This window comes from Arvicola amphibius, chromosome X (assembly GCF_903992535.2).
Source record: "Arvicola amphibius chromosome X, mArvAmp1.2, whole genome shotgun sequence".
In the NCBI taxonomy this organism is placed as follows: Eukaryota; Metazoa; Chordata; class Mammalia; order Rodentia; family Cricetidae; genus Arvicola; species Arvicola amphibius.
The window spans coordinates 80,993,709-81,137,887 of NC_052065.1; positions in this window are offsets into that span (position 1 = coordinate 80,993,709).

Genomic DNA, 144,179 nt, shown 5'->3' on the forward strand with positions numbered 1-144,179 from the left:
TAATGACCATAAAGAGGAACAGCAAAGACATTTATAAAAAAATTACAGTAGATTTATTTCACAAAATAGATACGAAAACCCTGCCCCTGTCTCTGATGGAAAGAGATTTAACAGAGAAGGGAGTGCCACCCTAAATCTAGGTGGGACAACTGAATGGGCTAAGGTCCAGGACTGAATAAAAAGGAAAAATCGAGCTGAGTTCCAGAACTTCTCTCTTTCTGACTAACAAATAGATACCTTCGCCAGCACTAACTATGCAGCAAAATAAGCCTTATTTCCGTAAGTTGATTTTGTCAGGCTTTTTGTCCCAGCAACAAGAAAAGTAACTAATACAACATCTAATATTAATGTCATGCCACCACCTATGTAGATTTTTGTGTGTATGCTCCATAAAAGTCATTTTCAAACTAGTTACAGATCAGAAAGAAACCCTTTGAAAGTTTGGTATGTAAAAACTATATAGCTCAAAATGTAATACTCATATAATTTTTTAGGCTGAGTATTTAGAATAGGGCTTAAGTATTTTTATTTTTAAAACACTTCACTGGTGATTTTGGCATGTAACCCAGCAGGAAAATTTATCACGGTTTCTAAAATGTTAATAGAAAGATTCTATGAATAGGAAGCTCCAAATAAGTGCTTATTACTCAAATGTAAATAGAATTTAATTTTTGGAAGTTTGAAAATTTCCAAATACAGTTTCATGAAAAAAACCTTACATTTCATCTTACAAATGAGAAACACCAAGGTGTGTATGAAGGGTGAGCTATTTCGTTTAGTACCACATACGAGTGAGCTGGTGTCATGGAAACATTTTTCCTAACTGCAGCCAAATGCTTTTTCTATTATATTAAAATCTTAATGCTTATGACAGAATTCCATTTATAATCATGACAAACTACTTTTTAACTCATGAGTAACATTTACATATTCTACCACTTAACAGGTATGTTAAATGTTTCTCTATTTGGTTATACTAGACTATAACTTATCTTAACTCAGTTATCTATTACACATTTCTTATGCAATTTCATGAGTCTCATTCTTAAATATAATCTTCATAGAATCCTCATAAATGTCCCATTAAGACCAAACACAATATAAATCATTATTATTTCAAGTGCTTCAATATTTAATGAAGGTTTGGTAAAAATTTAAAGATTATTTAATAAACATCCATAATTTGTACTTTAAATTTTTGTTCATGATGAATGCTAAAAGAGAAAAATTTGAACTGAGAATTTTCATTTATCTATTCATTATTTCTAATTGCTCTTAGACTTCTGCAAACATGTTCTATTCCCTTGGCAAAACATTCATTAACAGCATTAACCAGCTACTTTGCTAGTCTAACCATTCTTTAACTGAAGAAGATGACAACACAATAATGTTTATTTACTTATTTCTCACTTTAAAATTCATTCCTCATGTTGTCATCATGTTCAATAAACATATTTGCCTGCTGCTTTATGATAACTGACAGGTCTGTCTTACCTCTATATTGCCAAGAAAATAACAGCAGAATATCAGGTATAGGTCATCATATACAATTTTGCTTGATTACCAATGACTTACTTAATTATCTTTACAATTCACAATTAAGAACAAATCATTTGTTGTTACTTTATAAAAATAAATTCATTCAAATACATCTACTTCATGAAAGGAAATCAATATAGAAGTTAAGATTCTGATTTTAAAGCATTTTCTTTTGTTAAGTTTATCCATATGCTGGGAAATTAACAAAAACACATCATGTATTTCAGAAGACTAGATTAGAATATTTGAATAAGCTATTCTCTCCCGAATGAACTTAGCTTTCAATTCATTAAGCAGTACATGTTTTATGAATTTAAAACTCAAGTGAGTTGATTTCATGTTAAGAACAAGCAATAATAGAAAGTTGATTAATATATGCAAATGTGCAATCAACTAAGGTGCACAAGGTACTATGCTAAGTACTACGAGGATCACATAGCCACTTGCTTCCATTAGGCCACATAATTATGGAAGAATATAAAAATGTATAATGAGATACTGACAAGAAACTTTTATGGACATACAGTTTCCTTTATGTTTAGATCACTACTTCTCAATCAGGGTCAATTTAGACTCTTAAAAAAATTGACAAGATCTTCAAATCTTTTAGTTATCACATGGGGAGATGGGCAACAATGTTACTTAAAGGTTGTGAGCAGATAAATAGAAGTGTTACTGAAAAAAATGAATAATACACAGAAAATATCTTTTCTCCTTCAACAAACAAATATCTAGTCAAAAATGTCAGTAGTAGCAAGGTTGAGAAACTAAAGTCTAGATGGAAAATTACATAAGCTCACGTTCTTATTATAAAATAAAAATTCATTGAGCTACCTCATTTAGTCCTATACTATGACTTATATTAGGTTAGTAGGCATAAAGTTATGTGAAATATACCACGATGATTCATATAGAATTTCCTTTGTACTTATCCAACTCCAAAGACTGATATACTTTGAGTATGGGAAGGAAACATGTAGTGAAAACTGGAATAGTTTTTTTCTTTGTAAATTATTGACCCAGAAACAAGAGGCTTCTAGAGGGAGGTACATTTTTATAAATAAAAAAAATATGTGTGAATGATGCAGTATTGGTACTCCAAACTAGTGAGGCATTTCATACATCATTGCAGATGCTGTTTTTCAATCAGATACTTGGCCTCTGTATAAGTTACCCAACATGCTGTGACTGATCACTGTTCATAGCTCCTCCTAGTCTTAAAACAGCCTTTGGATGACAGGAACTGCCTCACCTAGAAGATTATAGACACTATCCTCATAACTCAGAGACTGACATCCAGGAGTATATGACAGCTCCGTTAGTGCAGTTTGTGCTCTGAAACTTTCATCTTTTGCCCTATCCCATCCCTAATGCCCTCTATGGAGGATCAAGCTAAAGCTAGACTGTAACTAAGACTACACACATGCTTAGTTTTTTCATCTCTTCTATATCCTGCTCTCTACATTTCTTCAGCTTTTTACCTTGAGACCCTTTGTTCTAAAAACTATTATCTTGCCAAATTCTTATTTGAGACTTCTTTTAGGAAACCCGTCTTACAACACAGGTAAAAAAAAAAAAAAGGAAAAGAAAGAAAACAAAACATAGCATTGTGATTTGCAAAGAAAAGTTCATGTTCTAGAATTCATATGGAAGCAAGTGACAAGATTCAGAGGTGGCGCATGACACAGAGTTAAAAGTGAGAGGCTCTTACAAAGCCAAGACCCTCTAAAACAGAATCTCTCTACTTTTGAGTCTGACTCCTTTGGGGGTCAAACAACTCTTTCACAGAGGTCACCTAAGACTAACAGAAAATATAGATATTTACATTATTATTTATAACACTAGCAAAATTATAACTAGGAAGTAGCACCAAAAACATGAGGAACTATATTAAAGTGTTGTAGCATTAGGAAGGTTGAGAACCATCATTCTAAAACTATATCCTTCTAGAACATGCATACTAGATAACCCTCTCCATTAGCAGAGGCAGATAACAGAAAGTCTGGGCTTTGGGTAACAATAGGAGTTTCTGCTGATATATAAAAACTCTAAATATTTTATCCCAGGAGGATTTAGAATCCAGATTTATATTACTTGTATGGCCTAGGGGCTCACCAACTGAGACATCACTATGACCTTGGTCTTCAAAACTACATGGAAGATAATGAAGCATGGCAGACACAAATGCTTAAACCTCTCTCAGGAATCTTCATGCTGTTTATATAGAAGTAAATGAATTTAATAATGATATGTTTGTAAGTAAGTGATAAAGCCTAAGAAGAATAGGAAAAGATATCTAGACTATAAATGTATATAAATATATAGGCTTTACAATTCACAAAATAATAAATTAGCAGAGAGAAATGTCATAATAATAACCCAAGGAATATATTTAAAGTATAGCTCCTAACCCAAAACACAGTGTGTGTGTGTCTGTATGTGTGTGTGTGTGTGTGTGTGTGTTTCAATCTTGATTATAAGCAATCATAGAGTCTTTATCTTCTGATTACAGGCTCAATACATAAATAATTTACTGATCCCTCTAAAATGTTGCAACCAGAATTGAGGAACTCCTATCCACTGAAGGCCATCCTCCTTGAGATACTGTGTTCCTATCCTGTGTGCTTCCATCTAGCAGTCTGTTTACTAATGACCATAGCAAAGGTTTTCCAAAGGAGATAAAATTTGAACAGAAGTGACTTCACTCCACTCTAACTTAAAATTCAAGATTTTTTCACTTGAACCTCTTTCTTCCCAGTCTCCCACAGTCCTTGAATAGAGAAAGCACAGTAATATTTTACTCAGATGTGCCCTATAAGAAGGAGTTGTCCTTGCTTGCTTTCTGTTGCTACGATAAATATTATGACTAAAAGAAACTTGGGGAAGAAAGGGTTTATTTTGTTTACACATCCTGATCACAGACTATTACTGAGGAATGTTAGGTTAGTAACTGAAGCACAAACAGAGACAGGAATCATGGAGGACAGCTGCTTACTAGTTGGCTCCTAGGCTCATATTCAGCTACTGGCTCAATGGTGACCACAAACCACAGTGAACCCTCCCACATCAATCATCCATCAAGATCACCATAACATGCCCACAAGTCAATCTGATAGAGGCAATTCCCTAGGTGAGATTCCCTCTTTTTAGGATTTGCCTAGGTTTGTGTCAAGTTCATAAAATCTAACCACTACAGGAAGCATCAGTTCTCTTCATCTCAGCCAAAGGTACTGACATGATGATCTACATAAGTATACAAAGCAGATTTTGGTAATTAACTGAAGTGGTATTTTAACTTGGTGAGTAAATGATGAATTATTCATTAAATGATATTGTGGTATGGGAAATAAGATACAATTAGATCCTAAATTCAAGTGAAGTGCTAGGAAGTATTTAACAACACATCTCTGGGGTGGATTTAGAAGTCTTAATTGTAGGACTTGATAATTTTTGTGGAGCAAAGATTCAAAGCTGTGTCCTGGAGCCACCACTGTAATATCACATAATTCACAGTTCAAAAAGAAATAATTTAGTAATTTCTACATAGCAGATTTCAGATTAACACTATTATATCATATGGTAGGATTAGAATATGTGCTTTAAATTTGTATACTGTAAGCATGAACTCCAACGTAGTTGATGTTGTGAGACCAGAAAGGAGCCATATTGACAGAGCTCCCATGGATGTAATGTCATTTATTACCTTGGGATTGAGCTGGTTATTGCAAAAGAAGGCTGTTATAAAGACAGTCTTGCCCCCTCTAGTCATCTGTCCCTTGCCCATGCTCACTTGACTGTCTACCATCTTATGATGAGCACCAACATCCTCTGCACATATCCAAAGTCATGCTCTTGGATTTCTTACCTCCAGAATCATGGGTCAATAAGCCATTATGTACACATTGGTCTGTGTTATTCTATTACAGTAAGAGAAAACAAAGCAAGCCCACAAAATAATTACAGATGCAGTATGGATCTCAATGTGAAAAGCACAACTGTGAAGTATACAGAAAATAGCAGGTTAGATAGTAAGGGGGTAATCAAGAAATTCATAGTAACCCTTAAATGTTTAAGCATTTCTTCCACAGTATTAAGAAGCAGTAAGAAGCAGTAACAAGAGCCAAAATTTATATGCCCTTTAAAACTTGGAGTATTGTATAATGTTTTAGATAACCCACATAAAATCCTAGCATATAAAATAACATAACAACATAAATGAAGACAGAGATTTGGTTTGAACACACAGCTTTAACCTCACACAACAGATATGTTCATGCTGGTCTTTCAAAGGTAAATTTAAAAAGTAAAGAAAAACTCAGTGCAAAGCATTCATTTTTGATGAATTTCATTCAGTATACATTTATTCCCTCAAGCTCATTTCTTGCTACACTCTCAGGAGCTAGAATCCATGTGAATCCTGCAATTAGCAAATGCCTCTTAAATGTTAAAGAATAGAGGAAGCATGTAGAATAAACTGTCAAAAAATAATGAAAGAGGAAAATACCCCAAACCCTAGTTTAAGTAACTAATGAAATGAAATGATAATGTTCAGGACAGGGTGCTAATAATATTTCAAAAATTATGTCAATAATTAGCAAATTTTATACAGTTAAAAAGAAATATTACTCAATAAATATATTTTATTATCATATTAGGAGACTTTAATTAATCATCATAACAATATATGAGCTATGCTGATAATTATAAGCACCTATCATAATAAATGATAGGCTACCAAAGTAGCTGATATACATAATCTTTATGAGCAAAATACTTTCAAACATCCTCAAAAGGTTCCTTCCTTTGTTTTAGTTAACATAAGCAATTATACATCATTTAATTATTCAATTATTACCATGCATAAAGTATTTCATGCTGAGTCAGCTACTAGTTTTGAGAGCACATTATTGAAAAAGAATGAAGAATTGAAGTTGTTATGTAAGGAAATGGAAAATTATAAATCCAGTCCCCGTTTTAAATCCACATTCTCATTTGATTCTACTTGATCTTACATCTCAGCTAAAGCATCAATGTGATGAAACTTTTGGTCTGAGTCCTTTCACTTTTGCTGGAAGAAGAAAATCACTGAAATAAAGCATTCTTCTGCAGTCACGGATTAAATGCACATCAGAAAGCAAATACTCATATATTGAACTCATCACATGGTTCCCAAAGCTGTCTGGGCATAAATATCTAGGCTACTTATTTCAAATACACATTACTTGGCCCCATACAATTGATGCTGATTCAGATTCAAGTATCAAGAATTCTTCTGGAGTACACTCCTCAAGTATTGTTTTGCTATAGCACATCTTTGGATAGAACCACATTTGGAAACCATTGCTAGAGTTTCCTATACAGTGTTTGGTTTGAAAAGCTGAGTAAAGACTAGACACGTTTATATATTCATATGGTAATAGGCACAAAACAATACATGATAGAGACCTTTGGTTTTCTTGAATAAACTCTAAAGTAGCTTTGATCTATTTAGGTTGATAGGTCAAAAAGCAGAGTCAAAGAGCAATATAAAAATTTACAATATTCTATTCATCATTTCCCAAGTGAATATCTGGGATATCCAGCCATTCAATTGGCTAATTACTAAATATTACATATTTCAACTTATAAATAGTACATACACCTGCAAATTTATGACCCACCGTGCATAAATACCCCAGTCTAGGCTCTGCTTTGACCTGCATGGCACTGAGATTTACCTCACAAGAGCAATACAGAATTAAAAATCCTATAGATATACATACAGAAAATCTGGGATCAGGTGGACCTTATACTCTGATAGAGATGCAACAACAGTAGCTCTGGAAATCCAGTGTTTTTATTGTATACAATAGGAGAAGAGGAAGAGGAAGGCTAGTTAATCTCAGTCAGAAGTCTTTGTAAAGAACAGTCTCAGGTTGCAGTCATTTGAGAAGAGAAAACTGCAGTTGATACTTCCTGCATACTGTCTATTGGGCCAAAATAATCTCAGGGCCTGTATCTCAAGGCCTGTAGAACAGAGAAAAGCCTGGCTGGAATTCAGGCCCTGTACCTCCTCACCTGTAGGACAGAGAAAAGCCTGGCTCAAGTTTGAGAGAACGGAGAGAGGATGAGAGAGCAAAATCTAGTTAGAAGTCCCTCCAGCCAGAGGGAGGGCTTGGCTGTCTCTCATTGACTGGAGGTACCCCCACATCACACCATGTCACTTAACCTATATAAGCTGATGCTCACAGTACTAAACTGAGTTCCTGCTTTGACTTGACTCCCTATGGCATCTGATTGTCCTGGGTTGTGGGACTGTAGATCTGATTTTCCTGCTTCATGGGGCTGTGGAATGGGGTGGATAGCATACTCACATTTCCCTAGGGAATAAAGAGGGTAAGGAAGCCTGGCAACTGTCAAAATTCATACTCATGCTTTCTCATTCCTCTGAACCTGACATAAGGAATGTCTGGTCATTCCCATAGGTCTGAGATTTGGGGTCCTTGATATGACTATCTGCATATCAATAATACACATTCACTTACGACTGTCTCTGATACCACATGTCTCCTTTCTACTGCTTGCTTCTATCCACTACATTCTACAGTCTCCAGCCATTGTTCAGATTTCTTCATTAATTTTGCAAGACCTAGGTTTCTAAAATACATCATTTTCTACAACATTCCCTTGCTTTAGAGTGTAATTTCCTTTAGTTCCTCTAATGTTAGAGCACTGTTTATTAATACCTTATTATATCCCCATCCTGATTTATTTTTATCTGGTTTTTATCAAGATTAACACTACATGTTACATTTTTTCAAATGTATATTAATATCAAATATTTTTTGCATCAAAACTGCTAAATGAAATAAAAAGTATTTAATCAATTTAAGTGCACGAATTTTTTATAAATAAATAATTAAAAAAATAGAGACTATTCCAAAACTTCATACTCATGGCCAAACCAAGTCACTCATGTTCCAAACTTTACTCAAAGGATGGGTTCCAATGATGCAGAAATCATATAGAGAAGATTGTACACTAAAACCTTTCTTATCTTTTATATCATAATTTACAACAAAAACATGGGCTGGCAAGATGGTTCAGCAAGTGACAAAACTTACCACCCAACCTATCAACCTGAAATTGATCCCTAAATTTTACATGGTCAAAAGAGAAAACCAATACACACTTATTTTCCTCTAACATAAATAACTGAATCTAATAATATTTGAAGAACACATTTCTGTAAAACAAATTATATTTTTATAAAATACTACCCTTTTATTTTCCAAGACAGGGCTTCTCTGTAGCTTTGGAGCCTGTCGTGGAATTTGCTCTGTAGACCAGGCTGGCCTCAAACTCAAAAAGATCCACCTACCTATGATTCACAAGTGGTGGGATTAAAGGTATGTGCCACCACTGCCCGGCACAAAATATTTCTTGTTCACATATCCATAAGGTATCCTTTGTATTAAACAGACTTCTACAGCAAAAAGAAAATGTCCACACCTAGAGTACATTTTTAAAAAAACAAAATAAAGACAGTCTTTCAAGATTTTATTTTTGACAGATAAAAAAGTATGTTATATTAACAAGTGACTTTCCCCCTTCATTGGCTCAGAGAAAATTTATCAAACAGTCTGAAATTTGAAGGATTTAATGCTACTATCCCATCTGTTCAAGTAGAAAATTTTAACAAGGTTATTTTTAAATTAAAAACAGTATATAAAATGATCTATACCTATCTTAAAGAAGAAACATCTCAATATTCACTATAAATGTTATGGCATCCCATGAACCACAAGGAAAGAAAATGGAAGTGTCATGATTAGCATTGTTGAAAATTAATAAATGTATTGCTGGCCAGGTGACTGCGCTAGCCTGATTTTGTTACTGCGATAAAACACTGAGCAAAGCCAATTTTGGAGAAGGAAGAATTGATATGCCTTATATTTCTATGCCATTGACCATCTTTAAGGGAAGTAAGAACAGAAAATTAAAACAATAACTCAAGCAGGAACCTAGAGGCAGGAACTGAAGCAAAGGCCAAGAAGAAACACTGTATAGGCTTACTCATGGCTAACTCAACTTGTTATTAAATAATACGGGACAACTTGCCTAGGGGATGACACCACTCACATTAGGCTAAATGCTCTCACACCAATCATAAATTAAGGAAATATCCCACAGACTTACCTATAGGCCAACTTGATAAAAGAATTTTCTCAGTCAAAGTTTCTTCTTGAGTCAAGTTTACAAAAGCTAATCAGCACAGTTGTTAGCCATGAAAATAGAAAAATGGGATAGAAAGCAGAGGACTTTACCATGTCTCTAAGAGTGCTTGGTATTGGCATAAAAACAGGGAAGTTGACCAATGGAATCGAACAGAAGACCCGGATTTTAACCCACAAACCTATGAACATCTGATTTTTGATAAAGGAGCTAAAAGTACACAATGGAAGAAAGAAAGCATCTTCAACAAATGGTGCTGGCAGAACTGGATGTCCACCTATACAAGAATGAAAATAGATCCATATCTATCACCATGCACAAAACTCAAGTCCAAATGGATTAAAGACCTCAATATCAATCTGTTCACACTGAACCTGATAGAAGAGAAAGTGGGAAGTACTCTACAACATATGAGCACAGAAAACTGCTTCCTACGTATAACCCCAGCAGCACAGACATTAAGGGCAACATTGATTAAATGGGACCTCCTGAAGCTGAGCAGCTTCTGTAAAGCAAAGGACACTGTCACTAAGACAAAAAGGCAACCTACTGACTGGGAGAAGGTCTTCACCAACCCCGCAACAGACAAAGGTCTGATCACCAAAATATATAAAGAACTCAAGAAACTAGACCTTAAAATGCTAATTAACCCAATTTAAAAAGGGGGCACTTAACTGAACAGAGAATTCTCAACAGAAGAATTTCAAATGGCCAAAAGACACTTAAGGTCATGCTCAACCTCCTTAGCGATCAGGGAAATACAATACAAAACAACTTTGAGATACCATCTTACACCTGTCAGAATGGCTAAAATCAAAAACACCAAAGATAGCCTTTGTTGGAGAGGTTGTGGAGTAAGGGGTACTCTCATCCATTGTTGGTGGGAAGCAAACTTGTGCAACCACTTTAGAAAGCAGTGTGGCGGTTTCTCAGGAAATTTGGATTTAACCTACCCCAGGACCCAGCAATTCCACTCTTGGGAATATACCCAAGAGATGCCCTATCATATTACAAAAGCATTTGTTCAACTATATTCATAGCAGCATTATTTGTAATAGCCAGAACCTGGAAGCAACCTAGATGCCCTTCAATGGAAGAATGGATGAAGAAAGTGTGGAATATATATATTAATAATTAGAGTACTACTCAGCAGTAAAAAACAATGATATCTTGAATTTTGCGTGAGAATGGATGGAAATAGAAAACACTATCCTGAATGTAGTAACCCAGACCCAAAAAGAAGAACATGGGATGTACTTACTCATAATTGGTTTCTAGCCATAAATAAAGGACATTGAACCTAAAATTCGTGATCCTAGAGAAGCTAAATAAGAAGGTGAACCCAAAGAAACATATATAGTTATCCTCCTGGATATTGAAAGTAGACAAGATTACCGGGCAAAAATTGGGAAATTGGGGGTGTTGGGGGTGGGGTGGGATGGGGGTAAGGGGTGTTGTGGAAAGAAAAGTGTGAAGGGGAGGATGGGAAGAGCTTGGGGAAATGGGATGGTTAGGATAAAGGAAGGGTAGATATGGGAGCAGGGAAGTATATATCTTAATTAAGGGAGCCATTTTAGGGTTGGCAAGAGACTTGACTCTAGAGGGGTTCCCAGGTGTCCAGGGAGATGTCCCCAGCTATTTCCTTGGGCAGCTGAGGAGTGGGAGCCCGAAATGGCCCGATCCTATAGCCATACTGATGAATGTCGTATATATCACCATAGAACCTTTATCTGGCGATGGATGGAGATAGAGACAGAGACCCACATTGGAGCACCGGACTGAGCTCCCAAGGTCCTGATGAGGAGTAGAAGGAGGGAGAACATGAGCAAGAAAGTCAGGACTGTGAGGGGTGCACCCACCCACTGAGATGGTGGGGCTGATCTAATGGGAGCTCACTAAGGCCAGCTGGAATGAGACTGAAAAAGCATGGGATAAAACCTGACTCCCTGAACATGACGGACAATGAGGGCTGCAGAGAAGCCAAGGACAATGGCACTGGGTTTTGATCCTACCGCATGTACTGACTTTGAGGGGCCTAGCCTGTTTGGATGCTCACCTTCCTAGACCTGGATGGAGGGGGGAGGACCTTGGACTTCCCACAGAGCAGGGAACCCTTACTGCACTTCAGACTTGAGAGGGAAGGGGAGGGGAGTTGGGGGAGGGGAAGGGAAGTTGGAGGCAGGGAGGATGCTGAAATTTTTCATAAAAATAATAATAATAAAAAGAAACCTGAAAAAAGCAGAGTTAAGAAAGGAAGTTCTAAATTTCAACTGAGAATTGGGTACTCATCTTTTTTTGTATTATTTAAATAATGAGCAAATAATATTTCTGGACTCCTTCCTTTACTATTATATGATTATTGCTTCATCTTTATTTTGAAATTTGATCTCTTACCCTCATGACAACTAATTCAACAAGAATACCTGGGTATCATGCTCCATGGAACTTTCTACCATTATTTTCCCAGGTATTTTTATGTGGATTCTGAAGATTCAGTTCAGGTCCTTGAACTTGTGTGTCAGCCATCTCCCCAACCGAGCCTTTGGTTTGATTGTTGCATTTTTTTTTGAGATTTCTTTTCTTGAGACAGTCCACACTATATCTCAAGATGACAGGAAACTTGTTGCAATATCTAAGGTTGGCTTCAAACTTGTGATACTCCTGGCTAAGTCTCCTTATGTGTGGATTCATTACATGTTTGAAATATAATGTCAAAAGTAATTTTAATTTTAAGCCCCAAAGATTTGTGTTTTATTTTTGATTTTATAATAAAAGAAGCTAACGAAGACAAAATATTATATAAATGTATGATGAAAAGAAATTTTAAGTGAAGTAAATTTGACCTCTAAATGGATTATAGTCATGGCTTCTTTAAAAAGAAACACATATTTAAAAAAAAAAAAGCAATGTCTGACTCTGGTAATGTCACTAGATTGATGAAAAGTGAATGATGAAAACTGTCAAGCATAAAATAAGATGTATCTTTTTGAGAAATGAGCTAACTAAATTTATGACATGGTGACCTCCATTATAAAAATGTGGGTTCTTAAAAAGTTTGTTTTATCTGTTATTTATTTCTCATAGTCAGTCATATAATTACTAGACACAAACAATATATCTAATATATGTGTTTCTCCCTTACTTTAGCTAGATTTTTAACTATTATGATCTCTTTACAAAATCCTCTTAGTTTCCAAGTTCTTAACTTGTAAAATGTTATGAAAACTCATCAATAATTTCCTTGGACGCTGGGCAAATAGTTGTGAAATCTTAAAAACTTTAAAGCATTTCAAGAAAATTGCATTGAGTATAATACTTTTTAATTCTCATTCAAGTTGTTTTCAAATTATCCGGTAGGAAATGAAATGATATTGTAGTCTAATATTTCTGTTGTCTAGCACTACACTTCTAATCAATCATTTAATTTTATAATTAAGGTTCTCTGAGGTATAATTTATTCTGGATAATAGTTATGCTACACAACAAGTTAAAATAAATCTGCCTATGGGTTTGGTGATGTAGCACAGTGGTAGAGCATTTGCACAGAATAATCTGACTCTGTAACTTTGCCTGATACCTTTCGATCCTTATTGTGCCGAGGCTTACAGTGTTATTTAATGATCAATGTGTATTCATAGTATTTTTAGTTCATGAAAAGTGAATAATGCTATACCTTGCAAATAACATACACGTAAAGCTCAGTTCTGGCTTTTCCTCTGATTTTATTTCTTATATTTCTATTTCAGAATAAATAAAAATGATACCAGACAACAGAATTTTAAAAATCAATGCTACTTTCAGAAAGTTTAAAGTACTGAGTCTTTAGTAATTCTTTGACTATATAATCTATGTGGAGATTAAAGAATAAAACAGGTTGGTCACTCATTGCTATACTGTTTATCCAAATTGGTATTACCCATATCATCCTAATTTAAACCAATATGACACTTTGACCTTAGTAATGCATGGAAGAATGAAATAATCAGAACACTCAAGTAATACTTTCTGTGGCTTTTCTGAGCATTGAGGGGAACTTGTGTAAATGTCCTTTTAGAACAGAGCACATTTTGAGTAGCCATAAGTCTCTGCATTCTCCACAGTTCAATGCAAGGGGAGCTTCTCTGATTAAGGATGAGAATGGTATTTACATGTGTGTATCAACATAAATATTTAGAATGTAATTTGGTGCCATGTCAATTTGCTGAACAACAGTAGTAATTTATATCTCTAAAGCCTATGACTTCCATAAACATGGGTTTTTAACCAGGTTTATAGTACCACACATGTATTCACTGCTGTGGGATGGGACTCACATAAATTCCAAGAGTTGTGGGATAACTCCATACATCATACTACTGTTTTATATATCAGCACATCTTGCAGGGAGGTTGGCATTTAGTTGGTAGGATTAACATCTGGGTAAAACCATTGATGAATTATCTCCCTCGCCATCTGTATGGTACTTTGAATTAGAATGTCCCCCACAGGCTCATGAATTTGAACACTTGTTAACAGTTAGTGGTGCTATTTCAGGAAGTTTGGGTGGTTCCATCTTCCTGGAGAAAGTACATAACTAGAGACAGGGTTTGAGGTTAAAAGTCTCAATACCACTTCCAGTTTGATCTCTCATTCATGCTTGCTTTTGAAGATGTGAGCCCTTAGCTTCCTGCTGCTGCTACCATGAATGAACCATGACCACCATTCGCTACTAAACATTTTTAGAATGGTGAACTCTTCTCCCTCTGGAGCCATAAGCCCAAATAAATTGTCTGTTCTGTAAGTAGCTTTGGTCATGATATTATATCACAATAACCCAAAAGTGACGAATCCAACTTACATGTTGGATTTATGGCACTTTCCCAAGCCATAAAATCTATCCAGCAGGTAGGAAAACTTTTAGCTCAATTCCAACTTCATTTCTCTATATTTTATAATCAATATATATCCTATATTCATTAATTGGTTCTTATTATCCAATCTGGTGTGCAAACAAGAGAAATAGCAACAGCCTGTATTGTTTTAGAAAGCTTCTGGGAACTCTATGACCCAAAATTCTTACTAAAGCTTCCCACAACCAGCATTGGAATGTTTTATTTGGTAACCAATAGCTTCTATAAGTAGAATTATTTGGCCTTTAATTATAATTTCCTTTTAACACTTTATTTCTTTTATTTCATTTACTCAGGCTTCACATTTCTTCTTCCCTAAACATTTCTACGCAGAATATTCTTTCTCTCTGCTTTAATTTTACCTGTTTCCTACTACTCTCTTCTCTGAATGTATCTGTCAAATTGCCCCTTTTTATATTCCTTGCTTCTATGTATACTCCAACTGAAAACATGAAAAATTTGAAGATATGAGCCACACATAAGAGAGAACATGGAGCACTGGTGTATCTAGTTACATCATTCAGTAATTTTTTTCTTTTTTTTTATTAAAGATTTCCATCTCATTCCCTCCTCCTCCCCCTTCCCTCCCCTCCCTTCCACCCATACCCCCTCTCCACCCCTCTCCAAGACAAAGAGCTATCAGGGTTCCCTTCACTATGTTAAGTCCAAGGTCCTCCCAGCTCCCCCTATGTCCAGGAAGGTGAGCAACCAAACTGACAAGGCTCACAGTGAGCCCGTCCATGCTGTAGAGTTCATGTTCATTGCCATTGTCCTTGGTTTCTCAGTCCTCCTCCACCGTCAGTCACATTCAGAGAGTCCGGTTTGGTCTCCTGTTCCATCAGTCCCATTCCAACTGGACTTGGTGGTCTCCCATTAGATCTGTCCCACTGTCTCAATGGGTAAACGCACTCCTCACGGTCCTGACTTCCGGTCCCGATGAGGAGCAAAAGGAGGGAGATCATGAACAAGTAATTTTGTTTTTACTGCTTCTTCAGTTTACCTGAATATTTCATGGTTTCATATCCCTTTATAACTGAATCAAGTTTCATTGAGTGTGTATTACATTTTTCTTATCTCTTTGTCAGTTGATAGATACGTAGGCTAACTCATTTTCCTGGCAGTTTTGAATAGAGCAACAGAGGACTTGAATGAATAAGGATCTACATGTTTTTGGAATATACACAGAGGTAGCATAGTTCGGTCAAATGGCATTTCAGTTGCTAGCTTTCTGAGGGATCTCCACACTGATTTCCATAGTGGATGCACCAGTTTGCACCCCTGTCAATAGTGAACAAAGTTTCTTTCTTCCTCCCTCACGTTCTTACCAGTATTCTTCATCTGCAAAATCTTGATCATAAGCATTCTAACACAGATGAGATGGAAGCTCAAAGTAGTTTTTGTTGGCATTACATGATGGCTAATGATGTTGAACATCATTTATCATCATAACCTATAATGACTTCTTAAGTTTTTATTACTTTTTTCATAATTCCATTGATATTTGTAACTTTTTCTTCAATTGGGTTGTTTGATTTCTGGATACTTTATTTTTTTTTTACTTTATATACAGTGGCTATTAATGCTCTGTCAGTGATTTATATAACAAAATTTTTTATATTCTTGACCGGCTCTTATTCAAATGGCTTTTTCTTTGCTGTAAAAAAGCTTTCCAACATCATAGAGATCCCTTAGTCAAGTGTTTGTCTATTTTCTGAGCAACCAGAGTCTTATTTCAAAAGCCCTTACTCATTATGCCTACATGTTATAGCATATTCCCCATCTTCTCTTCTAGTAATTTCAGTTTTAGGTCTTATTTTGAGGTGTCTGATCCATTTGGAATAGACTTTTTAAGGATGAGTGATAAACATCTTGTCTGATTCTTCTGCATATAAACATCTAGTTTTCTAACACTGTTTACTGACAATGCTATCTTTCCTCCAGTGTGTGCTTCTGATGTCTTTGTAAAAATTAGGTAGCTGTAGGTTGTATGTGATTACAACTTTGTACTCTATTCTAGTCCACTGATTCATGTGTCCAATTTTGTCAGTAACATGTATTAGTATTATTATGGCTCTACAGTGAATCTTGAAATATGGTAGTACCTCTAGAAGTGTTTTAGCTATCTGGGAACTTTTCTATTTCTGTATAAATTTAAGATTTCTATGAATAATGGTGTGGAGATTTTAATGGGAATAGCATTGAATAGATACATTGCTTTTATTAGGATGGTCATTTTCACAATTTTAATTTTAATGATCTATGTACATACAAGGTCTTTCTTTAGAGTTGTAAAGTTTATATTATATATGTTTTTAAATTTTTTCATTAGGTTAGCTCTACAGTTCTTGTTTTATTTTGTTTTAGGATATTGTTAATGGGGTTATTTCTCTGGTTTCTCTTTCACTGTATTTGTAACTGGTGCTACAAAAAGATTACTTACTGCTTTATGTATGTTGTGTCCTAACACTTGTTCAAAATGTTGATTATTCCTACAAGTTTTCTGTTGGATTGTTTAAGGTCTTTTTATGTAAAGGATCATATTGTATGAAAAGAAATGGGGATATTTTAAACTTCTTTTCCATTTGAATATACCCTATTTGCTTCTCTTATCTTACTGATATTGTTAAGACTTCAAGTATTACATAAAATGTGGTTGTCAATACTGGGCAGTCCTGTCTTTTCCCTGATTTCAATGTGATTGCTTTGAGTTTTGGTACATTTAGTATGATATTACCCATGAGATTTTAAACATGTATTGCTCACTTGAATCCTAATATTGCTAAAAATTTTTCCAATGAAGAGTTGCTAAATTTTCTCAGTTATCTTTTCTGAGAGTAATATGTTCTTTCTGTCTTTCAGTCAGTTTGTATGACAAATTACATTTACTTATTTGCATATGCAGATAAACCATATCTGAATCTCTAGAATGAAGTCAACTTGATTGTGGTGAATGGTTTTCTCTTGTTCATGTTTGCTTGTTTCTTTTGTTTTGTTTTGTTTTTTATTATAGGCCAATATTTAGTTTGAAAGTATTTTCTTCATAATTTTGCATTTGTCTTAATCAGGGATGATGTTCTGTGTTTTAGAATATTAAAGATATATTATAATTACTTTATACTGTAGAATATTTATTTAATGATACAAGGATGTGTTGCATTCTCTTATATTACATTTGTTTAACTCTGTAAAAGTAGTGTTACTTTGCCTATCTAAAACATTTGATTAGCCTAATAAAGAGTTAAATGGCCAATAGCTAGGCAGGAAAAAGAAATAGGAAGTGCTAGTAGGCAGAGAAATTAAATAAAAGGAGAAATCTAGGGAAAAGAGCAAGGAGCCAGGGAGTGAGAATAGGAGGAGAGGAGGATGGCAGGATCCAGGCACCCAGTCATATAGCCAGCCATAATGTATTGAGGAAAGAAAGATATATAGAATTTAAAAAGGTAAAAAGCCCAGAGGTAAAATATAGTAAAAGAGAAATGTGATAAATTAAGTTAGAAAAGGTGGCTAGAAACAAGTTAAGCTAAGGCCAGGCATTCACAAGTAAGAATATGTCTCTGTGTGTTTACTTGGGAGCTGGGTGGCAGGCCACCAAAGATTAAACAATAGCTACAGATCTGTTCCTCTCTTTTACTGCTGTTATTTTGGCTGTGCCTTTACTGATTTTTTATAAGAATTAATTTGGCTTTATATAAGAGATTGAGTGTTTCTTCTATTTATATTTTATGCAATAGTTTGAAAAGTATAGATTGCAGTTCTTTAAACACTTGATAGAACCCATCAGTCCTCATGATTCAAACATTTAAAATTTAATATCCGTGTATATATATTATATGTTTGGATCAAATACAGCCCCCATTCTCTACCTTCAGATTTTTCCTCTATTCCTTCATCCTTTTTCACTTCAATTTCATGTATTCTCTCTTTTGTAAAATACTCACTGAATGCAGTTAGGGCTACCTGTATGTGCATGGGTACAGGATCATTTAATAAGGCATGAGTAGCCTCCCAGGATCCCAAGTCAGAAAAAAATTCACTCTCCTCCCAACAGCCATTAATTGAGATAGCACCTCTGTTATGGTTACAACTTTATGATTCCCTCCCCTATGCATGTTGGGATATATTTTGTCTGGCTTGATTTTACACATGTCTTGTACATGCAGTTTCAGCTGCTATGAGTTCTGTGTGCAACTAAGTTGTAATGGCCAAGTAAATACTGTTTTGCTACTGGCACCTATTTCCTCTTACTCTTGAAATCTTTCTACCACTCTTACATGATAAACCTTAAGACTTGATGCACGGCATGTATATAAGTACCCCATTAAGTTAAGAACTCCATAGGCTCTTATTCTCTACATATTGATCATTTGTGAATCTGTATATTAAGCACCAGCTTCTTTGATAACTAATTTATGTAATAACCTATGGGTATAAGTCTTTAGGAGTTGGTTTAATATTATGTTCAATCAGCAGAATGACAACAGTGAATTCTCTTCTATGACCTATAACCTACCTAGCCAGTTTCTTAGCCTGGTTAACTGTACCAGCAATGAGTCTTATCTTTTGAACTGGGCTTAAATCCAATTAGGTAGTTGTTGAGTTTATCCTGTGTTAGTTGTGTCACTATTCTACCAGTGTACAAATCTTGGTAAAACTGTTGTTCCTGTAGAAACCAGCATTCACATTTGGGTAAGGCTGGTGATGACTTCTCTTCCCTGGTAGCATACATAAAACTTCCCAAAATTATAAAAAAATAACCAGCAACCATGATGCTTCTATGATTTCTCCATGTTCTCAAATGTGTTGTGTATTCAACAAAAGTGTCTTATTATTAAGTTGTGGAGAGAAACCAAGAGCAATGACGATAGCCTATAATGTTAGAAGGGAACTACAAGACATCACTGACAATCAGCTTGCAGAGAAATAACCCATACTTAGCACTGGACTTTTCTTTTAGAGCCTATCAGGTGTAAGGAAGGCATTAAATTCTCTTTTACATTTCTGTATGCATGTATTTTAGGAGACTTTTATATCTGTAAGTTTCCATGGGATAAGTAAAAAGTCTTCAGTGTCAGTTATCCTTCCCTGTATTCCGTCCTCTATGCTGCCCTAATGACGACACTCCAATTAACACTCACTGCTCTATTATATCTCTTCCTGCCTTCTTATCAGCTATGGTCTACCTCCTTTTCCTTGAATACCATATATCCCCAGTATAAACTCTTACTAGTTTTCTGCCTCCTATTCGTGCCCCAATTTAAACATACATATCTAAATATTCAAAGTTAGCACCCATAAAAGAGAATCAATATATGGTCTTTGTGTTTCTGGGACTGGGCTTTCTTACTCTGAATAATTATTTTCAACCCCATTAATTTGTCCGTGTGTTTCATAATTTTGTTTTTCTTTACATTTGGATAATCTTCCATCGTGTTTCAGCTGAGAAGAGGGAGCCTGAAATGGCCCTGTCCTATAGCCATACTAATGAATATCTTGCATATCACCATAGAAGCTTCATCTGGCGATGGATGGAGATAGAGACAGAGACCCACATTGCAGCGCAGGACTGAGCTCCCAAGGCCCAAATGAGGAGCTGAAGGAGAGAGAACATGAGCAAGGAAGTCAGGACTGTGAGGAGTGCGCCTACCCACTGAGAAGGTGGGCTGGTCTAATGGGAGCTCACCAGGACCATCTCGACTGGGACTGAAAAAGCATGGGATCATACCGGACTCTCTGAACATGGCTGACAATGAGGGCTGACTGAGAAGCCAAAAAACAATGGCACTGGTTTTTGATCTTACTGCATGTACTGGCTTTGGGGGAGCCTAGTCTGTTTGGATGCTCACCTTCCTGGACCTGGATGGAGGGGGAGGACCTTTGACTTTCCGCAGGGCAGAGAACAGTGACTGCTCCTTGGACTGGAGAGGGAGGGGGAGGGGAGTGGAGACGGGGGAGTGAAATGGAAGGTGGGGAGGAGGCAGAAATTTTTAATAATAATAATAATAATAATAATAAAATAAATAAATGAAAAAAAGAACAACGTTTTCATTATCTGTTCAATCAGTTGATGAACATCTGGATTGCTTCCATTTCTTGCTGCTTGTGAACAGAGCAACAATAAACATGGATGAGCAAGTACCTCTGTGGTAGGATATAGTCTCCTTTGGATTTCTTAACCATTTGCACTTCTTCTTTGAACATTCTCTGTTTAGTTTCTTGGTCTATTTTTAATAGCTTTGTTTTTCATTTTTTATTTTCTTGGTGTTTGTTTAGTTTTTTGCATTCTTTGGTATTCTGGCCAAACAACCCTGTCATAACTGTTGGTCTTAAGGCCTGTGCTAATGAGGGTCTTGTCATTAAATCCTTTCTTGTACCTGTTAGTTGAAGCATATTCCCTATTTTTTGTCTAAAAAATTCAGGATATCAGTCAGGTCTTATGTTGAGGTATTTGATCCATTTGGAAATGAGTTTTGTGCAGGGTGAGAGCTAAGCATGCAGTTTCATTCTTTTTCATGTAGCTATCAAACTTGCAGAGACCTCTATGCTGATTATGTTTTTTTAAAATTCATGGTGTATATTAAGCCTCTTTGTCAAGATTAGGTAGTTGTAAGAATGTGTGCTTGTATCTGTGACTTCAATCCTTTATCAATGTGTCTGATTTTATGCCAGTGTTGTTCTGTTTTTTTTACTAGAGCTTTTTTGTAAAATTTGAAACCAGAGATGGTAGTATCCATGGAGTTGTATTTTTAAATTATTATTCTCAACTTGGTTTAACTTAAGTAGGTTAGATGTATATAGAAATTCATCTATGTCTTGCTGGTGGGAATGTGCACTTGTGTAACCACTTTGGAAATTGGTGTGGCGGTTTCTCAGGAAATTCGGGATCAACCTACCCCAGGACCCAGCAATTCCACTCTTGGGAATTTACCCAAGAGATGCCCGATCATACTACAAAAGCATCTGCTCAACTATGTTCATAGCAGCATTATTTGTAATAGCCAGATCCTGGAAACAACCTAGATGCCCTTCAATGGAAGAATGGATGAAGAAACTGTGGAATATATACATGTTAGAATACTACTCAGTGGTAAAAAACAATGACAACTTGAATTTTGCATGCAAATGGATGGAAATAGAAAACATTATTCTGAGTGAGGTAACCCAGACCCAAAAAGATGAACATGGGATGTAGTCACTCATAATCGGTTTCTAGCCATAATTAAAGGACATTGAGCCTATAATTCAGGATCCCTGAGAAGATAGTAAGAAGGTGAACCCAAAGAAAAACATACAGTAATCCTCCTGGATATTGAAAGTAGACAAGATTGCCGGGCAAAAATTGGGAAATTGGGGGTGGGGTGGGACGGGGCCAAGGGCAGATGGGGAGAGAAAAGTGTGAAGGGGAGAATGCGGAGAGCTCGGGGGAATGGGATGCTTGGGATATAGGAAAGGTGGATATGGGAGCAAGGAAGCATATATCTTAATTTAGGGAGCCATCTGAGGGTTGTCAAGAGACTTGACTCTAGAGAGGTTCCCAGGTTTCCAGGGAGATGCCCCCAGCTAGTTCCTTGGGCAGCTGAGGAGAGGGAGCCTGAAAAGGCCAGATCCTATAGCCATACTGATGAATTTCTTGCATATCACCATAGAACCTCCACCTAACGATGGATGAAGAAAATGACAGAGCCCCACATTGGAGCACCGGACTGAGCTCCCAAGATCCTGATGAGGAGCAGAAGGAGGGAGAACATAAGAAAGAAATTCATGACCGTGAGGGGTGCGTTCACCCATGGAGACGTTGGGACAGAACTAACGGGAGATCACCAACTCCAGTTGGAATAGGACTGATGGAACATGCGACCAAACCGGACTCTCTGAATGTGGCCAATGGTGAAGGCTGACTGAGCAGCCAAGGACAATGGCGATGGGCTTGGATTCTACAGCATGGACGGGCTCTGTGTGGGCCTTGTCAGCTTGGTTGATCACCTTCCTGGACCTGGCGGGAGTTGGGAGGACCTTGGACTTAACATAGAGTAGGGAACCCTGATGGCTCCTTGGCCTGGAGAGGGAGGGAGTGGGGCTATGGGTGGAGGGGAGGGGAGGAAAGAGGGAGGAGGAGGGGAGGAGATGGAAATTTTTAATAAAAATACATGGAAAAAAATAAATAATACCCAGATATTATTTAATAGATATAAATCATAGATAATTTTTAAAAGTTTATCCTATACATCTACTTTAAATTATAACACTAATTTCATTGTGGCTTTCATCCAAATTTACATAATAAAGGCAGAGTCTTTTTATAAGACAGTGATATAACATTGCAAAACCCTTGATTAAAAGGATCTAAAATATAGGATATATCTATAACTGTGTTATTGTAATGCAGCTTAATTAGAATTTTTGAATTTTCCACACATAGGTTATGTGAAATTCTTGGCTGAGGAAGCTGAATTATATCCTCATTATAGATAATTCCTTCCAAAAAATGTTAAGTGAGAGGAAGTCAAAGAGCAGAGTCCATTAATATTAATTGATGTATTCCAATAGGATTTACTTTGATAAGTGCAATATATAAAAAGAAAAGAATAGAATCACCAATGATAGGGTACAAGTCAACATCTTACAAGCCAACAGCACAGGGAGCTAAAAATAAAATACCACAAAAAAGTTAAGTAAACAGCAAACAACAAACTCCTGAGGATACCTGAAAAGGTTACAAATGATAATAGGCAGTTTTATATTAAGTAGTTAGTAATTTCATTTATTCAGTGTTCCAAATGTACATTAACATGAGAGGCAGCTGAGAATCATTATTTGGAGCAAAGATGTAAAATCTACCATTTCAAATACTAAATATGGAAGTCATTATCTCCAAGTTTGATTTTCATGTGTAGGTATATCATCTTAGGAGTTGGCTATGATGGATGTCATCACATTTGCCTAGTATAGATACAAGAAAAATGTAATGAAGTCAACATAGTCCGTCAGGTACTAATGTCATTAGAAATATAAATCAAAATGTCATTGTTTTTTACCAGTGATTAGTACTCTAATGTGTAGATGTGCCACACTTTATCCATTCTTTCATTGAGGGGCATCTAGGTTGTTTTCAGGTTCTGACTATTACAAATAATGCTGTTATTAACATAGTTGAACAAATGCTTTTGTAGTATGATTGGCCATGTCTTGGATATATTCCCAAGAGTGACATCTTGAATTTTGCATGAAAATGGATGGAAATAGAAAACACTATCCTGAGTGAGAAAACCCAGATGCAAAAATATGAATATGGTATATACTCCCTCATTAGTGGATTCTAGCCATAAGCAAAGGATATTGGCCCTATAGTGCGTGATCCTAGAGAAGCTCAGTAATAAGGTGAACCCAAAGAAAAACATATACAGATCCTCCTGGAAATTGGAAGCAGACAATATCATCAGGAAAAAGTTGGGAGCATAAGGGTGGGGGGAAGGGGAGAGGAGAGTAAGGAGAGACGGGGAAGGTTGGGGAGATCTTGGGGGAGTGGGATGGTTGAGATGAAGGAGGGATGGATATGGGAACAGGGAGGGGGATATCTTAATTAAGGGAGCCATTTTGAGGTTGGCAAGAGGCTTGGCACTAGGGGGCTTCCCAGCAGTCCACGGGGAGGACCCCAGCTAGGACCCTGTGCAGTGGAGGAGAGAGTGCCTGAACTGGCTTTGTCCCGTATTCAGACTGATGACTATCTTGAATATCACCATAGAACCTTCATCTGGCAACAGATGGTGATAGAGGCAGAGTCACACACTGGAGCACTAGACTGAGCGCCCAAGATCCAGTTGAAGAGCAGAAGGAAAGAGAAGATGAGCAAGGAAGTCAGCACCACGAGGGGTTGGTCTACCCACTGAGATGGTGCATCTGAGCTAATGGGAGCTCACCAAATCCAGCTGGACTGGGACTGAACGAGCATAGAATCAAACTGGACCCTCTGAATGTGGCTGACAATTGGGGCAGACTGAGAAGTCAATGATAATGGCACTGGGATTTTCTCTACTGCATATACTGGCTTTTAGGGAATCTATTCTATTTGGATGCATACCTTCCTAAGCCCGGATGGAACAGAGAGGGCCTTGGACTTCCCACAAGGCAGGACTTCTCAGGACTGGAGGGGGCTAGGGGTGGAGCGGGAGAAAAGTGGGAGGAGGGAAGGAAGTGGAAATTTTGATTGGCATTATTTATGAAGTAATAAAAAAGAAATATAAACAAAAAGCAAAGCTACATGAAGTTTTAATTCATTGTTACATTTAAGAATGTAATGGTAAGCCTCCAGATTCAAGGAATAACATTACTGAATATGCCACTTTCCAAAAAACCTCAGATATCTAATCTCGAGGTTCTTTACTATTTTACAAACTTAAGAATTTTACACAAGCTCTTAAAGAAGAAACCCTATGTTGTTATAAATGTACTCTTTAAAATGTTTTTTTATTATTCCTTTGACATCTTTTATCATATCTGTATCTAAAACTCATTTTGTTTTTCTTTTTTTTTTTTTTTTAGCAGTTACCTTTCTTTCATTGCATCCCAACCATACTAAATGATGTCCTTTTAAACTACTTACTAATTTTATGCTCTAGGTTAATAGTTCTATTTCTCCCCTCTATGTTAAGTAGATGAATTTACCATTCATTTATGTATCTCACTCGCCTATCAAGTGCATCCAATTTATGTTGGAAAGTTGTGAAAATCTTGTCTTTAAAAGTGTTATTATTATTATTATTATTATTATTATTTATATAATATTATTTTATTTTAATGGAATTATATCAATAAATATAGGTTATGCTGTAGTCCTCTATTTTTAGCAATTATTCTCTGGCTATTGTACAGTGACTTCTCTTCCTAGAGAAATGTGGATTTATTCATGTTTTTCTAGTTTACTATGCTCTTGAAGAATAGACTTATACTTTTGTTATAATGTGTTTCAGATTATTTAACTGTGATTTCTTTCTTTTCTTGAGATGAGTGCTCACTATGTAGTCTTGTCCAGCCTTGATCTCACAAAGATGCCCTGCCTTTGCCTGCATAGTATTGGGAGTAAGACTGTGTGCCATCAGTACTGGTTTGAAGGTATAAGAACTCCCAAACCCCCAAATGATCTGAGAAAATCCTCCCAACAGGAAAGCTGCCAAGTTGCCAATGGTTACGCCAGGATGTTTGGGTTGCTGAGAAGCTTCTGTCAGGATCAACAGATCAGCTCTGAGATTGTAGGGAATAGATCTGCAGGTGAAATCGCCCAATCCCAAACTTTCTTCTTAGGCCTTAAAAACCCCTGCTCTTGGGTACAGTCTCTACTTGCAATGGGAGACTGTACCCTTCTCTGTCAAATTAAAGGACAATCTTTGATGTAGGTGGGTCTTCTTTCTATGTGTCACTTTCATTGGTTAATTAATAAAGAAACTGCTTGGCCTGATAGGTCAGAAGATAGGTGGGTGGAGTAGACAAAACAGAATGCTGAGAAGAAGGCAAGGAGTCAGATGCCTCAGGCAGATGCCATAGCTCTCCTTTCCGAGGTAGATGCAGGATAAGATCTTTTCCAGTAAGCCACCACCTTGTGGTGCTACACAGATTACTAAATATGGATTAAAGCAAGATGTGAGAATTAGCCAATAAGATGCTGAAACCAATGGGCCAGGCAGTGTTTAAATGAATACAGTTTGTGTGTTGTTATTTTGAGTATAATGCTAGACATGCGGGAGCTGGGCGGGATGAAAAGCAGGGCTGCTCACCTCATCGCTACAGATCTTTTTCTGTATAGGTCAGTCTCCTTTTCTTTTCATTTTCTTGATGCCTTGATCAATCTTGATTTAACATTTGATATCTTATTTCAGGATTGGTTTTATGGTATCACATGCCAGTAACCCTCTCTGGTTGAACTTTCCTCTCCCTCCGTACCTGTCTATCTTCCTTTTCCTGACACCAATCCCATTTATTTAGCACGTGTCTACTCACTGAGCTAGCTAAAGTGTTTAAAGGCCATTAGTCCTTATCTGAACTTTTGTATTTTTATGACTTATGTCTGCATAAGTGTTCAAGCCCATTCCCATGCTTTCTTGATGTGCCAGGTAAACTTGGTGTCCTCTCATTCTCTCTCTTCCCCACTTTCCTCTTACACCCCTCCCCCAGTCTTCTGACCTCTTGAACAGAGAGGCCTTTTGCCATTTTATATCAGCACATCCAATATCCACATACCAAGGAAAGGTCTGAGTTCAGTCTATAAACACACTAGATTGAGGGTCCACTGGCTTTCTGCTTTTGGCTTTCTGCATCCTGCTTTGCCTGCCTTGTAGCAGAAAATGTAAATCCTGGAGTTGCTTCCAGCTTCTTGCTACCTGCCAGGTCACTAGAATTGGAGATGCTTATTCCAGGCCGCTTGTCACTCATTTCTGACTATCTTCCTCTTGTAAGTGACAACTTATTACCAGAAATGAGCCTCAATCTTTTATTGCACCATACAAAGTCCAAGATTTCCATTTGTACACACCTTTGGCTTGACTGAAAACAAACTTCAAGGTATCAGTTTACCTATTAAATTGGACAATATTTTTGACTTTCAAAATTTCTTTGCACTCTCGTGGTTCTCTCAGGCAAATATCCCTACCAAATCACAGGCCACACCTACCAGAAGAACAGGTAGGTCATCCTCCTGCAGACCTTCCCAACTCTAGCTTCCAAATGACAGTCCTCCATTATCTTTCACCCTTTCCCAGCCCCCAACACAGGCAGATATCTCCTGCCCAAACATGAGCTATGACTGGCAGAATAACAGAAAGGTTGTCCACCCATGGATCTCCTCCTCTCTTTTGGTGTCCCCTTGGAAATTATCCCCAATCCCCCTTCCCTCTTCGTCACCGTAACCCTATCCCCAACTTGGACTGAGACTCCCTCCTAGACCACAGGCCACAGTGACCACCAGAACTCCAGATAGGCTGCCTTCCCACAGAACTTTCTCCACTCTCTTGGTGCTCACTCCTTAAACACTGTCTCCAATCCCCTCTCCCCGTTTTCTCACTGTATGCCAGCCTCCACTCAGGCAGAGATTTCCTGTTCAGAACTCCAGCCACCAATGCCAGGCTGCTCTGCTTCTAGGCTTCTTCTTGGTTGAAACATGCCTAAAACCCTGGATGTTCTCCCCGCCCTGCCTTGTTGAAGTGCAAACAGACCCCAGAAGATAGGTTTTTCCAAGCATATGCCTTGGTTTTTGTAGCGACTGATAAGCTCATGTGTCTCCAAGGCTTTAAGGACTGGTTGGTATTTTTCTGACTACTGAAGTATTCCTGGCTGAATTTCCTTTCTTTTCTATATGACCTTGAAAGTTTCCTTCCCCCTGGCCCCTGCTGTTCCTGAGTATGCAAATGAAGCATCCTTGAAGTGCTTGCCCCAACAAATAACATACCACCACATGGATCCAACTAACCCCAACTCTTGGGGAGATCTTCTGCTCCATAAGAGACCATGCCAACCACCAGAAATCCAGAGCCCAACTCAGAGCAGTCCCCCTGCTCAACCACAGATCATATAGACCAAGACCAGAAGACCAAGAGGAAGCAGAAAACAAGGGAAAAAACCTATCCAACAAAGACAAACCTAGAAATTGGCTCATAGACCTATTATTACCCCAAACCTAGATGCCTATATGCCAGCAACACCTAGAGAAATATGTAAACAAAAGAATCCAGAAAGCCCTGAATATTCCAACACAGCTGAAGCATAAGAATAAGACCTTAAAACCAACTTTATGAAGATGATAGAAGTCTTTAAAGAGGACATGAATAAATAACTTAAAGAAGTCAAAAAGAAAACAAAAATTGGAGGAAATGAGTAAATTCCTTACATAAAGCCAAGAAAGTTAAAAAAGCAACAGTTGAAGAAAATAAATAAAAGTGCTTAAGACCTGAAAATAGAAATCTAAGCAATAAAAGTATCACAAACTGAGGTAATTCTGGAACTAAAAAAATCTGGGTAAGCAAACAGGAGCTACAAATACACACATCACCAACATAATATGAGATAGAAGAGAGAATCTCAGACATTAAAGATATGGCAGAAGAATTAGATATATCACTCCAATAAAATATTAAATCTCAGAAATTTCTTACACAAAACAGTCAGGATATGGGACACTATGAAAAGACCAAATCTAAGAATAATAGAAATAGAAAAATGAGAAGAATTTTAGTTCAAGGTCCAGATAATATTTTCAACAAAATCAAAGGAGAAAAAATTTGTAAGCTAAAAAATGACATGGGTGTAAATTCACTAGAAGCAAAAAGAATACCAAAAATATTGGACTAGAAAAGAAAGCACTCTTACCACATAATAAATGAAGCACTAAAAATACAGAACAAAGAAATAATATTTAAAGCTATAAGAGAGAAAGATCAAGTAACATATAAAAGTAGCCCTATTATAATTACACCTGACTACTCAATTGAGACTCTAAAAGTCAGAAGGGCCTGGACAGATGTCCTGCAGACTCTAAGCAATCAGATGCCAGCCCAGACTATTATACACAACAAAATTTTCAATCGCTACAGATGGATTCATTCCCTGATAGTGTCAAATTTAAACAATATATATCCACCAATTTAGCCCCATAATGAGATTAACTATATCCATAAAAATACAGAAAATGAAAAATCTCACACCAGTAAAACTGAATGAAGGAAAGCACACAACACACATACACACACAAACACACACGCCACCACCACCACCACCACCACCAACAACAACAACAAAAGAATAAGAGTTAACAAATATTCATCAGTGATATCTCTCAATAACAATGGATTAAATTTCGCAATAAAAAGACACTTTTGGATATATATCCAAAGGATGCTCAATTGTGCCACAAAGACATGAGTTCACTATGTTCATAGCAGCATTGTTTATCATAGCCAGAACCTGGAAAAAACCTAAATGTCCCTCCACCAAAGAATGGATAAGGAAAATGTGGTACATTTACACAATGGTGTACTATACAACAGAAAAAATGACATCTTGAAATTTGTGGGCAAATGGATGGAGCTAGAAAACATCATTTTGAGTGAGGTAACCCAGACCCAGAAAGAAAATTATCACTTGTACTCAATCATTAATGGTTTTTAAACATAAAGCAAAGAAAACCAGCCTACAAATCACAAACCCAGAGAACATAGACAACAATGAGGACCCTAAGAGAGACATACATAGATCTAATCTACATGGTAGTAGAAAAAGACAAGATCTCCTGAGTAAATTGGGAGCATGGGAACCTTGGGAGAAGGTTGAAGGGGAAGGGTAAGGCAGAGAGGGGAGCAGAAAAAAATGTAAAGCTCAATAGTAATCAATAAAAAGAAGACACAAATTAATATGACTGGATGTGAAAACAAGATCCTTCCTTCTTCTGCATACAAGAAACACACCTCAACATAAAAAAATAGAAATTACTTCAAAGCAAGGGATTGAAAAATGATTTTCCAAGCAAATGGACTTAAGAAGCAAGCTGTTATAACCATTCTATTATCTAATAAAGTACATTTCAAACCAAAATTAACAAAATGATTGTTGTGGGATGTTTGTATACTGTGGGAAAATGTATTGTGATTGGTAATAAAAAGCTGAATGGTCAAGTGCTAGGCAGGAGGTATAGGTGGGAATTCCATGCAGAAAAGGAACACTGGGATGAAGAAGGCAGATTTGTCAGCCAGATACAGAGGAAGCAACATGGGCAGTAGGAAAAGATGAAATAACAAGTGAGGTGACAAAATATAGATTAAAATAAATGGGTTAATTTAACTTACAAGTGCTAGTGGGACAAGCCTAAGCTAATGCAGAGGATTCATAGTTAATAATAAGTCTCATTGTCATTATTGTGAGCCTCTGTCCCAAAGAAAAATAAGAATACAGTAAGTACCCAACATGGAACGCATATCTAGAACCCACTGCTTGCAGTGCACAGGGACATGGCTTGTTTAAGAGCCTCTGTTCTAAGCATCTGATGATCTATTCTGCAGTGTGAAGCTAGATAGAAATGCCTACCACAGTGCAGACACAGCAGCTTCCCAGAGCTGTTACAGTGATGTGTTATGTTCTTCTGTTTATATGTTGCATTTATTTATTTATTTATTTATTTATTTATTGGTTTTTCGAGACAAGGTTTCTTTCTAGCTTTGGAGCCTGTCATGGAACTAGCTCTTGTGAACCAGGCTGAAGTCGAACTCACAGAGATTTGCCTACCTCTGCTTCCTAAGTGTTGAAATTAAATGTGTTTGCCACCTCCACCAAGCAAATGCGTTGATTTTATTGGCCAATGGCTTAGAAGAATATAGCCAAACTGGAAGAAATATATAGAGAGAGTAGGTGGAGTCAGGGAGAAGCCATGTACCTGCCGAAGGAGAAGTACATGCCAGAATCTTACCAGTAGGCCACAGCCTCATAGAAATACACAGATTGATAGAAATGGGTTAATTTAAGATGTAAGAATTAGTTAATAAAAGTCTGATCTAATAGATCAAACAATGTTGTAAATAATACATTTTTGTGTGATTATTTAGATGTGGGCAGCTGAGAACGAAAGAGCAGTCTCTGCTTACAATACTGTTAGGTAGAGCTGGGACCGTTAGGCAGACCCAAAGGGGCTGGAGCCAGCTGCCAATGTCATAAGCCAAAGCCAAACAGCAGAGGACCTAGCCAAACAGATTAAGATTTGTCTGACACAGTCAGAAAAGGTTGCAAATCTTTAGTAAAGTCAGATCCAGACTGAAACAAACTCTAAACAGATACAATATTCTTGAATAGGTTTAGGTGCTAAAGAATAAAAGGAAAAAATGGGTATAGATCCTTATAAAAGTAAATAGTTTCAAAATAATAAAGTCTTTAAATAAAAATAAAGTAATATAAAAAGTATAAGCCACATAAAGATGAATGCTGAAGTGTAGCTCTTTAAAACTGATGGCTTCTGGTGGGGTAGAAATAAGGACTCAGTTCTCTATAAGGGACTAACCACTGGGAGTGTGACCAGGCTCCAGTGATTATATGGACAACATAAATTAGACATTTTTGGTGGGAGAGGTCAGAAGTTTGGAGGACAGACCTGGAAGAATGAGAAAATGAGTGTAATCAGGGTGCAACATGTGAGATTACCAAACAATCAATAAAAATATTATGTTGGAGAAAGAAGAAAATTGAAATAATCCCTACATTTTATCAGACAACCATGGATTAAGGCTGCATTTCAAAAATAGAAAGCCTACAAATTCTTGGAAACAGAACTACTTTCTATTGAATAACTACTAGATCAAGGCAGAAAGAACCAAAGAAGGAAGTTAAATACTTCCTAGAATTCAATGAAAATGAATACACACCATACACAAACTTATGGGACATAATAAAAGCAGTGCTAAGAGGAATGTTCATTGCACTGAATACCTACATAAAAGAACTTAGAGCTTTCTTATACTAACAACTTAACAGCACAACTGAAAGCTCTAGAACAAAAATAAGCAAGAATATCCAAGAAGAGTAGACAGCAGAAAATCATCAAACTAATGGTTGAAATCAATAAAATAGAAACAAAGATGTAGTGATTTGAAAGAAAATGCTGCCTAAGGGCAGTGGCACTATTATGAGGTATGGTATTATTGGAGTAGATGTGACCTTGTTGGAGGAAGTGAGTTACTGTGGAGGTGAGATTTGATATCTCAAATATGCTCAAGCCACAACCAGTATCTTAGCTCAGTTCCAGTTGCTTTTGGTTCAAGATGTAGAATTCTCAGCCCCTTCCCCAGCACCATTCCACAGTCTACCTCTTCACTAGTATAATGGTAGGTTTGGTATGCATATTGTTAGTTTCTTTTTTTCCCTGCCTCTCTCCTCCTCTTCAACCCACTTCCATGATCCCCATAGTCCCCATTTACTCAGGAGATCTTGTCTTTTTCTATTTCCTATGTAGATTAGATCCATGTGTGTCTCTCTTAGGGTCCTCATTGTTGTCTAGGTTTTCTGGGATTGTGATTTGTAGGCTGGTTTTCTTTGCTTTATGTTTTAAAAACACTTATGCGTGAGTACAATGATAATTGTTTTTCTGGGTCTGGGTTACTTCATTCAATATGATGTTTTCTAGACCCTACAACAACAAGACTTTATCCAAACTAACCAAAAGACTGTATATAGTTTTTAAAGAATAAAAAGAAAACTTTTATGCCATGTTTTATATTATTACACCTAGAAGCTCAATAGTGTTAAGCCCCCAGCCCTTATTCTCAAAGGAATGAGAAGGAATTCCCTAGAAGAGTGTTTTTAAATCAAAAACCCCAGACTAGCTTCATGCTCCTAGAAAGGATAGTCATCCCCCCCCCCACACACACACACTCAGGATAATACAAAGCATAGAGTCAGGATGCCTGCCCAACCATCTGGTGTTAAGGATGTCCTGAATCAGTGACAGTGTGGCCTTGCTCTCTAACAAAGCCGGAAGGAAAAAAGCAAAGACCTTCAAGAAGTCGCACCCTGCCAAAGCCCCCTGACCGCCCTGAAGGGCTGCTTGTGTTTCTTTAGCCTTTAAAAAAGCTAACCCCACAAAGAAACTCTGAAATCCTGCCTCACTGTCGGGTGAGTATTGGAGTTCCCAGCTAGCTAGCTCTAATTATGCTAATTAAGCCAGAGAAGTCCAGACCTCTCTGGTTTCTTGTGGTCTCCTTGGGGGATGTAATCTGGGCACAACAAATAGTAGCATTTGATCCTTGTATTATACTATTATATAATATTTCCACTGAATTTTATATTTAAATGTCTTCATATGGGAAGTTAAGTTAAACTTCTAAAAATTGTAAGAAAATAAGGGCCAACAAGATTGCTCAGTGTGTAAAAATGATTGCTGCACAAGCCTGATGACCGCAGCTCTACAAGAGAATAAGAAAACTGACTCTGAAAAGTTTTATGATTTCCACACAAGCATTCTGGCACAGATATTCTTACATTCACATACACATATCACACACAATAATAATTACTATTATATTAAAGTAATTATACAATAAAAATTTACAAATTATTCACAGAAAAATCTCTGAAACAAGTAAAATAAGAAAATAAGTTCCTCTAATCTTATAAAGGGTGTCTGCCAGGCAGTGGTGTCACATACCTTTAATCCCAGCACTCGGGAGACAGAGGCAGGCAGATCTCAGTGAGTTCGAGGCCAGCCTGGCCTACAGAGCTAGTTCCAGGACAGGCTCCAAAGCTACAGAGAAACCCTGTCTTGAAAAAAACAAAACAAAATAAAATAAAGGATGTTTATAGTTTTTATTTTTATTTAGCTTTTGGTATGGTAAGGATTGAACTGAGAACCTCATGAAGAGCTAGGGCAAGTCCTCTATCACTGAGCTATATCTCCATGCCTATCTTTACTTTTTGAGACAGAAGCTCACTAAGCTCCTCAAGCTACTCTTGACCTTACTCTGTTAACCAGGCAGTATTTCAAACCAAACTCTTCTGTAGGCGTAGCGTGAATTTAAGGTTTCAATTCACCATGTCCAGATAGCTCTCTGAGCTCAGCTCCTTATGGAGGACTACCTTTCTCAAAATCACTACCTTTCTCTGCCTAAGCTTCTTTGGAGAGTGCCTCTCGGCCCAGACGCCTGTCCTATTTGGATGATAACTGCACAGAGCTTCATGAAAACACTATGACTCAACAGGTAAGTTTCCTTCTTCCTTTTGGTGCATTCTGGTATTTGAATTGGTGAGTAGTTAATGTTTGTCAGTCTTCAATTAAGTCTGCATAAGCAAATTAGGTGTATTCCCATTCTTGTTCGTTTGCCCTCCCCTACCTCAAGACTATATAAGCTGGCCCTGTTGTGCATCAATAAACTAGCTGTCTGTCTGAAGTTGACTTCCAGAAATTCTTTCTGACATGCTCACAGCTTCTGTTCCCTTTGCCCTCCTGGGCTGGTGGTCAACACCTCATGTGGAAAAGGAAGACCCACAACTTCCTGCTTCAGCATCCCAAGTATGTAGCAGGCATGTAGTATAGGTATAGTTGCAAGGAAACTTATAAGAAGACTGGGACTTTATTTAAAAAGATACAAGTCACAAAAAAAAAAAAAAAAAAAAAAAAAAAAAAAAAAAAAAAAAAAAAAAAACCTGCCAGAACAAATAAGTAGGTTTACAAGGACTATAGCTATTCGAAGAAAATATATATTGGATTAGAGCCTGGCAGTGGTGGTACATGACTTTAATCCTAGCAGGCAGATCTTTTTTGAGTTCACGGACAGTCTGATCTACAGAGCTAGTTTCAGGACAGACTCCAAAGATACACAGAGAAACCCTGCCTTGAAAAACAAACAAACCACAAAAAGGAAAATATATACATGATTAGAAACACGGGAAACACATGACATTAGAGTTGTATTAGAAAAGGAAAGTGTTGAACTAAGAGGCATAATAATGAAAAGATAAAGAACAAAATGGAAAAAGAAGACATTTATTCTTAGGTATTATCACAGTTCTTGCCAAATGCTGACTGTAACTGCTAAATTCATAAACTCATGAGTGATAGCTCAAGAAAAAGGACAAAAGCAATGTTTGTTACCTTGTACACACATGTATAATTTCATATTTTATGAGGAAGTAAAGATATTTCTGTATTTGGACTAAAAATTTTATTAAGTATGTACAAAATATGACTGACATAACATTTTTAGTAGCCACCCTGGTGCTTCTTGCTCATGCAGCTTCTAGGTACAACTCTTTCCCTTAACAAATACTTATTCATTTCTTAAAATGTGTCACTATTGTGTTAGGTGTTAAGAATAATAAAAGAGATCTCTGTTTTTATAAAATTTATAGACTGTGGTAGATCAAAATATTTATATAAACTAATTGGTAACTAAATAAACATAATTTCCTGAATATATATAACCAAAATGTAAATGAACAAATCAAATAAATCCCTGAGATAAAATAGATGGTTGTAAGAATAAAATAGTTCAATTTTCATCAATGATACTAGAAGTAAGGAATTAAAGATCACAATGAAAATGATGGATTCTGCTATTTAGATGTTATTGTTCAACCTTTGTGTACCAAACCTTACATACTTAGTAACCATCCTACCAAAGAAGCTAGTACTGAATCTAGCTTTTTATCCTGAAGCCAATATTCAATTTGTATATTTTCTTCAAAATAAAGTATATAAACTGTGTTGAATAAACCATTATTCAGTTACCAAACATGTGCCGAATCAAATGATGGATAGGAAGAAATTTGCCAGAATATATTAATATGAAGCTATTAGGGATACTTAAAGTTTTACATTGACAACTTCTTCTGTGAACCTAGCTATTTGCCACTAATAATAACAGTACACTGTGTCCCAAATGGCATATTGGAGATAAAATAAAGTTTATTCTAAAATAGACAAATACTTTATTACTACTGTTGATTTTATCTGTTAATTTTCCAAAGACTTACTTCAAATATCTTCTCATCAATCAGACTTAAGATATCTTGCTGTATAATGTATAAAGACAGCAGATTGGTATTAGATTATACTTCTATAACACTAACTTGATTTTAAAGCATTCTTGTCTTAAATGTAAATTCTGTAATAATTCATTTCATTTTCTTCTTGTGCCCTCCTGTTTTTATGTAAACACCTTTATTTTCTACATATCTGAACATTTTAGGAGGCACACATGGAATCTTAAGTTATCTAAAGCTATGAAGATTGTTTTTCATGGTCTTTGCATAAATCATGACTGTAGAAAGGAGGCAACTTGTTCTTCATACAGATATTACTGCAAAAGGAAGATATCTGAGAATGCAAAAGTTTTACATACCTTTGTGATTATTATTATTATTCACCTTGTAAGGAGCATGGAGAAGATGCTATATAATTGAACATTTCATTTCTTAAATGTTATTCAGAGACAAATACTTGCACTTTACTAAAGCTTTAATATATGTTTATTTGATTATATTTTGTGTTATTATAAAATGCATTAAAATATTATTCTGAAGTTTGTTAATAGGTTGTTAATTTAGTGTAAATAAACTGCCTATTTTGGAGTTATTTAATTTTTCTAGCTGGTATACCATAAAAATTTACTTGAGTTGAGATATTTATTTCTTATACACATGTGCTAAATATTATCTTTCAAGCTGTACTAAAATTCCTACTTAAATCTTTTTTTAAGATTTATTTATTATGTATGATGAAGGGGATGCCTAGCCAAAAACTTTGTTTTGTAAGGCGTGTCCCCCTTGGTCTAAAGGCGTGTCCCCCTTGGTCTAAAGGCGTGTCCCTCTTAGGCGTGTCCCTCTTAGGCGTGTCCCCCTTAGGCTAATATTGACTTATAAAATCTTGTGGGCCTGTGGCCCGCCTGCTCTTTGTTTTCCTGCCCTCCTCGCTGGAAGCTTGGATTTGTAAGTTCCCTTTCCTTTCCTTTATTAAAACTGACTTATATATATTAAAGCTTGTCTGGTGAATCATAACTGCCGATCAACCACGCACCTTCATTTGGCACCCAACGTGGGGCATTTGGGAGCCTTCAGCTCCAGTTCCCACACTGCGTGGCAGGGATTCGGCCTTGGGCTCTTGATTGCTTCAGAGCAGTTTCCCAGACTAGCCTGTCCCAGCCCCGCTTGTACGGAGCAAAGGACGTGTGTGTGCACGCGCGCGGGTGACTCAGTCCGAGCTCGCTAACCCCTCAGGCAGCACCAGTGCCGGCTGAGTTCGGCCTGGGCCCTGACCTGCCGGAGACTAGCGGTTACTGCCGGAGTCCCAACATTCGAGCTCCGCCGGTACTGCAGACTCGGTTTGGCCGAGCGGTTACTGCCCTCGCCACCTACTGGCAGGGAACGGTCATTACAGGTAAAAGTTCTTTTGATTAAAAAAAAAAAAGTCTGACCATATCACCGTTGAAAGCTTCTGCAGTCTATTTAATTGTACTATGGTAGAAATATTACAGGATACATATGATATTCCCATAACTTGGATGTTTATAGGGCTTGCAATTTTTCTCGTATTTGGTTTCTCCCTTACATGGTTTGAAAATAGAAAAATGATAAAGTCCTTACAGAATGAAACCAGGATTCTTAGGACAGAGGTTGAATGCTTAAGAAAGGGCACAACTGTTTTGAGTGACAACTTTAAGTCGGTCGAGGTATTTGCAAAAACAATTCAGACTGACACCAAGAAAGAGTTTGAAGGTCTCAAGGAAGGGAATAGGGCTTTGTCTGATATGACTCGGTCAAATGAGCAAAATTTAGAAAAACTACAGTCTGATATTAAGGAGAGACTCATTGCTGCGGAGGAGAGAACAGCTGATTTGGATCGTAAACTTCAGTCCCTGTCTGAAACATTATCAGAGAGAATTAAAACTGCTGAATGTGAAAATCGGACTTTGTCTAAAGGATATGACAGATTGGCTGACAGATTGTCAATACAAGAAGGCACAATTCATGCCATGAAAATTCTATCCAAGGATGAGATACTAACTCTACTGGACAAACTTCATGTTTTGGAATCCTCCATGAAGGCCTTGGAGCATAATTCTGGACAGGAGATCCAGGCCTTACAGAAGGCAATAGTAAGCAGATTAGAAAAGATTGAGGAAATTATAGACTATGATGAACAGGAGCAAACGGTAGAAAGGCGAAATTTAACTCCGTCAATGAGTAAAACTCTCCGGGATAATTTCCATAAAGTTCTACCTGCCTTTCCAATAATAACGTCAGAAAAGGTGACTGGTTCCAAAAACCCTAAGGTCATCAAGGAATATACATGGGAACCCGTCCGTATGAATGATCTCAAAGAAATTAAACAAGCCATTATGAACTTTGGACTACATTCGTCCTTTGTTAGAGAGATGCTCAAAACTTGGTCTATAAGCAATAAGGCAACGCCCCATGATTGGGTACAATTAGTATCAGCTGTTCTAGAGAGTGGGTCACAATTAAATTGGAAATGCATGTTCAGACAAGAGGCTAAACTTTTTTTTGGTTTTTTTTTTTTTTTTTTTTTTTTTTTTTGTACCAACTACACAAGACAGTTTCAAATGGTGTACAATTTTGACAACACTCTGGCCGGACCTCCTCAAAACACTCAGAGGCTAGTTACAATTTCCTCGACCAAATGTTATTCTGGGAATTTTACCATCATTTGCCTTCATGGAACCCCCTGAGAAGAACGTCGCCCCCATGTCAGCTAGAAGCAATCTTAGAGGATGACGCCCCCTCTCCCAACAGAGTTTGCCCTCTGGTTTAGGGACATCATTTAGTAGTTGGTATAGGGTTGAGGGGATGGGGGAGGTATTATATGGACTCAGGGGTGTTTATGAAAAAAAAAGGGGGGGGGATTACCTGGTTTGATGGGATGATTGGTATTTGTGAATTATTGTTATTAGAAAATTGCATTGGTGTTGATTCTTGTATATTGAACATTGTATATGAGTATGCTTCTACCTCTATTGTATGAGAGTATGCTTCTACCTCTGTTTAAAACAATTGTTATATTGAGATATTTATCATATTGCAATGTACCTTTCTACCTCTGATATTATTTGTATAATGACATTGTTTACGTTTGGGGATATTGTCCTCATTTATTGCACAGTTGTTTTTCAGGTTTTTTAGATACATAGAAATTATATTTAGTATAGATAGTATAATCTTCGACCTCTTTGAAGAGCTGTAGAACATGGCCTTTAATCTAACCTAGAGTTTGGTACTTATGAGACACAATCACTCCTGACAACACCACTCTACTCCCGAAAGAATGTTGAGCACCAAAGACACTCCACTGGGAGCTTGTCTTCTTCTTGGCAGAAGTGGCCTTTAGGCAAAGAAAAAGCCCATACCTCGACCACTGACAGAGTTTCAGAGTATCCGTAAATGGATAAAAACAGGATTGTCTTATCTTGCCAAGACAGGGTTGGACAGTTCTACAAAAAGTTCCTTGCCTTTGAAAAATGTTATGTCAGTTGTGTTAGGCCTTAGCCAAAGTTGGTTGCCTCAACATTGCAAAACGAAACTTTGGGTGACTGCCCAGGTAGTTAGTTGTCTCTGTCATTTGTTGCACATTTTGGAAGTTTCTTGTTTGTACTTCCTGGTTGCTTAAGTAATATTACTTCCCTTCTCAGATCTTTGATGGGGTTGAAGATTAGATAATTGTAGTTACCCTCTACATTATTTAGACTCCTTGAAATAGAATGCTTAGTAAAACTTTTGTTATATGTTTCTTCTTAATATTGTTTGTAATTTTATATTTATTATTTGTTCCTATTGAATATAGTTGTATTTGGTTTGGTTCTGTCTTATTTAGACAAAAGGGGGAGATGAAGGGGAAGCCTAGCCAAAAACCTTGTTTTGTAAGGCGTGTCCCCCTTGGTCTAAAGGCGTGTCCCTCTTAGGCGTGTCCCCCTTAGGCTAATATTGACTTATAAAATCTTGCGGGCCTGCGGCCCGCCTGCTCTTTGTTTTCCTGCCCTCCTCGCTGGAACCCCTTTCCTTTCCTTTATTAAAACTGAATTATATATATTAAAGCTTGTCTGGTGAATCATAACTGCCGATCAACCACGCACCTTCAGTATACAACATTCTGCCTTCATGTATGCCCACATGGAGGTGGGCACCAGATCTCATTACAAATGGTTGTGAGCCACCATGTGGTTGCTGGGAATTGAACTCAGGACCTCTGGAAGAGCAGTCAGTGCTCTTAACCTCTGAGCCATCTCTCCAGCCCATGTTACTTAAATCTTGTCTGATATTCAAAAAATTTACATTTTATTATCAAGAATGTTAAGTGTTTGAGAGTTTATGTCTAATGGTAAAATTTATTAAAGATATAGTTAAAATCAGCTGGGCGGTGGTGGCGCACGCCTTTAATCCCAGCACTCGGGAGGCAGAGGCAGGCGGATCTCTGAGTTCGAGGCCAGCCTGGTCTACAAGAGCTAGTTCCAGGACAGGCTCTAGAAACTACAGGGAAACCCTGTCTCGAAAAACCAAAAAAAAGATATAGTTAAAATTAAATAAGTCTATAACACAAAAATAACTTTAATTTTTTAGCCATTATCTTTAAAGTTAAAACAACCCCAGATAAAAATTATTTAATGCAAGAAACTCAAAACTGCTCAAAATCTTTTGAAATCTCTAAGAGTCTTCTAAGTAAATTTGCATGGATTTTTTCCCTTTATACAAAATTCTCATAACGTTCTGCAAATACTAGATCAATTTACACCTGAAATAAATTTAACCACCAAAGTTGTATGTAATTGACATGAGAATTGAAGGAAACCACATTTTTTAATATATCCTAAATGTTAGAGTTTATGATTCCTGGGAATTACCAGTATAATTGTAACTGACTTTGCTTTGCATGTATGTGTATTAAAATTTTATGAGAAATATTTAATTATAAAGAGAAATCTACTAATCTAGCCAGAAATGTAGATATCAGGATACTATATTGTCTTTGTGTAATAAATTTAATAATATTTCTGGCAAATTAATACAAAAAATGTTATGATTATCTCTCTGAGTTACATTTATTTGTTTATCAGTATTGTACTTTTAAAGTTATTTGTACAATGAATATATTATGACTCAATCAAAAGGAGTCTGAGACACCTAAACCTCCTATAAAGTAGGATATAATGGTAGAAATAATCCATTCATCATTTCTACTTGTCTTCCATAGGTGCCCATGAAGTAATTCAGGGATTGCCATCTTTAAATACAGCACTCTCATTTTTGATTTTATTTTTTCATCAAAATTTATAAGCAGCATATGCTGTAAGACACCAAATAGCATACAAAACACCACATTAAGATGAATCAAATTGTTAACAGCATTAAAAAAATGCACACCTTATAGAGATAATTTTCTATGGAAAGACTTCCAGCTAAAGTTTAATGAATTGAAAGAACATGAACAAAGAACAAGATCAAATGCACTGACATTTTTCCTGTTCAAACATCTTTATTCATAGACTATTTGGACACGTTTTCATAGTTCAAATCTACCTATAAGTTCATATAATTTTAATAGCCCATCTATCTATCAAGATGGAGCCATCATCTTTAAAATATATGAACAAAATACAGTATCATCAAAAGCTATGTGAAAAATTTTCTACCTAAAATGCCTTTTTATTAATATCCATCTAAATATTAGTCATCCAGTTTTCAGAGCCAAGATAACAAAATCAAGTTTTCATTGATGTTTCCTTATGTATAGTGTTCCACAAAAATGTCATTGGTATGTTTTTTATATTTATTTATTTTTATTCTATGTGTATGGGTATTTTGCCAGCACATAAGTATGTATACCATGTGTGCATCTGGAGAATGCAGAGACCAAAGGAGAGCATCAGATCCTCTGGAAACTGAATTTGCAGATGTTTGTGAGCCACCACGCGGGTGTTGAGAACCAAACTCTGATCCACTGCAAGAACAGCAACTGATCTTAACTACTGAGTCATCTCTCCAACCCCTTATCATCTCTAGCAGGAAGGGAGAACTGAAGACTAGTGACAAAAATCAGTACTCACTAATACTGGCTGAAAGAAAGGGATATTTTATTCTGGAAAGTTTTTCAGTGATCTTGTTTTATGTGCTGAACAGTCTTTCTAGCCCCACATCTACAAAATTGTTATGTTTCTTCCATTAATCATCTCTTAATTATTTATAGTAACTACTCATTCCTATAGTGTATTTGTATTTTTGTTCCTCTCAACCATACTAAGTTGTGATCAAATGAAAGGCACAGACATAATATTTTTAATTTTATTTCATGAAGAATTTAGGTCAGCATCTTGGATTGTAGCATATTAGAACCGGATAGTGCCATGGATAATCATATAATCAAAATGAAACAATTATGATACTGATGAAGATAAAAACCAAACCGGTTCCTTTCTTACATACTCACAAACACAGAAATGTTATTCATTTGAATTCATCTTATAAGATCAAATCAGTTTTTACCCTCTGTTCTAAACTGTGATTTTTGTTTGAAAATGTATATAAATCTTACATTTCCACATTTTTATTCAGTCTTCAAAAATATTTTCTTATTCACTATCATTCTTGACTATAAGACCTATATTCTTAAAGACAATTTTTACTTCCAGGTGGCCTCATGAATAGTTATGGAATGAAATCTTAATACAGGTGCCTATGCTCATGCATTGAAAGATGTTTTCAACCATAGCAAAGAGCTCTAACACAGACCCAAAGCAAACAAAAACCTGCTTCAAGTAAGAATTGATTAACTGGAACTATACTTAGTTTCCTAAAATAAACTATGAAACTGATCAAAATATATTCAATTATAAGTTTTAGGAATATGTCAAAGGGCAACAGAGACTAAGATCCAAGATACCAGGAAACAAAAAGATGATTCCTATGACCATGGTGACTCTGATTCAGAGAGGTACTTTGCAGACCATATGTAGAAGGAAAAAATAAAACAAACAAAAACTCAACAGAGAACAAGTTCCATGAACAGAGAGACACAAAAACCATAATCTGAGTGACTGCTGTAACTGAGATTTATAGAAATAGTTCCATTTTTGCACAGGGCAAAAATGCTCTGCTCTTCATTGTTGTTGCTAACATTATCCATATTACCAAACAACATGAGATAAATAATGAATGAGAGCAGAAGTTATATATTGAAGATGTCTGAAAACAGATAGGAGAATCTTAAGTGAATAGTTAGATAAGAATGGTGGGACCAAGGCCAAGGTAAAGTCATTCCAAAAAAAAAAAAAAAAAATTAAATTAGGAACAAAGTAAAGGCTATACTAGAACCATTCTGACAAAGCTTGAAATTGATCAAGGTATTATATAAGTAATATAACTGCCTCTAAACAAGTTCTGAAAAAAGTAAAATTTACTTGTAGAGAATATATAGAAGGAGAAGCCTGAAACATAAAAATGTTGCATGCTTATTAGAACATTCACAATACAGAAGACAGTAGTCATTTAAAAACTGCAATTATATATTTTGTAGATATAACCTTCAAATATGAAGGCAAAAGTACTTTGTCCAGCAAAAAAAAATTGTGAAGAGAAATAGTGAACACCAAACACCAAATCTTCATGAAAAAGAAAGCATTAGAAATTTTCCAGACAGAATAAAGAACTGTGAAAATGACAGTTTATGGATAAACCAACAGAATTATTTAATTAAAAATATTTTCCTTTAGTATATCTTTAGGAAGCTTCTAGAGTAGTAGATTTCCACGTGACTTTTTCTTACTTTACCCTGCCCTAACCCAGAGTCAGAAAGATAAATGACACATATTTTTTCTTACTTGTAGATGTTAGCTTCAAAGCTTCAGATATGTGTGTTATATTGGAATAACAACAGAAGTCAGGAAATTGCAAAGCAGTAATGGAGGTGATTTTTTAAATTCTTTGTAAAATAATGGAACATTAAAAATAAAAATTATATAAAGCAATTTTGACATTGATAACATTTGGTGAAATAATAAGTAGAGTTCTACAATTATATCATATTATACATTACTATGTGGTGAGTATATTTAAATTTATATGTCATACGGTAGAGCATGTATGTGGTATGTTAGAAAAAATAGTAATTAAAAAACCAACTATATTCATAACTATATTAAATAAAAACTGTATAAATATTCCTATAAAATAATTGCAGTATATTTTTAAAAAAATTCAACAATAAACAAATGTATACATTTTGAATATTTAAAAAATAGTTTTAATTTTTTAAAGAATGAAGACAGACAATATTATACAAGCCCTCTTCCTAAAGCAAATGGAGTAGCTGCATCAACATCAGAAGAAGTATAGATCTTAGGACAAAACTGACTAGGAAAGGAACTGTTTCCTAATAATAAGTCAGATGAACCAGAGCATATTAAATGTTTAAGCACTTAATTATAGACCTTTGAAATATGTGTGGAAACCCTTATATAATGATGCAGAAATCCAAAACTCTAACTAGAAATATCAAAATTCCTTTCTTTTGACACAGTAATAGTAGAGGGAAAATGAGAAAGGCTACACAAGGGTTAAGAAAAGCAATAAATCACTGCCCTGTTCCCACATCTGCCCTTGTGTCTGAGGTGGTCTTGGAATACCATGTATCCCTGTTTCAGTGCTGAGGAGTTTCATCCAGACTTGTGAGTGTGTGCTATCCCAGGGCAGACTATCCCAGAAGAGAGCACAACCTCCCTACCCCAGCTTTTGCTGCAAGGCTACTGTTTTCCACTTGACCCTGCCCTGCCCACATGACCGCCCTTGTGTCTGAGGAGGCCTTTGAATACTAGGTATCCCTGTTTCACTGCTGAGGAGTTTCATCCAGATGGACAGGAACAGTTCCTGCTCCTGCACTGAGGAGATCCACCTAGAGAATCAGTCACAGCAGACTGGACCAAGACACTAAGACTCTCCTGGTTCCAGTTGAAGGAAGAGATGGGCATGTGCCAATGCAAGAATTCCTCCAACAACCTGAAAGGCAACACAACATCACCAGAAACCAGGGATCACGAGACAAGAAGAATTGAACACCCTACTCGAGAAGAAATAGAAGAAATCAACTTTAAACGGAACATTATGAAAATATTAGAGGACCTTAAATAGGAGGTGAAAAACTGCCATAAAGAAATAGAGATGACAAACAAAAAGGTTGAGGAAATGGATAAAACTCTCAAAGATACCAAAGAAAAACAAAAGAAAAGCAATCAAGCAGGTAAGGGAAACAGTTCAAGACCTGAAAAATGATATGGAGGTAATGAAGAAAACACAAACTGAGGGAAGGCTTGATATGGAAAATCTGAGTAAATGAATAGGAACTGCAGAGACAAGTATTACCAACAGAATACAAAAGATAGAAGAAGAATCTCAGACACTGAAGATACTACAGAGGAAATAAACTCACTAATTAAAGAAAAAAACAAATCCAACAAATTCTTAACACAAAACATCCAGGAAATCTGGGACACTGTGAAAATACCAAACCTAAGAATAGTAGGAGTAGAAGAAGAGTTACAACTCAAAGGCCCAGAAAATATATTCAACAAAATTAGAGAAGAAAACTTTCCCAACCTAAAGAAAGATACTCCTATGAAGGTACAAGAAGCATACAGAACACCAAATAGAATGGATCAAAAAAAGCATCCCCTTGCCATATAATAATCACCATATAATAATCAAAATGTAGTAACAAAACATACAGAATTAAGAAAAAATATTAAGAGCTGCAAGGGAAAAAGGTCAAGTAACATATAAAGGGAAACCTATCAGAATTACACCTGACTTCTCAATGGAAACCATGAAAGCCAGAAGATCTTGGAAAAATGTACTGCAGACACTAAGAGACCATGGATGCAAGCCAAGACTACTATATCCAACAAAGCTTGCATTCACCATTGATGGAGAAAACAAGACATTCCAGGACAAAAAAAGATTTAAAAAATTCGTAGCCACAAATCCAGCCTTACAGAAAATACTAGAAGGAAAATCACAAACCAAGGAAACCAACAACACCCATAATAACACAAGCATCTGACAACCCTCCACCAGAACAACTCTAAGAAGGAAAACACACAAACTCTACCACCAGAAAAAATAACCAGAGTTATCAACCACTGGTCTTTAATATCACTTAATATCAATGGACTCAATTCACCTATAAATAGTCACAGGTTAAGAGAATGGATATGAAATCAGGACCCAAAATTCTGTTTACAAGAAACACACCTCAAACTTAAAGACAGACACTAAGTCAGAGTAAAGGGTTGGGAAAAGATTTTCCAATCAAATGGACCAAAGAAACAGCAAGTGTGGCTATACTAATATCTAGCAAAATTGATTTCAAACTAAAATCAATCAGAAGAAATGGAAATGGACACTTTATACTCATAACAGGAACAATTCATCAGTAGGAAGTCTCTATCCTGAATATTTATGCCCCTAATATAAAAGTGACCACTTATGTAAAAGAAACATCACTAGATCTCAAAGCATACATCAAACCACACACTCTAATAGTAGGAGATTTCAACACTCCACTCTCACCAATGGATAGGTCAACCAGGCAGAAACTTAGCAGAGAAATAAGAGAGCTATCATGATGTAATGAACCAAATGGACCTAACAGACATCTATAGAACATTCCACCCACACAGAAAAGAATATACCTACTTCTCAGCATCGCATGGAACCTTCTCAAAAATTGATCACATAATTGGTAACAAAGCAAGCATCCATAGATACAAAGAAATTGTAGTAACCACCTGTGTACTATTGGATCAACATGGAATAAAGCTAGAATTCAACAACAATGCTACCCCCAGAAAGCCTACAAACTCATGGAAACTGAACAGTCAACTACGGAACCACCCCAGGGTCAAGGAAGAAATAAAGAAATATATTAAAGTTTTCCTTTAATTCAATGAAAACAAAGACACATCATACCCAAACTTATGGGACACTGTGAAAGCAGTGCTAAGAGGAAAGTTCATAGCACTAAGTGCCCACATAAAGAAAACGGAGAAAGCACATATTAGAGACTTAACAGAACACCTGAAAGCTCTAGAAAAAAAAAAAGAAGCACATTCACCCAGGAGGAGTAGAAGATTGGAAATAATCAAACTGAGGGCTGAAATCAACAAAATAGAAACACAGAAAACAATCCAAAAAATCAATGAAACAAAAATCTGGTTCCTGGAGAAAATCAACAAGATTGACAAACCCCTAGCCAAACTAATCAAATGGCAGAGAGAGAACACGCAAATTAACAAGATCAGAAATGAAAAGGGGGACATAAACACAGACACAGAGGAAATTCAGAGAATCACTAGATCTTACTAGAAAAGCCTGTATGCCACAAATATGGAAAATATGGAAGAAATGGACAGTTTTTTAGATAAGTACAATATACCAAAATTAAATCAAGACGAGGTGAACAGTTTAAATAGACCTGTAAGTCACGAAGAATTAGAAGCTGTCATCAGAAACCTCCCTACCAAAAAAAGCCCTGGACCATATGGTTTCAATGCAGAATTATACCAGAACTTCCAAGAGGAGCTAATACCTCTACTCCTTAATGTGTTTCACAAAATAGAAACAGAAGAGTCATTGCCAAACTCCTTTTATGAAGCTAAAGTCACCCTAATAACAAAACCACACAAAGAATTAACCAAGAAAGAGAATTATAGACCAATCTCACTCATGAATATCAATGCAAAAATTCTCAATAAAATACTGGCAAACCGAATCCAAAAACACATCCAAAAATCATACATTATGATCAAGTAGGTTTCATCCCAGAGAGGCAGGGCTGGTTCAACATATGAAAATCTGTCAATGTAATCCATCATATAAATAAACTGAAGGAAAAAACCATATGATTATTTCATTAGATGCTGAAAAAGTATTTGACAAAATTCAACACCCCTTTATGATAAAGGTCTTTGAGATTACGGATACAAGGTTCATTCCTAAATATAATAAAAGCAATATACAGCAAACCAACAGCTAACATTAAGTTAAATGGAGAGAAACTGAAAGCCATCCCACTGAATTCAGGAACACGACAAGGCTGTCCACTCTCTGCATAACTCTTCAACATAGTGCTTGAAGTTCTAGCAATAGCAATAAGACAGTATAAGGAGATCAAGGGGATGCGAATTGGAAAGGAAGAAGTCAAACTTTTGTTATTTGCAGACGACATAATAGTGTACATAAGCGACCCCAAAAACTCTACCAAAGAACTCCTACAGCTTATAAACACCTTTAGCAATGTGACAGGATACAAGATATACTCCCAAAAATCAATTGCCCTCCTATACACAAAGGATGAAGAAGCAGAGAGAGAAATTGGAGAAGCATTACCTTTTACGATAGCCACAAATAGTATAAAGTATCTTGGGGTTAACTCTAACCAAGGAAGTAAAAGATCTATTTGACAAGAACTTTAAGTCTTTGAAGAAAGAAATTGAATAGGATACCAGAAATTGGAAGAATCTCCATTGCTCTTGGATTGGGAGGATCAACATAGTAAAAATGGCAATTCTAAAAAAGCAATCTATAGATTCAATTCAATCTTCATCAAAATCCCAACAAAATTCTTCACAGACCTTGAGAGAACTGAAATCAACTTAATATGAAAAAAAAAACAGGATAGCTAAAACAATCCTACACAATAAAAGTCTTCCGGGGTCTTTTCTATCCCTGACTTCAAACACTATTACAGAGCTTCAGTAATGAAAACACCTTGGTACTGGCACAAAAACAGGAATGTTGACCAATAGAATCGAATCAAAGACCCAGATATTAATCCACACATCTATGAACACCTGATTTTTGACAAAAAAGCTAAAGTATACAATGGAAGAAATAAAGCATCTTTAACAAATGGTGCTGGCATAAGTGGATGTCAACCTGTAGAAGAATGAAAATATATCCATTTCTATCACCATGCACAAAACTCAAGTCCAAATGGATTAAAGACCTCAATATTAATCTAACCATACTAAATCTGATAGAAGAGAAAGTGGGAAATAATCTACAACACATGGGCATAGGAGACTACTTCCTACGTAGAACCCCAGTAACATAGACAATAAGAGCAACACTGAATAAATGGGACCTCCTGAAACAGAGAAGCTTCTGTAAAGCAATGAACAGTGTCATTAAGACAAAAAGGCAACCTACTGACTGGGAGAAGATCTTCACCAACCCCACATCAGACAAAGGCCTGATCTACAAAATATATAAAGAACTCAAGAAACTAGACTTTAAAATGCTAATTAACCCAATTAAAAATGGGGCATTGAACTGAACAGAGAATTCTCAACAGAAGAAGTTCGAATGGCCAAAAAACACTTAAGGTCATGCTCAACCTCCTTAGCGATTAGGGAAATGCAAATCAAAACAACTCTAAAATACCATCTTACACCTGTCAGAATGGCTAAAATCAAAAACACCAATGACAGCCTATGCTGGAGAGGATGTGGAGTAAGGGAAACACTCATCCATTGTTGGTGGGAATGCAAACTTGTGCAACCACTTTAGAAATCAGTGTGGCGGTTTCTCAGGAAACTGGGAGTCAACCTACCACAGGACCCAGCAATTCCACTCTTGGGAATGTACCCAAGAGATGCCCAATCATACTACAAAAATATTTGTTCAACTATGTTTATAGCAGCACTATTTGTAATAGCCAGAACCTGGAAAAAACCTAGGTGCCCCTCAATAGATGAATGGATAAAGAAAGTGTGGCACTTATAAACTTTAGAGTTCTACTCAGCGGTAAAAAACAATGACATCTTGAATTTTGCATGCAAATGGATGGAAATAGGAAACACTTTACTGACTGAGGTAAGCCAGACCTAAAAAGAGGAATATTGTAAGTATTCATTCATAAGTGGATTCTATCCATAAATAAAGGACATAGAGCCTATAATTCGTGAAATATATTGTTATCTTCCTGGATATTGGAAATTGACAAAATTGCCAGCCAGGGGTTGAGAGCATGGGGGTGGGGGTGAGGTGGGGATAAGGGGAGATGGGGGGAGAGAAGGGAGAAAGAGAGGATGGGGAGATCTTGAGGGAAATGGATGGTTGGAATGGAGGAGGTTGGGATATGGGAGCAGGGAAGTATATATCTTAATTACGGGAGCCATTTTAGGGTTGGCAAGAGACTTGACTCTAGAGGGGTTCCCAGGTGTCCAAGGAGATGTCCCCAGCTTGTTCCTTGGGCAGCAGAGGAAAGGGTGTCTGAACTGGCCTTGTCCTATAGCCACACTGATGATTATCTTGCATATTACCATAGAACCTTCATCTGGTGATGGATGGAGATAGAGACAGAGACCCACATTGGAGCACCGGTCTGAGCTCCCAAGGTCCTAATGAGGAGCAGAAGGAGGGGATACATAAGCAAGGAAGTCAGGACCGTGAGAGGTGCAGTCAGCCACAGAGACGGTGGGACAGATCTAATGGGAGTTCACCAAGGCCAGTTGGAATGGGACTGATGAAGCTTGTAATCAAACTGGACTCTTTGAATGTGGCTTAAGTTGGAGGCTGACTGAGAAGCCAAGGACAGTGGCCCTGGGCTACTGCATGGAAGGGCTCTCTGGGAGCCTTGTCAGTTTGGATGCTCACCTTCCTGGACCTGGGGGGAATTGGGAGAACCTTGGACTTCCCATAGTGTGGGGATCCCTGACTGCTCTTTGGCCTGGTATAGGGAGGGAATGGAGGTGTGAGTAAAGGGGAAGGGAGGGAAGTTGGAGGAGGGAAGGAGATGGAAATTTTTAATAAAAACATAAAAAAGAAAAAGAAAAGCAATAAATCTATATTTCTAAATTAAATTTTATAGCACACTACCCAACCAAAGAGCATATATTTTGTCCAACTTTACATGAAATATCCATAAATTGAGCCATAAAATTCCAATTAATTACTACATAGTAGAATCATAAAGACAATGTTCTCTAACTACAATTGAATGAAATTATAGATCATTACCATAAACATAAAAATATTTCGAATCAACCATAGCTCCAGCAACAGAAAGCCAAACCTTTTATGGGCTTCAAGTGTCAGAGGACAGAACTGAAATCACGAACAATAGATAAAAATTAGATATTAGTCCCCTAATATGAAGAAAAACAATCATAGAGATAGTGAGGTAAAATTTTTCTCAAATCACAATATGATTGCAGCAATATCCATGTACTGTAAAGAAGTTGGAAAGGCCAGACTACAAAGGATTCTGGAAGACCTCAAGAATAGATAGAAAAAACACTCCATTAATACATGTGTTATGCCGGGCGGTGGTGGTGCATGCCTTTAATCCCAGCACTCGGGAGACAGAGGCAGATGGATCTCTGTGAGTTCGAGGCCAGCCTGGTCTACAAGGGCTAGTTCCAGGACAGGCTCCAAAGCCACAGAGAAACTCTGTCTCGAAAAACCAAAAAAAAAAAAAAAAATACATGTGTTATGCCTAGATCCACGAAGTCCCTCCAAAACCAACAAGGAGACCGAGTCCCATATGTAAAAGCAAAAAGCCTTTATTTTATTTAAGTTTTCAAACTCGGACTTTCCCTGTGTCCAACGAATTAGAATGATCAGAGAGCCCAGAGTTCAGTTAGAGTTTGGTTTTTAGAGTAGTAAAGGTGGAGGTGAGGGTTTTCTAAGGTTCAGGACCCCTGATTGACTGACATTTGTCTAGGGGTGTCCTGGTGAATGTGTGCTAGCCGGTGATCCTAACTTCAAAGGTTGGAACATAGGAATTTCCTTTGGGTGGTTTGTTTTTGGGTGGTGCCTGGGTACTCTCTGTGGTCCTTCATGCAACCAGGTATTGCCTCAAGGTAAACTACTGAGACTCAGGCCTCCATTAAACTGAGCCCTACACTGGCAGGTGATAACTGTTGGAAGTTAAAAACTTCCTTTGGGCAGTCTGTTTCTATTAAGCTTATCATGGTTGGTTAAGTTCTACACATGTAATTTTTATTTTATTTAAATTTATAATTGTTAAGCGATAAAATCAAATAGAGTACCTCTTAAAATTATGATAAAACAGAGCCTGAGAGGGTTCAGCAGGTAAGGGCACTTGACAACTTGAGTTCAGTCACAGTTTAAGGCAGGAGAGAACTAACTCCCATGACTTGACCTCTGATCTCCAGATTTGTCTGTATAGTTTCTGTGAATAGACACACTCACATATGAACACACAAACACACATACAACATATAAATAAATAAATAAAAATTTGAAATAGAACAAAGATACCAGGTGTCATATATCATGGGTAATAAAATCCTTCCAGTTTGAGAGAAAGAAATGCACTATTAGAGCAAGATAAATGCAATGAACAACAACAACAAAAGCAACATTGTATCTATTCATGATTAAAATTTCCTTATTAAAATAATAGATGGGAAGGGAACTTACTCCACCTAATGAAGAAAAATACAAAAATATTCTCAACTAATTATATATTCTTTTTTTAAAGATGATTAAAGCAAGAGATCTACTCTTAGGAAAATACAAAATATTTTTTAAAAAAAATTCAAACCTAAAGAGCTTCTAGTGGGGAAACGAAATCAAAATTACATTGACATTCCTTCTCAACATAGGAAGGGTGGCTATCATCAATAAGCATAGATTACCAAATGCTAACAATGATGCAAGAATAAAGAAACCTTTTAATACTAACAGTGGCTATGTAAATTACTGCAGCCAATATGGAAATCAGTTACTTGTAGAGGCCCAAAAAATGCAGGCCATTTCCACCTTGTCTGATGTTCACAGAGTTTGGAAATTGACAAGCATAGCTGCATGTCCAAATTCAAGATGTGAATGCTTGGTTCTTTTGAAATTAAGATAAATCCATGTCATCCTGAAGATGGTCAGGATATGCAAACATACTTCTGCTCTTTTTGTGACTAGGAGGTCACCTTGGGAGCTGTGGTCTTCCGGATAAGTGATCAAGAGTACCTTTGCTGCCTAGACTACAGAATGCTAATGATTATATGTCTCTGGGTGATAAAGCAATTGACTATGTGAGCTATGCTTTGTACCATGTTAATAAAGTCTTTTGTTACCTTCTCCTCTGTTTATGTTGGGTACAAATGCTGTGGAAAATAAACACCGGCAAATTTCAGAATTTCAGTCACTGGAATGCCCTCCAGATACTTTCTATGTTTTCCATCTTATTATTTTTATGTGTCTTCATATTCTTTACTTATATTTACAAAATTCTCATGACCCTACCCTGGTTGAGGCCTGTCCCCCAGAGCTACCTCAAAAATATAGAATTACCATGTCTAGTTATGACACACCTAGATAAATACATGAAGGTCTCTATGGAATACTAACAAACACATCCATTTTTATGGCACCACTGCTCACAATACCCACAATACAGAACCACTCTAGGTGTCTATCAACAGATGAATGGGTAAAGACAATGTGGTATATATAAAATGTATTTGTATTGAACCATGAAGAAAAATAAAATTATATAATTTTAAAGATAATATATGGAACTGGAGGTCATTATGTTAAGAAAACTATACCAGATTCAGAAGTCTATAATAAGTCTACCTATGTGAAAGTCAGCCATGATAAGCTAAGTATGGGCAGGTCACCCAAAGGAAGTTCTTTATTTCCAACCATTATCACCTGCCAGAGTAGGACTTGGCCATCGATAAATTTAAATGGAGGCCTGAGTCTCAGTAGTTTACCCTGAAGCCATACCTGGTTGCAGGAAAACCAAAAGCTGAGATTACCTGACCACCTCCCAAAAACAGACCATTCAAAAGAAATACATAATATTCCAACCGTTATAGATAGGATCACCTGCCAACACACACTCACCAGGACACCATAGACAAATGTCAACCAATCAGGAGTCCTAAACCTCAGAAACCTCTCACCCCCACATTTACTACTATAAAACCCTATTCTAACTGAGCTTGAAGCTCTCTGTTTATTCCAAAACATTGGGCATGCAGAGAGACAGAGTTTGCAAACTTGATTAAAATAAAGGCTCTTTGCTTTTACATATGGAACCCGGTCTCATTGTTGACTTGCAGGGACTTCTAGGATTTGGGCATATCACCTATACCTATTGATGCATCAGTGACACAAAAGTTGTGGGATTAACCAGCTGCATTTTAAGACTTGAGTGCGTTTAAAGCCTACTCCAGTAGATGGAACCCATGCTTTGAACTACATTGTTTGCCAAGAACTAGATAAACTATGAGCTTAGGGGAAACCATTTAAGATTGTTTTACCAAGAAGCATAGCAAGAAAATGGTTCTTAATAATATTCTGCTATATACATAGATCAGTGATTTGCTTAGCTATCTTTAGAGAAGCTTTCCCTTAAAGTGGATGGTAACTAACATAGAAACAGACAATTGGACAATGTGCAGAGAATGACACATTATGGAACATTTGATCTTAAAATGTGATGTCTTCATCGACCCCCACACACAGATATTTAGAAGAGGCAGGAAGATTTTAAAAGCCACAAAGGAAGGATGACTCCTAGGAAATAGTGTCTTACAGACATAACAGGATGGGTACATATATTAGCTCACAGAGACTATGGCAGCATGCCCAAGGCCTGCATATGTTCAAGACAGATTGGTCCCCGTGCTGAAAAATACTCATAAGTTTCCACCCCAACCTATGTCTATGTCCAGTTGACAATCGCTTGCAAAGAAAAATACCAGTTTCTCCAATAAACTTTCCTTGGGTATATTAATCACACTTAAGTGTAGGCTCCATGTTAAATAGTAGATGACCAAAACAAAAGGAAATCAAAGGTATTATTATAAATTTTTTGTCTTATATTGTGTTGTTTGAGCATTTTTTGATATACCAGTCTTTTATTTCTATATTATGATTTCCAATTTTCTCTGTGTGTTTGCATGTGTATGTGTTTCTTGTTTTTTCTTTATATTTTTACAAATTTTAATTTTTAAAATTTCATTTGGTTGTCTTGTTTTTATGTTTGTTTTCTAATGAGAGAAACAAAGAAAGGATGTGAATTTGAGTAGGATGAGGGGGAAGATCTACGATGAGTTGGGCAAGGGGAAATCATAATCAGAATGAATTGCATAAAAAATTAAATTTCAATTAAATAATGAAAAATGCTTAACATGCCATATATATATATATATATATATATATATATATATATATATATGGCATTTATAGAGAAGTGAAATTATTTGAGGAGAAGATGGGCAGTAATGCCAGAGAAAGAGTAAAAAAAGAGGGTAAAGCAGAGGGGTGAGTATGAACAATAATACCCCAATAATAAAATATAATAAAACCTATGTTTCGTACACCAAATTAGTTACTTTTTTTGATGCTATGACTAAATACATGACAAAGAGCAAGTTAAGGAAGAAAAGGTTTATTTTGGCTTACATTTTCAGGGGATATGGTCAAAGAAAGTCAAGGTAATAGGAGCTTAACACAACTAGTCACTTTTCATGTAGTAATGGAGCAGAGAGAGATAAATGCCAGTGCTAAGTTAGCTTGAATCACAACTTAATATGAGAATTTATTCCTCCAATGTGTGACTCAGGAGTAATTCCTGAATAACTTGATTTTATCTTAGTCATTTCTTCATTATGGTAAATGTTTTCTTCAATACGGGCATGCAATTCATTTTGGGCCAATGTAATATAAATAAAGATATACAGGTGCTTATGACAATAAAATGCTTCATCTCCATCTTGTGACCATGAGGAAAAACAATCCAAGGGCAATGCTGTCACAGCAAAGACGTAAGAACAAGAAACTGGAAAGAATTAGAATCCTTAATGATGTCATTGAACCAATTAAATGACTTACACAGTGTATTATCTGTTTTGAGCTTTTAATGGCAGTAATAAATTTCTTTACTCTTTAGATCACTTCTATTTAGTTTTTCTGTTAATTGGAAAAACTGAATGCATAATCACTGATAATTGCTTTTCTACTGAAGGCTTTATAGGGAACTCACTAAGAAACCCAAGGAAATTCAATGGCTGGAGGTTTTTTCACTCAGCAAACAATAAATTTACCATGGTACTAAAAAGTTAAGAATAGAAAGTAAATGACCATTAAGGACCCAGAGTACACTAAACTTGAATAGGATCCTCTTTAGATAAAATAACATATTTGGAAAAAATGATTTATTCTGACTGTAAGCTTGACAAGATCTAGAATAACATTACAGGCAAATATCTGGGGTGTGTCTGAAAAGGATTTTCTAGATTAAGTTGACAGAAGTGGAAGACCCAGCCTAACTGACAAATGAAAAGGAGAAAGAGAGCTGAGTGCAAACACTCACCACTCAGCCATGTTTTCAATACAATGATGGAGTTCTTCTTAAACTGTGAGCTAAAAGAAACTTTTTTTTTTTACTTGAGGCTTTGATGGGTATTTTGGTACCATAACAGAACAAGTAACTAATACAAAAATTGGTCCCAGAACTAAAGGCACTGCTCTGATAAACCTGATGGTGTAGTTCCTAGGACTTCAATGGAACATGGTCTTAAGAATAACACATGTTGATCTATGCCTTGTAGAAGTCTGAGAGACACTCTAGGAAAAAAGGCAAAGGGTCTTTTACTTCAAGTTCATTTTGTTCCCTGGATTGTTCTTTGTTGTGATTTTGTGCCTCCTGTAACAAACATGTACATTTAATTATAAGACACACTTATTACTGTTGGAAGTCAGAACATAGCTATAGAACCCTATCTGGTCAATGTACCCTGAATTTGAATATGCCTTCTCCATTGATTTCGTGCTTTTCCTGTTATAATCTATAGTTCTTGCCAGGCCATTGTATGTAAGCTGGTCTGTCTTGAGACAGTTCTGGGAAGGGGCTGCTCGGTTAATATTTAGTATGTGCTTACTGATATTTATTTACATATTTTCTGATTATGTTTTTCTTAACTCAAACAACCTTCCATTGATCATCACTTTGTTTGTTACATCTGTGTATAAGAGTATACTGAAATTGAAGTGAGGTTATCTGTAGCATTAGACTGTAGCCCCATTCTTTCAGGTCCTCAGATCCCAGGTCCAACAGACAAGATCTGTATAAGTTGGTAAAAGTCAACAGGGCATTAGAAGTGGTTTGCAGGTGGAAAGGAAAGAGTTTGGTTTGAACTACAAAAGCCCATGCATATTGTAAGTGGAGTTTCCTGGAGCAATGTGGTGGGAGATTGGAAGAGAATGTTGTAAGGAACATGGACAACGGAAGCCCAATTTCATAAGGGGACAAAGACATCTGGAGTTAGGCTAGAGGTAACTCTTCCTGTATTCTGGTAAAGAATTAGACTTCATTCTGTCATCATTCTAATAATTTGACTGAAGATGAACTAAAAAAATAATAGACATTTCTTTGGCAGAGGAAATTTTAAGACAGTAATATTGAGGCTGTGCCACCATTACTGTCCAGTGTTTTTCAGAAAGCAGTGTGTGAGAGAGGATAAAGTGAATAATGCAAAGTTTATTAAGCAAAGTTGTATGAGTAAGATTAAAATTACATACAAGGAGGGTAATGTTGACAGAGTATCTATAATCATTAAAAAGAAATTTCATTCTCTTAATTTTAAGATACATATTAATTGTATTTCTTAATTATACTGCTATGTTAAATTTTTAAAATTGTTTTAATTAGCTATTCTTTTGATTTTCCACATCAAGTCACAGATAAAGTTTTAACTTTAATGATTTGTTTTATAGCCATATACCTCATAACAACATTTTCCTTAATGTTGGGCTGCATGTATGATACTGGTAACAAAAAATTCTAATGGAATTGAAAATTCTTGCAGCCTATTGCCAGAAGTGCTATGCTCCTTAGCCGCCTTATTCCCCAGGGAAAAATGAGTGTGCTATCTGCCTGTTCCACAGCACCATAACACAGGACAGTCAGATCTGCAGCCCCATGATGCAGGACAATCAGATGTGATAGGGAGTCAAGTCAAAGCAGGAACTTAGTTTATTACTGTGAACATCAGCTTATATAGGTTAAGTGATGTCATGTGATGTGGGGATACCTTCAGCCAATGAGAAACAGCCAAGCCCTCCCTCTGGCTGGAGGGGCATCTACCTAGTTTTTGCTGTCTCATCCCCACTCAGCTCCTTCAAACTCAAACCAGGCTTTTCTCTGTCTTACAGGCCTGGAGATACAGGTCCTGAGATAATTTTGGCACAATATCTTCCCCTTTTGTTTTATATCCCACCCCCTTTTCCAGTCACCAAGCCAGAATAGCCTACCAGGGAGAGAGTATAGATCAGAGAGTTTAGGCCTGTGTACCCTCAAATTGAAAGTTCATTTATGGGGTGAGATGTATCGAGTCCATCATAATGTATTCAAAGGGCCATGAGTTGTACTTGTTGAATCTGTTTTTAGAATGCTTGTTTCAGACTTTGGAGAATGCATGGGACAAAAAGACAGATCAGTAAAAAAATAGCCATCAGCCTGATTAGGGAATAGATGAGTGTGGTAAGCCATGGCAACCAATTATGCCAGGTCTCATAGTGGGTCCTTGACTTAAATGAATCAGTATCTTTTCTTAACTTATCTAGGGTTCTTATAACTATCCCAGAATGATCTGCATAGAAGCAACATTCTTCCCCAAGTGCCCTTCAAAGTTCTCCCTATTCCATAAAAAGCAACTGCAAGCCTCTCCTGTTATGTAAGGTTACCCTTTCTAAGGAATCCAAAGACTTTTGTAAATAATGTAATGCGGTTTCTGTCTTTTCTAAGGTTGCAGTCAATTGTAAGCGAATTAATCCCATTTCTTGTTGTAAAATCACCAGGGATGAGGTGGCCAGTGCAGTCCCAGCCACTCCTAACCCCATCAATGTGGTGATAGACAGGGCCATTAGGGGCTCTCTATTATGCCTTCAGGCCAAGAATTACTCTTGCATGTGGTAAAGCACATGATAGAAAATCAGTGCAAGCAGGCAAGTATTGTTACACTGGATGATCAGTGGGTCAGACAGGCTGGGAGTAACCCCGGCCTCTTGGCAGACCCCAAAATATCCATGATCTTTGGGCATCCTCCATGAAGCTATAGACCCATCAGCCACATCACAAGTGAGGTTAAGAAGACACAAGTTGCATTTGACATCTACCAAAGGGGGATAGTCCTGACATCTCCCCAATTTCAGGGTTTTCCCATCTATAAATATCAGCTTTATCCAGTATTTCATAAGAGCCATTTACCCCAAAGGCTTCAAAGTAGGGGGGTAGTGGTTGTAAACAAAGCCAACAGGCCTCAGTGGCTTCAGGGTAGGTAAAGTTTAAAGCCATAAAGGCCATATTAATAGTCTCCATCAAATAAGGTGAGGCTTCTAATCTCCCTACATCTCTAGGTGGCTTGGTGAAGAATACCTTAGGGGTAGATGATGTGGGGGGTTGAGGTATGTAAAGTTAATGTTGGGGTATGTAAAGTTGAGGTATATACAGGCATGTTCCCTGATATAGGAGGTTCTTTTGTCTGTGTGTTGCTTTCATTGGTTGAATAAAGAAACTGCCTTGACCTTTGATAAGGCAACACTTAGGTGGGCAGAGTAGACAGAACAGCATGCTGGGAAGAAGGGTAGTATGGCAGATGCCATAAAGCTCCTGCCTGAGACTGATGCTTGTTAGAATCTTTCCTGGTAAGCCACGACCTTTTGGTGTTACACAGATTGGTAGAAATGGGTTAGATCAGGATGTGAGAGTTGGACAAGAAGAGGCTAGATATAATGGGTCAGGCAGTAATTTAATTAATACAATTTCTGTGTGGTTATTTCAGGTGTAATCTAGCTGGGTGGGACAAAACAAAAGAACCTGCTCTCCTCTTTACAACAGTTCCCCAGGGACATTGGCTTGGAAGCAGGCTCCAGCATCCAAGGAGAGTCTTCGGGAAGTATCACCATGTGAAGCATGATGATAAGGCCATGATCATATCCCTTTTAGTATAGCCTTAATCCCCACATATTCCCAGATAAACAGGATAGGTCTCTTTTTTCCCCTGTGATCTATTAACATTAATATCAGATGGTTACATCTAAATTGAGTACATCTTCCATATAGGGGGTTCCGGGATAGGGGTACCTAGGATATCCTGGAGATCACTATATCTCCATGTTGTTTTATCCAATGTCCAGTCTAACTCTGCTCACATCCCCTGAAAAAGCAATAGTAATCAACAGCCCGCCCCCCCCCACAGTTTCTAATAGTGGAGGCAGTCCGTTTACTTCCTGGGCATAAATAAAAGGGTGTCTGCAGGAGGGCATGTCTCCTAAGAACATGAGAACAGCCAGGTTCATTAGGATAAGATGCCTAGGATAGGATGTACCCCCAAGAGCCTCCATATTTATGTCTCCTTTCAATTCCCAGAATCCAGTATCCCACATCCCAGCTCCTACATGCCAAATCGCAGAGGTCAAATATCAGGTCAGGCCACCACGTCCAGGGTGTTGTCGTCTGAGAAATCTGGTTTAGGATTCCTCCAGTGCAAGTGCTCAACAGGATCCACATCACCTTCTGTGGTTGGTGAGGGCATGCTGCTTGGACCTTGATCCCTGTGAGAAGAGTTAATATAATTACCACCAGGAGGGCCATATGAAATAGATAAACAGGCAACACTTTCCTCAAGGGTCAGTCTCCCTTGGACAGTGGTGATTTTCTTTTCTTGTGTTTGAATTTAAAGGTTATCCACCATAATCCTTTTCTTTATTGGTCATTTTAGTCTTACCCATCATCCTTGGGGGATGGAGAAACTTTAAGTTATGCGTGGATAGCCATATAGGTATTTTCCCTCTGTTTGGAAAGACACACCCATATCCTCGGTCCTGTGTCAACAAGGAATCTAGACCCCTCCTTTGGTTAGTAAGAGGATTCTTCCACCTAAACTTTAGGCAGGGCCTCATTGGTAGGGATCCCCAATGTTTCTGGAATCTATTTTGTTCATCTGATTTTTGAAAATTTAAAATATTGATGGTTAATAATGCCTTTTTCAGTTATAGATGGGGAGAGGCTTTTCCCCCTATTTGTTTTATAAGGACTTCTTTGAGTTATTGGTAATGTCTTTTGACAATAGCTTGACCCTGTATGGGATCCCAGTGGTATGGAATATATTCCAACGCTCGAAGAATTCTTTCAATGTTTTACTTATAAAATAGGGGCTGTTGTCACTCTTGACCTGTTGTGGTAGTCCCAAGGTAGCAAAGAAGTGGTTTTTGACATAGGTTGTGTTTTCCCCTGGGTGGGTGGTAGCACAGCATTCCTTTGAGTATGTGTCTATGGTCACAAACCTATATTTCAATTTGCCAAATGGAGGGTAATGTGTTACATCTGTTTGCCTGATGGTATTGGGTCCTAACCCTCTTGGGTTCACCCCTAGCCCTTATAAAGGGAGGAGTGTAGAGAAACTGTTGACAAGTCTTACATATATGAATAATTCTCTTTAAATCTCTTGCAGTGATCTGAAAGTATAGTTATTTGAGTCCTCTCTAGTTGACATGGGTTAAGAGTGATCCAAGGTGTATCATCAAGGCAGAAATAGGATTATCATCCAATCTGATATAGACATAGGATAAGCGTGGCAGTAGGTTTACCACATAAGAGCTGAATAGAAGTTACAGTGTTTTGGGACCTCTTGTAAGGCAATATATATGGCCATCATTTCCTTATATTGAGAACCTCTCCCGCAAGGGAGAATTTTGGTAATCTATGTCTTGGTCCTCCCTGCAGGAAAAACTATAAAGGCTTCCCCATTCTTCCCACCATCTGTGCAAACAGTGAAGTCTTAGGGCAGGGGCCTAAAAGAAAAGACTAAGGGGACACTCCAGTGTAGTTTTTGATATAACTCCACTAACCAGGACTCTCCAAAGAGGGTGTCCAGGGTCCCCAGAAATCCCTCCAATGTGAGACTCAATTGAGAACAATATCTGGCCACCCGTTCTAAATCCTTAATTTTGAATGAACTTATTAACTTAGAGAGATCTTTTCCATAATGTAGGAGGGACATGTCCCTGATTTTTTTAATCATATGAACTATTTGATCAACTAGAGAGTACACTCTGAGAGTGCACCCCAGGGTGGTGCATACCCATTCTAGTTATTGTGACTGCTGAACAATGCTTGCCAGCTTTGTCTTTTTCCCTAATAATATCCAGCCTTGATTTGAAATGTTAGCATTATATCTTGCCAAAGAAGCCTGATGAAGCTCATTGATGGATTCAGTGAGTGCCTGACAACCCTCAGGGGGTAAAAAAAAATGATCTCATAAAGTTAACTCCCTAAAAGGAGATTATATAATACATCTAGTCTCCCAGTCTCTACAGGCAATCAAGGCCTTTCCCAGTTTATTTCCCCCAGTATCTTTTGTAACCCTGATAAAGTGAGAGGCTCAGGCAGGATTAATTTGGGTCCATTCATTTCCGCTTGAGTGAGTATTAATTGGGATCCCAATATAGGAAATGTGGTACCTTTTGTATTTTGTTTGGAGCTATTTTAAAGCTATGTTATTGGAGGATATCAACAATAGTGGTTACCCAAAGAGCTAGCCCTGATTCCTCCAAATGCACAACTCAATGATTAGATCATCCACATAAACATATGAGGTTATTATCTTTGGCAAAATAAGGAGAGAGAGAATACTAAATAAATATTGTTGGCAAAAGACCAGACTATTAGCCATTTCCTGTGGAAGAATAGCCCATTGGTATCTCTTGTCAGGTCAAGAGGAGTTAACTATAGGAATGGAAAAGGCTAACTTTTCACAATCCTCCTCATGAAGAGGAATTGAGAAGAAGCAATCCTTTAGATCAATTACAGTGAGGTGAAACTTGGAGGGGATATCTGGAACTCAAGGTAAGCTTCTTAAAGGGACCCCTAATAGCTCCATATGGGCATTAATTGCTCATAGGTCCTGTAACATTCTCCAGGTCCCATTAGGCTTACATATCACAAACACAGGGCTGTTCCAGGAGCTCATTGAGGGCCTTATCCTTCTTTCTTTAAGCAGATTTCTACTGATTTCCTTGAGCATCTTATGTTTAAGTTCAGGTAATGTCCACTGCTCTACCCTTACCAGCTTAGCTGGTGTCCACTTAATGGAGGGGGACCCTGGGGGCAGTAGCCTCTACGTTTGGGGGTAAAACCAGGTGTCAGGGTTCTACCTGATGATACCTTGCTCAGTTTTATCCTCATCAAAAGCTAGGTGGTCAGTGGTAATAAAGGCATCCATTTGTCCTAACAAACCGTGTCCTAGGAGATTTGCAGACAACCCTGGGAGGATAAGAGGCCTGAACTTTCCTTTGTGTCTGTCCAGCCCTACCCAGGTGTATATTCATTTTCTTCTGGCAATGATGGAGCCCCCTTTTTTGTCCCCTTCCCCTCTCCTAATTTATCCTTTCCAGGGTGGCTGGAGGCATAAGGAGGTGGCCACTCCTTGTCATAGACAATATCTCATTTCCTTTTTGTCTTTGTCTCTGACTGCCTTATTCCTTCTCCCTAGGACCTCTCTTCAGTAAATTGTGGATATTTTTATTCTTTCCCCTCATCTGTCTCCTTTTCTTCCATTCTTTTCGTTAATTGGTTACTTTTGGATTCTTCAGAACTCTACCAGTCTTTGACCTTTTCATGCTCCTCACCTATTTCCATCTCCCTCGTCTTCCTAGCCAGTTAGTTATTTTCAGATTTTTTTAGACTTATGGTCTCTGACCTTCTCCTTATCTGCCATTGGGGGAGGCAGAGCAGTGCAGTAAAAACATGCCTTAAGGGCCATAATAGTTGTATAGAATCCTAATGGTGGAGTTATATCAAAGTGTTTTTCCTTTTCTCTGGCCAGAGTCTCCACCTGGTTCCACGGGTCCCATGAGAAAAGATTCTTAATGGGTACCCAGGGGACCAGGGTAATTATATACTCCCTTGCCTGGATCACATTGTAGTCTGACAAATCCAGGTCTCGGGAGATGAGCATATATCTCAATGACTTAAGCACTGCATTATTTTTGTGTGAAGTTGCATTAATCATCGTGGAGTACCACTCACCTTGATGGCCACTTTTCCCTGGGACAATTTGCCCCATATTCTGGCACCAATTGCTAGGCCTGCTTAGCCTTCTTATTCCCCAGAGAAAGGTGAGTGTGCTATCCATCCATTCCACAGTACTACAACTCAGGACAATCAGATGTGATAGAGTCAAGTCAAAGCAGGAACACAGTTTATTACTGTGAGCATCAGCTTATATAGGTTAAGTGACATCATGTGATGTGGGAGTACCTCCTGCCAATGAGATACAGCCAAGTCCTCCCTCTGGCTGGAGGGGCATCTACCTAGTTTTTGCTGTCTCATCCTCACTCAGCTCCTTTAAACTCGAGCCAGGCTTTTCTCTGTCCTATAGGCCTCTATGTACGGGTCCTGAGATAATTTTGGCCCAACACAGAATGTCATAACAAAGTGCATTACTGACACATTTCTGGACATTTGTGTTGATGCTAGTATAAACAAGCCCAATGTAGTCCAACTGTATAACATGTAACCTATATAATTATTTACACTTCGTAATACTATATGATAGTGACAATCATGTTACTGCTTTACATGTATATTACAACATCTTATACCCTTTTTTATACTTAGAGAACACTCCTGCTTAAAGAAAATGTTTACTCCATTTCAGCAAGCATTTCATTTGTCCTACATTAGTGTATCTTTTGACTGTATTATATTATCTCTTGATGTGTTTTATTTACTTACATATTGTTTTATTCACTGTGATCTAAGGAACAACTCTGTGTGTTTGTGTGTATGTGTGTGTGTGTAGAAATTATACATTATCAGTGTGAATTACGCTATACCATTCATGTTTGTATAAGTACACTCTATCATGCTTACAAAATGATGAATTTGGATGATAATTTTTCTTAGCATATTCTTGTTATTAACTAATTCAGAATTGTATAAACAATATGGATATCCTCTAGCACTGCTTATGAAGATTTAGATATGTTACATTATAATTATAAGCCTATTTTTCAAAGACCCCTTAATGTACATACACAGTAACATTTTTCTACATCTTTTCTAAATTGAAAAACAGAGAATATCATAAGCAACAACAAAACAGTGATTCATACTGGAGTATTTATTAGATATGACCAAGAGAAATTGCAAGAGAAATTAGAATCAGAACTTATTCACAGAATGATCTTTGGTCATTTTAACCAGAAAACTAAAATTCATCTTTTTCCAGAAAAGAAAAAAATGACAATATAAAAAAACATTGAAATTACAACCACTAAAAATATAGTAGGTTATTTGTGGAAGGCCAAAAATGTGAGCCTATTACTATCTTTATCTGAAGGTCAGAGAGTTTCAGCTTGCTCAAAGTTGTTGCCATTCCATCCTGAAGGTCATTCTAAAGGTCAGAGAGTTCAAACTGACTTCTATTCCTTCCAGGTTATTATCTGTTTCTACCTCAAACAAAGGTACCACCTAGATTTAGAACAGAGAGTTCTGCTCTCTCAAGGTTAATGTCAATGGGTGTGACTAATATTCAGCTTTGTATTTCAGGTATTGAGAAGCAGATCTGTTTCTACCTCAAACAAAAGTCTATGGATACAGCTAAGTTTCTACTCTCTTAGGGAGATAACAATGAATTCTACCCAGGGAATGGTTAGCCTGCAGGATATTTTGGTCTGAGGTGTAAGTGTTACTTGTCTTTTTCTAGCAACAGAATGTTTAAATATGGATGTAGCCTGTAACCTTCAATTGGTATGTTCATTTCTTTGTATCATGTTAGTGCAGCTTTTTATCTTACTCCTATTTTGGGGGATCCAGTATATTTTAAGCAAATGTAAACTAAGCATTTACAATGTTTACAAAGCAATGGCAATTTCAGTATTCACTAGAACTCTCTCCTGGTAATAACATATATTTCTGTTTTATTATTTTCACTTACATCTTTGTTCTCTTTACATTTTTTTCTAATCCCCATGTTCCTATCATTGTAAGTGATATTTTTGTCGAAGATAGTCACTGACAGTTATCTTTTGACATCTATCTCAAAAAAAAGAAAAAAAGGAAAACAAAAAAAACCAATGCATTCAAAAGAAAAAGATTGAAAGAAGGGTATTATCAACAATGTCCTTAGTATGAAGCATAGAGAAGAAGTAGTTATAATTCAAAATTAAACAGTTACATTTGATTTATTGATGTGGGACATAAAGCAAACTAATTTCTTTTCCAGAAATTTATAAAGAAGAAGACAATACCACATTACAAACTTACTCAGATAAAGGAGAAAAAGAGAAGGCACAATGAAAGATCAATGTTTTAGCAAAATAAATTCTGCTGCAAAGAATAAAAATGACCAAGTTGTTCATGGTATTAATAGAACAAAAAATGAATTCTACCTGAGAAGGCAGCATCAATCAATCCTTCATCAACACTGGTGTTCTAAATGCAACTCATAGGCTAGAGTATTGCTTTGTAGTAGCACATGTGAGTACTATTCACAGGGCCCTGAGTTTGATCCATATAACACAGTAACCAAGTCAATTATATAACAAAGGATGTGCTCCTACACTTACAGATTCTAACTTTTATAGTGCATCTATTTATAGTTAGAACTCACTTTAATATCTTAGATCAAAAAATAATAAAATAAGTAAAATATGTTTCTAGTTTAAAAGTTATTTTCCTCTTGCTACTTATTTTAATGGTGCTACATATCAAATTGAGGACTTTGTACATACTAGACAAGTATTCTACCACTGAGCTTCATATTCTGCCACAAAGTTACTGTATGAGCTAGTTAAATATGTAAGAATAATTAATCAAAATTATTTCCTATCTCTTTCATATCCTAAGTTAATATATGTTCTCATATTTGAATCTAGTCCTTAAGCTCTACAACATCACTCAGGAGACTGATGGAGGATGGTCATCTATCTATTTGTTACTTTCATTGGTTAATAAAGAAACTGCCTTGGCCCTTTAATAGGACAGAAAATTAGGTAGGCGGAGTAGACAGAACAGAATTCTGGGAGAGAGAAGGCAGATGCTTCAGGCAGTCGCCATAGTCAGTCGTCATGCCTTTCCTCTCCCAGACAGGCGCAGGTTAAGATCTCTCCTGGTAAGCAACCACCTCGTGGTGCTACACAGATTACTAAATATGGGTTAAAGCAAGATATGAAAATTCACCAAAAAGAGGCTGAAACTAATGGGCCAGGCAGTGTTTAAATGAATACAGTTTCCATGTAATTATTTTGGGTAAAGCTAGCCGGGGGGGCGGGATGCAGCCCTGCCACTCCATCTACAGGAGACTTCTATAATTGAGGGCCTTGCTCTCTCCTGTAAAACAGTGGATGAAAGAAGGCAATGATCTCTACAGTTTTCTGGTAGTGATGTTGCTACTATGTTGTTACACCCCTCTTTTCTCCATGTCACACTGTTATTTTTTCTGCGGATGGTTTCAGGTGCTTACACTTTTGACAAAGCATAAAACTATGGAAGTGCACCTAATACCAAACCATCATTTCTTCCAAGCCTTAGTTTTTTGTTTATTTTGTCTGTTGTACTCTTAGATGACTTATTATTCCCACTAAGCACTCTTTTGTTTCTAGTTATGAATGTAGTATGACAGTACTTCTAACATTAGCCTGATTTGAAAACTCAGTGAGAGAATTTATGGAAAGTACTTTTAAACTGGTGTTGTATTATATGGGTTCAGGGCACTACTGCTCCTCTGAAAACTAAAAAGGTACAAATTACCAAATCTGAGGTCTCAGTTTCTAAGCTTACATTTTACCTGCTGTCAATAATGGTACAAAAACATTAAATTCAAAAAATTCAGATCTAGGAAGATGGCTCAGCTACCAAAGTACTTGCTGTTCAAGTGTGAAAATTTGAGTTTGGATCCCCAGGTCCCAAGTCAAAATTGAAAAGTGTTAACACAACTCTATAAGGCCAATGTTACTATTGTGAGATGGGAGATGGAGATTAAAGCATGCACAGAAGATTTGGGGCTGACTAGCACTGTGTAGACTATGAAATAATGACACCCTGTCTCAAAAATGTAAAGGTGAGGATCAACACCTGAGATATTCCACATGCATGTTGTAGTCCCCTCATACCTTTACTTATGCACACAGACCTGCAAACAAGACATGCAAATACAAATCACACACACAAAGATAGAAAAATTCAGAAATATATAATTCATAATTTTTAATATCTTTTATTATACTGTATATATATATATATATATATATATATTCCTTATTTTAATAGTAATCATTGTTACCAAAATCTTCCTATGTCTTAGTTGTAAATTAAATGTAATCATGGGTATATATGAGTAGGGAAATCAAGCAATATAAATGAAACATTGCATCATCTGTCATTTTGGGCTTTCATTGGTGACTTGGAACATATTCCCTATGGATAAAGAAGGACTATAAACTTCTATTAAAAGTGAGATTTCAAAGCTCTGAAGTATAACCATTGGTATGAAGAGGATAGAGATAATATTTTCATACTACGTATGGAAGCCTGAGTCATTGCATTGGGCATAAGAATTTCTTTTCTTATAGCACAGATTTTAGAAAAAGATGGTTGCATGAATATATGAAGATGTTTTAGCTCCATAAAGTATTTTACTGAAAATAACCTAAACTAAGAAGATCTTTCAAAGAACAGTTGTTCAAATAGGAATCAATCTAGAAAATCCATTCTAAAAAAAACCATAGTCTACTATTTCTAGCACATGTTTCTAAGATAGTTAATAAGTACTTAAAGCATGTGATAATTTTATGGAAATACCAATATTTCAATATTTTTTTTACATTTTTGTCACTTATTTTTTCATTTATTTTACATCTTGAGAGCAGTTTCTCTTCCCTCTTTTTCTCCTGTTCCCTCTCCTGGTCTCCACTCTGCCCTCTCATCCACTCCTCTTCTGTTTTTGTTCAGAAAGGGTCAAACCTCATATGACTGTTAACAAAGCACAGCATATCAAATTGAGGTAGGACCAAGCTCCTCCCTTTGTATTAAGGTTGGCCAAGGCAACCTAATATGAGGAATAGGTTCCCAAAAGCCAGCCTAAATGCCAAGGACAAATAGGCTTTGATAGCACTTCTAGGAGTCCCACAAATAAACCAAGCTACACAATTGTCACACATATGTAGAGGGCCTAGGTCGGCCCCATGCAGACTTCCTGGCTGTCCATCTAAAACCTGTGAGCTCCTGTGAGCCAGGTTAGTTGTTTCTGTGGGTTCCTTTATGATGACCTTGACCCTCCTGGTTCATACAATTCTTCCTCCTCTTCAACAGGTTCCTGGAGCTCATACCAATGCTTAGTTTTGGATTTTTACATATGCTTCCATCAGATACTGTAATGAAGGCTCTCTGATGACAATTACAATAGTAGCCAATCTGATTACAGCAGATGGCAAGTTCAGGCACCCTCTCCACTATTGCTAGGAGTTGGGTCGGTCATCCTTGTGGATTCCTGGGAGTTCTCTTGGTACCAGGTTTCTCCCTGACCCCAAAAAGACCACCCCTATGAAGTCATCCCTTTCATTATTCTTCCCTCCATCCTGTCCCCCATCCCACCCCTCATACTCCCAGTTTACCTAGGAGATGTCTTCTAATTTCCCTTCCCAGTAAAATCCATGCTTCTCTCTTTGGAACCTACTTGTTACCTAGCCTCTCTAGGGTTGTGGATTGTAGCATGGCTATCCTTTACTTTATAGTTAATATTCTCTTCTGAGTGAGTACATATCATGTTTGTCTTTATGGGTCAGTGTAAGTGGACTAATGTTGAGGTGTTTGATACACTTGGACTTGAGCATTATGCTTGGGGGTAGATATAAATCCATTTGCATTCTTCTACATGCCAACATCTAATTATGCTACCACCATTTGTTGAATATGCTTTCTTTTTCCCAGTGTATAATTTTGGCTTCTTTGTCAAAAATCAGGTGTTCATATGTATGTGGATTTATGTCAGTTTCTTTGTCTTGATTTTGTTTATCCACCTGTCTGTTTTGAATGCCAAATCCATGCTGTTTTTATTACTTTAGCTCTATAACAGAGCTTGAAATTAGAAATGGTGATATCTCCAGAAGTTCCTTTATTCTTCAGGACTGTGTTAGATATCCTGGGTTTTTTATTTTGTCATACAAATTTGATTATTTTTCTTTTGAGGTCTGTGAAAAAATTGTATTGGATTTTAATGGGAATTGCATTGAATATGTAGATTGTTTTTGGTAAGATTTCCATTTTTATTATATTAATCCTACCAATCCATGAGCATGGGATATCTTTCCATCCTCCGATATCTTCTCTAAGTTCTTTCTTCAAAATCTTAAAATGCTTGTCATAGATATCTTTCACTTACTTAGTTAGAGTTAGCTGAAGATATTGTAAACTATTTGTGGCTATTGTAAAGGGTGTTGTTACCCTGATTTCTTTCTCAGGCCCTTTATCATTTGTAGATAGGAGGACTACTGATTTTTTGTTGTTAATCTTGTATCCAACTATTCACTAAAGGTGTTTGTCAACTGTAGCTGTTCCCTGGTACCATGTTTGGGGTCAGTTTTCTATATCATTATGTCATTTGCAAATAAAAAAATTGACTTCTTCCTTTTCAGTTGGTATCCACATGATCTCTTTTTGTTGTCTTATCAGTTTACCTATAGCTTCAAGTACTACATTGAATCAATATGGAGAGAGTGAACAGTCTTGTATTGTTCCTGTTTTTAGTGGCATTGCTTTCAGTTTCTCTCCATTTAATTTGATGTTGGCTGTTGGCTTCCTGCATGTTACTTTTATTAAGTTTAGTATGTTTCTTGGATACCTGATTTCTCTAAGACCTTTATCATAAAGGGGTGTTTGGTATTGTCAAATGTGTTTTCAGTATTTAATCAGATGATCCTGTCTTTTTATTCTTTCTGCTTGTTTATGTGGTGGATTGCACTGAAAATTTTTCATATGTTGAACTATCCCTGCATCTCTGGAATGAACAATGAATGATCTTTTTGCTGTTTTTGGATTTAATTTGACAGTATTTTGTGAAGTATTCCTGCATCAATATTAATGAGGGAAAATGGTCTGTTAATTCTCTTTCTTTGTTGAGTCTTTATGTTGTTTGAGTATTAGGGTAAGTGTAGCAACATCAAAAGAGTTTGGCAATGTTTCTTCTGTTTCTATTGTGTAAAACAATTTGAGGAGTATTGGTGTAACTCTTGTTTAAAATTCTGGTAGAATTGTGCACTAAAACAATCTTGCCCTGTGTTTTATTTTTCAGACTGCTGGAAGGTTTTAATAACTACTTCTATTTCCTTAGTGGTTATAAGGCTATTTAAATTGTTCATCTGGCCTTGATTTAATTTTCGTATGTTTTACCTATCAAGAACCTTGTCCATTTATTTTAGATTTTCCAATCTTGTGGAGTATAGGTTTTTGAAGTATAATTTAATGATTTTCTGGATTTCCTCATGTCTGTTATGTCCCCCTTTTGTTTATGATTTTGTTAATTTGGATATTCTCTTCCTGTCTTTTAGTTAGTTTGAATAAGGGTTACTCTCTTTTGTTGATTTTCTCAAAGAATCAACTCTGTTTTGTTGATTCTTTGAATTATTAGCTTTATATTATTTTATTCATTCCAGCTTGAGTTGATTATTTCCTTCTATCTATGCCTCCTGGATGTGTTTGCTTCTTTTAAATATAGAGCTTTCAGGTGTGCTATTAAGTTACTAGGGTGAAATTTCCCCAAATTCTTTATATAGACACTTAGTGTTATGATCTTTTCTCTTAGCATTACTTCCATTTTGTCTTGTAATTTTGGGTATATTGTGCATTCATTTTCATTGAATTCTAGGAAGTCTCTAATTTCTTTATTTCTGCCCTGATCCAGTGGCAATTCAGTTGAGAGTTCTTCAGTTTTCATGAGTTTGTAGTCTTTCTGTAGTTTGTGGTTTTGTTGAGCTCTAGCTTTAACTCTTCATGATCCAATAAGATACATTTGTATCTGTTGAGATTTGCATTGTGATGTAATATGTAGTCAGTTTTAGAAAAGGTTCCATGAGGTTCTGAGAATGTATTTTTTTGTGTTTGTATGAAATGTTCTAGGGATGTTTGTTAAGTCCATTTGATTCATAACATCTGTTAATTCTCTATTTCTCTGATTAGCTTCTGTTCAGCAGGCCTGTACATTAGTGAGAGTGGGGTATTAAAGTCTCTCACTGTTGATGTGTGGGGTTTTATGTGTGATTTAAGATTCAATGATGTTTCTTTTACAAATATGGATGCCCTTACATCTTGATAGGCTTTTCCTTTCATGAATAGGAAATGTCTTTCTCCATCTTTTTAAAATTAACTTTAGCTTGAAATCTATTTTGTTAGATATTAGGATAGCTATACCCACTTGTTTCTTAGGTCCATTTGATTGAAAAATCTCTTCCCAACCCTTTACTATGAGGCGATGTCTGTCTTTGAAGTTGATGTTTGTTTCTTGTATGCAGCAAAGGGATGGATCCTGTTTTTGTACACATTCTGTTAACTTGTGTCTTTATTGGTGAGGTGAATCCACTGATATTAAGAAATATTAATGACTAGTGCTTGTTAATTCTTGTTATTTTGGGGGTTTGGTGATGGTAGTCATAGTGTGTGTGTGTGTGTGTGTGTGTGTGTGTTTGTGTGTGTGTGTGTGTGTGTGTTTCCCTTCTTTGGGTTTTGCTGGTGTGAGATTATTTATTGTCTCTGTTTTCATGGAACAGCTAACTTCCTTGTTTTGGAATTTTCCTTCTAGTACTTTCTGTAGTGCCCGATTTGTGGATAAGTATTAAACATGGTTTTATCATGAAATATCTTGTTTTCACCATCTATGATGAATGAAATTTTGCTGGGTATTGTAGTGTGGGCTGACATTCATTGTCTGAAAAACATTTGTCCAGGTTCTTCTAGCTTTTAGAGTCTCCATTGAGATATCAGGTGTAATTGACAGGTCTGCCTTTATACATTGCTTGGCTTTTCTCCTTTGTATCTCTTAATATTCTTTATTTTGTATGCTTAGTGTTTTGATTATAATGTGGCAAGGAGACTTTCTCATTTTTGGTCCAACCTATTTAGTGCTTTGTAAGCTCCTTGTATCTTTATAGGTATGTCTTTCTTTAGGTTGGGAGTGTTTTTTTCCCTATGGTTTTGTTAAATACATTTTCTATGACTTTGAGCTAGAATTATTCTCCTTCTATTCCTATTATTCTTAGATTCAGGTTTTTCATGGTGTCTCAGATTTCCTAGATGTTATATGTTAGGAATTGTTTTGAATTGACCATTTTCTTTGACCACTGAATTTGTTTACTATATTGTATCTTCAATACCTGAGATTCTGTCTTCCATCTTTTGTATTTTGTTGTTGTGCTTTCATCTGTTGTTCCTGTGCACTTTCCCAGATTTTTAATTTCCAGATTTTTCTTGGTTTGTGTTTTCTTTATTGCTTCTATTTCAATTTTCAAGTCCTGAACCATTTCCTTCACTTGTTTGATTTTTTTCTTGACTTTCTTGGTTTTCTTTAAGGGATTTGTTGATTTTTTTTCCATTTTTTTATTTGTTTTTCTTCAATTTCTTGAAAAGAATTTTTAATTTTCTTTTCAAGGTCCTCTTATCATCTTTAGAAAGATATTTTAAAATCATCTTCTTGTGCTTCCGCTACACTGGAATGTTCAGGTCTTGCTCTTGTAGGGTCACTGGGTTCTTGTGGTACCACATTGCCCTTTCTGTCACTTAATGCATTCTTACAAAGGCATTTACACATTTGGATTTGGGATGGTTGTGGGCCTGGGTGTTGATACTTGTGCTTGTCTTTATTAGATGGGTGTTTTATTCCTGTATTATCTGTCCTTTATTGTCTTCTAGCCTGAATGGACAAAGATTCTTGTGACTGAAAGGTTTTCAGGTCCAGAGGGTATCTCAGGAGAGGTTTGTTTGGCTTTGGATGCCTACATTCAGTGTATCTTAATGTCCTTCCAACTGATATGGACTGTACCTGTGCTTATGGAGTCCTTTAGAGTTACAGGGAAGGGCTGAAGACAGTGAGGATAATGAGGTAGGTGGGGTTTGTTGGCAGAGGGCTTTTGGGGGAACAGAATCCACCTGGTGGCTGCAGTAGTGGTCCAAGCTGCAGACAGGCCTTTTACCTACTGGCCTGCTGGTGAAGACTTCACCAAAGCATTAGAGTTCCACTAGAGTTGGGGGCCATGCCCAGCTATCATGACAGTGCTGAGATGGGAGGGGGAGGGTCACAGGACATGTCCTGGGGATTAGGGTCTGGTGTTTGGGGCAGCTCACCTGGGAGGCCAGTCACTCACTAGTGCTTTCAACTGGTGTGGGCTGTACCTATGCCTATGGAAAAGGCTGAACATGGGAAGGATGATGTGGTAGGTAGAATTGGGTAATGGAGTTGATCATGGGAGAACAAAATCCAGTGTGTGGTAGCAGTGGTAGTCCAGTCTGCAGGCTAGTCTCTCTCCTGCTGATTGGCTTTGTTCAGATTTCAATATTGAGTGCACAAAAATATGCTGATGCAGACTAATGCATTGTTGACATAGTCAAATAATATAATACGCAATAATAATAGTAATGGAGGTGGAACAAAACTTTAGTGGTAATAATTCATGTATATATTTAAATACAAACACTTCCAGTTGTTTGTTAAATACATATATTGTATGTAAAACATACTTCAATAAAGTAATGTTCTAAATAAAATAAAAATTAGAAATGGAAAAATGCCTTGGCACAAATTAGGTATCAGTAAGTATTTATTGATTAAAAAATTTTTATGAAAGACACAGTACTTATAAAAGGAAAAGAAGGCACACCAAGCTGAAAATTTCCTAAAACCCTACAACTTCAAAAGCATAATAATAGAGAAGGGGATTATGCTGCAAATCTAGAAAAATGTTCTAGGCCTAACAAACAAAAAGGTAGAGGTAGAAAATCTGATTCTATTGTTACTACCCTTTATTTGAAATGAAAACATTTTGGGGCAGGAGAGAGAGATGGTTCAACAGTTAAGAGCACCTGATGCTCTTATAGGGGACTTGCATTCAGGTCCAGCAGCCACATGGTAGCTGTTTGTATTTCCTATTCCAGGAGATCCATTGCCATCTTCTAACATTTCTGGGCATTAGGAAAATGGGTGATTCACAAACATACATGCAGATACCAACATACACTCATAAAACAAATTGATATTGACTTTTAAAAATACATTTAAATATTCCTCATGATGAAATGGTATGGATTTCTGTTATTAGCATAACATCCCAGAAGAATTATAAAGAAGAAATAATCAATAGAAATAGGTGTGTGTAGATGAGATCACTTTGAATTGTTTCTAAAATGTTTTTGAGGTTTGTTTATTCTAAAATCTTTAAAAAATATTCACTAAAATTAAGTTTTACTTTTTATTACCTTTATTTTTTAATTTTTTGATTCTTTGTGAATTTCATATTATGCACCTCAAACCCATTCATATCTTCATCCTTCCATATCTGCTTTTCGCACTTACAACCTCCCCAACAAAGAAAATAAAAATAAAGATGATAGAAATAAAATATAAAATTAAAAATAAAGAAAACAAAGCAAAATCTCATCATGGAAGTTGTGGTATGTTATGTTCTGCCAACCAGTTTATTTTTTTTCCAAACAGCTTTACTTGCAAATGTTCTTAGTCATAAGTCATTGGTCTGGAATAGCTTGTTATTGCCCTGTGTCATGAAGATCCTGCAACCTTGGTTCTGCAGGACTTTCCTCTGCTTCTTCATTTGCTCTAGCATTTCTTAGATAGGATAGATGTTGGAGTGGGTCTACTCAAAGCCCTGGATCTGGGCCTGGGTGGTAGACAAGTTGATCAGCTTTCTCACTTTTTTATACCCATGCCATCAGGGCCAACTTTCCCAATTTGCCCAGGTGAAAGGTAGGACCAAATCTCCTGCCTGCAAATTTACTTTTGTAAAAACCATCATGTGTATGTTATTTTGACATTTATGTTCACTGCAGGTCTATATAAAAAAGCAAAATTTGTTTTTAACTGAGGAATGCATAATATAATTTTTAATATATGATCTTAACCTGAGGAGAAATCTACATATGTTCTGAACAGCTTATCATTGTTATTGTCATTGTTGCATGTAAAACATGCAATAGATTCAAACTAAAATCAATCAGAAGAGATGGAGATGGAAACTTTATACTCATAACAGGAACAATTCATCAGGAGGAAGTCTCTATCCTGAATATCTATGCCCCTAATATAAAAGCGACCACTTATGTAAAAGAAACATCAATAGAACTCAAAGCATATATCAAACCACACACTCTAATAGTAGGAGATTTCAACACTCCACTCTCACCAATGGATAGGTCAACCAGACAGAAACTTAGCAGAGAAATAAGAGAGCTATCATGATGTAATGAACCAAATGGACCTAACAGACATCTATAGAACATTCCACCCAAATAGAAAAGAATATACCTTCTTCTCAGCTTCGCATGGAACCTTCTCAAAAATTGATCACATAATTGGTAACAAAGCAAGCATCCATAGATGCAAAGAAATTGTAGTAACCACCTGTGCACTATCGGATCAACATGGAATAAAGCTAGAATTCAACAACAATTCTAATCCCAGAAAGCCTACAAACTCATGGAAACTGAACAGTCAACTACGGAACCACCCCTGGATCAAGGAAGAAATAAAGAAAGAAATTAAAGGTTTCCTTGAATTCAATGAAAACAAAGACACATCATACCCAAACCTATGGTACACTGTGAAAGCAGTGCTAAGAGGAAAGTTCATAGCACTAAGTGCCCACATAAAGAAAACGGAGAAAGCACATATTAGAGACTTAACAGAACACCTGAAAGCTCTAGAAAAAAAAAAAAGAAGCACATTCACCCAGGAGAAATAGAAGATTGGAAATGATCAAACTGAGGGCTGAAATCAACAAAATAGAAACACAGAAAACAATCCAAAGAATCAATGAAACAAAAAGCTAGTTCTTGGAGAAAATCAACAAGATTGACAAACCCCTAGCCAAACTAATCAAATGGCAGAGAGAGAACACGCAAATTAACAAGATCAGAAATGAAAAGGGGGACATAAACACAGACACAGAGGAAATTCTGAGAATCATTAGATCTTACTACAGAAGCATGTATGCCACAAAATTGGAAAATATGAAAGAAATGGACAGTTTTTTAGATAAGTACAATATACCAAAATTAAATCAAGACCAGGTGAACAGTTTAAATAGACCTGTAAGTCACGAGGAATTAAAAACTGTCATCAGAAACCTCCCTACCAAAAAAGCCCTGGACCAGATGGTTTCAATGCAGAATTCTACCAGAACTTCCAAGGGGAGCTAATACCTATACTCCTTAATGTGTTTCACAAAATAGAAACAGAAGAGTCATTGCCAAACTCCTTTTATGAAGCTAAAGTCACCTTGATAACAAAACCACACAAAAACTTAACCAAGAAAGAGAATTATAGACCAATCTCACTCATGAACATCGATGCAAAAATTCTCAATAAAATAGTCGCAAACCGAATCTAAAAACACATCCAAAAAAAATCATACATTATGATCAAGTAGGCTTCATCCCAGAGAGGCAGGGCTGGTTCAACATATGAAAATCTGTCAATGAAAACATGGGCACACGAGACCACTTCCTACGTAGAACCCCAATAGGACAACAGTAAGACCAACAATGAATAAATGAGACTTCCTGAAACTGCGAAGCTTCTGTAAAGCAAAGGACAGTGTCATTAAGACAAAAAGGCAACCTACAGACTGGGAGAAGATCTTCACCAACCCTACATCAGACAAAGGTCTGATCTTCAAAATAAATAAAGAACTCAAGAAAATAGACTTTTTCGGGAGGCAGAGGCAGGCGGATCTCTGTGAGTTCGAGGCCAGCCTGGTCTACAAGAGTTAGTTCCAGGACAGGCTCTAAAAAAGCTTCAGAGAAACCCTGTCTCGAAAAACCAAAAAAAAAAAAAAAAAAAAAAAAAGAAAAGAAAAAAGAAAATAGACTTTAAAATGTAAATTAACCCAATTAAAAAATGGGGCATTGAACTGAACAGAGAATTCTCAACAGAAGAAGTTCGAATGGCCAAAAACCACTTAAGGTCATGCTCAACCTCCTTAGCGATTAGGGAAATGCAAATCAAAACAACTCTAAAATACCATCTTACACTTGTCAGAATGGCTAAAATCAAAAACACCAATGACAGCCTATGCTGGAGAGGATGTGGAGTAAGGGAAACACTCATCCATTGTTGGTGGGAATGCAAACTTGTGCAACCACTTTGGAAATCAGTGTGGCGGTTTCTCGAGAAACTGTGCGTCAACCTACCTCAGGACCCAGCAATTCCACTCTTGTAAATATACCCACGAGATGCCCAATCATACTACAAAAGTATTTGTTCAACTATGCTCATAGCAGCACTATTTTTTATAGCCAGAACCTGGAAAAAACCTAGGTGCCCCTCAATAGAAGAATGGATAAAGAAACTATGGCACTTATAAACTTTAGAGCTCTACTCAGCGGTTAAAAACAATGACATCTTGAATTTTGCATGCAAATGGATGGAAATAGAAAACACCATCCTGAGTGAGGTAACCCAGACCCACAAAGAGGAATATGGTATGTACTCACTCATAAATGGATTCTAGCCATAAATAAAGGACATAGAGCCTATAATTCGTGATCCTAGAGAAGCCAAATAAGAAGGTGAACCCCAAGAAAAGCATATTGTTAACTTCCTGGATATTGGAAATTGACAAAATTGCCAGCCAGGGGTTGGGAGCACGGGGGTGGGGGTGAGGTGGGGATAAGGGGAGATGGGGGGAGAGAAGGGAGAAGGAGAAGATGGGGAATGCTTGAGGGAATGGGATGGTTGGGATGGAGGAGGGGTGGATGTGGGAACAGGGAAGTATATATCTTAATTACGGGAGCCATTTTAGGGTTGGCAAGAGACTTGACTCTAGAGGGGTTCCCAGGTGTCCAAGGAGATGTCCCCAGCTTGTTCCTTGGGCAGCAGAGGAAAGGGTGCCTTAACTGGCCTTGTCCTATAGCCACACTGATGATTATCTTGCATATCACCATAGAACCTTCATCTGGTGATGGATGGAGATAGAGACAAAGACCCGCATTGGAGCATTGGACTGAGCTCCCCAGGTCCAAATGAGGAGCAGAAGGAGGGAGAACATGAGCAAGGAAGTCATGACCGTGAAGGGTACATTTACCCACTGAGACGATGGGACAGATCTAATGGGAGCTCACCAATGCCAGCTGGACTGGGACTGATGGAGCTTGTGATCAAACCGGATTCTTTGAATGTGGCTGGCTGATGGTGGAGGCTGACTGAGAAGTCAAGGACAATGGTGCTTGGCTTTGATTCTACTGCATGGACGGGCTCTGTGGGAGCCTTGTCATTTTGGATGCTCACCTTCCTGGACCTGGGGGTAGTTGGAAGGTCCTTGGACTTCCCATAGTGTAATGAAACCTGACTGCTCTTTGGCCTGAAGAGGGAGGGAGTGGGTGTGTAAGTGGAGGGGAGGGGAGGGGAGGGGAGGGGAGGGGAGGGGAGGGGAGGGGAGGGGAGGGGAGGGGAGAGAATTGGGAGGAGGGGAGGTGATGGAAATTTTTAATAAAAAAATAAAAAAATTAATATTGATAAATTTAAAAAGTCATTCAAAAAACATGCAATAGAACTCCTATGGAAAGTATAAACTAGACAGCCAAAGGGGTAAAGCTGAGTTTTTTTTCTGATCATGAATAACCTATCAAAATTTCCTTGTGTGCACAGACACAAGTCATGCATTTAGAATTTATAAGCTACAAGACCTGCACAAATTAAAATATTCAGGGAATCACAAAGATACAACATGAGTCATCTGGATATTAATGTACAGTTTTAGTATAGTTTCTCTCATGTGCTGGATCTATAGATGTTTCATTTTGTTCTCCTCTACATTTGTCTGTTCCTATAATTTTTATGAAAACTCATATTTAATTCTTAACCTTTGATCAGTTTTGATACTGCATTTTTTCCAAATAAATTTTTATCCTGAAAATTCTTTTTTCCTTTCTTTTTTTCACCTATAGGGCCTCTGGTTTTTTTGTTTTTAAAGTAAGATGATGACATTGAGCCAAATCTTTGGTGTTTCAGTAATGAGTACTATATTCCTTGCCTTCTTAGTAAGTCACATTTTCACCAGAAGGCAAGATATTTCATGAGAAAAAATGGTGATAAAAACCAGCAAACCCTGGCTATAATATTTACAGCATTAAAAATGTAACAAATTCTGAAATCTAATGTCTCAATTTTCCATGTAAATGCTTTCACCAATTTTATTAACAGTAGTGTCTGTTTCAGAACAACATATTATAATCAATATGTTTTTATTTTATTGTGTGTTATGATCCTTTATATTTCTCTAACTTATTAGATTCATATATATATATATATATATATATAGAGAGAGAGAGAGAGAGAGAGAGAGAGAGAGATTCAGTGAAAATTAAAATTTATCTTCCTTGTGCTTACCTTTCTATTCAAAAATAACTTTCTAGTAACTAACTTGACCAAATCCAGGAAGATTCTTTTCTCATGCTTACTTTATAAGTGACAATAATGATTCACTTTACTGAGAGTCAATATTTTATTTCTTTCATTTTTGGCATCATTGTCCTAATGCTAGCACTCTGTCATACTTTTAGAAATTTTCCCCTTATTAACCCAAATCTTTCCTTGATGATACACTTGGTGCTTAGTAACTTGAAATATATTTTCTCTTTTTTTCTTTCTAGCCTCCAACATTTTTAAAAATAAGATTTCAGTATGTAGTCCATGCTGTTCTTGAAAAATCCGTAGCAATAATTTCTATTTTTTCTTCTGTACAGAACTCAGAGAACAGGTCTCTGTTGCTTATGGTGGTTGATTTTAGTAGTGTCACAGTTTAATATGAAAGGGGAATGAAACCAGAAGGTAATAGTGCACATATTATATAAATGCTAATAATATAGACTCAATTTATTAATGATCTATTACCTTTATTGAATTCTTATCAAAGGCCCAAATAGTCTTTTACATGTTTTCCACCTAGTGAGAAAGTAGATCTATTTTTTCATACCTTAGCAATTTAAAACAAAAGAAATATCTATTATCAGAATGTCCATAGCCTTAAAATTCATGCCTTCTACAATAGTCAAGAATAATAAGCATGGAGTGCTGAGGAGTTTCATCCAGGCAGAACCTTCATCTGGTGATAGGTGGAAATAGAGACAGAGACCCACATTGGAGCACTGGACTGAGCTCCCAAGGTCCTGGTGAGGAGCAGAAGGAGGGAGAACATGAGCAAGAAAGTCAGGACTGTGAGGGGTGTGTTCACCCATTGAAATGGTGGGACAGAACTAATGGGAGATCACCAAGACCAGTTGGAATGGGACTGATGAAACATGAGATCCGGACTCTTTGAATGTGGCTGATAGAGGAGGCTGACTGAGAAGCCAAGGACAATGGCGATGGGTTTGGATTCTACGGCATGGCATGGACGGGCTCTGTGTGAGCCTTGTCATTTTGGATGCTCACCTTCCTGGACCGGGGCCGGGGGAGTTGGGAGGACCTTGGACTTAACGTAGTGTAGGGAACCCTGATGGCTCTTTGGCCTGGAGAGGGAGGGAGTGGGGGTATGGGTGGAGGGGAGGGGAGGGAAATGGGAGGAGGGGAGGAGATGGAAATTTTTAATAAAAAAATGAAAAAAAATTAAATTAAATAAAAAAAGAAAAAGAAAAAATCTGCCATTGTGACAACAAATTCTCCACATGGTATTCTAAACCGAAAGAGATTTAATGTATTTCAGAGATGCTGTCACAAAAATTTAGGTTTTGATTCAATAACCATATATACAATTTAATATACAGCCTTCATATTAATATTGAAATACAATATACATCTCCTAATACTTAAAAATATGTGAGGGATTTCAAAATGTAAATATCTAAAAATACATTATTTTTTAAAAATGTAAAAAAAGAATAATAAGCATGTTATTTATTTTTAAAAAGATTTATTTATGAACTATAGGCTCAATGTCTTATTTATGGCTAGAATCCACTTATGAGTGAGTACATACCATATTCATCTTTTTGGGTCTGGGTTACCTCACTCAGGATAGTGTTTTCTATTTCCATCCATTTGCATGCAAAATTAAAGATGTTATTGTTTTTACTGCTGAGTAGTACTCTAATGTGTATATATTCCACACTTTCTTTATCCATTTTTCTATTGAGGGGCATCTAGGTTGTTTCCAAATTCTGGCTATTAAAAATAATGCTGCTATCCTAGAGAAACTAAATAAGAAGGTGAACCCAAAGAAAAATATTTAGTTATCCTTCTGGATATTGGAGGTAGACAAGATTGCCAGGGAAGAAATGAGAGCTTGGGGGTGGAGGTGGGGTGGGGGTAAGAGGAGATGGGGAGAGAGAAGTGAGAAGGGGAGGATGGGGAGAGCTTGGCGGAATGGGAGGGTTGAGATGGTTGAAGGGTGGATATGGGAGCAGGGAAGTATATATCTTAATTAAGGGAACCATTTTAGGGTTGGCAAGAGACTTGACTCTAGAGGGGTTCCCAGGTGTCCAAGGAGATGTGCCCAGCTAGTTCCCTGGGCAGTTGAGGAGAGGGAGCCTTAAATGGCCCTATCCTATAGCCACACTGATGAATATATTGCATATCACCATAGAATCTTCATCTGGCGATGGATGGAGATAGAGACAGATGGATGGAGATAGAGACACTGGAGCCCTGGTCCAATGAGGAGCAGAAGGAAGGAGAATATGAGCAAGGAAGTTGTGAGGGGTGGCCCACGCACTGTGACGGTGGGGCTGATCTAATGTGAGCTCAACAAGGCCAGCTCGACTGGGACTGATGGAGCATGTGATCAAACCAGACTCTCTGAATGTGGCAGACAATGAGGGCTGACTGAGAAGCCAAGGACAATGGCACTGGGTTTTGATCCTACTGCATGTACTGGCTTTGTGGGAGCCTAGTCTGTTTGGATGCTCACCTTCTTAGACCTGGATGGAGGGGGGAGGACCTTGGACTTCCCACAGGGCAGGGACCCCACCTGCTCTTTGGACTGGAGAATGAGGGGGAGGGAGAATAAGAGGAGAGGGAGGAAAATGGGAGGAGGGGAGGAGGTGGAAATTTTAAATAACAATAAAAAAAGAAAAAAAATGAAGAAAAAAGATTTATTTATATATGGCTGAAGAGATGCTTTGGTGATTACGAGTGCTTTCTACTTTTCCAGAGGACTTGGGTTTGATTTTGTATCCACACTGTGTGGCTTACAACTGCCCATAAACAGCTCCAGGCAGATCTGATGCTGCCTCTGGCTTCCCGGGGCACCTGTACACATATACACATGTCTTATTTGGTTTCTATTGTAGCAATGGCTACCATAATGAAAAGCAATTAGGGAGGGAGGGTTTGTTTCATTTTACAACTTGTAGTCCATAATCTAAGGAAGCCAAAGCAGGAAATCTGGGCAAGAACCTGGAGCCTCTGCAAGATGTACTCTTAAACAGTGATCTATCTCTCCAGCTCCTAATATACCCATCATTTTTGAGACATCTAAATGTTCAAAACTATAGTACAAACACCCCAGTAATTGCCTGATCATTCTCTTTCTGTAAAAATGCATGACATATGGAAACAAGTTTGGAATTGATATATGATCAGCATCATATACCTTTGATGTAGGAAGTATTTCTGTATATGTGTTGCTTTTATTGGTTAATGGATAAAGAATCTGCATTGGCCTGTGATAGGACATAGTAGAGCTAGGTGGGGAAAACTAAACTGAATGCTGGCAGAAAGAAAGTAAAGTCAGGAGACACCATGGAGCCCACAGAGGAGAAAGATGCAAGCTGTCAGCAGGAACCTTGCCTGTAGGCCACGAACTCAGTGATAAAATATAAAATAATGGAAAAAGGTTAAATTAAGAGATAAGCATGAGCAAGAAATATGCATAAGCTAATAGGCCAAGCAGTGATTTAAATAATATAGTTTCTTAGTGAATATTACCAGTCTGGGCAGCTGTGAATGAACAAGCAGCCTCCTACAACAGATTGGCCTCACTACACATCTTTTTGTATGTAAACAATCTCGTGTTCATATTTGACTCCAGGTCTTAAAAAATAACACATTCAGGGAACTAACACAGTGGCAGTTTGTTGCTATTATTTCTGAGACAGTTACAATGACAATTAAGTATTTAATTTGTACCTCAGTAAATCTATGCAAAACATGTGTTCCCTTTTCTTCTCTTGCCTTCTGCTTCCAGCTACATGTTATCTCATTGAATTCATTCACTGTCATGATTGCCCTAGCCGAGTCTGTGAAAACACAAAACTTAAGAACTCATTTGAGCCACTTTGGAAATCTTCAGCCATAAATGAAATCAAAGTGCAAAATTATTCTCTTTCTCTACATTTAAAATTCACATTGTGCTGAAAACACATACTGCCATCTATATTGTTTTTCTTCACATCTACCTTCCTAAAGAATTTTCTGTTTGGGCAGACTCGGGTCACAACTAAGCTGGATACTTCTTTGATTATTCACAAATAAACCATTCTCAAAATAAGGAAGAAACTCACACAATCGTTCTACAACATTAAATTTGTAATCACACAAATCAAGTCTATAAAGTTCAGGATTAAAGTTCTCACAGTAACCCCATTCTTTTTCTTCTGCTTGTGCCTTACAACACTACCTTTATATTTAATGTGCACTTCCTACAACACATTCAAACTCTCATCATAAGCATTTTGCAAGATCTATCTGATGAAATATTCACCTTACAATATGAACAAAGACGTATTCACTTTTAAATATAATGAAAATTAAATAGATCAAAGATGCTAATAGACACTGTAGTTTAAACAAAAATAAGATTCACATTGCAACCCATTTTATACTCTAATTTGTATTTCCTCATTTAGCCATCTGTTGTCATCCACTCTTGAGGAATCACCTCCGGGGGGGTGAGCAAACCCATAATCCAATGAAAATTGATTTTTTTTATATTTGAAGTATTTTGTGACATCAGAAAATCAACCTAAGTGGTCTGAATTTTTCCCCTTTCTAGAACACAGACAGGATGTGTGTGGCATTTTTCAATCTTCATTTTGGTCATACTCAATGATCATATTAGGTAAAACAATTCAACTAATTTGTTAAATGCAGAGAATATTTTAACTCATTTAGAAGCATGATTTTACGATTTGAAAAGACTTTTATTTTATCGAGTTATCTATGATTGTTAGACAGTCAATTGCACAGTGCCCTACAATTTGTTATTTAAGTTTTTAATTCTCTACACATAATTTGACTATATAAATTTAACTCATTCTGTAATGTGATGAATTTATATAAGCAGTTTATCTCCCCACACTAAAGCCTAAGTTTTTGTCCTTAGTCTTTTGCAATGACTTTTGCTTTTTGATATATAATTCTATACAAACCAACAATAAAATAATCCAACTAGGATTTGAAGTATCATCATACATCCTCCTCCTCATAGATTATAAGATTCATGGATTTACTGCTTTCTCAGTAACCAACAGTTCACTTTATTTTTCATCATATACTTAGATTATTATAGTATACCCATTACTAGAATTTATCTGAAATAATGAAAATCTACCCTGTGTGTTATTACTTGATAAACTCTAAGGCATTATATTTGAATTTCAAAGCACAAATGATTTTGTTCATGTAATGCTTTCAATGTTTGAAGAGATTGTATTTATACTATAAGTTATTCTGTATGTGAAATTTAAGTCTATATTAGAGTCATTTATTTATATCTGTTATGCCTGGCAATTCAGTAAGCCAGGAATTGATACCCGTAATACCACAAATGGTAAGAGACTATTCTTCCTACAGAAATTCACAGAGCAGTGATAAACTTAGAGGGAGTTGATGAAGTAGACACTTGTTAAGTGATATGAGAACTATCCAAATTTTTATGACCTTTGCAGCTCATAAGTAAAAGCTGATAGTGTCATAAGCTTACGGTGCACAAAAGTTATGAAGGAAGTATGTAATTATGTAGATTTTGTGATTAGAGAAGCTCTGAGAAATATGACTTACTCAATAAAATTTTCCAACCTCCTTTCTAGATATCTTCTTTGACAATGCAAATATTTCTGGGTTAATACTTTATTTACATGATAAATTATGTTTATCAGAAGGATAACATAATGTATATTTAAAGGAATGTATTTTATCAGGCATTTTACCATTATATCAATAAGTCAAGAAAGCAGTAAAGCTTAGGAAAATAGGGGACAGGGTTCATGGGTCAAGAAATAGGGATGATGGAGGGAAGAACATTTAGGAAAAGAAAGAAATGATAAAGTCAAGGAGGACTGAACTAAGCACAGTGCAAACTGCACCAAGCCATAGATTCATCTAAACTGTCGTCCTGTTATAAAGTAAGATCCAAAATCTTTTACTGAAGTCTCTGCAACCCTACTATCTAGAATAGAATCTCAAATCAATCTCTTTTATATAATGAGAATAATATTGGCACCTATCAAACAGGGTTGGATGACTGAAATTGCCTGCCAGATATAAAACATTATTAGCAATGCCTGGAACATTATATGTGTTAATAGATTTGCTTTTGTGACAATTACCAACTAAACCTTATATGTGATATATATATGTGTGTGTGTGTGTGTGTGTGTGTGTGTGTGTATCATATTATATACAATATATCACATATCATATATTTATATATATATATATAATTTTTAATGAGCAAAACAGCTTATATAGTCCTTTTGTTGAGAGAAAAGAATAATGAGAGAGGAGCTGTTTGTTCCCCATATCATCTTAGATCATTTCATTCCCCAGTCCCCAGGTCTCTAGATTAGCATGTGTACTTGGGTAAAGTTTTCTCAGCTAGTTCCCTATTAATAGTCCTAAAAGACAATAATTTAGCATTCTTAAAACCACAATGAAAGCTCCTTAAATGAATCCATTCGAAAACATTCTATAGCCAGATTGATGTGTTGGGACAATGCTGTAATTCCAGCATATTGAAGGCTGACACAAGAGGGCTGAAAAATTGAAGGCAGTCTATGCTAGATAGCTAGTTTAAGTGTAGTCTCAGATAATATAGCAAAATTATATCAGTAAAACAAGAAAAACACCCATACATGACATACTATAACTATAGGTGTACAAAGGAAAGACTAAGAAGATAGTGCTGTGTAGTTGTGAACTCACACCAGCTGTGATTAACTTTATAAAACCTACAATATTCGGTCTGACAAGAATCTGTCAAGGATGCAGGATGACCTCATAAGACCCCATCCCTCCTAGCAGAGCTATAAACAGTTAATGGTTGCTGAGAATTGGAGAGATCTTTTCTTTCCTGCAGTAGCAACTGGTAAGTTGTTCATGCTCCTGTAAATCAAGTATCACTATGTCCATGCATGTAACCTGAATTAAATGCTATTGTGTCACCACCACCCTAAAAATCATAAAAGTAGGAGGATGTCTAATTGGGAAGAGAAAGAGTACCATCATCAGAGAGAAGAGAAAAAAATAAAAGATGTTACCTGGTTCAGATGTGAAATAATATGGTCCTTTACATGCTGATTCTCAGTAAATAAAAACACATATCTGGATCCCTTTGGTACCAGAACCCTGCATTCCACTCATGCACTGTATTCTGACTCTGTCAACATTGCCTGATGTATAGTCTTTTGTTCATTGGTGTTCCTCCTACTGCTTTTACTATATTAAATACACATGAGAAACTGGCTGCAGGAGACACATTCAAAGTCATTGTGCAAACATGGATATATGTGAAAATTAAATGCAAAGAAAAGAAAGGAAAGACAAATATATCATTATATGTTCTTTTGATTACTGCCCTACTCAGTAAACTTCTCATGACTTATATTCATAGTTGTATGGAAAAAAACAGAAACAGCATAACATGATTTAATTTTTAAAACACTTCATTTTTGTGCACATCTTATTTTTCTTTGGGGGTCATCTTGACATTTTGGTTTATACAACTGAAGTTTAAATGCTAAAACATTGACGATTACAATATACACCCATCAAAATTGTTTTTGGCAAAGAGATTTCAGAAAGCAATAATGCTTTTCAAAAACAGTATAAACTTCAGATGAATATTGCTTCCTGCTTGAGAGATTGGATGTTTTATATAGAGAGCAATCAAGCAATTTATTCTTTAAAATAACCTGTGCTTCTGCCTAAATTATCATTGGTATGGCAACAGCACATGAAAAGTTCTAAGAAGATATAAATTATCTTAACCTGGCATGATCTCAGGATGAGGTCTATCCACATGACAGCTACAATATTTCAGGAAAAATGCCCATCAGACTTCACTTCCTAATTCCCTGATTTGTCAATAGAGAAGATTGTGTCTTGGGTAGAACTGTCTCTGGCTAAATAAAGAGTTGAGAGGAAGGCACAAACTGATTTTCTGCTCAATGGCTGTCTTCTTGGACATCTTGGATCTACATCCATAGCATAGCCACATTTCATCAGCTTACTGATTCATAAAAATGACATGAATACCTATTCCTTGGTTGTATTTGGAGGTTAATTTTCTGGGGTGCATTATTTTAAAAAAGAAAACAAGAAATAAAAGTATTATAATTTTCAACTTCCATTCTATAGAATGATGCCTTATGGTAAGCTACGAACTCTCCAACTCAGTAATGATAATATGCCTCCCAAGTTGCCGCTAGAGAGATATGAAATTGAAAACGATTCAAAAATCATAACATATTTTGTGGTCATAAAAACATAACTTTATTCTATTTCATAATCTACCTCCCTTTTATCTAAGCCTTATTATCTTTCTATTCTCCCAAAGACAGGATTTTTCTGCATTTTATGTACAGGTTGTCATAGTGATTATCTACCATTTATTAAAAATACAAAACTGGTTGTAAATTTGCTATAAAATTTTGCAGTATAATTGTCTCCTACATAATTTGATATCTCTCTGGAACTCTATATTCTCACCTATTTGGGTAGATTCTATCTACCGATCTTTCTTAATACCAACTTACACAGTTTGATAGGCCCATAGCTACCACATCAAAAAGTTCTAATGTATCTTGAAGTTGAAAGTTCTAGAAATCTTACATGTCTAAAATTGCTTCATTGAAAAAAGCCAATTTGCACATTGTGACTGAACATCCATCATGGATTGATTGGAAATCTACTTTATGGGCACTACTTTATCTAAAAGGAACACATACATCTTGAAAGAGAACACCAGTGAGTAATAGACAGCTAAAACTGCCCATACTATCAATTAGGCATATTGTAATAAAACAAGACATAAACATTCACTTGTATGTCACTTGAATTTTAAGATATCAAATAATATATAAAAATTCTATACATTCTAATCTTTGATGATTGCTTAAGAAAAGTCAGTGAGTTCATGACCTTGGGTCTCATTATTTATCTAGAATTTCTACCAGTCTCAAACTCTCCTAAAGCAAGTCAAAAGTGAGTGTCTTGAGGGGATCAAGAATTTTACTACTTTTGTAACTTTTGCATTTCTGGAATCAAATTTCTGACAAGAAGTAACTTAAAGAAGAAAGGGTCTGTTTCAGGCAATATAATCTACTAGGACAAGAAAAGCATGATGATGGATGATGGAAGAGTGATATAGTTGTTTATATTATTTCTAGTCAAGAAGCAGAATGCAGACAGGAACTATGTTGAGCTATAAAATTTCAAGTGGCCTAGTTGACTTCTTCTTGTAGGGCTCTACCTCTTCAAGGTTCCACAACCTTCCAAATCTGTAAATTCTCTAGGAATAAACTGTCTGTGAGGGACATTTAACTGTCAAATCACAACACTACTTCTCCAAACTTCCAGTTAATTTTCTTTTCTCATCTTGCTAAAATTTACTTCTGCTGTTGCACGAATTTGCTTAATTTTTTTCTACTTCAGTATATAAATTACTATATGTCCATTTACTTTGTAGCTTCCAAAAAATGTTTGCCTATATGTGTTCTGATTTTCCCTCCTCTGTTTTATCTGTTCTTGTGATTTTATACCTTTTTGATTTTTAAAAAAAAAAAAACTAATTTGTGGACTTTAAGGAAGTGCTCAGATGAACATGTGTGTTTATCTAAACGTTCCTGGAAATATTTTAGTTATGGGAATAATCTGAATAGATATGTATTTAATAGCATATAACTCAAGCAATAGTGAGGACAGCTTTTAAGAAAAATAATACTGGAAACCAGCTGAAGAACTTACTGTGATGAATAGAAACTAAACTAAAGCTGAGGTAGTAAAGTCAAATATCAAAAGGGCTGAAGAGATCAAGACATCAGTAAGTGGTTTCAAATTGAATATAAAGGCCTATATTTCTACCACAGGCATAACTAGCAAAGAAAGGAACTTAGATAAGGAAATATGCAAAACAGAAATTCCATGGAGTGACCTAGGCAAAAAATGCAGATTTGAGAAACATACATATAGATATACTACAACTTGTCAGAAAGTGTTTCCTTTAAATTAATACTAAAATATATCATTTGATATAGATAATAATATTATAGTTCTTTCTAATCACTCTAGAAGTGTCTGAAACGGGACTATTTGTACATATTTGGGTGTGTCAAACATATGTGCTTCCATTACTACAGAAAACACTCTCAAGTATATACAAATTCATTATGCATATCATAATTTTATGTGTGGATAATTTTCATATCTTAATAGTCATTGTATTTTGTGTGATATGCTTTGCTTTCAAGACAGGATCTCACTGTGGAGCCCTGACAGGCTTGGGACTTGTAGTATAGGCTATCCCTAAACTCAGATATATACCTGCCTTTTCCTCCCCTGTTCTGGAATTAAAAGCATTCACCACTACAACCAGTATATCATTGCATTTTCTGATTAAGTGAATCATAAGGATTTTTTCATTCAAGATACTGATCATCAGGGTTAATTCTGGTTATCTAGCTTTCTAGGTATAACATATGAATCCTTCAAGGATATCTGCTCACTCAAAGAAATAATTTAGTTGAAAATTTAGTTATAATTATTTAGCAATATCTATATCAGTAAAATAGTTTCATAGTCCTGCTGTTTTTTCTCTAATATTATCTGGAAATATGATGAAAAGAATGCATCTCTTACATTATTTAAATTTTGGTTTCTTTCACATAAATAAAAAATATTTTTCTTTAAGTTAAAACAGTTAACAAGTTTCACGTATTTTAGAGTGAGGTACAGACTGCTGTATTTAAATAGCTATTGTTATAAAAAATCATAGGCTCAAACAAATATTTTGTTATTTCATTACAAATAAAATATCTTTAAGAAAGAAAGGAATTTATAAATTATATAATTAAGAAATCACAGAGAACCTTTACTAATCTCCAAATTATAAAGTATTATCTCTAAATATAACATTCTTCCAGAAAAAAATTAAGTAAAATTCATTCATCTCACATTTTTTGTCTTTTTTCTCAAAACAATGTTTTTTTTTTTTAAATAACATTTAAAATACAAACTGATTTAATTCCAAATGAAAGGTAGTATGTTCATTCTTCTATTTTGATTATCACAATAGTTAAACATCATGTCATGAACCTCATATTTAGCTCCTTAAATCACAGTCTCCCTCTGAGATCCAATGCACTAGAAATAAAGTATAGTAATTAATTATCTTCAACAGTTGAAAAATGTCTTAAATTCTTATATTGCTTTTTTCTGCCAATATTTCAGGATAAAAATAAGGATAGTGTTGAATATTTCTATAGGTTTGAGATAAAAAAAATTCCCAATAATCGTTAGTTTCCTGTACATTTTAGACTCAGAACATCATTTCTCCCATTTCCAACAAACTAAGGCATGATGGTATATGATTTTTGATATATAAGATACAAGGTACCTAAAAACTATTATTATTAGAATGACACTGTCTTAATCATTGTTCTTCTCTGATGATGAGACACCATCCCTAACTCAACTCTCATAAGAGAAAACATTTAATTGGGGCCTTGGTTATACTTTCAGAGCTAAGTGCATTATCATGACAGGGAGCGTGACAACAGACCTGGCAGTAATGGTGCTGGAGAAGTTGTTGAAAGCTGCATCCTGACACAAAGACAGAGACAGAGACAGAGACAGAGACAGAGGCAGAGAAATGGAATTGTCAAACCTCCAAGTCCACCACAAGTGCTGTATTTCCTCCAACAATACCAAAACATCTAATCTTTCTATTAAAAAGTTCAATATATGTGCCTATGGGGGTCATTCTTATTCAGACCATCTCAAAAACATTTGTAATTTGGGGGAATCATTTGTGTTTTTATCAAAATATATTTTGCACAGGTAAAAACCAATATGTTTCGCTGGGAAATTTGCATGATCATTCACTTTTAGACTTCCTCTTTGTTTTACCTCACAATCTACCTGCTTACAATGTCCTATTTGTTCAGCTAATGGAGATTTTAATTGCACAAAAATACAAATTCATCTGTATGTTCCAATTTAATTTATGAATTTAAAACTACATGTGATTGAGTAAATATATTAAGCTGATTGATTTAAAAACAAATTATTAAAATCATTTCCAAATGATTGCCAAACACAGTTGTCATCATTGGCTCCTCAGAATTAATGTACTTCCTTGTACTAACATAGTATTCAGTCAAAGATAGTATTTTTTGTTAATAATGGTCTCAGAATTATAATCTTTCCCTTCAAAGGAACGTCACATTCATGTATATATGTAGTGAAAAAGCAAGCAGGCCTGCTTTTTGGCCCACCCAGCTTCCAGCTGCCTGGCTAGCTTATGCCCCAATATAATTACACGGAAACTGTATTCTTTTAAACACTGCCTGGCCCATTACTACCAGCCTCTTATTGTCTAATTCTCACATCTTGATTAACCCATTTCTAATAATCTGTGTAGCACCAGGAAGTGGTGTCTTACTGGGAAAGATATTGCATGTCTGACCTGGTGGCTGGCTTCATGGCAACTGTCTCAGGTAGGAGAATCATGGCAACTGCCCAGAGAAGAGAGACATGACGATTGCCGGAGGCATCTCCCTAACTCCCCTTCTTCCCAGCATTCTGTTCTGTCTACTCCACCTTTCTAAATCCTGCCCTAACAAAAAGCTAAGGCAGTTTCTTTATTAACCAATGAGAGTCCTCCATCATTTGCCCTTTTTCTGTTTAAACAACAAAGAAAGGCTTTAACTTTAACATAGTAAAATTTCATATAACAAAACAGTTATCAAGTAAAAATTACAGTTACAATATTTATAACTATTTTACCTTTTATCATAACTAAGGAAAACTATAATTATCTATTTATTCTTCCACTCCATCAAAGACTCTAGAAGGATATAATATTACCTAAGTAAATGAGAAGTAAGCAACTTGCAAAACTGTCAGGGACAATCGACCTAAAGGATAGCAGAGGTCTTTGGGATTTCTCAGGGACCATTGTCCTAAAGGATAGCAGAGGTCATTGCCTTAAGGATGTTTATGGAGATCCCACCCCTCATCCCAACTCTCTTGAGAACTATCTGTTAACGGAACCTGCCCCTTACTCCAATTTTAATGGATCACATGTGTCAGCTTACACCAGGTGCTGACTGATGACCTTCAGTTACCCCGGCAGAGTTCCTGCCTGCCCCTAACTCCACCGCATGTCAAGTTCCTCTTTCAAGGGTTATATAAGCTGTAACTTTCACCCCAATAAACGGAGACCTTGACAGTAGAATCTTTCATGGTTTCCTTCCTCTTTTTAGCTCATGTCTTGCAGGTTAGCACCCCTTCAGAGGACCATGAATAGCTGACCCTGCCCACGGGGTTAGACAAAACTCTAGAAATCACAGAGACATCTCGCTGCCTGGACAGTCAACCAAAGTTCCTCTGTACCATTGGGCCATCCATCTTTGGCATACAGGCCCATAGTTTCCAGCAGACATTTCCATGAAGCAGGAAATTTCAAAAGCAGTTCAGTCACTGTCTACTGTGTCCTGCAGAATGTCTCACAGACTTTTTCCTTAATCAGGAACCCAGAAAGATAACCTCACCTTTAGGCAAGTTCAGCAGTCCTCTCTCTGAGGGTTCTCTGTGTCCAGTTTATGCAATAGTCCAGGCAAGAGCAGTTTCTTGCCCAAATGGCTATCAAACTCCATAAGGAGTCTCTTCGATGCACATCTTCCTTTTGAAGTAGATTGGTGCTGCCAGGAGCAGATGTGTCTCATTGTCATGAAAAGCCCTAAGTTATTAAAACATTAAATATCGTATTCTGCCATCTTTGAAAGATATGAAAAATGCCTATTTAACTGAAATATATCTCTATATATCTAGAAAATCTAACTAACATGACTATAAGCTTTACTATTATCGATGATTATCCATTAGCAACCTATATTTCCTAATTACACATTATATTTTTAAATGAACTACACAATCACAATACCTTAATCAAGATCAGAAATACATATAACAAGATTGACCTTAAATTTAAATCACTAAAGCAAAATCCATATAAATGCAAATTATTCATATCTATATCATATCCCCCTTTAAATGTAAAAGAACATTTGTAAACAATATTTTTTAATATGAGTGCAGTTATTTCTCTCCAAACTGCTTCCTGCTGAATGGGGACGCTGTTAATCAGATCTTTCATGGTGTAACACGTGTGCCAGGTTCATCTCAGTCATCAGTTGGGTGAAGTAATTTTCTGAAGGTGTTCACAGCAACCTTTCAGGAGGGAATGGTCTATCATACCATATTGGGACAAAAGCAATCCACAGGGTCTCATTTTCTGTAAACACAAAAGAAGAATCTCTTTTCCAAAGTATCATATCCTTAGATCCTAATTCTGTAGTCAAGGTATTTTCAAAATATCTATCTTGGATTAGTTCAGCAGCATTTGTAAACAAATATCTTTTAGCAGCTGTTGCTCCTTCCTCATCATTCAAACAATTCAAAGAGAGCATAATAGCATACAGTATTAAGGTTCTCTGTGTATTTTCCATCTTTGTGCAGCATTGTTTTAACTTTTATTTCTTTTATTTTTACTTTTACTTTTTGAGACAGATTCTCTGTATATCTTTGTCCTGGAATAATTCTTTAGACCAGACTGCCCTTGAACTCAGAGATCCTCCTCTCTCTGCCTCCCAGGCATTGGGATTAAAGGTGTGTGCTACCACACCTTCAAGTCACAGAGGTTAATCTACCTCTACCTCCCAAATGTTGGGATTAAAGGTGTGTACTACTACACCTAAATACTTCCTTTTTTTCTTTTTTACTTTTTAGAACTTTAACCTTTAGCCTGCATATATTTTTAACACATAGTAAACCATTTAGACATTTTCTTTGACTTTGAATCTTTCTTTTACTGTATATCTCTCTTTTTGTGACCACATGAGTCTTTAATTTACCAAACAATATCGGTAGGACTAAAGCCGTGACTTTGGCAGTTGGATCCAGACCATTCCTTAGCTTTCCATCCTCATGGTGGAGGTACCGGCTGTAACCATTTTTATTGCTACAACTCAATGGTGTTTCAAGGTCCTTGCAAGCAAGAAAGCTGTAACAGTGTTAAACAACACTCAAAAGCCCCATAGTCACGACCGCCTGCTTGAAAGAGTCAGAGTTTGCTCTGGCAGGACGGCCCAAAAAGACAGCATTTTAAAATGGTACAGTTATTTTCCTGCTACAGCTGAAAACTTAAAAGCATGTGGTCAGCTTTTCATCAACACCACTTAAGTGTTTCATCACAGGACCTCTTAAAAGAGCTGCAGGGTTTTGCAGCTAAAGCTGAGTCAGGAAGCCTCTCTTAGATGAAAGCACTTTCTTGTCTCTAGCAAGCAGAGCAGACCCGAGAAATTGCTGCCACCAAGAAAAGCCATGCTTTACACTATTATTTCCCAAGCTTTCTCAAGCTTTCTGTGGATTCAGTTATCCATGTTGGGTGCCACTCTGTAGATGGAGCTGCGGGCTGCTTCCTGCCACCCGTCTCTCAGCTGCCTGGCTAGCTTATGCCCCAAAATAATTACACAGAAACTGTATTCTTTTAAACACTGCCTGGCCCATTACTTCCAGCCTCTTATTGTCTAATTCTCACATCTTGATTAACCCATTCTAATAATCTGTGTAGCACCACGAAATGGTGTCTTACCAGGAAAAATTCATCATGTCTGACCTGGTGGCTAGCTCCATGGCAACTATCTCAGGTGGGAGAATCATGGCGACTGCCCAGAGAGGAGAGGCATGATGATTGCCCAAGGCATCTCCCTAACTTCCCTTCTTCCCAGCATTCTGTTCTGTCTACTCCAACTATTTAAATCCTACCCTATCAAAAAGCCAAGGCAGTTTCTTTATTAACCAATGAGAGTCCTCCATCATATATAAATAGCAAATGTGCTTTGCATAGGTTCACAGTTCCTATGTTTTCTCTAAACACATATTTGTAGATAGTAACTAATCCAAAGACTTGTTGATATGTGGCTCTAGAATATATTATACATCATATCATATCACAGAACATACATAAGTGAAAAATATCCTAGAAGGCTGAATTTCTTTGGCTAGAGTCCCATTCTCATGCATGTGAAACCAAATCATTCTCTAAATTTATTTTTATTTACTGGTGTTTATGCTCTTGAATTAAACCCTAAAATCACTTATTCTGAGTCTGGTGTTGATTAATAAAGAACTAAGGTTAAAATAAATCTTTATCCACAATAGAATCTGACTTCTTCTGTTTGAGGGAGTAGGCTTGTTGGTTCCTGGCCACCTAGCTGGCTTAGACCCAAAATAATCAAATAATCACACAGAAACTGTATTAATTAAATCACTGCTTGACCCATTAGCTCTAGCTTCTTATTGGCTAACTCTTTCATATTAGTTTAACCCATATCTACTAATCTGTGTATTGCCATGTGGCTGTGGCTTACTGGCAAGATTTCAACTGGTCTTTTGTTTCCAGTGGGGATACATGGCATCTCTCTCTACCTTTCTTCTCTCCAATTTTCCCCACCTACCTAAGTTCTGCCCTATCAACAGGCCAAGGCAGTTTCTTTATTCATTAACCAATAAAAGCAACACATAGACATAAGGACCTCCCACACCATTTTTCCCACTTTACAAAACCAAGTATTATTCGTTTTTCATTTTTCTGTCACCAGATACACAAGCCCAGGTAGAAAAAGTAGGATGAGTGTTTCTGTTGTAAGTACCCATTACAGAGCCTGCATTTTTCTCTAGAATATTTGCCTATCTGGAATCTAAGATCCATAATGACTTTTTTTCTCTTAAAGGTAAGGCAGGAGGATTTGAAGGGTTTGAAAATGAGACTTTGTTTAAAAGAGATAATTTAAAAGTAGCCAGAAATAATTATAGTGCATTGCTTCCCTTTTATCAGGATATAACTAATCAAATATTTTAAATTTATTTTCCTAAGTAAAATCATCAGTATTGGTTAGGAATTTGTTTTTACTTTTACTCATCCTAACATTTAAATATTAAAAGATAAGAGCAACAAATAGGAACTGATTCAAAAATATATCGACAAGCAAATTTTATTTTTAAAAACTTTCTTTTTTTTTTTTTTGGACAGGGTTTCTCTGTGTAGCCCTGGGTTTCCTGGAACTTCATTTGTAGATCAAACTGGTCTCAAATTCAGATATACACCTGCCTTCCAAGTGCTGAGATTAAAGGCATATGTCACTATGATGCTAAAAATTGATATGGGATGTCCTTTTGTATATGCATTGTTTTTATTAGATAATAAATGAAGCTGTTTTGGCCAATGGTCTGACAGAGTAAATTCAGGTGGAAAATCAAAACAGAGATACAGAAAAAGTATAGGCAGAGTCAAGGAGATGTCATGTAGCTGCTGAAGGAGAGAGATGCCGGTACCTTACCAGTAGGCCACAAATTCATTGGGATACACAGATTAATAGAAATGTTAAGATATAGAATTTAGTTCATGAGAAACCTGAGCTAATAAGCCAAACACTGTTGTAGTTAATATAGTTTTTGTATGATTATTTGGGTCTGAGCAATCAGGAAACAAAAGTGCAGTCTCCATTTATAAAATGTTACCCACCATCTGAGGAATAGATCCATATAAGACCTAAAAAAGAGGGCTTCTAGACCCACAAAAATGGGAGCCAAGCACAACTTCTTGATAGCTGCATGTTTTTAGATAGGCTCTATTTGCTGGCAGTGTCCTTTGCTTTACAGAAGCTGCTCAGCTTCAGGAGGTCCCATTTATTCAATGTTGCCCTTAATGTCTATGCAGCTGGGGTTATGCGTAGGAAATGGTTCCCTGTGCCCATTTGTTGTAGAGTACTTCCCACTTTCTCCTCTATCAAGCTCAATGTGTTCAGATTAATATTGAGGTCTTTAATCCATTTGGACTTGAGTTTTATGCATGGTGACAGATATGGATCTACTTTCATTCTTCTACAGGTTGACATCCAGTTATGCCAGCACCATTTTTTGAAGATGCCCTCTTTCTTCCATTGTGTACTTTTGGCTCCTTTATCAAAAATCAGGTGTTCATAGGTTTGTGGTTTAAGATCCGGGTCTTCTATACGATTCCATTGGTTGACTTCTCAGTTTTTATGCCAATACCAAGCTGTTTTCAATACTGTAGCTCTGTAATAGAGTTTGAAGTCAGGGATGGTAATGCCTCCAGAAGTATCTTTATTGTGTATGGTTGTTTTGGCTATTCTGGGTTTCTTGTTTTTCCATATAAAGTTGATTATTGTCCTCTCTATATCTGTTTAGAATTTTGATGGGACCTTGATGGGGATTGCATTGAATCTATAGATTGCTTTTGGTAGAATTGCCATTTTTACTATGTTAATCCTCCCTATCCACGAGCAAGGGAGATCCTTCCATTTTCTGGTATCCTCTTAAATTTCTTTCTTCAAAGACTTAAAGTTCTTGTCAAATAGATCCTTCACTTCCTTGGTTAGAGATACTCCCAGATATCTTATGCTATTTGTGGCTATTGTGAAAGGTGATATTTCTCTGATTTCACTGTCTGCTTCCTTATCTTTTGTGTATAGGAGGGCGACTGATTTTTTGGAGTTGATCTTGTAGCCTGCCACGTTACTGAAGGAGTTTATCAGCTGTAGGAGTTCTTTGGTGGAGTTTTTGGGGTCGCTTATGTACACTATCATATCATCTACAAATAACGAAAGTTTAACTTCTTCCTTTCCAAGTCGAAACCCCTTGATTCCCTTATGTTGTCTTATTGCTATTGCTAGAACTTCAAGCACTATATTGAAGAGATAAGGAGAGAGTGGACAGCCTTGTCGTGTTCCTGAATTTATTGGGATGGCCTTGAGTTTCTCTCTGTTTACTTTGATTTTAGCTGCCGGCTTGCTGTAAATAGCCTTTATTATATTTAGGAATGACACTTGTATCCCTAATCTCTCCAAGACCTTTATCATAAAGGGGTGTTGAATTTTGTCAAATGCTTTTTCAGTATCTAATGAGATGACCATATGTTTTTTTTTTCCTCCAGTTTATTTATATGATGGATTACATTGATAGATTTTCGTATGTTGAACCAGCCCTGCATCTCTGGGATGAAGCCTACTTGATCATAGTGTTCTTGGATTCTGTTTGCCAGTATTTTATTGAGAATTTTTGCGTCAATGTTCATGAGTGAGATTGGCCTGTAATTCTCTTTCGTGGTTGCGTCTTTGTGTGGTTTAGGTATCAGGGTAACTGTAGCTTCATAAAAGGAATTTGGCAGTGACTCTTGTGTTTCTATATTATGAAATATCTTAAAGAGTATAGGTATTAGGTCTTCTTGGAAGTTCTGGTAGAATTCCACATTGAAACCATCTGGTCCTGGACTCTTTTTGGTAGGGAGGTTTCTGATAACAGTTTCTAATTCTTCGCGACTAACACGACTATTTAGAGCATTTACTTGGTCCTGGTTTAACTTTGGCATATGGTATTTGTCTAAAAAAACTGTCCATTTCTTTTACATTTTCCAATTTTGTGGCATACAGGCTTTTGTAGTAAGATCTAATGATTCTCTGAATTTCCTCTATGTCTGTGGTTATGTCCCCCTTTTCATTTCTGATCTTATTAATTTGTGTGTTCTTCCTCTGCCATTTGATTAGTTTGGCTAAGGGTTTGTCAATCTTGTTGATTTTCTCCAAGAACCAGCTTTTTGTTTCATTAATTCTTGGGATTGTTTACTGTGTTTCTATTTTGTTGATTTCTGCCCTCAGTTTGATTATTTCCAGTCTTCTACTTCTCCTAGGTGAGTCTGCTTCTTTTTTTCCAGAGCTTTCAGGTATGCTGTTAAGTCACCAATGAGTGCTTTCTCCGTTTTCTTTAAGTGGGCACTTAGTGCTATGAACTTTCCTCTTAGCACTGCTTTCATTGTGTCCCATAGGTTTGAGTATGTTGTGTCATTGTTTTCATTAAATTTAAAAGTCTTTCTTTAATTTCTTTCTTTATTTCTTCCTTGACCCAGGTGTGGTTCAGTAGTTGACTGTTCAGTTTCCATGAGTTTGTGGGCATTCTGAGGTAGCATTGTTGTTGATTTCTAATTTTAATCCATGGTGATCCAAAACGACACAGGTGGTTACTAATATTTTTTTATAACTGTGGAAGTTTGCTTTCTTACCAAGTATATGGTCAATTTTCAAAAAGGTTCCATGAGCCGCAGAGAAGAAGGTATATTCTTTCCTATTAGGGTGGAATGTTCTATAGATGTCTGTTAAGTCCATTTTGTTCATTACCTCCATTAAGTCTTTCAATTCTCTGTTAGGTTTCTGTCTGATTGACCTGTCCATTGGTGAGAGAGGAGTGTTGAAGTCTCCTACTATAAGTGTGTGTGGTTTGATGTCTGTTTTGAGTTCTAGTAATGTTTCTTTTACATAAGTGACTGCTTTTATATTAAGGGCATAGATATTCAGTATTGAGACTTCATTCTGAAGGATTTTTCCTGTTCTGAGTATAAAGTGTCCCTTTCCATCTCTTTTGGTTGATTTTAGTTTGAAGTCAACTTTGTTAGAAATTAGTATGGCCACACTGGCTTCTTTCTTAGGTCCATTTCCTTGATAAACCTTTTCCCAACCCTTTACTCTGAGTAGGTGTTTGTCTTTGTGGTTGAGGTGTGTTTCTTGTAAACAGCAGAATGTTGGATCCTGTTTTCGTATGCAATCTCTTAGCCTGTGCCTTTTTATAGGTGAATTGAGTCCATTGATATTAAGTGATATTAATGACCAGTAGTTGTTAACTCCAGTCATTTTTTGGTAGTAGAGTTTGTGTGTTTCCCTTTTTCTAGTTGTGCTGGTGAAGGGTCGCTAGATGCCTGAGTTATTATCGGCATTGTTGGACTCCTTGGTTTGTGATTTTCCTTCTATTACTTGTGCAAGGCTGGATTTGTGGCTAAGTATAATTTAAATCTGTTTTTGTCCTGACATATCTTGTTTTCTCCATCGATGGTGAATGCAAGCTTTGCTGGGTATAGTAATCTAGGCTTGCATCCATGTTCCCTTAGTGTCTGTAGCACATCTATCCAAGCTCTTCTGGCTTTCATGGTTTCCATTGAGAAATCAAGTGTAATTCTGATAGGTTTCCCTTTATATGTTACTTGACCTTTTTTCCTTTGCAGCTCTTAATATCAGTTCTTTATTCTGTATGTTTTGTGTTTTGATTATTATATGGCATGGGGATGCTTTCTTTTGATCCAGTCTATTCGGTGTTCTGTAGGCTTCTTGTACCTTCATAGGAACATCCTTCTTTAGATTGGGGAAGTTTTCTTCTATAATTTTGTTGAATATGTTTTCTGGACCTTTGAGTTGTAATTCTTCTCCTTCTTCTACCCCAATTATTCTTAGGTTTGGTCTTTTCATGGTGTCCCAGATTTCCTGGATGTTTTGTGTTAAGAATTTGTTAGATTTGTTTTATTCTTTAACCTGTGAATTTATTTCCTTTGTAGTATCTTCAGAGTCAGAGATTTTCTTTCATCTCTTGTATTCAGTTGGAAATACTTGTCTCTGAAATTTCTACTCGTTTACTCAGAATTTCCTTTTCCAGTCTTCCCTCAGATTGTGTTTTCTTCATTACCTACATTTCATTTATCAGGTCTTGTACTGTTTCCCTTACCTGTCTGATTACTTTTTCTTGTTTTTCTAGTTTTTCTTAGGTATCTTTGAGAGATTTATTTATTTCGTCTACCTTTTTGTTTGTCATCTCCATTTCTTTATGGCAGTTTTTACCTCCTGTTTAAGGTCCTCTATTATTTTCATAAAGTACTGTTTAAGTCGGTTTCTTCTATATCTTCTGGAGTAGGGTGTTCAATTCTTGTTGTTTTGGGATGTCTGGATTCTGGTGATGTCATGTTGCCTTTCATGTTGTTGGAGGAGTTCTTGCATTGGTGTCTGCCCATCTCTTCCTTCAAATGGAGCAGGGAGGTGTTTGGTGTCCTAGACCAATCTTTGCTGTGACTGAATCTGGTTGGAAATCCTCAGTGCCAGAGCAGGAGCTATTCCTTGCAGCACAATCTGAAGAGGCCCTCACTTCCTTGTAGGAATCCTCAGACCTGCCTGGAGGTCAGAGTCTGACCCCTTTGGGTGGATGGCCTTAGAACAGGAGCAGGACACCTGAAAACACTAGGGAAGGCTTGGGAGAGGCAGGGACATGAGAAACAAAGACAAGCCTGCAGCAGGAGGTGGGGGAGGGGGTCTGTGCTCTCTTCCAGGGCAGGTTGCCCCAGGATCACACCCACTCACCAGTCCAGATGGAACTCCACTGCACAGGATCAGGGATTCCAGGCAGCCCAGGGATGCCGCCCGGACAAAAGGGCCAAGGTGGGGGCAGGGCGGAATGAAATATAACACAACGAACCTGGCAGCATAATCTGAAGGAGCCCGCACTCCCTTGCAGGAATCCTCAGGCCTGCCTGGGCGCCAGAGTGTCAGAAACAAAGGATTTTATTTTATTTTATTTTTGTTTTTAACAAGGAAGGAAAACTTTTGGGGGCTAAAGAAATGGCAACACATTTAAGAGCACATGCCATCCTTGCAGAAGACCAGAGATTTAGTGGCCAGTACCCACATTTAATATCTAACAATTATCTGTATCTCCAGCTTCATTGAATGTGATACCTTCTACTGGACTCTGTAACACCTGCACTCAGACATGCACACATAATTTAAAAGCAAATCTTCTGGAGTATTTTTTTAGATATTTGCATTCCAGACATATGCACACTACCTGTCAAATATAGGAGAGCAACCTAAAGCTTATCCACTTTTAAAAACATTTATATCACTCACTATTCCTAAAGGATTGTTTAATTAAAAAAACAGAGATGTAACAGAGAATCCCCAAAGTAAAATAGGTCCCTTGACTCTTTGTTGTTCTCTATATTTGTCTCAAGGAGCCCAGAATGTCATCTGATACCAGCGGCACATGTCTATTGTAGACATTTAATACAACATTTAATTTTTATGGAATCATTAACTCAGAAGAGCATGAAGATATAAGAAATATACCCATTCATTATAGTTTATCTCCCATCTGTATGTAGGAAAAACACTAATTTTGTCTCTTGATTGGTCTATTTAATTTCTTCATGAAATAAAACTTATTTCTTCCTTCTTTGCTTCTGAACCTCTAGATAAAATCTCTTATTAGTATGCTTTGGCTCTTTTTGATCTGATCATCAGAACCTGTATGTCAGATTATTTCTCTTTTTGTATCAAATCTTAAAAGTAAAATATGGTATATTACTATACATTAAAAAATATAAAGAGAAGAATAAAGCAGATTTATGAGTAAAGAAAAGTAGAGAAGGGAAATTGACATTGTGCTTTCAAAAATGGCAGGCTATTTGAAGAGAGATAAAATCCACTTGGCTTTTTTCAATAAATATCTTAGTCAAACTATAAATACCTTAACAACAAGATTTTCTCTCAACTCTTCTAATAATTGCTTCATTTTAGTATCAGTTTCTTCATATATATACATATATATGTATATATATATATATATAGACACATACATATAAACATTGGATATAGATACCAACTCATATACATAAGTGTCTAAATGTCTCATAAAAAATTATTTTCCATGAAATGACAATTCAATAAGCATATTTTTTATTTTCATAAGTATGGTACAATAGTTAACACTGTTGTTTCATCATATATACCAGTCAAATGTATACACAATTAAGAGGCCATTTACATTCATTTCACACAAGCAACTATATTTGTGTGGCTTAGGAAACAGTAGGAAAGTAGCATATTGTCTATCTTAATATATACCTGTATAGTCCTTGTATAGTTAGTAGACCTGAAGAATAATTGTTAAAATAGCATAACTGCATCCTTTAACCATGTACAAAGAAAGGTAATTAGTTTGGAAAATAAAAAATTTTAAAAGCAGATATTGAAAGACATTATGTAACTGGGAAAAGGTCATATGACCTGCACAAGAAATTTCCTAAGAAATTCCTGACTGAATGAGAATTAGGGAAGTTACCTGCTTCATACACATATATATGACTGTCATAAAAATATGTCACCACATTTTGTAATTTAGTTACCCTTTCTTAGCTTTTTTTCTTTCCATGAAACATAATTTTAAACTTTGAACAAATGATTTAAGAGGTTGGTTTTACTAAATGAAAACATAAATTAATGAGTTTTTCTAAATGAAAACCAACGTAATATATTATTCCCTCATTTAATTTCATCATAATACAGATTTTGTATAATATTTAATGAAAATGATTAAACACAATAGCAGAACCATCTATCATAGGCAGGCTGTCTCAGAAAACATTTAGTTGTAGTGGAGATCCAGAGATACTATTAAAATTCTCCACAAAAAGGTAGAAAGAGGGAAAGGTCTGGCAAAAGTGATGGGAAGTTGATTCTGGCAAATCCTGATTAGAAAATCAACAAACACACACACATACACACATAAAGCATAAAAGACCTGAAAATATTTTACTTGTATAAAGCAGTTCTAGTTCCATGCTTCAATTATTTTCACATATATTTAAATATAAATTTTAATAACCTTTGTTATAGTGGAGAAAAGACTATAAAAATAGAATAAGACATCTAAATATAGGTTACATCTTATGGCATGACACCAAATATTCTATATTACATTACTGATAACAAAGTAAATGGGATTATAAAGATTCAGTATGTGGTTTCAGAAGATATGTCAACTTATTTAAATTAGTTCATTAGTGCCTAGGTAGCGAGTAGTGTCATGAACAAACAAGCTGAGAGCTATATATAGAAAGGAATGCTATTCAAGGTAAATGAATTACTGTCTGCTTTCAAAGATCTCAGAGTTAGATTAAACAAGGTAAAAAATAAGACACACATGCAAATTATATATTACTATGTCAATCAGGATAAACAGGCAAGAATAGCTGCAAACAATAAATATCAAAAATCTAGTGTACTATTGCTAAAATCACCATATACCTTAGTTGCATGACATAGAGAAATCAAAACCACAGCATTGAAAGTAGGATAGGGCTCACCCCTCTCTGAAGATTTATACATAGTTAATGCTTGATTGGGAGAAAGGGTGATGTGGCTTCTGATAAGGTACACATTCCACTACAAACAATTCTAAGCTAATCCAATGAGTCACAAACAGATCCATAAGTAGAAAAGTGGTTGGTAGAGAAGAAAAGGGGGATTAAAGAAAATGAAAAGGAGGAAAGAGAATAACTGAGACTGAATATTATTAAAAATATATTAAATATATAATTAAAATATCACAATGAAACCCCTTATTATGTATAATTAATAAGTACTAATAAATTTATTAAAAGAAAGAAAATAGTGATTTGGTATACTGACATGTTAAAATGTATTATTGTTATTTGATTGTTATTCCTGCATAGAAAAAAAACACAAGTCTTAGTAGTATTTGTTTTATTCACTGAAACTCAAATAAAACTTGACTAAAGGATAGTTTATAGTTATTAGTTTCATGGACATTAACTGGTATTTCTTAAACTTCTTCAGGTTGGTTCTAAATCAGCTATCTCAGACTTGGACAAACTGAAGGATGCTTGCTGTGGAAGCCAGAGATCAATAGCAGTTGTCAGCCTCTACCCCTCTCTACATTATTTTTTGAGACAAGGTCTCTCACTAAAACAGGAGTTTATCAGGTTATAAGAGTAGGTAACCAGTGAGTTGCAGGGATCTTCGTATCTTTGTTATCTCAAAATTAGATTATAGGGGTAAGCTAACAAGTCAACCCCCATATACACGAAACTTGTGTGGATGCTGGAAATCTGAACTCAAATTCATATACTTGTATGGCAAGCAGTTTATTTATCAACCCCAAATACATAAAATTATTACTGGGAAAAATTAAGATTCTGAACAATTATTCTAGCACATATATAATACAGCTTCATAGGCAAAATATTGGTAAGAATATCAGTGGGAAAGAATTGACAAGCCAGAATAAGACATTGGACTAACAAATTTATGGTTAGAAACATTAATACATACAAGAGAGAAAAATGAAGTTTAAGCATAAAGCTTTGGGAACTCTTGCTAACTATCCATAATGATTAAGTTACCTACTTACCATATATAATAATCAAATAAATTCAAAGAGGCTTAAAGATAAAATATTAAAAGGGAAACTTCTTGAATAAAATGTCAGAATATATAGTACTGATCTTGAAATGGGAAAAGTATTTTCATAGTCTCAAAGAAATAAGATAATAAATTCAAAAATGAAAGTAAAATGTACCCTACTAGTAAAAATTGAAGGACAGACAGACATAAAAAACAATTTCAAACCACATTAAAAGTATGGAAAAAATCTTCATGATCATATTAATTGGTACAGAAAAGTTATTTGACTTAACCATTAAAGGAAAAATAAATAAATTGAACTTCATCAAGACTAAAATATCTTATACAACAAAAAACACCATAAAGAATGTAATATGGCATCCCACAAAATAGGAGAAAATATTTGAAAATAATGCATCTTCAAAGGGATTAACATGCAAACTGAAAAATAGGCAAATGACTTAAAATGACATATCACCAAACAGTAAGCACATATATCCAGTAAGAACATATGAGTCACTCAATATCACCAGGTCTATAAGAAATAAAAATTTAAAACCTGAATTAAATGTCCCTAATGTTTAGTTCAGTGGATCTCTTCTTCTATTTTTAGGATCAAAATAAATGGAGATGATGATAATTTTCAACACTTTCATATTACTGATGGAAATGGAAAATGTAAACATATAGTGCAATAGTTTTGTGGAACTCAAAATGCCAATCATAATGTCATCAGGTAACATAATAATTCCACAGATTAATGTATAGCCAAAGGACCAGTACAGATATTTTTTAAATAGTGTTATTGCAATTTAAGAAGTGAACTAGCAAGAAATCTGTTTTAAAATTAATGCTCATGTTTCTTACATGTGTACATATAAATGTATATATACACATACAAATGTATGTGCACACACACACACACACACACACACACACACAGACCGAGAGAGAGAGAGAGAGAGAGAGAGAGAGAGAGAGAGAGAGAGAGAGAGAGAGAGAGAATTTATCAGATAGTATTGACTCACATGACTTAGGAATCTTGAACATGCAAAGAACAACATTTAACAAGTTGGAGACCCAGATGAGCAAATACTATATGGTTTGAGTTAAAGTTCAAAGGCTTAAAAACCAGTAGTCTTGAGACTCAAAGAAACGCTATGTTTCAATGTGAATCAAAAGGTAGAAAAAAATTCCTATCTTAATTCAAAAAGTCAGGCAGAGGGTGTCCACCATTTCTTATGGGAAATCAGCATTCTTTTGTTCTATTCAGACATCCATCTGTGGATTACTAGAGGTCCAACAAATTGGAAAGGGCAGTCTTCTTTATTTAGTCCACCAACCCATCTAGCATCCCAAACACACACAAAATGTTGACCACCTATCCAGGTATTCCATAGGTCAGTCATTTTTGGTACTTAGAAGTAATCATCATAAACAAAGAACATCATTTTAAAGAGGACAAAGAGGTATAGAACAAATGGAAAAAATCGATTTAGTACTTATAAGAATACTGTGCATTTCAACTAGTTAAATATGATCTTTTTCTTTATGGTTATAAACATTATAAATTTTGTCTTTATTTTCTTTTAGGATATTGCAGTTAATTAAGCATTGAGGCCTAATATCTCAATATTCTTCTTACTAAAATGCCCTCCTTTAAAAAAACATTCTTTATAATCTGGCCCTTTAGTTTGCTGTTAGAGCATAAGTTTACTAAACATAAGCAAGACCCTGGGTTATATGCTGAGTACCAGTAAATAAATAAAATAAAGAGAAAGTTTCAGTCCCCAAAACTGCATCCATTTTTAAATGCCTTTATCTCAATCATTGTCACTAAGTGGCAAGGAGAATAAGTTAAAAGTTTCAGAAAAGAGAGATGAAAGAATAAAAAGTTGGGAACTCAGTTATAATCTTACAGTAGAACACAATTTTGTGCAAATCATATATTCTCCTTGAGATGTAATTTTCTACCAGAGAACTTATTCTATACACTTCCAAAATGTTTTCTATGGTTTACTCTACAAATACCCAGTAGGCTATTTAAAAGTGGACAATACTAATACTTTTAAAAGAGGACAAAGTTAAATAGCAAGTAAAAAATGAAAGTCTGTGTTTCAATTACACATGAGCAAAAATATTATAAACAAAATAAACAACATATCAATAACTTGAATTTCATTTCATTGAATTTCTCCTTCAATTAAATGAATAATTACCTAGACAAAACAAATTACCAAAATTGACTGATGAAAAATAGAAAGTGTGAATGAATCAATAACTATTAAATAAATTATAATGGTAATTAAAATATTAACTAAAATAGGACAATAGCTCCTGGTGGTTTTCACATGTAATGTTTATCAAAATGAAAGGAACTAGAATTCCTAATTATAGTGAAATACTTAGAGAAAAACAAGAGAAAAAACACCACACAACCAAATGATAGAGTTGTAGAATAATGGAAGCATTAATACTCCACTGATAGAAATTGCAATAATTTCACAAATATTACTTAGAAATAAAACTGTCAATAATATCATACTTGAAGATGGAACATATAATCCTAGTGTAATTGACTTAGCCTTGTTATACCACTCTCAAGTATAGAACTGGACAAATTCTCATACATTGTATAAGAATCACTCTCTAATCTTGTTTTCTTTAGAGAACAATGGTACATAAAAACAAAAATTTGAAAGATTATTAGTGACGGACTGCAACTGCACAGATCAGACCAAGAGCTGAGTGACCAGCTCTACAGCTGGACAGCCCAGTCTCTAGGCCTTGGACACAGAGCAAAACTGTGAGCCCCCCCCCACCTGCCTCAGTTTCACTAGCAGGCAAGCCACCTGCAGGCTGGTTACTCCAACAGCCCCCATTGATTGGACCCTATAACCTACAAGTCCCACTCCACCTCCAAACCCACCCATCACCTGTGACCTCAGTGGCTCTCTGAGGCACAGACTGAAACTGCAAATAGCAGATCAAGAGGTGAACTATCAGCTCCATAGCTATATAGCTATAGATATCACCACAGCTAAATAATCTAGGCCCTATGCAACAAGGCAAAACTTGGGACCCTCCCCCACCTGCCTCAGCTTCACTAGCAGACCATTAGGCAAGCCACCTTCAGGCAGATGCTTCAATACCTCCCCAACCATCAGACTCTGTAAACTACAAGTTCCACTTCACCTTCAAACCTACTCATGCCTGGAGACCTCAGCAGCTCTCTGAGACATAGACAGCAACTCCAAGGATTGGACCAAGAGGCAAAGACACTGCCTGTTCAAATTAGATGAGGAAATGGATAGGTACCAATGCAGGAATACACTCAGCAACCTAAAAAGCAAGGTGGCAACAGCAGAATGCAATGGTCATACAACAAGAAGAACTAAACATCCTGACCCAGATGAAGTGGAAGAAAACACCCGCAAATATAACTTTAAGAAGATGATAGAAACTCTTAAAGAAGAAATGAAAAATTCCAATAAATAAATGGAGGAAAGGACAAACAAAAATTTGAAGAAATCAACAAATCTCTTAAAGCCAAGAAAACCAAGGGAAAAAAATCAAAAGATCAAGTGAACAGTTCAAACAATTAAAACTTGAAAACTGAAATAGAGGAAATAAAGAAAACATAAACTGAGAAAATTCTGGAAGTGGAAAATCTGGGTAAATGAACAGGAGCTACAAATGGAAACATAACCAAAAGAATACAAGAGAATGAAGAGAGAATCTCAGACCTTGAAGATACGATAGAGGAAATAAATGCATCAGTCAATTAAAATGTTAAATCCAAAACAAGTCTTAACACCAAACATCCATGAAATTTTGGACACCATGAAAAGACAAAACCTAAGAAAAATAGGGATGGAAGAATAAAAAGATCTATAGCTCAAAGGCACAGAAAATATGCTGTTGCCCTCCCTGACTTGCCTCAGTATCTCTAATCAGCTAACAAGAGAGTTTCCTGCAGATAGAATGCTCCATTACCTCCATTCCAACCATCAGACCCTGAAAGCTACAAATCCCACCCCACCTCACCCTCAAACTTGCCTATACCTGCCCCCTGCAACCTCAGTGGAACTCTGAAACACAGCCTGCTGCTACAAAGAGAGGACCAAGTCATGAGTGATCAGCCACCCGGTGTGATACCCAACTCTCTATGCCTTCCATACTGGATCAAAACCCCAGGCACCTCCCCTACCTGCCTTGGCTTCTCGAGCTAGCCAGAAGGAGAGTTTCCTGCAGTTAGGCTGCTCCAATACCCCCATCATATCCATTGGATACTGCAAGCTACAAATCCCACCCTGTACCCAAACTTGCCTATCTCCCCCCTCACACTGCCACCTCAGTGGAACTCTAAAACACAGCCTTCTACTACACAGAGAAGACCAAGAGGTATGCTGCTCCAGAACCCCTGAGACACACAGAGCAGACCAAGAACAGTTCCCAAGACACAGACAGATACTGCAAAGATTGGAACAAGATGCAAAGACACTGCCTGCATCAATTGAAGGAAGAGATGGGTAGGCACCAATGTAAGAATTCATCCTACAACCTAAAAAGCAACATGGTAACACCAGAACCCAATGGTCATACAACAAGAAGATTTGATCATACAAACCTAGAATCAGAAGAAAACGATTTTAATCATAACTTTATGAACATGATGGAGACCTTTAAAGAGGAAATGAAAACTCCCTTAAAAAATGGAAGAAAAGACAAAAAATGGAAAAACTTAATAAATCTCTCAAAGAAATATAAGAAAGCCAAGAAATAAAACAAACAGGTAAAGCAGACAGTTCAAGACTTGATTTCTGAAACAGAGGCAATAAAAACACAAACCTAGGAAATTTTGGATATGGAGAATCTGGGTAAATTATTGGAAACTACAGGGGCAACCAGAACCAACAGAATACAAGAGATGGAAGGGAAAATCTCAGAGATTGAAGATACTATAGAGGAAATAGATTAAATGGTCAAAAAAACCTAAATCTTACAAAAATCTTAACTCAAAGCATGCAGGAAATCTGGGACACCATGAAAAGGCCAAACATAAAAATAATAGGGATAGAAGAAGGATAAGAACTCCAGCTCAAAGGCACAGAAAATATATTCGACAAAACCATAGAAGAAAACTTACCAACATAAAGAAGGATATCTCTATGAAGGGAGAAGAAGCTTACAGAACACCAAGTACAATGGATCAAAAATGTTCCTACACAATATAATAATCAAAATGCAAAAAAATTAAAAAAAAGAATATTAGGTGCTGCAAAGCAAAATGGTCAAGTAACATATAAAGGTAGACGTATCAGAATTACATCCGAATTCTCAGTGGACACCATGAATGTCAGAAGGTCCTGGGCAGATATATTGTAGACACTAAGAGAACACAAATGCAAGGCCAGACTACTATACCCAGCAAAACTTTCAATCACTGTTGATAAAGAAAACAAGATATTGCATGACAAAATCAGATTTAAACAATACCTGTCCACAAATCTAGTCCTGTATAAATTACTAAAAGGAAAACCCCAACCAAAGAGGACTAACTACACCCACAAAAACACAGGCAACAGATAACCTCACTCAGACAAAACCCAAAGAAGAAAAACATACATACCACCAAAACTAACAGGAATTAACCATCAGTGGTCATTAATATCTCTTAAAAGCAATGGTCTCAATTCACCTATAAAAAGACACAGGCAAAGAGAATGAATATGAAAACACGATCCAGGCTTCTGCATGTATAAGAAACACACCTCAACCTCAAAGACAGAGTAAATGGTTTTCCAATCAAACAGACCTAAGAAACAAACAGGTGTAGCTATCCTAATATCTAACAAAAAATATATTTAATGGTAAAATCAATCAAAAGAGATGGAGAAGGATACATTATACTTATGACAGGAACAATACATCAAGTTGAAGTCTCAATCCTGAACATCAATGTCCCAAATACAAGAGCACCCACATATGTAAAATAAACATTACTAAAGTTAAATGGCACATTAAACCCCACACACTAATAGTAGTATAATGTGGGATTTCTCCTCTGTATGCTGTGATTACAATTGATTAATAAAGAAACAGCTTTGGGTGGAACTATAGCATAACAGAACAGAGGTAAATAGAGAAAACTAAACTGAATGCTGGGAAAAGAAGGCAGAGTCAGGAGAAGCCATGTAGCTCCCCCAGAGACAGATGCCAAAAAGAACCCTGCCAATAAGCTACAGCAATGTGGCGATATACAGATTAATATAAATGGTTTAAATTAAAATGTAAGAGCTAGCCATTAAGAAACTAGAACTAACAGGCCAAGCACCAATTTAATTAATACAGTTTCTGTGTGGTTATTTCGAGTCTGGGCAGCCAGGAATGAACAAGTGACCTCCTACAACAGTGGGAGTCTTCAACACCCTACTCTCCACTATGAACAGGCCAACCAGATAGAAACCTAATAGCAAAATAAGAGAATTAACAGATATCATGACTCAAATGGAATTAACAGACACCTACAGAACATTCCACACAAAAGCAAAATATACCTTCTCAGCACCTCATGGACCCTTCTCTAAAATTAACCAGATACTTGGTAACAAAGCAAACCTCAACAGATACAAAAAATTTGGAATAACCCATGTATCTTATTGGATAATCATTGTTTAAAATTAGAATTCAACAGCAAGACTAATTTCAGAAATTCCACAAACACATGGAAATTAAACAGCACGAAATTGAACCACCTCTGGGTCAAAGAAGAAATAAGAGAGAAATTAAAAACTTCCAAGAATTCACTGAAAATGAAGGCACAACATACCCAAACCTATAAGGCACTATATAAGCAGTGCTAAGAGGAAAGTTCATAGATCAAAGTACCTATATAAAAAAAGTGGAGAATGCTCACACTAGGGACTTAACAGCATACCTGAAAGCTAATAACAAAAAGAAGCAGACTCACCCAGGAGTAAAAGACAGGAAATAATCAAATTGATGACTGAAATCGATAACGTAACATAACAACAGACACCAAGGAAATCCAGAGAATCATTAGGTCATACTACAAATACCTGTACTCCACAAAGTTGGAAAAATGTAAAAGAAATGCACAATTTTTCTGGATAGGTACCACAAACCAAAATTATATCAAGACAGGGTGGAGAACTTAAATAGACTTATAACATTCAAGGGAATAGAAACTCTCATCCAAATACTCCTCACCTCCCCCCCAAAAAAAACCAAGGCCAGAAGATTTCACTGCAAAATTCTACCAGAACTTCAAAGAAAAACTAATATCTATACTCCTCAAAGTGTTCCATATAATAGAAACAGAAGAAAAATTGCCAAACTCTTTTTATGAGGCTACAGTTACCCTGATACCAAAACCACACAAATACTCAAGCAGGAAAGAAAATTACAGACCAATCTCACTCATAAACGTAGATGCCAAAAATGCTCAATAAAATACTAGCAAACTGAATCAAAGAAGACATCAAAAAAGTCATCCACCATGATTAAGTCAATTTCATCCTAGAGGTGCAGGGATGGTTTAACATACCAAAATCTATCAATGTAATCCACCATATAAACAAACTGATAGAAATAAATATGATCATCTCATTAGATGCTGAAAAAGCATTCAAAAAACCCAACACCTCTTTATGATAAAGGTCTTGGAGAGATCATGGATACAAGGAATATATCTAAACATAATAAAAGCAATATACAACAAACAAGACAGTCAAAATCAAATTGAATAGAGAGAAACTCAAAGTGATTCCACTAAAATCAGGACAAGGCTGTCCACTTTCTCCATATCTATTCAACATAGTTCTTGAAGTTATAGTTAAAGCAATAGGACAACAAAAGGAGATCAAGGGAATTCAGATTGGAAAAAAAGGAGTCAAACTTTCATTATTTACAGATGATATGGTAATATACATAAGTGACCTCAAAAACTCTACCAGGAAACTTCTATAGTTGATAAATGTCTTCAGTAATGTGGCAGGATACATGATCAACTAAAAAAAAAATAAGTAGCCCACCTGTATAAAAATGAAAGATCTATTTGACAAGAACTTTAAGTCTTTGAAGAAAAAAATTGAAAAAGAGACCAGAAAATGGAAAGATCTCCCATGCTCTTGGTTACGTAGGGTCAACATAATAAAAATGGCAATCCTACAAAATCCAATCTATAGAGTCAATGCAATATACATAAAAACCAACACAATTCTTCACAGACCACAAAAGAACAATAATCAACTTCATATGGAAAACAAAATAAAAAACAAAATAGCCAAAACAATCCTGTACAATAAAGGAAATTCTGGAGGCATCACCATCCCTGACATCAAACTCTATTATAGAGCCACAATAATGAAAACAGCTTAGTATTGGCATAAAAACAGAGAAGTTGATCAACGGAATTGAATTGAAGACCCAGATATTAATCCACATACCTATGAACACTGTATTTTTGACAAAGAAGCTAAAAACATACAATGGAAAAAAATAAAGCTTCTTCAATAAATGGTGCTGGCATAGCTGTGCTTCAACATGTTGAAGAATGAAAATAAATCCATATCTATCCCCATCCACAAAACTCAATACCAAATGGAATAAAAACTTCAATATAAATTTGACCACACTGAACCTAACACAAAGTAGGAAGTAGCCTTCAATTCATGGACACAGGAGATCACTTCCTAAATATAACACCAGTAGCACTGTCACTCAGAGCAACAATAAATAAATGAAACCTACCAAAACTAAGAAGCTTCTATAAAGCAAAGGACAAAGTCAATAAGGCAAAAAGTCAGCCCACTGAAGGGGAAAAGATGTTCACCAACCCCACATCAAAAAGAGGATTGTTATCCAAAATATATGAAGAACTCAAGAAATTAGACATCAAAATTCCAAATAACCCAATTAAAAATGGGGTAAAGAAGTAAACAGAGAATTCTCAACAGAAGAATATCAAATGGCCAAAGGACACTTATGAAAATGTTCAACATCCATAACCATCAAGGAAATGCAGGTCAAATCAAATCTGAGATACCATTTTACACCAGTCAGAATGGCTAAGATCAAAAACACCAATAATAGCTTATGCTGGAGAGGATATGGATTAAGGGGACATTTCTCCATTGCTGGTGGGAATGCAAACTTGTACAGCCACTTTGGAAATCAATATGGCAGTTTCTCAGAAAATTTGGAATCAACCTATCTCAGGCCCTAGAAATACCACTTTTGGGAAATATACCCAATAGATGCTCAATCATACTATAAGGACATTTGTTCAACTATATTCATAGCAGCATTATTTGTAATAGCCAGAACCTGGAAACAACCTAGATGCCCCTAAACCAAATAATGTATAAAGAAAATGTAGCACATTTATACATTAGAGTACTACACAGTGGTAAAAAGCAATGACACCTTGAAATTTACTTGCAAATGGGTGAAACAAGAAAACAAACATCCTCAGTGAGGTAATCCAGACCCAGAAATATGAACATTGTATGTACTCATTCATAAGTGGATAATTGTTGTAAAGCAAAGTATATTGAGCCTATAGTTCATGATTCTAGAGAAGCTAAATAACAAGGTGAACCCTAAGAAAAATGTGCATAGATCTACCTAGAAAGGGGAAATAGACAAGATAATCTGTTAGCATTGGGAGCATGGGGTTCGGGGAGTAGGGTGGGTGGAAGGAGAAGACAAGAGGAGAAGGGAAGGGGAAGGAGAACATAAGAGAACAAGATAGTTGAGATGGAGGGAGGAAAGAGATGAGAGCAAGGAAAGAGATATTTTGATTAAGGGAGCCTTAAAAGAAAGTGGAGAAATCTCACACTAGTGACTTAACAACATACCTGAAAGCCCTAGAACAAAAGAAAGACTCACCCATAAGAAGAAGATGGCTGAAAATAATCAAATTTAGGGCTGAAATCAATAATATAAAAACAAAGAAAACAATACAAAGATGAATGAAACAAAGAACTGATCTTTGAGAAAATCAACAAGATAGAACAATTCTTCTTGAAACTAATCAAAAGACAAAGAGGGAACATCTAAATTAACAAAACCAGAAATGAAAAGGGGAATATAACAACAAACACCAAGGAATTCCAGAGAATCATTAGGTCATAGTTTGAAAACCTGTACTTCAAAAAATTGAAAAACCTAAAGGAAGTGGACAATTTTATGGATAGGTACCACATACCAAAATTAAATCAAGACCAGATAAACAATTCAAATAGACCTAAAGCCACCAAGGAAATATAAGCAATCATCAAAAGTCTCCCAACCAAAAACATTCCAAGATCCAATGGTTTCAGTGCAGAATTCTACCAGAACTTTAAAAAATAGCTAATATTTATCTTCTCAAATCGTTCCACACAATAAAAACAGAAGGAACATTGCCAAATTCTTCCTAACACTTACTGTGATACCCAAACCACAGAGAGACTCAGTTAAGAAAAAGAATTATAGATGGATCTTCCTCATTGACAATGATGAAAAAATACTCAATAAAAAACCGCCAAACTGAATCCAAGAATATATTTAAAAATTACCCACAATGATCAAGTTGGTTTAATCACAGAGATGCAGTGATGGTTCAACATATGACAATCTTTCAATGTCAATACATTAAAAGAAAAAGCAATATGATCATCTCATTAGATGCTAAAAAGCAATTGAGAAAATCAAGTATCCTTTCATGATAAAGGTCTTAGAGAGATCAGGAATACAAAGAACTTATCTAAACATAATAAACGCAATATACAGCAAGCTGACAGTCAATATTAAATCAAATGGAGAGAAACTCAAAGTAATTCCACTAAAAATCACAAACAAGACAAGGCTGTCTACTCTCTTCATATCTTTTCAGTACAGTACTTGAAGATCTAGCTAAAGCAGTAAGACAACAAAAGAAGATCAAGTAGAAACAAATTGTAAAGGAAGAAGTCAAACTTTTACTACTTGCAGATGATATGATAGCATAATAAGTGACCATAAAAAATTCTTTGAGGGAACTCCTACAGCAGATAAACATCATCAGTAAAGTTGGAGACTAAAAAATCCATTAAAAAAAATTAGTAGCCCTCCTATATACAAGTGATAAAGGGGCTGAAAAAGAAATAAGAGAAGCATTGCCAATATAATAGCCAGAAATAACATAAAATATCATGGAGTAACTCTCACCAAACTAGTGAAAGACCTGTACGACAAGAACTTTAAGTCTTTGAAGAAAGAATTTGAAAATAAGACCAGAAAATGAAAAGATATCTCACGCCCTTGGATAGGTAGGATCAACATAATAAAAATGGCAATCCTACCAAAAGCAGTCCACAGATTCAATGCAGTCCCCATCAAAATCCCAGCACAAATCTTTATAGATGTTGAAAAAACAATAATCAACTTCATATGGAAAAAAATCAAAGTCCTGGATATTAATCCACACACCTATGAAAACCTGATTATTGTAAAAGAAGTTAAAATTATACAATGGAAAAAAGCATCTTAAACAAATGGTGCTTGTATAACTGAATGTCAACATGTAGAAGAATCCCAATAGATATATATCTATTCCCATGCACAAATATCAAGTCCAAATAAATAAAAGACCCCAATATAAATACACCCATACTGAACCGCTAGAAAAGAAAGTAGGAAGTAGCCTTGAAAACAAGGGCACAAGAGATTACTTCTTAAATATAATGCCAGTAGCACAGACACTGAGAGCAAAAATAAATAAATGGGACCTCCTGAAACTGAGAAGCTTCTGTAAGGTAAAGGACATGGTTAATAAGATAAAATGGCATCCTACTGAATGGGAAAAGATTTTCACAAGTCCCACATCAAACAGAGGACTGATCTCCAAATATACATAAATAACTCAAGAAACTATACATCAAAATACCAAATAATCCATTAAAAATGGGGTTCAGATATAAACAGAGAATACTTTTTTATTTTTATTTTTTTATTAAAAATTTCCTCCTCCTCCCCGCCTCCCATTTACACCATCCCGCCTCCACTCCCCCTCCCTCTCCTGTCCAGAGAGCAGTAAGGGTTCCCTGCCCTATGGAAAGTCCCAGTTTCTCCCCCCCTCCACCCAGGTCTAGGAAGGTGAGCATCCAAACAGGCCAGCCCGCCCCCAAAGCCAGTATGTGTAGTAGGGTCCAAATCCCGTGTCATTGTTCTTGGCTTCTCAGCAGCCCTCATTGTCCGCCATGTTCAGGGAGTCCAGTTTCATCCCGTGCTTTTTCAGTCCCAGTACAGCTGGGATTGGTAAACTCTAAATAGATCAGCCCCACCATCTCAGTGGGTGGGAGCACTCCTTGCAGTCCAGACTTCCTTGCTCATGTTTTCCCTCCTTCTGCTCCTCATTTGGACCTTGGGCGCTCAGTTCGGTGCACCAATGTGTGGCTCTGTCTTTATCTCCATCCATAGACAAATGAAGGTTCCCTCACGGTCCTGACTTTCCTTCTCATGTTCTCCCTCCTTCTGCTCCTAGTATCCAGTGAGATGCCCCCAGCTAGTTCCATGGGCAGCTGAGGAGAGGGAGTCGGAAAAGACCAGATCCTATAGCCATACTGATGATTATCTTGCATATCTCCATAGAACCTTCATCTGGCAATGGATGGAGCTAGAGCTAGAGCCCCACATTGGAGCACCGGACTGAGTTCCCAAGGTCCTGACGAGGAAACAGAGAATTCTTAACAAAAGAATCACAAATGACCGAAAGACACCTATGGAACGTCTTAGCATCCTTAGCCATCAGGGAAATGTAAATCAAAACAAATACTCAGAGATACCATCTTATACTTGTCAGAAAGGCTAAGAACAAAAGCACCAATAAAAGCCTAGGTTGGAGAGGATGCAGAGTAAGGGGAACTCTCTTCCATCGCTGGTGGGAGTGCAAACTTGTACAGCCAGTTTGGAAATTAGTATGGATGTTTCTCAGAAAATTAGGAATCAACCTACCTCAAGACCCAACAATACCATTCATGGACATATACCCAAAGTATGCTCAACCATAATACAAAGACATTTGCTCAGCTATGTTCATAGTAGCATTATTTGTAATAGTCAGAACTTGGAAGCAACCTAGATGCCCCTCAACTGAAGAATGGATAAAGAAAATGTGGTATTTATACAATGGTATACTACTCGATAGCAAAAAAACAATGACCTTGAAATTTGCAGGAAAATGGATGAAACTAGAAAAATAGCATCCTGATTGAGGTAACCCAGACTCAGAAAGATAAGCATTGTATGTGCTCGCTCATTAGTGGGTATTAGACATAAAGTAAACAATAACCAGCCAATAGTCCATGATCCCAGAGAAATTAAGTAGCAAGGAGAGACCTAAGAGATACATACATGGATCCCTCTGGGAATGGAAAATAGACAAAATTCCCTTAGAAAAGAGGGAGCATGGGGGTGGGAAGAGAAGAGAGATTGGAAGGGGAAGACGATGGGAGAAGAGGGGGAAGAAGAGAACATGAAGGAATGGGGTGGTTAAAATGGGGGGAGGACAGAGAGGGTTAATATAGAAAGAGATATCTTGATTTTTTTATTAAATGATATAATTTTACAAATTTTCACTTCCTCTCCTTCTCCCATTTCCCTACCCCTCCCCCACATTTCCCTTCCCTCTCCAGTCCAAGGAGCAGTCAGGGTTATCTGCCCTGTGGGAAGTCCAAGGTCCTCCCCCCTCCATTCAGGTCTAGGAAGGTGAGCATCCAAACAGACTAGGCTCCCACAAAGCCAGTACATGCAGTAGGATCAAAACCCAGTGTCATTGTCCTTGGCTTCTCAGTCAGCCCTCCTTGTCAGCCATGTTCAGAGAGTCCGGTTTGATCACATGCTCCATCAATCCCAGTCCAGTTGGCCTTGGTGAGCTCCCATTAGATCAATCCCATTGTCTCAGTGAGTGGACACACCCATCATGGTCCTGACTTCCTTGCTCATGTTCTGCCTCCTTCTGCTCCTCATTTGAACCTTGGGAGCTCAGTCCAGTGCTCCAATGTGGGTCTCTGTCTCTATCTCCATACAATGCCAGATGAAGGCTCTATGGTGATATGCAAGATATTCATGAGTTTGGCTATAGTATAGGGCCAGTTCAGGTGCTCTCTCCTCAGCTGCTCAAGGAGAAATCTGGGGATATCTCCTTGGACACCTGGGAACCCCTCTAGAGTCCAGTGTCTTGCCAACCTTCAAATGGCTCCCTTAATTAAGATATATACTCCTGTCCTCCCATAACCACTCTTCCTCCCTCCCAAAAGTCCCATTCCCCCAAGCTCTCCCCATCCTCCCCTTCTCACTTCACTCTCCCCCTTTTCCCTTACCCCCATCCTATCCCCACCCCCAAGCTCTCAATTTTTGCCTGGCAATCTTGTCTATTTCCAATATCCAGGAGGATAACTACATGTTTTTCTTTGGGTTCACCTTCCTATCTAGCTTCTCTAGGATCATGAATTATAGGCTCAATGTCCTTTATTTAGGACTAGAATCCACTAATGAGTGAGTACATACCATATTCATCTTTTTAGTTCTGGGTTACCTCACTCAGGATGGTGTTTTCTATTTCCATTCATTTGCATGCAAAATTCAAGATGTCATTTTTTTTTCTTTTTTTTTCTGCTGAGTAGTACTCTAATGCGTATATATTCCACACTTTCTTTATCCATTCTTCCATTGAGGGGCATCTAGGTAGTTTCCAGGTTCTGGCTATTACAATTAATGCTGCTATGAACATAGATGAACAAATGCTTTTGCAGTATGATAGGGCATCTCTTGGGTATATTCCCAGGAGTGGTATTGCTGGATCCTGGCATAGGTTGATCCCGAATTTCCTGAGAAACCACCACATTGATTTCCAAAGTGGTTGCACAAGTTTGCATTCCCACCAGCAATGGATGAGTATTTGCCTTACTCCACATCCTCTCCAGCATAGGCTCTCATTGGTATTTTGATTTTAGGCATTCTGGCAGGTGTAAGATGGTATCACAGTTGTTTTGATTTGCATTTCCCTGATTGCTAAGGAGGTTGAGCATGACCTTAAGTGTCTTTTGGCCATTTGAACTTCTTCAGTTGAGAATTCTCTGTTCATATCAGTGCCCCATTTTTTAATTGGGTTAATTAGCATTTAAAGTCTAGTTTCTTGAGTTCTTTATATATTTTGGAGATCAGACCTTTGTCTGTTGTGGGGTTGGTGAAGATCTTCTCCTAATCAGTAGGTTGCCTTTTTGTCTTATTGACAGTGTCCTTTGCTTTACAGAAGCTTCTGCTTTAGGAGGTCCCATTTATTCAATGTTGCCCTTATTGTCTGTGCTACTGGGGTTATAGGTAGGAAGTGGTCTCCTGTGCCCATGTGTTGTATTTCCCACTTTCTCTTCTATCAGGTTCAGTGTGGTTGGATTAATATTGAGGTTTTAATCCATTTGGACTTAGTTTTGTGCATGGTGATAGATACGGATCTATTTTCATTCTTTTACAGGTTGACATAAAGTTATGCCAGCACCATTTGTTAAAGATGATTTCTCTTTTCTATTGTATAATTTAAGCTTCTTTTTCAAAAATCAGGTGTACATAGGTTACATGACCACTTACCTATTAAAGGCCATTAGGCCGTGGCCAGTCTCTTAATTCACAGAAAGGTTTTGACCATTAGACTGTAATTGACTTCCCTTTCGTTTCAGGATTGGAATGTTCTCCTCACATGGTGGCTACTTTCACTAGCTTCACCCTGAAGTTGAGCACAGTGACTGAGATGCAGCTGTTGTCACTTTTCCCATGTCTTCTGGTTGCTTTCTTCTTTGGTACCCCTCCTCACAGTCTCCTCTTGGGGCTCATCATAAATGGTGCACTTTCCCCAGAGGATGGGGCCTTCCCTTCTCCACAAACACTTCAACCGCCAAGTTGGCAAGAGTTCTGTGAGTCCATGTAAGGGCTGCTGTCCTGGATCTTTCCCACCATTTTCGCCTTGTGAGACAAGATGTGGTGAAGATGTCCTCACTTTCAACTTCCAGGAAAAGGCAAAGCGTCTGCATTTGTCACTGAATGAGGAGACTCAGTGCCAGATCCAGCATCTGTGGTTCCAGTCCATTTTCGATATGCTTGAACACTTCCAGGTGCATCCCATCCCTGTGGAGTCTGGAGGCTCCAGTGATGTTGTCCTTGTCAGATATCTGTCCCCCATAACCCATCAGCTTCAGTGCAGAAAGTAGGCTGGGAGCCATGAAGGGGTGTGCGAGGGTAACCAATGCTACCCTGATTCTCCTCATTTTGGAGAAGTACTCAGACAATGGACCATGCAGCTTCAAACCCATTATGATTTGTACTCCATGTTGAAGGCAGTCCTTGATCCCTCTGTTTTTCTCCAATGGCGCTCAGTCTCTGATGGTGGAGCAGAGACCCAAGCCTGTATAAATTTGCAGTTTGGTCTTAATATTACCCTCGACACAGGCAATACACTGATCCCGTCTCACAATCCATGATTGGCTTACATCTGGCTCTACCAGGAATATCCTTATTATACTGCAAACCTGGGAGGAGCTCAACACAACCACCTGTAATGTCATCACATCTGCTAGAAATAAAAAAATATTCATAAGTGGGTCTTGGCTTTCCATGATATTGACACACAACAGGCCCATTTCTACCCTTATGGCTTCCAACAAGGCCTTGATCAATGCCAAATTTGACAAAGACAGTAATTCTGCCCCACCAGACCATACATTCTGGGTTTGTGGACATTCTGGCCATTTACATAGGGATTGTCTCAGGGCTCATCCAAAGATCCAATGCCCTAATGCCAAAAGGGTTATCATTGGGCATGAGAGTGTAGAAGCTCCCAGCAGGTCCTGATATGAATGATAGACTGGTCAAAGGCTTCATACTCTTGGTACATGAAGGTAAGTGGTGTGCCTTGGCTTGCAATGGTTAAGGTGAACTGGTTCTGATCCACTAGGCAGATGTTGTCAACTTCAGAAGCATAGTAAATGTCATTTAAAAAAATTAATTGACCAAATACTTTTGTTCTCTCTGTTGAGTTAGCTGAACAGCAATAGAATCAATCTTAATAGAGACTTTGGTGTCTTTGTGAGCTAGCTTGAGAGTATTCTGAAACACCAGAACCAAGGTGGCAAGAGAAAGTTTCCGTTGCTCATGCTCTATGTGCTCAGCCAGATTTTGGGACAGTCTTTGAAAGTAAGCCGTTTGCTGCCTTTCAGGCCAGTCAGCAGCTGCTCATGGTACTTGGTGTACTCCCTGACCCAGGAGTTATAGTTATAGATATAAACTGAAGAAACATTGACATAAGCAAGGCCAGGATAAACAACAAACCACTTAGAGAGGAAGTCCATTTTAAAGTGATTGCTAGGTCCAGTATGGGCACGGTGGATAATCATTTCCCTTAGGACAGATGACTTCTGCCCTCCCCCTTTTAAAATTAAAGATAAAAAGTTATGACACACCATCAAAAAATGCCATCCCCCAGGCCACTATAACCTTTACAGACAATTCCAGTAAAACTAATTTTGGGTTAATAATAATGATAGTTAATCATAAGGTAAAGGCCTATACCTAACCAATTCCTAGATCAAAACAACTAGGGGAGTTATTGGCGGTCCTTAAGGTATAGGAAATGACCCAATCAGAACCCATAAATATTTTTTCAGATATATGCTATGCCACACAAGCATGTAAAATACTATCTTTTGCAAAATTAAAGTCCCCAAAGGATTCCATCTCCAAAACCATGCAAACTATTCAAGACTTATTACAGTCCAGAAGACACTCCTGGCACATATACCATATCAGATCACATACAAGACTGGCAGGAATGCTATCCATAGGTAACCATAGAGTAAACTGCTTAATTATGACTATTACCTCTGACATGGTCTTTGACTTTGCTGGAACAGGCTAGGCTTCTCCATCAGCAAATTCATATGTCCCCTCAAAATTTGCACAAACTTTTACTTGGTTTTCCCTTGTCCAGCCATAAGCATTTATTCAGAACCTATGGAACTTAACACAGTTCCATCCATGGGACCTATCTACTACATTCTTTGGCTTCATATGGGATCACATAAAATCCCTTCTAGACCCCTCTTAAACTTATTGCATGGTGCGTTATGGGAGGGATGGTGATGGCTCTAATATTTCTGCTTAAGTGTCTCCTACAGCTAAGATCCTGAAAACACCAAGTGAACAAGGCAACACTCCAGGTTTTAACGGCTATGGAATGCACTGGATCAAAACCCCTGAGGGAAGTGGTCCATGCTTGGCTAACACAAATATAGGAGGCCATTTAAATCCTTAGTTCTCCTAAAATCCTCTGCTTCTAACTTCTTGATAACTTCCAGAGACCCAACCCTTCAAGGACTGGTAGTTAAAAATGGGTAGGAGCCTGTCCAGCAGGCCAGCATAAGACAGGTACAGCCCAAAATGCTAGGGGGTCCCCAAGGTGGGGTTATAGAAATTCATAACTCCCACTAGGTTGCCCAATAAGAATAAAATTAAAAGGGTGAGATGAGGCAGAGCAATAGTGCAAGCACAAATAAACACATGCAAACTCACAATGAATAAGCAAAATTGGCCAAAATAACCTGTGAGCAAACCTAAAGTACAGTAACTAAAGGCATGGATTTCTAGCCAATCACAACACACCAGCAATGACTGCCAGTTTTAAAAGGACCAACCAAAAATGTTCTTTTAGCAGCTTAATTTCCCTAATCCCATAAAAACCCCCGATCTTTTTGCAATAAAGAGCTTCTGTTTTGGAATCTCTCAGAGTCTTGTGTTGCTGACTCTGTGTCTTCTCACCCCTGCCCCGCAGGAAATGGGTATTGCCCAAAAAGCAGCAGAAATTAGCCTGCAATGAAGAGTTACAGCTGTTTAATCAATTTGAGTCTAAATTGAAAAGTGCAAAGAAATCATTAGTAAATGAAAATAAAATGTTACTATTTCTATCCATATTACACAGAATTTGTTATTTTAAGATTTTGTGTTTAAATATATGTTAATATTTTTATGTGCACATGAGTGTGGGTACTTTCAGAGATCAATAGGGGGTGTCAGATATCCTGGATCTAGAATTATAGGTGGTTGTCATTTACCTATTATGGGTGATAGAAACCAGACTCAGTTCCTCTGCCAGAGCAGTATGCAATAACTGAACAATCTCTCTAGTCCCTTATCCAGAATTTTAAAACATGCAAATCAATATAGAAAATTGGAATACATATATATTTTTGTATATAGAAATGCATGTATATGAACAAAAATATGAAAAATGAAGGACTTTGGAAAACAGTGAAAGTAAAAGAAACAGACAATGTATCTGTAGTATTTTATTTGATTTTAAAATTATCTGAACATAACATTAAGATTGAATAAATCCTAATGGTAAGTACAAAGATGTTTATAATCTATTCTCATACAGCTCAGAATTTATAAGAAGAAGGAAAACACTAGTTGACAGAAATCACATACAGGTCAAAATAAAATGCCTAGCATATAGCCACTCTTAACATATTGAATGAATGAATGAATGAACGAATGAATGAATAAAGAATTTAACTTTGAAACTCAGCCATATAAACTGAACTTTCTCTTAGCTTAACTTTCTCATTCAAAGGCTTACCCTTCTGCTCCCCAATGGCCAGCAGACACAAGCAATGTCATTAGGAGACACTCTAATTGACAGTAGATGGAAACAAAAATGAATCCTTGGCTTTGTTACTTTAAGTAACAAGCATTTCAACCACAGTTTCCCTTTACTTCTAGATAAAATAATTCTTTGTTTGAAAATATGCTATTTTTGTCGAATCCCAGGGCTTTATTTGCTTGTTGTGACCACTCTACCACAGAGCTACACATATCTCCAGTCAGTTTTTCTGAAACTGACTCTCTAAATGTAAGCATTAATGACACAAATATATCTTAAACTTCTCTTTTGAAATACAGTCATGCAATTGCATAGTATTTACTGAAGGGCATTCATGTATCACAAGATAAAAAGGTGAACTCATTCAATAAACTTCACTTTTGTCAATAAATTTTGTCAGCTTATTTATTGCTGCAGTGCTAAAAAGCTGCAGGTTAAAGGAAGATATAGATATTATTGTACTTAAATGAGGAATTATTTCTCAAAATGGTATAAAAAATTATCCAGGGACTTTAAAGGGCTGCTAAAATTCTGTAATAGAAAATATTTTCCCAACAAGACTGAAAAATGGTGCCTCATAATAAATGTTATTATCTGACAATGGTAACGTTAAAGTCACAGTTTACAGATGCTTCTGGATAAAAGGGCAGATAAACATTCTACATTGGTGTTTTCCGAAAATAATATCAAGCCCAAGGACAAGAAGTGACTCACCTTCAATCATCTATCTAGTTAGTGACAAAGCCAAGATCATAGAATTTGTTTTTTGATCCCTGGTTTGTTACACTTGTCCACAGATATTCTATTCATCATGACAGCAGTTCATAATGATTCTGAAAATTCAGTGAATGAAGAAAGAAGCCAACAAATATCCACTAATGGAAATAAAACACTGTATTACCTCCATTTGCCTTTAACATCATCCAAGACCCAGTTCAATCTTAACAGCATTGGACCGTCAATTTGAAATAATAAATTCACTTAGCTCACATGGTAGTTATAACAAATTTAGGTAGTTTTACAGGCATTTCATGGAAGTAAGTACATTGAGAATATAGTGCAGAATGGAAATTTTGACTCATTTCATAATTTTACAAATATAATCAATCAATCCATGGTCATTTTGCTACCTACTTGTTGTTTTCCAATTGTAGCGAGTCTATTTTCGTCCTGTAAAGAAAGAATCTTTTATTCTTATCAATCAATGAAGCACACTCACACGCATGCAGGCAGACAGAGACAGACAGACAGGCACACATTCACACAAATACATGCAATGCACACATCTAGGGCTTCCACATCAGCTTCCTGACTTTGTATTAATAATGATTAATAAGACAGGTAGTCACACTACTAAGAAGCTGCTTTATATTAATTTTGTTTAGTAGAATGAGTGCATTAATATTATGCCATAAAAGGCATAATACAAGTTGAAGGGGATACAATGGTATTTCCTGATCATAGTTTTAAAAGGCTCAGAAATCATTTTCTCTTTCCTGCAGTGAAAAGCCTATATTGCTTTGCTGAGATGAAATGAGCCACTTACTCATGTTTTAGACCATTCTGGAGATATTGATTGGATGAAGCTCACTGAAGAAAACTGGAGCCACCTATAGTGTATAGAGTTGTTTCTCACCTCTAAGAATGTTTAAGAATCCTTCCTTCCTAAACAATCACATGAGAATGAGAAAGCAATAAAAATATATTGATTTCTGCCCAAAAGGAGAATGTTAGAATTTAAGGCTTTTTAACTATGTATGTAACAATTATAATTAAATGAGAAAATATCATAAAGTTGAGAGGGACTTGCAGAGACATGGGAAGAGTTAGAGGGGAAGAGTGAGGAATACACTAACCAGTCTATCCTAAGGTGACATAAACCTGGAGAAGCCAAGAGAAATCTTCATAACTTTAAGTACTGCATTACTAGAAATGAAGTGAGCTTTCATCTCCAGGTTTCTTCAATATAATGTTTTTCTCCTACATATAAAAATAAACTTTAAATTAAATGAGAAATACAAAAGAAATAGTATTTTGCCAGTGGAAAATATTAAGAGGAAAAAGATATGGTAAAATAAAGGATGACACAATTTTGACAAACTAAAATAAAGCATTCTCGTCCTGTTTGTATTTATTTTCTATAAACTGAAACATTTCTTCCTTGTGGGTTGGGGGAGGGGACTCCTTAAACCTCAGAAAACAAACAAAATCCAGAGGTCTGAACTGAAATTCACAGGATTTACAATGCTCCTTCACAAGATGATAAAAGCAATAACAATTGCAAAGGAGGGAGACTCTGATCACCAAAATAGTGCTGTGGGAAGATGGAGGGACACAGCCTCTACAATGTGTACTGGGTTATGGCCCAGACTGGGGTGGACTTTCCGTGATGTAGTTGCCTTGGTGTCACTCATGCTCCTGTAAGGAACCCCTCTCTTGGTCTTGTAGATGTAATCCCAATATACTCATTGATTCATTATGTCACACTTGGGTGGGATTGTTTCTTTTTTCCATCATTTTGCCTTAACTGGGACAGAGGGACATTTGTTTATGTCTCGAAAGAAAGATTAATGCAAGGGGTGCATATCAATTTTCAGCCACTCCAAATAGGCATGAATAAGGCACTTTCATCTTCACCTTTCAAGTAGTTGGACTGTCACAAACAATTCTAGCCAATATTCAGATGAACCACCTAGAGAAAAAGCTGCATAACACATAGTTCATAGTTTAACTGCCACTACTTCATTCTAGGTAGCCCACTGCTTTTTTTGAATGCTTTAATAAAATTGCTCAGTCACAATGTCAAAGTGAATTCATTAGCATAAAGATGATTAGGGAAGAAAAGTTTTGGCTGTTTGTTCTCAATTTATACAGATGTTAAAGAATAACAAAAAGCAAACCTTAAGGACATAATTGATACTTATTCATCAAGCAGGGGTTTTCAACAGTTAACTCAAAAGGATCCATTACTACCTATACACTTTAAGAAATCTCATCACTGCCAATAACTCAGATTTCGTCAGTAGTTTGAGGAGCTTTTACCTTTATTCATTCTCAGCAATAGCACCATTATGCTCTAGAATTTCCTATCTGTTATATGACTAGCCACAAACTAGATATTATAGTTTAGTGTGGAAGACAGTTTGGTTAATCAAAGTTCCTAGTATATGTTATATATTTACTAGCTAAACATTCCATCTCTCAGCAACAGAAACATCATAACCAATGAGGATAAGAGGTCTTTTTATGAATGGAAAGTGATTTTTCAAAGTAACTGCCCAGTAGATTTAGTAAGAATATGGCACACACAACAGAAACAATATTTTAGTATTGGCTTGGTACAGGAACCCCCCCCCCCCTTAACGTTTTCAGGAGCTGGTCTAAGTACTGAGAAGGAAATCCTGGGGTAATCTAGGGACAACGGTTGGGAATACCATTCTGTTTAAAAAAGGATTCTTTGGAATCGAACTCTGTGAGAAATTACAGAATCACTGTTAAAGTATCCTATGTTCCTAATGTCAGTATCGGATGCCATTCAAATTTGAGGATGACTCTCCATTATTTCTATGTAAGTGGAGCACTAGAAATATGATAATTCTCCTTATGTCTTCCTTATAAGTTCTTTTCCTCTAATTTATTTAATCACCAGATGCAAATTTCCATTTAATCTAAATTCACATAAAATAAATTAGATTTTAAAATGAAAATAGATTTTAAAAGCAGAAACACAGCTCCTTTGGAATTATAATGCATTTTTTCATTCTATATGACATGCATACCCAGTGCCCAAGGATGCCAGAAGAGGGTGTAAGAGAGTTTAGAATTGTAGTTAAATCTGCTTGTGACCCACTTGGTGGACAGTAAGAAATTAATTCATGTCCTCTGGAAGAACAACCAGTACTCTTAACCTGTGAGTCATTTCTCCAGCTCCATGTTATAGGACATTTGCATGAACAGTTTAACAAGCATCCCTAGTTCTCCTCCATCTGTAGAGCACATAGCCATAACCTAATGATGGAAGGATTCCATATGAGCTTCAGAAGGTCTATAATTTTTTGGAACTCATATGGAATATTGTGAGTGCTTGTTTGTGTGTACACATATGCAAGTGTACATATGTGTGTTGCAATGATCTCAGCATCAAGTATACATATTTTATAAAATTTCCAGCGAGGTACCTGAGGAAACAAAAGATTTGAAGCCATTGATATGTTAACAATTAGAGATCTAATCTTGCAAAATGTTTTAGTTTGCACTTTATTGCCCCAATGAATGTAGTTAATAAGTTCAGAACATGAGCTAGAGAGTCACATAAACCTAGTATCAAGGTCTTTACTTACTATTATGATAATGGGCAAATAGCATAAATTTATAGAACCTTGACTATGTTTGATATATACATACTGCATATATCTTAAAAGTCATTGTGAGAAAAATGTATAGCTCAATATAATCAATAAAACATGGCATGTGTGTTGGTGGATATCAACAGTCTTTGATCAATGATATTAAATATCCTTGAGAAAAAAAGTCATTCTGAGGATTAAATGAAATAATATGATGTGGATGGCCCTAGGGACTGCATGTGTAGTAAGTGTTTAATAACAAGTGGAATAATACATTTGAGAAGATTTTGGATGTCTAAAGACTTTAAACAGAACATATCGTCCAGTTGGTTTTAAGGTCAAAATCAAAACTTGCTAGACTTGTTAACATCAGTATATTGTACCCAGAGTCCAAACAAGCAGGCAAGTGATAGGATAAACTTTGCGTAAGCCACAACATCTGAAATAAAGTATTTGTGATTTGTGATTTGACTTTATAACACAAGCATCATAGCAGGATTTTCTTATTAGTAATGCACATAACTGGCTTCAAAATTTAGAGTTATATCATTTGCTCCACTAGGAGTTGCTACTTCATTTAATTTGTTTGTCTTTTAATTTTTATTGAGGTCTATGTTGGTAAGGGATAGCAAATCACTAAATGCATTACCATTTTTTCCAAGCCTGCTGTATTTCAAAGCTATATATGAATTTTATTTGATTTTGGCAGGAAATGAGTTTTAAACATTTACCTATAAAAAAATCTGTGAAAAGTTTACTTATGACATTTGTAGTTACTTTCTTGCTTAAAATTAAAGACAGAATAAGAAATTTCCTTCTAATAATAATGCATTTTAGTTTTGACATTTATAACATTATAACATTTTGAATTTATTTTTGTAAATGAAGTGAAATAGGAATATGTATGCATTTTCTCCATATGGATAGCAAATTCTGCCAGCACATGTTGTGGGATATTTGTACAATATGTGAAGATATATTGGTTTAATTGGTGTCATAAAACCTGAATGGTTAATAGCTAGGCAGGAGGTATAGGTATAACTTCCAGGGAGAGAAAGGAAGAGGAAGAGGTATCTAGGCATGCAGGAGAAGCCAGGAGACACAGAGAGGAAACATGAGGTGGAAGGTGGAAGAGACAATGCCATGTGATAGAACACAGATTAATGTGAATGGGGTAATTTAAATTATAAAAGCTAGTTGGGGACAAGCCTAAGCTAAAGGCCAAGGTATCATAATTAAAAAAAAGTCTGTGCCATTCTTTTGTGAGCTGGTGCTCCTTCCCCCCCAAAAAAAAATTCTGACTACAAGCACGCTTCACTTATTTACTTTTTTCTTTCCTATTAAATTTAATTTTAAAATTTTAACTGAAATATAAACTCTCAAAAATTATACATAGCAATGAGTTAAGGTGGTATTGCAAATCACATAGACATTAAGGGCAACACTAAATAAATGGGACCTCCTAAAACTGAGAAGCTTCTGTAAAGCAAAGGACACTGTCTCCCTACTGATTGGGAGATCTTGACCAACCCCACAACAGACAAAGGTCTGATCTCCAAAATATATAAAGAACTCAAGAAACTAGACTTTAAAATGCTAATTAACCTAATTAAAAAATGGGGCACTGATATGAACAGAGAATTCTCAACAGAAGAAGTTCAAATGGCCAAAAGACACTTAAGGTCAAGCTCAACATCCTTAGTGATCAGGGAAATGCAAATCAAAACAACTTTGAGATACCATCTTACACCTGTCAGAATGGCTAAAATCAAAAACACCAATGAGAGCCTATGCTGGAGAGGATGTGGAGCAAGGGGAACACTCATCCATTGCTGATGGGAATGCAAACATGTGCAACCACTTTGGAAATCAGTGTGGTGATTTCTCAGGAAATTCGGGATCAACCTACCCCAGGATCCAGCAGTACCACTGAAATATAAACTCATAAAAATTATACATAGCAATGGGTTAAGGTGGTATTGCAGATCACATAGACATTATATTATATGAAAATGATGTTAAATGTATATTCTCCATAAACATTTCTGACTGGTGATAATATTAAAATCCATCTAGTTTTTTTCGCTTTGTGCAGTACATTATTGCATCAATAACCAGACAAACTTTTTACTGAAATCTAAAAAAAGAGAAAAAAACTCAGTATACATAATTACATTATTTAAAAATTAAGTTACCTACTTCAAGTATTATATTTCTTCATTTGTTAAGAGAATATATATATATATATATGTATATATGTATATATATAATTTTGCTAGATAATACAATAATAAAAATATCACTAATTGATATACATGTATATCTACATACCATACATCTATATCATGTTCTCTCTGCTCCCCAGTTTTTGCCTCCTCTACCTATGTTTTCTCAACTTATTCCCTTAGCCTTCAAAGTTCTAGTATTATAAGTATTCATGCTATGATTTTCTCTTCTTAAAAGAGTGTTGACTGAGACTCTTATGGTGCCTAAGAAAGCCATCAGACATTTCCTTACCTATAATTTCACAAGTGTCTTCTAATTTCTTTTTCCTTCTCTATGAGCAGATTGTTTAGAGAGTGGAAATTTGCTATTGTATTGCCAAAATCAACTGTTTGCTAAATGTTTTGTATTTTAGTTTGAATTTAATCAAACATATGGAATTTGAATTTTATATTCCTGTTAAAAAGTTACAACACATTTCAACACTCTAAATAATTAACTGGGCCTGTTTTTCCGTGTTATCTCAAAATATATTTATTATTTCTGAATTATTGAAAAAATACTGGATTTACTTAGTAGTTTTTATGTATTCATTTTAGTTTGTTTATGGGTTGCTTATAATCTAGTCACTTTTTGCCAGTTCTTCTCTAGGACTTACCCATGTTAATCACAGAAATTAAAAATATGAATTAGCATGTACAAGAAGTGCACACTTACCTTATATCATGTTTACAAATAACTTCCATGGGAATTAAATATTTTGAAAGATTTTTGAAAACTAAGTATATTTTATTTCTTTTCTCTATATTATTAAAACAACTCACTGAAGGTTCTTCTAACTTCAAACAATTGGTTTTATTCAGTATAACATGTATCTAATATCCTATGGTAATTAGTCCTTTATATATTTAAAATATAAAAATGAATCTCATTCAAGTTTAACTTTAATCTTATTTTCTTCTGCCTTATGTGTGTAAAGCCTTTGGGGGGACTTTTACTTTTATTTATCTTGATCTATAGAACCAAAATATAATGGCTGATGATTTTCTTTTAAATATAATTGACCTCCAAATGTCACCTGTCCTGGAAGTTGTATTAATTAATGAACAGAACTGAGCAGTTGTGTATGCTTACATATAAATAACATAAATGTATCTAATAATCTAGTTAAATGAAAAGGATATAATCTTTTTTCACATGTTTCATTCATCCAAAAATAGATCATGACAAATTATTCAACAAAAAATACTAATATTAATGATTTTGTTTTTAGAAAATGTAATTAGATTTCATTGTTTACATAGCATGCATTATTTTGTCTAAACTATGTCATTTCCTTTTGTCATGCATATTTAGAAAAATATTTTCATTGCTTAGTGATTAATCTTTTTATTAAATTTTTCTAAATTAAAAAAATTATCCATATAACACAATCTAAAACATTGGAACTAGTCAGAGTCAATGATGGTTCTCATCAGCATATGTAACGATTCTTTTATGATGATACTACAAGTAAAAATAAATAATGAACAATTTAACATTTTATGCCTGATCTTTGCAAGTACCAAATTTATTATTATTGTTAATCAAATTAAACAATTAGACTACTTTTTTTCCAAATGAAGAGAACATCATATATTCTTAAATATCCTAAAAACTATTTTCAAGCATTCTAAATTATTCTATGCTTTATGAGCCGTATTAGCAGTTATAATCTTTCCTTTCTTCTTTCTATCCTTTCATCAAACCTACTTCCAATTCACATGTGATTTCTCTTAACAAGATATATTAAAATGTTCTAGCTTTTTGAGTATACAAATGGAAGGACTCAGAACAATGCCCATTGTTATAAATGTTGTGTTCAAGAAAAACTAGAAACTGGTCTAAGCTTTAGAGATTTGTTTTATCTATGTCATTTAGGATCACTTCCCTTGTCTTGTCAACAATACTCCCAAAGTTAATTGATCACAGAGTGTTGTAAAATATTAGTTTAAGATGTGTTACATTCCTTCATGCTATGGAATATTTGTTTAATGATACAAAGATGTGTCGCATTCTTTTATGTTGCATTTGTTTAACTCTGTGGAACTGTGTTATTTTACCTGTCTAAAACACCTGATTGGTCTAATAAAGAGCTGAATGGCCAAATAGGCAAGAGAAAGGACAGGTTGGGCTGATATGTAGAAAGAATAAGAGAAGAATGAAAAGAGAGGGAGGAGTGAAAAAAACAGAAGGAAAGGAATACACAAGGGGCCAGCCACCTAGTCACAAAGCCTATCATGGAGTAAGAAGTAAAGAAATACATATAGAATAGAAAAAGGTAAAAGACCAGAAGTAAAAAGTAGATTGGCTAGTTTAAGATGAGAAAGTTGGCTGGAAATAAGCCAAGCTAAAACCCAACATTCATAAGTAAGAATGAGTTTCTATGTATTTATTTGGAAGCTGGGTGATGGGCCCCCCAAAAGCAAAGAATAACAAACAAACAACTACAATAGAGTTTAGGCCATTTTAGCTATTCTGACAATACAATAGTTAACTAAAATCTAGTAACCAATTTTTCCAGTTACATACTTTGTCATGGTTATTGATATATATGGCAAGATTGTAAGCCTATACCTCATCTCCCCCTTAATTTTACAACTAATAGTTTAAGACTCTCAATCACAGTTGCTCCTAAAAACACAGTACCATAGGCAGAAGAAACACAAGCCCTACATACTGTTAGTGTGGTACTTTTTAATTATCCTTTTTTGAAGTACGTTTAAGAAGAGAGAAAAGGTAAGTGTTCAAATGCAAGTCTTCAAATGGTATCATAGACTTAATACTGACAAGACTGTCCTGAAACCCAGCTTTTCATAAGGAAGGAACAACAGAATAGCAGTACAAATACTGAGTAAAAGTCAGAGACAAAGTGGTTAAGTTTAATGAATGTTTTCACCCTAATGTGTTTAAGTTTACTGCATTTTAATGGGCTATCTGAATAATTTTTGGTACCAAGGAAATTCAATGAAAAGAATAGACTTACATAGTAGGCCTCAATATTTCATAATCTCCCCATGCATTAATTTTCTCTTCTGATATCAATAAAAATCATATAATAGGACTTTTGTAAGAATTGGGAGAGCTATTTAAGTGCTTAGCATAATGCCTGATGGTCCTTAGTAAATATTGTTTAGGATCATAGTTAATTGAGGTGCACTGAAATCCCCTGTAGAGCTTGTTAATGTGCAGAATTCCAAGCATTGCTCTGGAACATTGTAAATGCAAGCAAGACAATGCTGTTTTATTAAGCATTCCAGGAGATTCTAACACAGATAACACAGGAAATTTATCGATTGAGACACCTTGACTAATCCCTTTGAAAAATAGTTTCTCCATCAAACTCTGCCATTATGTATGCATAGTGGAATATGTAGTGATATGTAGATCTCAAGTTCCACACAATCAATTATTTAGACAGGGTTCAGGAAGCATAAACTGTAGGTCCAACAAAGATAAATAGGAATATAATAGATGTATTTTTCACAGAGTAACTACCTTCCTCACCACTGTGACTAAATGAGTGTTTAGAAAGTAGGAATTGACAGTGTCTTGGAAATTGTATAGCATACTTACAAGTATGTATCTGAGGTTGATAAGTACACACAGAATTATCTCCTCCAAGAAACCTACAGATTCTACGAGTGTATTCCAGATAGTACTCCCAGGAAGGTAAGAAACATAAAAACCCAAGTTCCTTTAAATAACAAAGAAAAGCAAAAATGAAAAAAAAATCTAGTAACAACTATAAAGCATTTCTGTAATACTAGACAATGCATGAACGTTCCCTAGGACTGATGTAATTATAATGTAAATACCATGTAATGATGACCCCATCACGAAATATATCTATGCATCCTCTACCTCTATCAACTTACATAAATAAATGTGCAATTGGCAAAATAATCTTTGAAGATTGCCATTGATACATTACACCTAATGAGACTGGTGCAGATCTAAAGGATAACATAAATAATATACTATTAAATTTTTCATACAAAATGGAGAAAGAGAGTTGGGATGGAAGCAAATGATAATGTGCAGAATGCAATGAATTGCAGAAGTAAACTCTGTGCAGGTGAGTGATGACTCTAGAAATTCTTTTGCAAGGAAGAAAAATAATAATATCATTACTAGTTACAGCCACCCCTACATGCAGAGAAAAGAACTAGCCAGTTTAGAGGGTCCTTGATATTGCTCATTCAGGCTAAAATTGTTTTTGTCACTGTGCTTAAGAATTCTGTTTTCCATAGCTTCCAGTCACAGTATCACAATCACCTTAATTATTCAAACTATAGCTATAAAGAGAGAATTTCATAGCTGATGTAAACCTGCAAATCGGGATGAAGAGGTGCTTAACATGCCAGAATCTCTCCAGGTTGTCAGTGGTTTGTCTGCTGTCTCCTGACTCAGCCTCCAAGCCAGAGCAAAGTTTGCATAATACTTCTCTTTCTTCTCGGTCCCTTAAATTGGCTCGCCAGCCTTACTCTTACCTACTGTGTTCAAAACCATACATTCAACATTCTGACACCTGAAAAGCAATGTTGTCAGCATTGGTCAGATTTAGGTCTGAATGTACCTGTCAGCAATTATTAGCTATAGGATTTGGGAAAATTATTTACCCTGTTTAATACAATTTTTCAAGGTATAAATCTAAAAAAAAATCATGAAAAATAAATGGCAAGGTGTGCTCAGGGTCTGGGAAATCGTTCCTGTGAATGGTAGCTATTGTTTCCTCAATGCTCATCTCCAGCTTGTTGCCTGACACCTTACAACTCTCAGGGCTTAATGATTCACTTTGATCATTCCCATTTTGAACTCCTCCCTGATTCTGGCCTCCTTTGCTGAGAGTGACAACAATGAGAAATAAGCCTTTAGCACAATGGGTCATAATAAACTATTATCACCTCCAAATGTATTTCTAACTTATAGTGCAGCATTACCTAACTAATCCAAGATAAAAGCAGCAAATCTATCCAGTAAATTCAAAATATCTTACAAAGCTCTGGATAGACTTTCAGAAACAACCACTCCTAGGGACATTGTAGCTTTGTTTGAAATTTTACCCCAAAGTCTACACTACCCTTTGTCATTTGATAATTTGAGCCTAGACAAATTATAGATTAGTTTAATTAAAAGCTCTGGAACTACTATTCTGGCTAAAGCTCTAGAAAGGCTGTAACAGTAATACAGGAACAATTTTATATCTTTGTGGCTCTATCACCCTCTCTAAAGATGGCCACTGAAGAATCCAAAAGCTTTCCTGTTGTTTGCTATGATTAGTCCTCTAAAACGGCTGCTCTCTGAAAAGGATAAGCACAATTCTGTTTGAATATTTTCCTGTAACTGTCTTTGTGAAATAAGGCAGGCTTTGAAACCATTTATAAATAGGCAGTCTCCACTAAACTGTGAGATCCCTGAGGGCAGGAAATAGTGTCTCCTTTAATTTTTATCCTCAGGATTTAGCATGCTCAGTTAATGTGCCATTCATTGAATTTATTTATTGGATTCCAGCTCAATGTGGAGATTGCACTTTCAGATATTCTCATCAAACACTGATAATAATTCTGAAGAGAGATCTTCCTGGCAGACTGCTGCAAAGGCTTCTAGATGAACAATTGCTGAGACTGTATGCATCTTTGTTTTCTTGCCTCTTTCATAAAGTGAAAAATGAAACTACTATGAGGGTCCTTATTTTGTTTTTGTGTTAACATTCTTTGATAGTAGGTAATATAAATGAAATCTTACCCAGCTATGTGTGACATCTCAATGTTATTGTTTCTGTGGCAGACTAGGAAAGAAACTGATACATCAAGTTTGAATCTGAAATAAGGTGTTCTGTGTTATGCCGAAATCTGCAAAGTCCCCCAAAGCCAACAAGGACACTGAGTCCCATATGTAAAAGCAAAGAGCCTTTATTTTATGCAAGTTTCCAAACTTGGTCTCTCCACATGTCCAACATATTGAAATAAACAAAGAGCCCCGAGCTCAGTTAGAGTTGGGTTTTTATAGTAGTAAAGGTGGGGGTGAGGGTTTTTTCATGTTCAGGACCCCTAATTGGCTGACATTTGTCCAGGGATGTCCTGGTGAGTGTGTGCTGACAGGTGACTCTATCTACGGCAGTTAGAATGTTAGGCATTTCCTTCTAATGGCCTGTTCTTAGGTGGTGCTCGAGTAATCTCAGTTTATGATTCTTCTGCAACCAGGTGTTGCTTCAGGGTAAACTACTGAGACTCAGACCTCTAGTAAATTTATCGATGGCTGAGTCCTACTCTGGCAGGTGATAATGCTTAGAAGTAAAGAACTTCCTTTGGGTGATCTGTTCATATTTAGCGTATCATGGCTAGCTCCTACATTTCCCCCTTCACAAGCACTGATGACAAGTCCCAGTCTTGGGCCCTGTTTGCTCCTGGTTTTAAGGAGGAATGGAACTACATAAATTAATAAATCCATTAACTGACAGCTCTGGACCTATTTTTCTAATATATCAACAGGCACTATAGGTAGTTATCTTGTCCCCCATGCCAGGAAGTTCCCCCTTGTCTCAACCTTTCAACCTATTTCCGGCAGGGAACATGGGACGATGTGTTCCTTTCCACAACTACTTCAAGCTGACATTGGGGCATTGTTATATGGACCCAAGCAGATTGAAAGGCTAGCCAAAGGTAGGGAGGAAATTTAGGCAATGGGGCACTCATCAGATCTCATTGAAGGGACAGGGAGCGTTCATATCAGTTGGACTGGTCCACATTGTTGGGAGCAGTGAGACCCCAGATCCTGAATTTCTTGTAATCCCCTGATCTGAGTGCCTACAGCTGCTCTGAGCACGAGACCTTCAGAATTATATAGAGATAGCCACGCCTTAGCCAAACCCACCAGAAACCACTCTCCTGCCATCAGGAATTCCTGAAGGTCTCATGCTCAGAGCAGTTGTAGGCACTCAAATCAGGGGATTACAAGAAATTCAGGATCTGGGGTCTCACTGCTCCCAATACCACATCAGCTTTCATGAAGTTCAGGGCTCACCAACATTCAGAGCAGGTTGTAGTCAGCAACTGATGCTTAAATGCATCTGCCAGTTAAGTGGAAGCCTATTGAGATAAATTTAAACTAGGAACAGATGTTAAATTTTATTTACTTAAAGAAAATCCCATATTGTAAAAAAAAGGACAGATAATGGGTATCTGTAAACAGAAGAAATAGACTCATACCTTTGAGTCCTAGTAAAAAACTACATTTTGGTTAGAAGCATGTCCAGGGAACCATGTTTGGTAGCTTTAGAATGAGCTAACAAGTTGGTTATAGCTTTGTAGAAGAATCTGGATACCTTTTGCTGTTAAACTGACATTATAACTGCTCTAGCCATTAATACTATCAGAGATCTCAGAAGGATAAATAAATTATACCTGAGTACAGACCAAGCAGCTTTCAAATCTATTAAAAATGACAGAGACAAGAGTCCATATATGGTTAGTGATACCCAGTTCTCCATAGCATTGGAGTCAGAAATATCCAGAACAGCAATCTTATTGTCTAAGCCAGGCCCATAAGGTATTTTTTTTTCCCTGTGGAAGAGGGACATGAAAAAGACTGACCTTATTTTTTCCAGGCAAAAGTGGTGCAATCAATTCTCCAAGGTCCTGCTGTTTGTCCACAGTCTGGACCGGGTCCTGGCAGCAGGTGTTGCACTGGGGCATCTCGTCCAGTGGTCAGTGTTGTCATAATCCAGGTGGAGACATCGTGGTGTCCCATAATCTTCTTTGGAGACTTTGGGTTACTGCTAAGATCTCGGAGTCTCTGCCTAATATAATAAGCTTTTTAAATCATTATTTTAAATGCCACATTCTGCATATCTCTGAAGTATGAGGGCTGCCTATGTATGTCTGACTAGATATATTTTGTTATTTATTATGTGTTTTAAGTTTGACTTTGGAAACATATACAGGGAACTAAATAAAACTTATTCCTGTAACTAATTATATCAGTACTTTAAAGATGACTGACTAACTTGTATTTCCTAACAGTCTATAATAAGTTAGCAGCTTTCACAAGACTACAACTCCACACTCTGTAAAGATTTTGAATTAATGCTAATAAAGGAACTGAATTAGTCATTCTGAGGGTAAGCACATAACAAGTTTATATCTAGCTGTTAATGCTGTCTCCTGCAAAGGCAAGGAACAAGTCTCGGGGTGAAATGGGAACAGGAGAGAGTCTAAGAACTAACACTGCTCTAGGCCAAACTGAGACTCAGGCCTACTTTCCTGCTGACCCATAGAACCCATCTTGGCAGGTGTGTACCAAGCTACCCTGGGAAAACTGCTCTGGGCCCAACATTTTCTCCCTTCACAAGTACCAATGACAGGTCTCAATCATGGGTTCTATCTGTCCAGAGGCTCAAGGGATTGATACTGGAACCTCAATACCATCAGTCGGACAGTATTGACCCATTCTGGAACAAAAGCCATCAGTTTCTTGATAGAAGAAGCAAGATCATCAGGGGCCTCTTGGAGCTGAAAGTAAGGTTGTTAACCAAGGAGACTAGTTGAACAAGGTTTCAGCCAGCTTCCTTGTGAGTGTTCTGTTCTCTATCATTAACAAGACTATTGAATCTCTAATTACCCTAGAGTGGTTGACATAGAAACAACATTCTTTCCCCAGAAGAGAAGGTCCAAACCTCTTAGTATAAATACAAATATTTATGACTCAGTTTATCCAAATAGCTTAAACCCAACAAGGTTAGCAAAGATAAAGAGGCTCTACATACATTTTTAAACCTTAAACAAGGAAGTAAATTTTTAAACCATCCATTAATATTTTAATGTTTTGACCTTTTAATATAGTTATCCATGTTATAGTGATCCCCTTGTTACAAAGTTTTTCCCATTGTTATTTTACAACTGCAGTTTTACCTATGTTGTGAATCTCAATCCAAACATCTGACATGCAGATGGTCCTAGACAACCACTGTACAACAACTGCTGTTCCAAGCCCTCTATCAAACTGCTTAGGTCTTTTATTTTAAGTTTAAATATTACCAATACAAAACATTTTATAAGCACAAATGTCCCACAGCCTTATAAAATTATTTAAAAACTTTAAATCTCTTAAATGTCTTTTTGCAATATCAAAAATAAAGTACTTCTTTGGTGCCACCCCCGACAGCATAAACATAGTCTGTCTTTTAGATCTCAGCCTGTTCCATTTCACTGTAGCTGGTACTTTTTGTGATTATCACCTGGCACTGGCATTTCTATAACTGTTAAGGTCCATTGTTGCAACTGCACATTTTAGGGGGGTCTCTAGTCCTGCCATACATTTGTAAACCTCAGCTGTTTTCTATGATATCTTTATGTCTTTATAACCATTATTACCTGGGTGACTCTTAAATTAACAAAGTCTAGCTAGCAGAGCAAGGTATATTTGAGTATAAAAACATTGAGGTGAAGCTTTAATACTTTAAATTTTATATAAATATTTTAAACATGTTTTTAAAATGGGATGTGAGTCATCATGCAAAAATTTATTGCAATCCAAACTATCTTGGAGATTTATTAGGCCTACTCCATGTGGTCACCTTTAATCAAGATGGGGGTGAAATTATATGGCATCTATTTTTTTAACTCTAGCTAAATGACAATCCAAAATTTAAAATGGAATTATGCCTTATGGGTCCTTTAAAATTACCCAGGCATAGATTTTAAGTAAATAAAACATGGGTCTAACAAAGGAAGAGTCATAATCCAATTCTAGAGCCAGCTTTTCAATAAAAAAAAAAACAGTATATAGCAATTTTAACATTATCTATACCAAAAAGTCATCTGCATTTCTGCTAACATGCATTTAGTAATTAGAGCTCAGTGATAAATCTCTGAAGCCAGGCCAGTAAATGTGGCCACAGCAGTGATGGGTGGCAGAGACAGCTAAATTAGCCAGACCATTTTTGTCTCAGCTACATGCTTGCAAGAAAACTTATACAGACAAAACCTTTTAAACAAAACAAGCATATTCAGTATTTTCATGTATGAGAAACCATAGCATATATAGTTTACATCCCCTTTTGACCTTTTATCACTTTTTTAGACAACATAAAAACTCTTACCGAAGTCTTTCTTGTGATTTTCCTGAGTGGTGTATGATATATCGTATGGCTACAATATTTTAAACAAGAATAGAAACATGCATATACTATAATAAAAAAAACTTTAAATTTACCCTAGCGTGAAACATTTGAGACCAACAGTAGCTTGTTGTTTTCTTTTTTAACATTAACCAATACTTTTTAAGCAGACCCTCTAAATGATGACATATGTTTATAACACATTGGATCTGAATGATGAAAGCAGCTCTGGTGGAGGGAAGTCTGGATATAGTGTCACAGCATTGCCATTGTAACAACACCTACAGCCTTGAACCATGGAGCCAAACCTTGGTCAGGTTTGACCAGAAGTTGTGGTACACAGCCCCCAGGGCATGCAGAGGGAACTCATCCACCAGCATGGGAGGGGGCCTCTAGAATGGTATACAGCATCGGGGAGGGGGAGATTGTTAACCTCTCCAAGCTACAACAATTAACCCCAGATCTCTGTTCAGTGATTGAAATCCTATTGGGGTACATCCACTGCCTACAACTGTGGCTGACAGCCTTGCTACATTGTAACAAGGCTGCATAGCCCATTTACCCATTCACACAAGTATGCTGTCATACAGCTTCATGCTTGGGGCCGAGGCTGACTCCTTCTCATGAAGTGTTTAAGGCGGCAGGTAGAGGTTATTTGTCTTATATACCTCTATGCTTATGGCGCTATCTCTAAAGTCCTGTAAGTAATCCCAGTATCAAAGTCAAAGAAGTCATGATTTGAGTCTGTCCCATATCATCAGCATAAGTCTAAGTCAGGACAAAAACACAACAACACACAGACACACGGCAA